The sequence below is a fragment of the Ursus arctos genome, unplaced genomic scaffold (assembly GCF_023065955.2).
Source record: "Ursus arctos isolate Adak ecotype North America unplaced genomic scaffold, UrsArc2.0 scaffold_9, whole genome shotgun sequence".
Classification (NCBI taxonomy): domain Eukaryota; kingdom Metazoa; phylum Chordata; class Mammalia; order Carnivora; family Ursidae; genus Ursus; species Ursus arctos.
Window position 1 is genome coordinate 68197122 of NW_026623111.1, and position 144179 is coordinate 68341300.

General features: G+C 39.3%; 3 protein-coding genes across 13 annotated transcripts; 1 reads left to right on the forward strand and 2 right to left on the reverse strand.

Moving 5' to 3' along the window:
* Positions 1 to 7154: 7154 nt before the first annotated feature.
* HSD17B11 (hydroxysteroid 17-beta dehydrogenase 11) lies at positions 7155 to 46506 on the reverse strand. 4 transcript variants are annotated; one of them, XM_048211914.2, is made up of 9 exons: positions 46430 to 46506; positions 46256 to 46334; positions 39328 to 39996; positions 32633 to 32740; positions 29545 to 29676; positions 27734 to 27840; positions 20492 to 20629; positions 11817 to 11933; positions 7155 to 8014 (listed from the first exon to the last, which is right to left on the reverse strand). In XM_048211914.2, the coding sequence occupies exons 3-9, from the start codon at positions 39535 to 39537 to the stop codon at positions 7924 to 7926; spliced, it is 903 nt and encodes a 300-aa protein (XP_048067871.1). In that variant the 5' UTR covers positions 39538 to 39996; positions 46256 to 46334; positions 46430 to 46506; the 3' UTR covers positions 7155 to 7923. The 4 variants fall into 4 exon arrangements, with proteins under 4 accessions (XP_048067871.1, XP_048067873.1, XP_048067872.1 ...); XM_048211916.2 differs by having other exon boundaries at positions 46256 to 46492; XM_048211915.2 differs by lacking the exons at positions 46256 to 46334; positions 46430 to 46506 and adding an exon at positions 41038 to 41114.
* NUDT9 (nudix hydrolase 9) lies at positions 46142 to 68363 on the forward strand. Of its 3 annotated transcripts, none has more exons than XM_026509762.4 (8): positions 46142 to 46366; positions 51595 to 51834; positions 54103 to 54198; positions 56599 to 56685; positions 60431 to 60542; positions 61868 to 62014; positions 63960 to 64044; positions 65343 to 68363. In XM_026509762.4, exons 2-8 carry the CDS (start codon positions 51638 to 51640, stop codon positions 65519 to 65521), a joined length of 903 nt encoding a protein of 300 aa, XP_026365547.1. In that variant the 5' UTR covers positions 46142 to 46366; positions 51595 to 51637; the 3' UTR covers positions 65522 to 68363. The 3 variants fall into 3 exon arrangements, with proteins under 3 accessions (XP_026365547.1, XP_026365545.3, XP_026365546.3); XM_026509760.4 differs by lacking the exon at positions 46142 to 46366 and adding an exon at positions 46549 to 46980; XM_026509761.4 differs by lacking the exons at positions 46142 to 46366; positions 61868 to 62014 and adding an exon at positions 46560 to 46980.
* Positions 68364 to 78974: 10611 nt separating this feature from the next.
* SPARCL1 (SPARC like 1) lies at positions 78975 to 125023 on the reverse strand. 6 transcript variants are annotated; one of them, XM_026509759.4, is made up of 12 exons: positions 121425 to 125023; positions 97374 to 97438; positions 94004 to 94177; positions 93461 to 93611; positions 92619 to 93364; positions 91022 to 91094; positions 90148 to 90266; positions 89532 to 89652; positions 87910 to 88046; positions 85646 to 85794; positions 84885 to 85033; positions 78975 to 79434 (listed from the first exon to the last, which is right to left on the reverse strand). In XM_026509759.4, exons 2-12 carry the CDS (start codon positions 97425 to 97427, stop codon positions 79406 to 79408), a joined length of 1902 nt encoding a protein of 633 aa, XP_026365544.1. In that variant the 5' UTR covers positions 97428 to 97438; positions 121425 to 125023; the 3' UTR covers positions 78975 to 79405. The 6 variants fall into 6 exon arrangements, with proteins under 6 accessions (XP_026365544.1, XP_026365543.2, XP_048067874.1 ...); XM_026509758.4 differs by having other exon boundaries at positions 92619 to 93611; XM_048211917.2 differs by lacking the exon at positions 84885 to 85033 and having other exon boundaries at positions 121425 to 121841.
* Positions 125024 to 144179: the final 19156 nt, after the last annotated feature.

Here is a 144179-nt window from a genome sequence, read left to right on the forward strand (position 1 = left end):
ACAACTCAGGTGTCCGTGAATGGATGAATGGATAAACAAAATGTAATATATACAAACAAGGCCATATTATTCCTTTTTTTTTTTTTTGTAAGATTTTACTCATTTGTCAGAGAGACTGAGATAGAGCCACAAGCAGGGGGAGCAGCAGGCAGAGGGAGAAGCAGGCTCCCTGATGAGCAAGGAGCCCGACATGGGACTCGATCCCAGGACCCTGGGATCATGACCTGAGCTGAAGGCAGCCACTTAATCGACTGCACCACCCAGGCATCCCATATTATTCCTTTTTAAAAAATGAATGCAATTCTGATACATGCTACAACATGCATGAACCTTACAAACATTATGCTAGGTGAAATGAGGGCCCGAAGGGACAAATATTGCATGACTCCACTTAAATGACCTAAATAAGTCAAATACACAGGGACAGAGACTGGAACCTTGGTTATCAGGAAATACCACCCTTTCTTTGGATTCCATGAAATGAGAAAGTTATAGGATTTATGTACATTACTGTAACCCACTGTTTGTTTAGTCTAACTATAGTAATTTGCCAAGTACAAGTTGAAGAATGTAATCTCTTCAAATAAATATTGTTCCCCTCCTTTCTGGAGAGTTCATTAGTACACTGTCAAAGGTTCTGTGTACTGCCAAACTGATAAAGCGGTATTAGGTAGTCTTAAATGTCTTGTAAATTTCTTGAGGCTCCTAAACCTAGTTTCTTTTTTTTTTTTTTTAAGATCTTATTTATTTATTTGAGAGAGAGAGAGTGAGAGCACAAGCAGGGGGAGAGGGGCAGAGTGAAGCAGGCTCCCCACTGAGCAGGGAGCCTGACGTGGGGATCTAGTCCAGGACCCTGGGATCATGACCTGAACCGAAGGCAGATGCTTAACCGAGTCTCCCAGGCACCCCAAAACCTGATTTCTATCCAGACAAACCCCAAGTTCACATCTTATAGAGGCCTCAGCTTATTTTTTGTTTATGAAACCTGTTGCTTCATCTCTGCATATCAATCCAACTTCTTTCCTTATAGTAGCAAAGAGAGGGTCTTGATCTCTATAGTGTACTTTTCAGTATTTCTTTCCTTGTTCCTCTAATTATTCTTTCCCTATTAATTCCAACTTCTTCCTGCCTACAGGACCTGTCTCTTTTGCTTTCAACTATTTTCTGTTTTCTACCATTGTAAAAATATTCTGTGAAATCTTCTTCCACCCCACCCGTTTGCCATTGCATCGTTCATCTCGTACTATCAAAGTATTACACAATGATTACCTCTGTTTTCTGATTTCTATCCTTGGGAGGATAGAAATCTCTTGCCCCTTTACTCTCTATCTGGTGCAAAGTGCTACAATGGTCCTAAATAGAAGGAGCCATCTGAGCATCACCAGACCTGAAGATGGGGGGAGGGTGTGAGGTGAGCCATAAATGGGACCTAAAGGGTGAGCAGGGCTGGCCATGTGGTGAAGAATGTTCCAGATATAGGAAACCATGTGTAGAGGCACTGGGAGGTGAGAGATCATGGCACATTCAAGGACTAGGAAGGTCCGTCTTGGATAACAGAGTGTGGTGCAGAGAGAAAATAGAGAACATATCAGAAGCTCAGTCACTCAGAGTCTCAGCATCAAGGAGGGCTAGTGAAAGGTTTTGAGCAGGGGACGGCTATCATCAGATTTACAAATACTGCAGGATGGAGAATGCATTAGAAGAAGGGCAAGAATAGATGGAGGGAGACCAGTTGGATGTCTGTTCAGTAACCCTGGCCAGAAATGGTGGTGGCCTGAATGCACATGGTGGCAAAGAGATATTTAGGAGAGGGAATAATAGAATAAATGGGCATTCACTCAATAAATACATATCAAACCCTTTGCAAGTCTTAGCTACTATTCCAGGCATTGGGGATATACCATTGAGCGAAATACATAAAAACAAATCACTTCCCTTAGGAAGCTTTGCTCTAGGGGCAATGTAGACAATAAAGAAGGTAAATAATCAAAATATATAGTATACTCCACAGTAATAAGTATCAAGGAGAAAAATAGAGGACAGAGGAATCTTACAGGGCATGGCCCTGTAGGCAGGGTTGCAATCTTAGATATGGAGTGAGAAGTTCTAAAAAGACTTAAAGGGAAGATAGAGGTAGCCACGTGGCTGTTCTGCAGAAGAGCATTCTGGAGAGGAAGCAGTAAAGTACAACGGTCTTCAGATAGAAACATGTCTGTGGGCTGAGGATCAGCAAGGGGACTGGTATGGCTCGAGAGAACTGAAAGAGTGTGAGGCTAGTGAGAGTTTTATAGGTCAACATAGTTAAGCTATAGTTTTCAACTCTTCAGTGCAACACTAATCTAGATATTGTTGTGAAGTTATTTTGTGGTTAACATTTATAATCAATAGCTTTTAAATAAGACAAAATTATTCTTAATGATGTGGATGGACCTTATCCAATGAGTTGGAAGGCCTTGAAAACAAAACTGAGCTTTCTCTGTGCTATGGACTGAATGTTTGTCTCCCCCCACAAAGTTCCTAGGTTGAAACCTAATCCTCAAAGTAATGGTGTGTGGAGGTGTGGCCTCTGGGATGTGATTAGTTCATGAGCCCTCATAAATGGGATTAGCATTCTTGTAAAAGATCCTGGAGAGCTCCCTTGCCCTTCTGCCATGTGAAGACACAGCAAGAAGACAGGCTGCTTGGCTGTGAACCAGGAGGCAGGCTTTCACCAAGACACTAAATCCTGGTGGCTTGATTTTGGAATTGCCAGCCTCTAGGACTCGGAAGAATAAATTTTGGTTGCTTACAATCCACTTGGTCTTTGGTATTGTGCTGTAACAGCCTGAACTAAGACACCCGGAGCCAGAAGAAATTCTGCCTCAAGACTGTAGCATCAACTTCTGCCCGGGAGTTTCCAGTCTGCCAGCCTCTCCTACAGGTTTCAGAGTTGCTGCCTCCCACAATAATGTGAGCCAATTCCTCAATGCCTTGAAAGATATCTCTCCTCGTATGTATGTATGTATGTATGTATGTATGTATGTATGTATGTAAAACCTCCTCCTGGTTCTATTTCTCTGGAGAACTCTAATATAGGTAAGAAGCTAGGGGGTAAGTAAGATTGGATTACATATGGCCTTCTAGCTCATGGTAAGGACTTTAGCTTTAAATTTTAGGTGAGAAGTAATGGGGGATTTTGAGCTGAAGCATGACATGATCTCATATTTTAAAGACTCATTCTGGGGGTGCCTAGGTGGCACATTCAGTTATGCGTCGGACTCCTGATATCAGCTCAGGTCTTCATCTCAAGGTCCTGAGTTCAAGCCCCACTTTGGACTCCATGCTGGACGTAGAGCCTACTTAAAAAAAAAAAAAAGATTCATTCTGGCTGCTATGCTGGGGGGAACAAGAGGTGATGGTGACTTGCATCAGGGTGGTGGCAGTGGAGGTGATAAGAGGTGACAGAATTCTGGATATATTCTCAAGGTAGAGCAAACAGAATTGCTTTTGTAATGAATGTGGAAGGAATCAAGGATTACACTAAGTTTTTTGGCCTGAACAACTGGAATAATGGGGTTTGGAACAGGTTTGGGGTAACATCAAAAGCTCAGTTTCATAAATCTTAGGGTGAAATGCCTGCTGGTCACACCAGCAGAGACATTAAGAAGGGGGTTGCATATGTGTGTGGTATTCAGAGGAGAGATTCAGGCTGGAAATGTGGGAATGGTGACCAATATTGAATGTGTGTGCCAGAGGTTAGAGGGTTTTGGAGAGGTGAGGGATGAGGTGCGCAGAAGGAAGGAGGCAGGAGTAATTCTAAGTTTTTACCTTGGACACTTGGTAGACATGCCATTCTCTGCTAGGGAACACAGACGGTGTACAGAAGATGCTAGGTTTTGCATGTGTTGGTTATAAGAGATTTATGTAACTGGAACTGGAAATAACAGAGGAGATTACACAATCTAATTCAGTCCTTTTACAGATGAGAAACAGAGAGGTTCCTCATCTGTAAAAGGACTGAATTAGATTGTGTAATCTGAAACAGAGGTTCCAGCGCAGCTAGCTTGAATTGGATGGCCCAGTGCTCTTTTTGCTGTACTAGGCCACGTGTAATTATAGGGAAGACTATGAAAGTAAAAGGCACATCTCTTTTGTCCCAAGATTGTCCAGCCATGCCTATACCAATTAAAAAAAAAAAAGTGGAAATGAAAGAGAAAAAGGAAAAAAAAAACCTTCAGTGGTCAGATCGACTCTATGGTCAAGTGGGAATTCCTATGTATTTTGGAAGGATGTGATGTCCAGCACAGGTCCAGACTATCCCAGTATTTTCGGGCTCAGCATTTTAACTTTAGGAAACTTGAGACTGTTGTGATATTGGGTCAGTCCAGGCTAGCCTTTTTTCAGGTAGAATACTCGGGCACCTGCATGCAGCATTTTGTTTCACCTTAAAATAATTCCTAGATGAAAGAGCTTCAATCAGAGATTATCATTGGCTGATTATGGAATATTGTTTGAATACCAAGGAAAGCTTGGGCAAAAGGAGATACAGGGTGTTTAGGGTGATGGTTTGACTCTCCAAGAATCCCACTGAGGCTGTCCGACAGTGAGGTTGCACTCAAATCCTCAGCCTGACCTCTGAGTAGCTGTGTGATTTTCGGTTAAGTTTGTTGAATCTCTTCAGGCTACCTCATCTATAAAATGGGAAGAATGATGTCTACCACCAGAATTCTTCAAGGGAATAAATCTATCACCAAGCCTGGAAGAGGAAGGTCTTAATAACTGCTCCCTGTCCCCACAGCAAAATCCTTCTTAGCTGTTTACGCACTAGCCAAGTTGGTGTTGATGACATACTAAGGGTCAGTTGTAACCCTTTTCCTTGACCTGATTCCTCACTCTTTCTAATCATCATTTCCATTAAAAAGAATAGATTTCTGGCAAGTGAGAATGGTGGCATGGGGACAGGGACAGGGAAGAGTGTTTCTGAAGGCAAGCATGGGAATATTCTCAAAGGGAATAAGAAAGGCCAGTGAATCCTAGTCATCCCAGGCAGAGCCCCAAGGGTGACAGCAAGGGCTCAGACTTTATGGTGTGTCCAGGGAGGGCTGGTGCCTTGCCAACGGTCAGAATTTCCCTACCCCACAAAAGAGCCATCTGTCATCAAGGTCTTAGTTTAGGACCACAGAATACCATAACAGTTGATAATTAGAGAAGTCTTTCCTGTTTACCCCAAGACAACATAAGCCTCTTTGATTTTGGTGTGATTCTCAGAAGCAGCCCTATCGATGGCTGAGATGAATTTTCCCACTAAATTGTGGAGAAGTGGGTTTAGAGTTAGAATTCATTCACTCAAATCAACAGTTAAAAGTTTTCAGGCCTAGGGATGCCTGGGTGGCTCAGTTGGTTAAGTGGCTGCCTTTGGTTCAGGTCATGATGCCAGGGTCCTGGGATCGAGTCCCACATCAGGCTCCTCACTTGGCAGGGAGCCTGCTTCTCCCTTTGTCTCTGTCTGCCGTTCCCCCTGCTTGTGTGTTCTCTCTCTCTCTCTCTCACTCTCTCTCTGTTAAATAAATAAGTAAAATCTTAAAAAAAAATTCAGATCTAGAGTCACAGCAGTAATTGCCTGATGTTAGCGAATCAGAGCAAACTTTTTTTTTTTTTTTAAAGGGCAGAGAATAAAAGCCCAGAACCTCTACAGTATTCATGAGCCTCTCAGCAGAGCTGGGGTCCCAGTCTCTAAGATTCTTCTGGGTTCCTGCTCCCTACGGGAATTTCAACAATGCCTTCAACACCGCCTGCTACACAGAATTGCAGGAGGATTAAATGGCAAACCGTGCTAGCGTGTGCTTAGCACCCCGAAAAGGGACCAAGCCCCATCTTGTCAGCATACCATCCAAGAAGTAGTACTTCTTTCTCGTAATGCTTAATGCCGGAGCCCACTCAGATGTTAATTTCAGACAAGAGTGTTAAGAGCTAAACATGTTTACTGTAAAAAGAGGAAAGTTATCAGTATATCTGGGGCCTCAGTTATCTTACCGAAGATTTCGCTGAAGGTTTTCTCCTTACCTACTTCATTGTTCCGCTTGGCAAGCTGAATGGGTATAACTTACAGCAATGAATTAACACTACATGTATTTCAAAATGACTTATAAGCCGACCATAAGAGACTCTCCATCTTCTAGTGTTAGTCTCTGCTAACAGGACAGGGTCTAGGTAAATCTATAAATTCTGTGGTTATTCCCAGGCACTCTAATAGAGTGCTACCACAGTATTGCTCCTGTGTGGAGAAGAATGTCAGTTCTGTTATTCAGATATAACAATGTTTTCGAAGACTGCATTCTTGACGCAGATATCCGTTGAATGTAGAATGTAACTGTATTTAGATTCTCTGTATCAGAAGAAGGAAGTTGATGGGCGGGGAGAAATGTATTGTAGGAACACCTGCTGTGAAGTTCTCTCATCTATCATAGAATCTACAGTGTACCCTTCCTTAAACAGATATCATTGATCCTTCTAATCTGCAGCGGCACTGATGAGACTGCTTAATTTGCTGAGTAGGTCAAGTGTTTAGACTTAAATAAATACGTTAGAAGTTTTCGGACCTAGAGCCACAGCATAATTGCCTGATGGCGGAGAATAAAAGCCGAGAGCCTGCACAGTATTCAGGAACCTCTCAGCAGAGCCGGGGCTGCAGCCTCTAAGGTTCTGGGTTCCTGCTCCCTACGGGAATTTCAACGATGCCTTCAACACCGCCTGCTACACAGAATTGCTGTAGGTAAATAAGCAAATATTAAATAAATACGTTTCTGTTTAGAAACGGAAATAAGATCTTTTACCATGAACTTTACCTAATGTGACTCATTTACTCCATTTCACAAGAGTCAGTATTCTGATTTATGTTTTCTGAGTGTGAACCTTCTGATACAAGGACCAAAGTTCTTTCCTTTGTATATGTGTCTAATACAGTCTTGGAAATATTTTTCTTCAATAGAAATCCAACAAGCCTGCTTATTTTTCCCATTTATAAGTTGGATCTTATATTCTCATCTCACTGAACATCACTCACATCTGAGAAAGTTCTGGATGTTAAAGAAAAGTTCTTTGATTGCATAATCCATTTTCCTTTAATTTGAAGGTTAAGCCAAGTTCCGCTCAAGATGAAAAGATGGAGACAAAAGTTTAAGTCTGATCTGTTTATTGTTGCCATTGTGGGTACATTCTCCTAATTCTCTGCCTCAAATCCCAATGATGTCTTTATACCTGCAACACGTGTCGATCTCTGGTTTCCTTGAGCTAAAATGTCTGGCTTTGGAATGTGAGGCATCTTTCAGGAAACAGAGTGGTAATGTGTAAGATGAAATGTTTGAGTAATATTTCTTACATCATATGAAACTGTGAAATGCCACTAGATACAGTCCTTCAGTGTATTTAGAGAGCCTGAAGGTTTTTCTTTTATAGAAAATAGAAAAGGAAACGTGCAATAAAATTTAAGTGCAATTCGAAATAAAAATATATCTTACACATTTATAGTACAAATTTTGGAAAGACTTCACAAGCCACAAAATCTTAGAAATTATTATAAAATTATTTCTATTCCTTTTCTCCATTTTCTATAAGGTCAATTCCTAAGATATTCCCCTCTTTGTATTGTATGAAATTAGCTTTCTGCTAAGGGACAAGTGATAATAAATGAGGACTGCCAGGGCCTCAAAAGATGACATTGAAGAAAGAAAGATAATGAGGAAAGCAGAAGTCTAAATATTAAAGTTCTGATTAGTATTAGATGAAATTGACTTAACCCTGGTATATCAGTTCTATTTATTTATAGCTAATGTATGAAGAAGAATTTAAGTTACACTACTTAAACATAATAATGTTTTGGAAAGCAGGTATTTTTGAAGATATGTATTTACGTCAACTAAACGTGGAATGTAATCCATGTAGGATTTATTGTCCTTTAGTTTTATATCCAATAACTGCATCAAACCTAATATCGATCTTTCGTTTTAAAAATGCCAGGAAACGCTCAGGAAGGATCCTAAAAAAAAGATACATGAAAATAATTAGGAAATTAATATTAAGTGCATTTATAAAATATCTTTTAAAACGCTTACATTTCTCATATATCATCCTTTTTTGCATAAGAAAAAGAGCTTTTTAATTTATATTCTATGTATGAGGCAGCTGTACTTAGTGTATAAATCATATGCTGGAATACAGTCACACAGCCCTGCGATACAATGAGAGGAAGGGAGAACAGGCACAAACAAGATGGAAACTATTTTGTTGGACTTTCTCTTTTCCTTTCTCTTTCTTTTTTCTTTCTTTCTCTCTTTCCTTTAAGAATAAGGAAGTTTTTTGGATATTTCTTTAAAAAACAGACTTTAGCCTTATTGTCCTAGTCCCCACTTAATAATGGGTATTTGTAAAGTCTCCCCATTATAATGCTGTTTTCTCATCCACAGCTGGCTATGGAAATGTCTGCAGGATGGATCTTTCCATCCTACCGTCTACAGAGAGCCTCGGATGAGTATGTGCTATAATCCTTGTCTAAAAACTAAAGACGTGATTTGTCTCTTACTTCCCTGCACTATTTTCTAATGCATGTAAGTGCTGCTGTGACAGCAAACAAAAAAAATTCATAGCAACTTCTTGTCATCAGTAGTTTCTCAATCAGTAGAGATACTACATATCTATAATCTGTGATTTGGGTGTATCCTTTATCATGTATTATTTTAAACAAGATCAGTCTTTTTTTTTAAGGGTCAGTTAGATAAACAAGATTAGTTTTAAGATTAGGAGATTTAACTCTGAGTCACTACTATGTGTTCTTTCCAATTAAATCCATTTCATTGTCAAAAGGAAAAGGAAGGAGGCTTCACCTCCTTTAGGGTAGGAGTGACTTGAAATATTTAGTTTTTGAACTAGATACACGCCTGTGTTTCTCAGAGGATCTAAGAGAGGAGGTATCTAGAACTGCAGAGTTGAGAGGCTAAAGGCTTTTAAAACAAGAAACATGACATGGGAAAGGAAGTGAGAACAGAAACTAATTTTATACTTTATAATCTAAAATATTATTTAAAATGTTCCACTGAGAGACTGAGGAGACAGAACTGCTAAATGAAAATGCAGATAAAGCACTTGGTTTTGAGCATAATGCTGAATAAGTTATTTAACTTTTGAGTTTAAACTCCTCACTTGAAAATGGAAAAATTAACATCTACTCCATCGCGTTCTTGTGAAGAATCAATGTGTTAATATAAAATGCTTTAAACACTTTATTTTGTACATGGTGGACACATAGTAGGTCTAATTTTTTTCCTCCCCACCCTATATGGGCAGACCTCAGAGATACTGCAGGTTTGGTGCCGAACTGCTGCAATAAAGCGAATATCACAATAAAGCGAGTCCAGTGAAATTTTTGGTGTCCCAGTGCATATAAAGATTATGTTTACACTATACCGTAGTCTCTTAAGTGTGCAATAGCATTATGTCTAAAAAAATTTTTATAGACCGTAATTAAAAGACACTTTATTGCTAAAACATGCTAACCAATATCTGAGCTTTCAGGGAGTTGTAATCAGCGATCACAGATCACCGTAACAAATTGTGAAAAAGTGTGAAACAGTGCAAGAGTTATCGGCACGTGACAGAGACATGAAGTCAGAAAACGGTGCTGGAAAAATGACACTGACAGGGTTGCTTGATACAGGGTTACCACAAACCTTCAGTTTGTAAAAACATAGTATCTGAGAGTACAGTGAGGTGAAGGGTAGTAGAATGAGGAATGCCGGTACTTAAGAATATGGAGGAATTCGCCACATTCCGATGAGACTGAGAATCTAAACAGAATATGTAAGTTGGTGTAACTACAGTTGAACCTTGCACAACACACATATATCTTTTGACTCTCCAAAAACTTAACTACTAAAAGCCTACTGTTGACTAGAAGCCTTACTGACCACCTAAACAATCAACATGTGTTTTACATGTTATATGTATTATACGCTATATTCTTCCCCCCCATACTATAGTCTTACAGTAAAGTAAACTAGAGAAAATAAAATGTTATTAAGAAAATCATAAGGAAGAGAATACATTTATAGTACTGTATTGTATCAAAAAAAAAAAATCCACCTCTAAATACATCTGACCAGATAGCATTAAAATAAGGCCTGGTAGGGGCACCTGGGTGGCTCAGTCGTTAAGCGTCTGCCTTTGGCTCAGGGCATGATCCCGGAGTTCTGGGATCGAGCCCCATGTCAGGCTCTTCCGCTGGAAGCCTGCTTCTTCCTCTCCCACTCCCCCTGCTTGTGTTCCCTCTCTCGCTGGCTGTCTCTATCTCTGTCAAATAAATAAATAAAATCTTTTAAAAAATAATAAAAAAATAAAATAAAATAAGGCCTGGCAACTGAGCACCAAACATTCACAGTCAGAGAAAAATCGGCAATGCTAATAATAGCGTTACTTATAATAATAATAGCTGTATATAACATTTATTGAGTATTTATAGTATACTAAATAATTTAAGTGTGCCATTTTATTTATACCTCACAGTCCTATAATGTCTATCTGTCTCCGTGTGACAGATATTTAAAATTATCTTCCCAAGCGATCCTGATACCCCACCATGTTGCAGAAACCTGACTGCAGGGACAGAGAACAAGAGGCAGGCTGGCTGGCTGGCTGGCTTCCTTCCTTCCTTCCCTCTTTTAACCTAAGCCACCTCTTCACATTCCCCTCATGACCTGGACCAGCCTCACTGCTACACGGTGTTCCCGTACGAGTAATGAGGCAATGTGTTATGGGGAAGGCGGTTAAGCCAGCGGTTCCCAATCTTGGCTGTACATCAGAATCACTTGGAAAGTTGTCTCTTTCAGAGACCGGCCCACATCCAGGCCAATTACATCAGTCGTGGGGAGTAGGTCCCAGGCGTTAGTATTTTGAAAACTCCCAAGTGAATGCCAATGTGACTAAAGCTGAGAGCTAGTGCCCTAAAGAAATGCTTCTCAAATTTGAATATGCATTCAAATCACCTGTGGATGCTACAAGAATGCAAATTCTGATTCAGGACATCAAGAGATTCTGTTTTTCTAACACACTCCCAGGTGATGCTGATGCCACTGGTCCATACAAGTAGTCAGGCTCAAGGATCTCTAAAATTCTACAGGGTTATTTAACAGTTCCTATGCTTCAGTATGATTTTACACAAAATAAGAGCCCGATGATTATCTTTGCATATTTAGATGAATATCTAAAACCTTACAATGGTCTCCTCCAATATCTAGTTCCATGATTCCATTATGTAATGATGCTTACAAGCTATCCTTCTTGGGATGCCAGAGTGGCTCAGTCAGTTAAGCGTCTGCCTCCGGCTCAGGTCATGATCCCAGGGTCCTGGGATGGAGTCCCGCATCGGGCTCCTTGCTCAGTGCAGAGCCTGCTTCTCCCTCTCTCTCTGCTGCTCCCCCTGCTTGTGCTCTCTCCCTCTCTCTCGCTCTCTGACAAATAAATAAATAAAATCTTTAAAAAAAAACAACTATCCTTCTTCATAGTCATTCATCTGTGAGATAAGACTTTCAGAAATATACATCTTTCTTTCTCTAAAAAGAAAACTTAAAAACTTGTGGAAATTATTCAGTTCATTAACCCCATTGCTATACAAACGCTGCATCAAGGATTAACAAATGTGGTTTTAAAAACTGATGGATTGTTGAAGCCTATCTTTTTTATACCTAATTCCATTTAATTGTACTTTACCAAATGTCTCATTTTAAATCTGAGTAAAAAGATGTAATACATAAATATTTATCATGCTGATAAACGTAAATATCACTTACTTTTCCACCACTGTTAAAAAGCTTATACAAGATGGAATAAAAATCATTTTCTGCTCAGTCAGGATCCCATTCACCAGCTTGTCTACCACTTCCTCCGGTTCCAGGGTGGGTCCCAAACTGAAATCAGAAGTAGTCTTCAGCAACCAAACACTTCACGGAAGCTTTGGCTTTAGTGAGGCGCTAAACAAAGAAGCTAAATTACCGTAGTCAGCACAACATCACGGACTTGCAGTACCTGGCCCATTGTAAGTGCTCAAAAATAGTAGCTGCTGTAGCATGAATAATAGCCACGACCACTTATTTAGTGCTTATCACGTACTGTGCACTGTGCTAAACACGCCCCACAGGCCATCACACGGAAGTTTTGCAACAGCCTGTGACGGAGAGACTACAGTCCTAATTGTGCAAATGAGAATTATAGAAGTAGCCAGAACTCAAAAATAATTGAGTTAGATTAGGACTGACAAACTCACTTTTAAATCTTTAGAAGTCTTGGGGAGCCTAGGTGGCCAGTCCATTGAGCTCAGTCAATTGAGCTCAGATCATGGTCCCAGAGTCCTGGGATCAAGCCCCACATCAGGACGTCCTGCTTAGTGGGGAGTCTGCTTCTCCGTCTCTCTCTGTCCCTCCCCCTGCTTGTGCTCTCCTTCTCTCTCGCTCTCTCTCAAATAAATAAATAAATAGAATCTTGAAAAAAATCTTTAGAGGTGTTGGGGAAAAAGACAAGTACCGTTATACAAGTTTTATTATATACTAAGACTCTTTAGCGAACAATTTCTAAAGAATCAGAGAAAATTAAAGTATAAAAATGTCTCCAGTGCCTAGTATCCAAAATCTATAAAGAACTTAACAACACCCAAGGAACAAATAATCCAATCAAGAAATGGGCAGAAGACACGAACAGACATTTCTGCAAAGAAGACAACCAAATGGACAACAGACACATGGAAAAGTGCTCAATATCACTTAATATCACTTGGCATCAGGGAAATACAAATCAAAACCACAATGCGATACCACCTCACACCAGTCAGAATGGCTAAAATGAACAAGTCAGGAAACGACAGATGTTGGTGAGGATGTGGAGAAAGGGGAACCCTCTTACACTGTTGGTAGGAATGCAAGCTGGTGCAGCCACTCTGGAAAACAGTCTGGAGGTTCCTCAAAAAGTTGAAAATAGAACTACCCTACGACCCAGCAATTGCACTACTGGGTATTTACCCCAAAGATACAAATGTAGTGATCTGAAGGGGCACCTGCACCCCCATCTTTATAGCAGCTATGTCCACGATAGCCAAACTATGGAAAGAGCCCAGATGTCCATCTATAGATGAATGGATAAAGAAGATGGTGTGTGTGTGTGTGTGTGTGTGTGTGTGATGGAATATTATGCAGCCATCAAAAATGACATCTTGCCATTTCCAAGGACATGGATGGAACTAGAGGGTATTATGCTAAGTGAAATAAGTCAATCAGAGAAAGACAACTACCATATGACTTCATTGATATGTGGAATTTGAGAAACAAGGCAGAGGATCATAGGGGAAGAGAGGAAAAAATGAAACGATGAAACCAGAGAGGGAGACAAACTATAAGAGACTCTTAATCTCAGAAAACAAACTGAGGGTTGCTGGAGGGGATGGGGGTGGGGGGATGGAGTCACTGGGTTATGGGCATTGGGGAGGGTATGTGGTTTTTTTTGTTTTGTTTTTAAGATTTTGTTTATTTATTTGACAGAGAGAGAGACAGCCAGTGAGAGAGGGAACACAAGCAGGGAGAGTGGGAGAGGAACGAGCAGGCCTCCAGCGGAGGAGCCCGATGTGGGGCTCAATCCCAGAACATCGGGATCACGCCCTGAGCTGAAGGCAGACGCTCAACGACTGAGCCACCCAGGCGCCCCTGGGGAGGGTATGTGTTGTAATCAGCACTGGGTATCATATAAGATTGATAAATCACAGACCTGTACCCCTGAAGCTAATAATACATTATATGTTAATTAATTGAATTTAAATTAAAAATAAAATAAAAATATAAACAAAACAAGAAATGTGCCCAATTCTAGGTCCTTCATCTCCATAGGGAACCTTTATATTTACTAGGTCTTGGTTTACTTTTCAGCCTTATTACTTAGTTCCATGTTGCACCCTCACTGGGCAATCACCCTGGCATACGCACTGTGGAGTAGCAGGAGGTCTCTAAAAGGTGGCCTTTGCTATCTGCGTGTTAGAGCGTGCGCACTTTGGATGGTATTACACAAGAACTGGTCCTAATTTTTTAACATTTTATTGATGACTTGGAAAAAAAGGTATATAATTACATACACTCATGAAATTTGCCAACATCACCACACTATTTGAGTGAGTAATATTCTGGGGAGGCAGATTTTAAATGTGTGTGACTAGTTAAGAGAAGTGAGACAAAAGGAATTGGATGAGAACAAATATAAAGGAACAAATATAGACTAGTTCATTTGGAAAGAAAAAATGTGCAGTAAAGTAAAATTAGGACAGTTGAGAAGTGTAGTTTTATACTCAAAAGTGAGCATGATTCATACGGGGATCATAGGGGAAGGGAGAAAACTGAATGGAAAGAAACCAGACAGGGAGCCAAACCATGAGAAACTCTTGACTCTGGGAAACAAACTGGGGGTTGTGGAAAGGGAGGTGTGTTGGGGGGATGGGATAACTGGGTGATGGGCATTAAGGAGGGCACGTGATGTGATAAGCACTGGATGTTATATGCAACTAATGAATCATTGAACACCACACCAAAAACTAATGATACACTATATGTTAGCTAATTGAATTTAAATTTTAAAAAGTGAGCATGATAATTGAATATATCAAGGAGAGCAGAGTTTAAAATATATATGACATGATCTTTCATTCTCAGTATAGGTCATTTATGAAAATACTATGCTCCCCCTGGACCCTGAAATATTATATAGGAAAAACGCAGTGATGCAATAGAAGAGGAAATGTAATTATAAAGATGATAGCTTTTGGCCCAGAGGAGGCAAATATGAAAGGCAATGGAAGCTTGAAGAAGACTAAGCCCTCCTTTAGCCTGTGGCATAAGCAGAGCACCAAGGAGGAGGAACCGAGAAACTGAAAGATGCTGGTGCCTTGAAGTGTTCAGAAGGAAATTCACTTTCTAGCATATCGCTACCAGACTTCACTATTCCCGAGCTCCATGAAAGCTCGCAAACACCTGTGTAAACAGTATAGTATACTTCCCCATTCACACTGTGGCCTTGTGAACCTACCAACCAAATGGTGTTGTACTGACTAAACTTTTCTTAGTGTATTTGATCTCTTTACCCAAAGTCTTAGCCTCTGCCAAAGAAATTTTCATTAAATTTAATGGCTGGCCAATACCATGATTTTTAAAAGACCAAAAAGAAAAGGCCTCCGGAAAATAATATCTTGGCAGAATAAAATCTTAATCATGAGAGTATCAGTACGTGGAAAATTATTTTTCCCAGACAGTCTAGTCTTAGTAAGAGTTGCAAATCCTATTAAATAAATGCTCATGATGGATTTTGTAGAAACTGTCCGAAAATACTTCAGGCCTATCTGTTGGTGTGGGGAAGGGGAATGCATGTGAGGGCATAGGAATACTTATATTATTATGAAAATGAGGACATTACTGCCAACCTTACAGACATAAAAGGGGTTATAAGAGAATACTATGAACGATTGTATGCCAACAATTAGATGACCTAGAAGAAATGTACAAACTCCTAGAAAAACACAAAGTACTACAACTGATTCAAGAGAAAATATAAAATCTGAGTAATGGGGCGCCTGGGTGGCTCAGTCGTTAAGCCTCTGCCTTTGGCCCAGGGAGTGATCCTAGGGACTTGGGATCGAGCCCCACATCAGGCTCCCTGCTCCACTGGGAGCCTGCTTCTTCCTCTCCCACTCCCCCTGCTTGTGTTCCCTCTCTCGCTGGCTGTCTCTCTGTCAAATAAATAAATAAAACCTTTAAAAAAAAATCTGAGTAACATTTCAGATAGCTTCATGAAAAACTCTACTTAATGTTTAAAGAATTAACATCAGTCCTTCTTAAAGTTCTTAAAGTTCTTCAAAAAAATACAACTCTTCCTAGCTCAGTCTAAAAGCCAGAGTTACCCTGTAACTAAAGCCAGACTAAGATATCACTAGAAAACTAAATAACAGTATCTCTTATGAATACAGATACAAATATCCTCAATAAAATCCAGCATCAAACCAAATGCAGCTTCATAGTAAAAGGATTATAAGGGTGCCTGGGTGGCTCAGTTAAGTGTCTGCCTTCAGTTCAGGTCGTAATCCTGGAGTCCCGGGATCGAGCCCCATGTCAGGCTCCCTGCTCAGCAAAGAGTCTGCCTCTCCCTCTTCCTCTGCCCCTTCCCACTTGTGTTCTCATTCTCTCTAGATCACTCTCTCTCTCTCAAATAAATAAATAAAATCTTTTAAAAAAAGGATTATATACCATGGCCAAGTGAGATTTATTGCAAGAATGCAAGGCAGGGGCATCAGGGTGGCTTGGTTGGTTAAGCATCCAGTTCTTGGTTTTAGCTCAGCTCACGATGTTGAGGTTGTGAGGTTGAGCCCTGCATCAGGCTTGGTGAAGAGTCTCTGCTTGAGATTCTCTCCCTCTCCCTCTGTCCCTCCCCTGGCTCTTCTCTCTCTCTCTCTTTAAAATAAAATAGGTAAAAAAAAAAAAAGAACACACAAAAAAACTCCAAGAATGCTAGGTGGTTCACCATATAAAAATCAATCATTATAATATATCATACGAAAAGCCCCACATGATCATCTCAATAGACACAGAGAAAGCATTTGACACAACACAACATGCTTTCATGCGGGGGGAAAAAAGCACTTAACAAACTAGGAACATGAGGGAACTTCCTTAAGCTGATATGGCAAGTGCTTGTATGAGGCAGCGTGATTTGTATAGGCAGAGTGGAGAAAAGAAAATAACAGGACTTATTAAATATGAAAAGATGATCATCAGCCTTTCTAATAATCAAAAAAACTAATATAACACAGAAGTTCTTTTTTCCCTTCATCACACTGACAAAGATTAAACGTATGCTAATATTCAAAGCTGGCACAGATAAGGGGAATAGGTACTTCATACCCTGCTGGTGGCAGGATAAATCAGGACGATCCTGGAGGGCAATCTAATAAATCTATCAAAAGTAAATAAGTTCCTACTCTTTTTTTTTTTTTAAGATTTTATTTATTTATTTGACAGAGATAGAGACAGCCAGCGAGAGAGGGAACACAAGCACGGGGAGTGGGAGAGGAAGAAGCAGGCTCCCAGAGGAAGAGCCCGACATGAGGCTCGATCCCAGAACCCCGGGATCACGCCCTGAGCCGAAGGCAGATGCTTAACGACTGAGCCACCCAGGCGCCCCATAAGTTCCTACTCTTTAATCCAGCAATTCCATTTCAAAAAAAAATCATAACCAAATGGTTAGAAAAGTGAACAAAGATACATATGCACATATACACGTATACTCAGCAAGCTTCCCAATTACTTTTTGTCACTAGTAGCACTTTGCCAGGAGAGGGCACTCTTGCCCATAAGGAAGGTTATTTTGGACAACCTTGTCCTGGGGGCAAGGTTAAAAAATTCAATTACCATTTTCAAAAATATGGTGTCTGTTTTTAACTGCTGAAAGACAGTCTGGGTGAAAAAAACCAACTCAAATATATTATATCAGGGTCCAATGAGGGTTTTCGTCCTGAAAGTGATGAGGAAATTGGCAAATCTTATCCTTGAGGATGGAACTCACCTCTTCCTTTGACACTTCCTCTTAATTTTAATGGACTCTTTTAAAAAAAAATTATTTATTTTTATTGAGATACAACCGACACATCACATATCACATGTAAGTTTAAGGTGTATGATGTGTTGATTTGACACATTTATATATTGCAATATGATTACCATGGAATTAGCTAACACCTCCATCACATGATTTTGTGTGTGTGTGTGATGGGAACAACTAAGATGTAGCCTCTTAGCAACTTTGATGTTTATAATATAGTATTGCTGTCTACAATCACTATGCACATTAGAACTCCAGAAGTTATTTATCTACTGGTTGCAAGTTTATGCCCTGAAACAATTATCTCCCCAGTGCTCCCACCCCCAGCTTCTGGTAACTACCATTCTACTCTGTGTTTTTACGAGTCCAGCTTTTTTAGATTGCACACATAGGTGAGATCATATAGTACTTGTCTGACAGGTTAGTGAAGTTTTATCCTCATTCTACTCCTCCTGGTCAGGGTCTACTCCTCAGGTGCCCAAATTAATCTGTCCTTTATGTTCTCTGTTCAGGGTCCAAGTAGGGTTTTCTTGATTAATAAAGGTGAATTAAAACACTGCCTTCTGAAGTAAATATGTTCACTTTTGCTTTCTAACAAAATTGTATTTTAAAAATAGGCTCTTGGGGCATCTGGGTAGCATAGTCGTTTGGGTGTTCAACTCTTGGTTTTGGCTCAGGTTGTGATCTCAGGGTCATGGGATCAAGTCCTGCACTGGGCTCCACACTCAGCCTGGAGTCTGCTTGGGTTTCTCTCTCCTTCTCCCACAGCCCCTCTCCCTGCGTGCTCTCTCTCTAAAATAAATAGATAAATTTTTTAAAAAATAGGCTCTTGGACAATTTGATAAGATTCTTCCGGGGGCTTGAGATCTTTGGACAGCTATCAAATTTCTACCTGATGTTGGCTTCCTACTCTGTCTACCTGTGGGTAGACATATTTAGGTTAAGGTGTATTTAAATAGAACCTGCTATTTTCCCAAAGGGCCACAATGAATATTCTTCATTAACTTAAAATATATTTTCACCAAAGGCAGATGGATGGGAGGAAAGAGGGAGAAAATTTGAGGAGGCAGAATAAAACTTAAAAATTAAATCTTATCAGCACAATAGATAATCTAAAAGTAGATCCAAGTAAATATGCAGATTATAAAGATGACATTTCAAAGCAGTGAAGGAATGACGTATAACTTAATAAATAATTCAAAATAACATTTACTATTTGGGAAAAACAATTAAGCAATACCGTGACCTTATCTCTTAAAGTAAATTTGGGTGGAGCAAAGGTCTAAATGTGAAAACGCAACCATAAATGTACTAGAAAAAAAATACAGGTAGATATTTTCATAAGCTTGGGGTGAAAAAAGACATTTATAAACACCTCGCGGAAACTAAAGGCCATGAAGGGGGGAAAAAAAAAAACCTGAGAAATTTTAATGTAAAACTAAATAAAAATAAGTGTAGGGGTGCCTGGGTGGCTCTGTCGGTTAAGCCTCTGCCTTTGACTCAGGTCATGATCCTGGGGTCCCGGGATCAAGTCCCAGTCATCCAGCTCCCTGAGCAGTGGGGAGTCCGCTTCTCCCTCTGCCCCTCCTCCTGCTCATACTCTCTCTCTCACAGTAAATAAAATCTTTAAAAAAATAAAATAAATCAAATCTACCTGAAGGAGATGGTACCAAAATGTGAAAATGTGTGTGCACTAGCATGTTCACCACAGCTGTGCCAGGGGGAGAAAATCACTAGTAGACGCAACTGTTCAGACTAAGTACTCGATACAATTTATGATAAAACTCTGTATTTACTGACAGGAAATGATGTCCACAACATAACGCTGATCAAAATAAGTACTTGACTTACAGCGTCCAGAACGCCATGTGTAACATATCCCAGTTACATAAAATTCAGACATTTAAGCAGTACATAGAGAGATGTCTAGAAGGATGTTCATCAAAATGTTAAGAGTAGTCTGCACTGGATAGAGGGTTTCCAGGAAGCTCAAAAGAACGTATTTGTATTTTTCTCTATATTGGAATTTTCCAAAAGTATGCTTCATGTTTACGAAGCCATTAAAACTATTTCCGAAAAGGAGAAACATTAAAAGTTAACCTCAGAACTGATCCTTTATCGTTGTATTTATTTATTTATTTATTTTAGAGAGGGAGAGGGGGTGGGGGAGGGGTGGAGGCAGAGGGAGAGGGAGAATCCTAAGCAGGTTCCATGCCCAGCTTGGAGCCCCACGTAGGGCTTGATCTCATGATCCTGACCTCAGGACCTGAGCTGAATTCAAGAGTCAGACGCTTAACTGACTGAGCCACCCAGGCGCTCCTGTAGTTTTATTTATTAACCAAGTAAAGACTGGTACTCATTTTGGAGGATAACTTCTAGATTAGCAAAGGAAGGTGTTTTTCACACTGCGGTCCTGGGTTATCTGTATCAGAATTACCGATGGTGCATGTTAAACAGAAGCCCCAAGCTCCTTCCCCACCACTACCCTATCCCAGCCAAACCCAAGGCATCAACATCTCTGGGGGTAGGACCCCTACATGGTTCCCAAGCACTCCTGGTGAAATGTGTATATACCTAAGTCAGAGAACCACTGCCCAGGGAAAGAGGGGGGGAGTAGGATTATTAGCAAATTCACCTGAGTTAACTCATATTTATGTTTATACACATTCTCTCCCTCTCTTTGTCTCTCCACCTGTTTTCCCACACTCTACAGGAGCTGAAATTGAGATGAGCTAAGGGCATTGCATATCAGGTGTTTAAAGGATTAAAATAATTAAGAAAACCCACAGAATGGCGGATATTCATAGTAATCACCAACCCTTCTGTCTTCATTTCCATCTCAACTTACGCAGTACTTGGGTTTTTGATGAAGCCAGTGTTTATGAAATTAGGGCAGAGACATGTTGTTTTGACTCCAGTTCTTTCTAAGGCAGCCAGTTCTTCAGTCAAAGCTTTATGAAATCCAACAGCAGCAAACTTGCTCGAACTGAAAATAAACACAGAGAGCTCACAAGATAATTCTAGAAAGATGCTGCATCTACTTAATTCGGATGTCTGTTTTCCCTAGTTAAGTGTGGACCTGTGCCCAGCCTCACTGCCATCAGCTGAGTTTCGGGGTCCAGCCCAGACCTACCAGATCAGAATGTGCATTCCAGATCCTCAGGTAAATTGATAGGCATTAAAGTCTAAGCAGCAGGGCGCCTGGGTGGCTCAGTTGGTTAAGCGTCCGTCTCCTGATTTTGGCTCAGATCATGATCTCAAGCTCACGAGATCGAGCCCAGGGCAGGCTCTGTGCTCAAGAGGGCGCTTGCTTGCGGTTCTCTCTTTCCCTCTCCCTCTGTTCCTCCCCCTGCTTGAGCTCAAGCGTGTAGGACCTCTCTCACTCTCAAAAATAAATCAATAAATCATTCCTTAAAGTCTAAGAAGCAATCACACAGAACACTTACGACGTCCCAATATCACTTAACGAAGTGAGAACTAAGTAGGCTCAAAGGTCTTGCTAGGAAAATTGGGCAAGTGTTTGTTTTTGCTGTTGTTGTTTCTGTAAGATTTAATGTCACTATAGCCTGTTAATTATCTAATATATCCAGGAATTCCTGGGAAAGTTCTCTGGACAAGTCCTATTTTTCTCTTTAAGTCTCAGTTTCACTTCCTCAAAGAGGTCCCCCCTGGCCCCTAGTCTCGATTATTTCCCCACTATATTGTAATCTACAGTTTTTTTATGATAGCCTATTTAGGATTTATGATTAAATATTCATTGGGGTGAATTTTTTTTAACATCCGCCCCTCATACTTTTACTATACATTTCATGACTATTTTGGTTTCCAGTAAATCCCCAGGGCCTAGCACAGTGCTTGCCTTATAATAGCTGCTCAACAAATATTTGTCAAATGGATAAATCAAAATGCAAAGAAATTCTTATTGTCACAGCTCCTTCATTTGGCAAGAGAAAGAAAATTAATCACATTCTAAGCTGATATTACTTTTCTAATTCGTTTTTTTAAAAAAATACCTTTATTGAGAAATAAATTCATGTATCATAATCTACCCATTTGAAATATAAAATTCAATGGTTTTTGGAATATTACATTATAAATTTTTAAAAATTGTGTGAAAATAAATATAACAAAATTTGCCATTTTAACCATTTTTAAATGTGCAATTCAGTGCTATTAATTACCAGATTATTTTTCTATAAGTCTGTATTTATTAGCAATTATACAAAGTAGTTGTAAATTCTTGCCAATTAACCTGTGCTTTGGAAAATACAAACCTGTGGAAAGTTCTCTCAACTTATTTTTTTTAAAGCTTACACATATACTGAAGCCTTAAAAGATTGCTAGATTCACTTATGTAAAATGTAAATCTCACCTTGAAAAACGACACAAAAATAATCATACGTAAAATTGATCACTGCATGTCAGACGCTGTCTTCAGTTATTCAGATGTATTATTGCATTTAATCCTCACAACTCTTTGCAATGGATATTACTATGATCCCATTTACCAAAAAGGAAACGGAGGCACTGGGGCGGGAGTAGTTGGTTTGCAATCTCCTTGGGAGCTTGTTGGATATAATGTGAAGCTGCCCCCTGCTGCACACACAGGGCAGGGAGGCCAAAGAAAGAGGCAGACCACTCCAGATTGGTGGGTGGCAGGTTTAATAAGCAAGGAAACTTGGGAGGCTTGTCTTGGGCAGCTGTAAGGTGGTAGATCTCCACACCCAGCTGCCCGAATCTTAAAAGTTTATATAGAGGCCTTAATTGGGTTGAGCCATACATACTATCCAGATAGTCTCGATACCACATTTCTTTCTTTTTTTTTTTTTTTTTAAGATTTTATTTATTTATTTGCCAGAGAGAGAGAGAGAGAGCAAGCGAGAGCACAAGCAGGGGGAGCAGCAAGCAGAGGGAAAAGCAGGCTCCCTGCTGAGCAAGGAGCCCGATGCAGGGCTTGATCCCAGGGCCTCGGAATCATGACCCGAGCCAAAGGCAGCCGCTTAACCGACCGAGCCACCCAGGTGCCCTTTGACACCACATTTCTATCTCATGGGTGTGTCCTGGGGGCAGCTTTTGGGAATGGTGAAGGCAGTTGGATACCACGTTCCAAGGACAGGGCAGTGGGGAGGAGCCTCCAATTGCCTAGGTCCAGCTCACAGGTCACATTTTCGGGATGACCTCTCCCAACAGAGTTAATGGGCTTGCCCAAAGACATAAAATGAAGTGGTAGAATCAGGCTTTAAATCAGGGCAATAACCCAGGCCTCTATATGATGTACTTTAAACTTTATTAGCTCCCAACCAAGTTAAGAGGCAAATGATAAACTGGTAAAGCAGTTGCAACATGTAAGTTGTGGGTAGGGCTTAACATAGGGCAACTTTTATAAATGAATAAGACAATACTCTAGTAGATAAATGGCTAAAGGACATTAGCAGAAAATTCACAATATAAAAATACCAATGGATATATGCATATAAAGACGTGTTGTTTCAGGAATAAAATAAATACAAACTAAAACAAGAGGGAATTTTTGCCTAGCAATAATGGTGAGGATATGAGGAAATTTTTATTTGTTTGAGTTGCTATTCAACATACAGAATGTTTTCATTTTAAATGATTGAACCAGGAATCTTTTCTCTTGAAGCCTTCCAGTATGTCTAAGCTTAAAAAAAATAAAAATAAAAAAGATGAGAGAGAACTTTCCACAGCTTTCTATTTTCCAAAGCACAGGTTAATTGGCAGCCTTTTCTGGAAGGCAATTTGGCAAAAGGTATCAAATTCATTAAAAATATGCCATGCTCTTAGATCTAGTCATTCTCCTTATAAGTATTTATCCCACAGAAAGAACCAATCATGTTTCTAAAGATTTATATTCAAGGTTAGTCTCTGGGATATGTACTTCATGAAGGCCACTGGTTGGAAACCATTTTAAATGTCTGGAGTGGACCGCTGTTGTTTTTGCCCTTTGGCATTCCTCGTTCCTTATTCTGGTGACGTCACTCTTACCCACCACAGGTGTCACCCTGTACAGTGGCTGGATCCTCGTAGCTAGAGCGACCTCTGGAACTAGAGCGTTTGAAGGCAGTACTGGGAAATCACGGCTTTGCCCTCACCTGCTGGCTACTGAGAGGCTATCACTCTGGCACTGCTGGTAGCCACCTCACCAACAGACAGAGGCAGAGACCCTGCCCGAGACTCTTAACTACGGAGCTAATACATTCCTCTTTTGGTCCGAGGCAGTTTAAGTGTTGTGTTCCTTGCAACTGAAAGAGTCCTGACAAATGAACTGTGCAACAACAATGGCTAAACTGCACACATAGTGGCAACTATGTGCAGAGGCACACCATGCAAAAAATGAAAATAATATTGCACATATATGTATTAACGTGCAAAATGTTCATTTAAAATTTTAAAAAGCCAAGATTATGTAGGCAGATTTTTTTCAATGCTTGACTATGTACCTGCATTTAAAATGTCCTAAAAGATTATAACAAATGCTAACCATGATTATTTCTGGTAAGACTAAGAGTAATTTTTTTTCTTTTACTAAACTGTATTTTAGACTATCAGTAAGACTATCAGTAATTTTTTTCTTTTACTACACTGTATTTTCTGATTTTTCTTAAGTGAACCAAAAAGTGCATAAATATATTAAAGCTCAGAGTTAATGATGTTGAGTGTATTAAAATAACTATTTTTGAACTTCAGGGTAAATTTATTTTTAGACATATGTATATATGAAAGCTATAGTGGATTTTTTCCTGCACTTTGTAACATTACATCAAATTCCTTATTATTAATAATTTGAATTAATATTTTTTATCCCAATCATTCTTTTAAATAACATTTCATTATAAGCTAATAAAGATCAGGACTCGATTTTGCCACGTCCTCCCATACTGGTGACTTTCATGCTTGTAAATTGGCTCTTTAAGTTGACAAGATATATTAGCCAGAGTTTCATGGTACCTTTAAATATTTTCTTTTAAAAATCAAAATGCTTCTGGACAAAATTCTTAGCAAGCAGCAAAAAAACATTTTAGAATAGAATTAAAAGGTGAACGCCTGTCACCGCGAATCCAGTTCTTTGATCTTGGATTTTTCACACTAATCATTTAAAACTATTGAACTGTAACTTCAAAAAAAATGGAAACTTTTTTTCCAACATATATAGGTGATTGGAGCTGTAATAAATTCTTTTGCTGTGGCTTAGCAACTCAGGCTGGTGACAGCTAAAGGCTCAATTACAGGGGGAAGAAAAAAACAGGTAATTCCAGATCCCCTCTCATTTGGGGAGCCGGAGCATATAGGATTAGTTCCACTGGGGCAAAGCATTCTGGAAGCTAAAACGAGAGGCAGGACTTTACTACTTTGTGTGATTACAGGAAAGTAGAATTGGAATGTAACACCAACAGGTACCCTCCTCTTACCGAACACTTACAGGACTCCAGATTCTACTCTAAGTGCATTACATTATGCGGTTTAAACTTGACAGCAGCCCGAGGATTTAGTTAGTCGCCATGATTAGCCTCTCTTCCGGGTGAAGAAAGTGACGCACAAAGGAGTAACTTGCCAAAGGTCACATAACATTAGTAAGTGACGGAGTCAAGATTCCTAACAATATGATCCACAACAGTCCCATCCTGAAAACAACCCAAATGCCTGTAAACAGTAGCATGGATAAATAAACAGCCGTCTAGTCACATCAGGCAGTACTCTGTAGGCAAGGAAATGATGGAGCAGTAGTGACGGGCAACAGCAAGGATACACCTCACAAACACAGCGTGATTGTGTGTATGTAAAGATCAGAAATAGGCAAAATTAATCTGTGGTGTTACAAATCAATACAGGGGTTACCTTCGAGAAGGAAAGAGGGATTGCTGGTTGGGAAGAGTTCTAGAAGGGCTTCTAAGGCCTTGTCCTATTTTTTGACCTGCACGGTGGTTAAATAGATGTGCCCACTTTACAGTAGCTCACTGAGCAGCACATTTATGATTTCTGCGCTTTTACCCATGTATGCTACACTTCAGTAAAATTCATGTGTTAAAAAGCAGTGTCTCAGTCACATTGCCCATTTGTTAGTAACAACCACCGATAGACACTGCTTTCCGCCGGGAGAGGCCTTCGGTGTGTCTCTGTGAAAGCTCTATCATTGATCAGATGCTGAGCAAAAAACCAGAGTCAACTGAAAAAAAAGACGGTGATGGTCACGAAGGATCACACACTGTAGCCGCTCCGGCCACGTGTGGCTGAGAGTCCTGCAGGGGCAAGCAAGCCGCCACACCATCCCAAATCCGGAAGTGCACAACCACTTGTGTGCTTGTGACCCTGCCTTTCAGCCCAAAGGGTGCCTTTGTGTGAAGAAAAAAAACCTAGTCTTCTCAAGCGACTTCACTGCCATCTCCTGGAAAACCTTCCGAGTTTAAAGGGACCTGAAAATGAATAGTGCAGCCTAGAATTGTGTAGTCTGCAATCCGCACAACTGTGTGTGTCGTTTCTGCTTTGACAAGACTCGGTGAGGTCTTGCTGAAAGCACTATCAACAGGGACCAAAATAAATTTGTTTCTCACACAAAACACATTCTCTCTTGATTTTCCCTGCTGCACGTTCAGTGGAGTAGAACCAAGCCTGAATCAAAAGAGCTACAGTATTTACTATGGCAAAGAGAAGGAGGAGGCATGACAGCCTTCCCGGCCCTGCTGGACGCAGATTCTCTTGGCTTATGTCGATGCCTGGGGCTAAGAACCTGGCAGGCGAGCAGGGTGTTGTGTACCAGCTGAGCAGCAACACTTGCAGCTATCTTTCATCAAGTGAAGGAATGCCAGACGGTATCCACCTCGGATGGCCAGGGGACAATCAGCTAACTTCTACTGGCTCTGGACCGTCGATCTGCTCTGTGACTGCCTCTGCGGTCATTTCGTCTTTTAGGAAAAAACCTCAATCCAAGTCTGTGTTGATTTTAAAAACTATTAAATATATGTTAAGAAAAAAAAGAAAATATAGATGAATAAAAGGACCAGAATAAAATTATTTGTCATTACCAAAGGATGACCACTCTCTAGGTGTGGTTAGAGCAAAATGGCTTGGTATATATCCTTGGGGACTTGTAAAATGCAAGATATAGATCTTTTAGATACATACGTGTGTATATATAACAAGATACCCACCCATGCCTCTGTTTATATATTTATACCCATACAACTCTGTTGTTTCTAGAATTTAGATACTTAATTCCAAAAGGGCATGATGGTAGAAAACAAATTTGAGCATATTTGTATGTATATTTATTTGACAATAGATATTATTGCACAGCAATTGAACATTTTAAGAGTTATTTGCTAAAATATAGAAGTGGCCAAGCACTGTTGCGGTGTGTGTAACCAGTAGGATCATCTGGGGTATGGTGGCCTCACTGATCAGTTCTTGACGGTATACAGTGGAGCACACCGTTACAGTGTCCTGCTTGCTGTAGTACGTTCTTCAGGTATTACAATGGCATGGGTTTTTAAATGGATAACTATTATAATTTTTTTACAACAATTCCACTCTTTGGATGCTTTTAATGTTTAGAATCCCAGATTATACTCTTTCTTTTAACACTGTTTTGTTTCCACGAAATTGCTTTATTAAAATTATTAACTTTTATTCATGGTACAAAAATATCACTCTTGTTTTTATGATTTCTTGCTGCCAAAAGGGATAAGAAATGCTTTAAGAGCTGGCTGCTAGGGGGTGGCTCAGTTAAGCGTCTGCCTTCAGCTCAGGTCATGATCTCAGGGTCCTGGGGTGGAGCCCTGCATCAGCTTATTCTCTCGCTCTAGTGTTCTCTTAAATAAATAAATAAAATCTTAAAAAAAAAAAAAAGAGCTGGCTTCTAATTGGATAATTTCCCTGCAGCCACCTGTAGAATGGTCGGCCTGGAAGGGATTAATGGTTGATAATGCTGTTGTACGAGAGACTTTGTGCAACTTCCTGACTATTTGGGCAATTTCAAGTTTATCATCATTAACGGCAGCTTTCATTAGACAGGGTAAGAAATCACACAGAAGTTAAACCTGGAAATAAATTAAGGAAACACCCACTCACTTACCAATAAGCAAGTAAGAAGGGGACGCCAGTATGCCCAGCTGCTGAAGCCACAGTGACAATATGGCCATGATTATTCTTCATCATCACTGGAAGAAATGCTTTTGTAGTCTAGAAATAGTGTTTATTAAGAGAAAAAGATATATGATTATTTCTGATTTGCAGACAAATATTGGAAATATTTCCAAACAAAGCTATATTTTGTTAACATTTTTCCTGTAATAAAGGAAAAAAACCCAATTAATTGCCGAATGTGGCAAATAAAGGCAACTGGATAGGATGCCTAGATTGGAAAAACAAAGCAAAGCAATGGATACTGAAAACTTTGAGAATCCATTTCATTTAAATTGTGAACTTCTAATATCCCCTGATCCCCTACCCCTTTTGTCACTGATGTTTTCTATCATTTCATATATTGAATAGATGTAATAATCTAGAGTTATCAAAAAGACTCTCTATGTAATGTGAAATTGTTAGAAAATAGTTTGGTTATGTCATCAAAATACTGAAATGAATAGCAATCTTCCAGTAGTCACTGAAGGATTCATGCAGTAAATATTTATGGAGCACCTACTATGTGATGGGGATTCAAAACATTAAGACGATGCCCTACATTCTAATAAAGGCAGAAAGACAGACAAATTCGTCAGTTATAAAGATACACAGTGTGCCTGGGTGGCTCAGTCAGTTAAGCATCTGCCTTTGGCCCAGGTCATAATCCCAGGGTCCTGCGATGAAATCCTGCATCAGTCTCCTTGCTGAGCGGGGAGCCTGCTTCTCCCTCTGCCTCTGCCTGCTACTCTGCCTACTTGTGCTCTTTCTCTGTCAAATAAATGAATAAAATCTTAAAAAAAAAAAAAGATACAAAGACAGATGCCAATAATCTGGGAATATTGACATAATATCACATTTTCACCAATTCCAATATTCTTTAGAGATTATGTATCCCAAAGTCATATCCAAGAAAACTTTGAGGGACCCTTTCAGGAACTGGCCATTTGGGCAATTTTTAGCCTCTTCAGAAACTCTCACTCACTCTCTCTCCCTCACTCTATCTCTCTCTATCTGTATCTATAGACCTTGCATGGTGAGGTTTATGAAGAGTTGGCAACTTTGGGGCCAGAAAATACTCAAGGCCTGAGTCTCATGAGAATCTGAAAGCAAACTGGGCTCACCTTTAATAGAACCACACAGATGACCCCTAATCCCTTCCTTCATAAACAAGATCACATAGATGTAAGAATCTAGCTTAAAATTAAAACATACAGAACACCTCAAGTTTATTATTAATTAATTATTATTAATATTTTTAAGGGGGGAGAAAAAATGGTTGATGAGATTTGGTCACAGCATGAAAAATGACCTTTGTTTTTTTAAAGTCTATTTATTTTTTTTAGTAATCTCTCCACCCAATGTGGGGCTCAAACTCATGACCCCAAGATCAAGAGTCTCATGCTCTTCCAAATGAGCCAGCCAGGTGCCCTGAAAAATTTCCTCTTTGTATGTTATCCTTAGTACCTGCAGAAAACTTCAGTATTAATTTGATACATCTTTATGTCTGCTGAAATCTCCATTTTAAAGATGTTATTGATTTATTTGTCAGACAGAGAGAGAACACAAGTAGGGGGAGCAGCAGGTTCCCCAATGGGCAAGGAGCCCGATGTGGGACTTGATCCCAGGACCCTGGGATCATGACCTGAGCTGAAGGCAGACGCTTAACCGACTGAGCCAGTCAGGTGCCCTGAAATCTCCACTTTAAACATAGTCTTTGGGTTTTACAAAAGGGAATGTTTTCATCAAAGAAGTCATACCTACCCAGAAATGTGCAAGTACATTAACTTCAAAAGTCTTTTCAATCTGAGGGTCTTGTGTTGAGAACAAATCCGATGTGTAGACTACACCAGCATTATTTACTAAAATACTAACATCTCCGATTTCTTCCTTCACCTTTAAAAATAAGACAAATATCCGCAACATTAAGAGTTATGAAGGAAGGTTTGCATGCAAGGATTATTAAAGAACTATGTGTTCCTCCATTAGATGCAGGGGGAAATGTAGTTTTATAATCTATGTGCCAATATGGAAAAAAGAACCTTTTAATCTTAACTACTTAATTTCAAAACAGCTCTGCCTGTAAGTCTGGCTAGGTAGAAGTTTTCTTTTGCAATTTAGTCTCTTGACTTTGCTCTATCGATTTTACCTTGAGAGGCAGTTGGCTAATAAAAACAAAACCAGTGGCAAAAACAACGACGACAACAACAAACACCCCCCCTCCACAAACAAAAATCCCACAGCATTTATTTCTTTAATACTATTTCAAAAGGTAAGCAAAAAATTGTTTTAATTAATTGGCAAATGTAGGGACTATCTGGGGATTTATGTAAAACTGATTATACCATTAAGCTGGTCACATCTTCTATTTCTTTATTTTTGTAGTCACTCCATTCTGTTGCTCACCAACCTTCCTCCCATGGGTGGCAGTTGGCCTAACGGCTGGCAACGCCAGAATATCTTATCTGATATTTTTACAGTTCTTTGAGTAGCTAAGCTTCTTGGTGGATAGACCCTAGAGTTACAATGCCCTCTGTTATACACTGTGTTCCAAATAAAAGCTAACTTCTGTAAAGAGTTATCATATTTAGATAGTGCTGCAGTGTGCTGGGGACCTGAGGGGGAGGTGACAAATAGCCTGTTAAAGGCTTTCATTGTGCTATGCATTTTGCACGATTTCATTATTTATCTCATTTAATTCTCACAATAATTCCATGAGCTGGCAACTCTTGGTATGCTCACTTTAGAGATGAGAAACGTGAAACACAGAATGGCTATTTGTTGCCCAAGGCCACATGGCTATTCAAGGTCACATGGAGCTGAGACTCTCCCAGATCCTCTGACTTCAGAGCTCAAGACAAACCTCAAGGCTCAAACAGAAAGGAAGCCAGGAGGTGGAATGCCCATCAGCGACCCAGTAGGACACCAGTGTGCCGACTGCTGAAAGCTTGTCATCAGGTTGTATTTAAGGTATGAAAGAGTCAAGCTAAGACACTGGGCCCTTGAGCAACACTATCTGTACTTATATCCACATCTCTAGTGTGATATGAAAACTGTTGTTCAGAATAATGCCCCTCAGATATTGAGAAGAACAGGACAGTGTATGTGGTTAGAAGTGATGGAGCTGGAGTAATGCCTCCAAACTACTATGACTTAAAATATAAATTACTCTTTTACACTGCCAAAGAATTTGCCCTTCCTTATCCCTTCCTCCACACTTGTCCCTTCCTTCATCCTTGAGCTCCCCATCATCACCTATTGTCTCCCCGCATCGTGAACGTCTGCTCTGCACATTTCTCAATAACGAAAGCAAGCCATGAGTTTAAATGGTTAGGGGACATAAAAATATCCTGATACTAAAGTAACCACATCAAAATAACTTCAAAATATCTGATAATCACATGTCATTGTGCATATTCTGTTTAAGCATATCGTGTATCCCTGAGCAAGTTCAGTAAAAACACGAGGGTTAAAACACATGGAATAGGTTCAAATAATGAAATTACCTTTTCCAGAACAGCCTATTCCCAGATGAGTCTAGAAGCAATCACTGTGTGCCACATACTGATCCAAAAACTTTACATCATTAATTCACTTAATCCTCCTAACAACCCTGAGGTAGGTACTGCTGTGATCCCCATTTTATAACTGGGGAAACTTAGACATGGAGAGGTTAAGTCACTTGCACTGATACAGCCAGTAGTAACTGGAAGACTGTACATCTCTCTAAAGGAAAATCATCGTTAATTCGAGTAAAATAGTAACTCGTAAATGCAGATGTTTCTTGTCTACAGGCCTTGCTCTTACTGTACCCTGTTCCAGGAAAGCTATTTCCCACCAAGCTATTTTCCACTAAGTAATTTCTACTTAGTCAGGGTTTTTTTGTTTTTTGTTTTTTTAAGAGAGGGAGGGAGAGAGGGGCAGGGGTGGAGTGTGGGGAGAGGGAGAGGGAGAGGGAGAGAGAGAATCCTAAGCAAGCGCCACACCCAGGGCAGAGCCTGATGCCGGGTCGATCTCACAACCCTGAGATCATGACCTGAGCCAGTATCAGGTCAGTTGCCTGAGCCACCCAGGTGCCCCGATTTCTACTTATTCTTTCGACTTAGCTCAGGCCTCACCAGTAATAGAGGCATTAGCTTGAGATAAAAGCTTACAATTCAAAAGTAGAAGTTAAAAATATCCTCAAATCTAAAATTCCCCAAACAAGGAGGTTCTCAAGGCTGATTGAAACAGAATCTTTATACTGTACTGGATCAGATTATCTAGGAGTAAGGTCCAGGAATGTGTATTTTGAGAACTTTGCCCAGATAATTCTATTGACTTTCTTACTATTGTAGCATTTAGTTAACAAGTAGATATATGAATGCATTCGGAGTGAAGCTACATTATATATACATAGCATGTCTCAGTTGTATATAGAAGAGGCAAATACTGCTTTATAGAGATAAATCTATCTATGATCAAAGCCTGATAATCAGTTAAATTTATCCTAACTCCCTAACCCAGTTCTTTGGGCGTCTGAAGACCCTATCAATGATTTGCAGTGTCATCGAAGAATTTACTTGTAGCAGAATCACATGGCTGAGGTGTGGGTATGTGGCATACTAAACAGGCAGATTCCTGGGCCCAGCCCTTGATCCGCTAAAAGCAAACCTCTGGGGTGTCATTTTTTAACAAGCTCTCTATGGAAAGATTCTAGAACACAATGAAGTCTGGGTCTGCCACTAGCTGGCTGCACAACTTTGGGCAAATCACAAAACTTCGGCTACTTTGTCTGCATCATGTTGGTGTCATCTCCAGAATCCCTCCAGGCTCTGACATGATCTGATCCTAACCAAATGCAAAATTTCACCTTCTTTGCAGAGCTGTAAATATCTTCTCGGTTACTGCAGTCTACCACAAAGGCATGAGCCTTCGCACCCAGCCTCCTGCATTCAGCAGCTGTGTCCTCAATTCCGTGCTAGGAAAGGCGACAAAAAGTTTGATAAAGAAAACAAATTAAATGACATGAACATATTATATATCAACAGCTGAAAATATTAAGGTCAGATTGTTTGAACTAGTGTTAGGCAAGAATTTAACTGGACACATTTCTGGCAGGGACACAGGTACACTCTGCTCTTAGTACTTTGACTAGCTTCTTTTATTTGGAACCAAACTTAAAGCAAGCTTTTGTAAAGAACATAAAAATCTTAAAATACTATTCATATTCACATATTCATTCAGTTTTATATTCATGAATTTTATATACTTCGTGAATGTGTGTGTGTTTCATATTAATATTTAAAAAATAATATTAAACTTTTCCTTTCTGTGTCATTAAAAACTATTCATACATCAATTTTCTAGCTAAATAAATAAGGGGTTAATTACATTCATTCATTCATTCACTCACTCTTTTAACATTTTAATGTTTAGCTCATAGTCACAGTGCTTAGAAGAACCTTATGTGCCTGGGTGGCTCAGTCGGTTAAGCGTCTGCCTTTGGCTCAGGTCATGATCCCAGGGTCCTGGGATCAAGTCCCACATCGGGCTCCCTGCTCAGCGGGGAGCCTGCTTCTCCCACTGCCTTCCACTCCCCCTGCTTGTGCTCACTCACCCTCTCTCTCTGACAAATAAATAAATAAAATATTTTTTAAAAAAGAAATATGAATGAGACAGAGTACTGACCTCAGCAAGCTCACAGTCTAGTAGAAAGAAACATAAAGTAAGTATAAGATTTAGGTAGGACATATGAAATTGTTATTGTGTCAGAATAAAGGATTGAATATTGGCAGTTTCACATGGTTCAAACTGATACACTGTGGTAAGTGTAATAACAGAACAATATACAGAGAGTTATGGGAACGCAGAGGAGGGGCATGAAATACAATTCTAAAAGAAAAGGTACCAGTTAGGTCTTAAGGGTGAGTAGAACAGACAGGTCAATAGGGGAAAGGGCAGGCAGGGGGAGTGTAAGCAAAGGGATGGATAGGAGAAAGGTCCAGTGGTAAAATATTACCAGATTGCCGTGCTGGGTCATAAAGCTCAAGGCCAGTAGGAGTCCGATTAAAGGGCATTGTGTGTCATACTATATTTTATCCAAAAACTTAGAGGAGGGCACTGATTAAATTATAGAATCAGATTTGTGTATTATACTGATTACACTTGCTAAAGTATGGAGAACAGATTTTAGGGGTCAAGACTGCAGGAAGAGAGAAACATAGTAGGCAGTTTGCAATGATTTGGCCAACAGATGATACAAACTTGAACTGTGACATGACTAGAAACAATGTAAAAAGAATGAGCCTTAAAACCTATGTTTAGGAGGCCAAATCAGCAGGATTTGGGATGAGATAAGGAAGGTGGGAAGAACCTAAGCTGAAGTTGTTCCTTTTTTAGTTTAAGGAACTGGCAACACGGTGTTGCAACAAGTCACACGGAAGTCACAAGGAGAGCGGATTTGAGAAAAGGAATGGCGAGCCCAGTCTGGAGTGTTGATTTTGTCACCTTATATTCATGACCAGACCGGAGGGTTCTGTTTTCGTTTTTCTTTTTTTGTTTCCATTTTTGCTTGTGTGTTGGTTTGCCTGTACCAGTGTTGTAGCTTTTTCATTGTAAAGAACGTCTCAAACCATACCTTGGATTGAGGGTTAGTTTGTGAACTCTGCAAGCCAAGAAATTATTGTCGGTAACGCACACGTGGATGGACTGACTACATTTACCCACAGAGAGAACAGTAGAGCAGAACACTAGTGTGCGAATTTGCTGGTAAACTGTAATTCCTCTTGCAGAAAACCCAAATCTGGACAGCTATGGAAAGAATTCGCAGTTTGCTCAGTGAGTTTACTGTGATAGTAAAAGGAAATCGGGTGTTTTCCCTTTTGCTGAAATCTCTCACACAAACTGTTGTTTGTCCTCTGATGAGGAGCCCTTATTCCCCAAGGGACATCGAAACATCAGGCAGCATTTGGCCCCTTCCTTTAAAAGTATATTTCATTAATGTAGTATATACATACGATGGAATATTATTCAGCCTTCAAAAGGGATAAAATTCTGACACATTCTACAGCATGGATGAACCGTGATGATATTAAGTTAGTGAAACAAACCAGATACAAAAGGACAAATATGGCACAATTCTAGTTATATGAGATACCTAGCATAGTCAGATACACGGAGACAGAAAGCAGAATGGTGGTTGCCAGAGGCTGGGGGAGAGGGGCTGGGGAGTATTGTTTAATGGGTGCAAAGTTCCATTTGGGGATGACAAAAAAGTTCTGGAGATGGATAGTAGAGGTCATTTCGTAACAACGTGAATGTGCTCGACACAACTAAACTGAACACTTAAAAATGGCTAAAATGGAAATTTTTATGTAATACATATTTTACCACAATAAAGAAAGTTTTAAAAATTATATGGTGCTGATTCTTTTGGTATTCATAAAGTCCTCTTTGGAACAGATTCTACAGTAAAACTCCATTTGCCCTTTATTGCAGTTGTGGAGATGCGCTTAGTACCGTTGGCTTTCTCCATCAATGAACAGAGTGTGCGGTGACAAACACGTCCTTCCTTTACATCTGCAGTCATGCTTTTGGCTATTTCCCTGGTCTTCCTCACTTAGGGCCAAGGTCTGCACTCCACACCTCCTGAACCATGCAACAGATTTAAGTTCAAAATTCTGCCAGGAAAAATTTTAGACAGTCTCCATATTCATTTGGTAAGAAATAAAAAAATAAGCAGACCCTTAAATGTTTTCTCGGCACAGTGGAACTGCTCATCATTCTTCAACATTTCCCTTGTTAATTTTTTCATAATGTGCTGGATTCAGTTCTCAATTTTTATTTTTTATTATTTTATTTTATTTATTTAAGATTTTATTTATTTGAGCGAGAGCGCGCACGGGCGGGGATGTGCGCAAGAGCATGAGCAGAAGAGGGGGGCAGAGGGAAAGGGAAAGGGAGAAGCAGACTCCCCGCTGAGCAGGGAGCCCAGTCCCAGGACCCTGGGGTCATGACCTGAGCCGAAGGCAGCTGCTTAACCGACCACCCAGGTGCCCCTCAGTTCTCAATTTTTAATCTTCGGTTCTCCTTTAAGTCTTTACTTATCATTCTTTGCCTCTATCCCCACAACCAAAGCTTTTTGCCCATTACCTAGACTACTAAACATCTACATGTTTTCCTCATTCTTTCCATTGCTTTTTTCCATTCATTAATACACTTTAACATCTGATAAACAGTCTTTGAGCATACAGTAGGTGCTCACCACTTGCTATAAATTTATCTTCACAAACTTATCTAATGAGGCATGGAGGTGACAGACTGGTCAAGAAATGTGATTATCTACATAAAACAATAAAAAATTCATGGCATCGGTCTCAGCAGAGTAACAAAGCTGAAGCCACCGCTCATCCCTCCCAAAATTCATGCTCCTTTTCTGTGGACTTCACGATGAGTAGGAAGATGTCACCCTGAGAAGGATATCTTTGCTACCCTTGCTGCTTGACTTAATCTGAGGAATCTGTCTCTGGGGACAATTTGTCTTTGAACGCTGGGGGAAAGAATTTGATCTGGCCCCTCCCTGCCCTTCCTGCTTGATCTGAAAACAATCCAAAACTCTCCTCTTTTTCACTCATTCTCCGTACAGTCACCAGCCCAAAAGTTTTACATCTCTAGGTTCTGCTGCCTGCACTGCTTGAAATTTCCCCCTACCCAGTCAGGTTTAGTGGTTCTCAGACTTTCATAATTTTAAAACCTGTAAAATTTCAAGAAAAGTAGACTGCGGTGTATATACTGTGTATATACTGAACTAGGACTGCCAATCTCTTATTTGGCCAATTAAGGACATTAAAACCAAACTATCAGTTACTATCATTGTAATTTCATTAAGTATATATGTATATTTCACCCACAAAAAAAGTGGGAAGGAAATAGCCTTAAAATAATAGATGGTTTATTTAAATGCAATGAATTTAACATAATAAATACTACATTGTCCTTAATTTTTTTTTTTAAGATTTTATTTATTTATGTGACAGACAGCCAGCGAGAGAGGGAACACAGCAGGGGAGTGGGAGAGGAAGCAGCAGACTCCCAGCGAAGGAGCCCGATGTAGGACTCGATGTGGGACTCGATGTGGGACTCGATCCCAGAACGCCGGGATCACGCCGGGATCACGCCGGGATCACGCCCTGAGCCGAAGGCAGACGCTTAAGGACTGAGCTACCCAGGCGCCCCTGTCCTTAATTTTCTGACCACTTCCACTACTACCTCCCTGGTCTGCAAAACCAGCATCATCTCCTGCCTGGATTACCAGTGGTCTCCTAACTGCTCTCCCTGCAACCCAACAGCCTAGAATCTGGCTCAGAACCCTTCACTGGCTCCTCCAGGAAAAGCCGAAGCACAAACAATAGCTTACGGGAAACTTGATCTGGAGCTGCTGCTACTTAAGTTTCTAGACCAGCGCTGTCTCATAAAATATAATGTGAGCCACGTACTTAATTTTAATTTTTCTAGTAGCCACACATTTATTGAAAAAATAAAATTTAGTAGTATATTTTATTCAACTTAATATAGCCAAAATATTATTTTGGAATATTTGTTGTTATTATTATGAAATATTATATTTCAACATGTAATCCATATAACGGTTGTTAGTAAGATAGTCAACATTCCTTTTCTCATACTGTCTTTGAAATCCTGGGTGTAATTACACCACCATCACATCTCAATTCAGATGAGCCACATTTCAAATGCTCAACAACCCTAAGTGGTTAGTAGCCACTACCTACTGTCGTGTTGGAAGGCACAGATCTAGACTTTTCTTTTACTTCTCTCTCTTCCCTCACTCTGTGCCATGCTCTGCATTTGCGGATCCCGCAGAGAATGGGGGGGCTGACTCTCCTGATCTTGACCCAACTATCTCCATCTCATGAGGCTTTCTGTGTAAGATCCACACGTTCATCCCTGCCCCCTCCACCACCATAGAGACCTTATACCCTTTCATATTTTACTTTTCTTTATACTTATCACCTTTTAGCAATTACATAATTTATTATACAGCATATCTTGTTTAGCATCCCTTGTTCATGAAGTTTGTGTTTTTCTTACCACTATGTCCTCAGTTCTGCATTAGAACAGTGCCTGACAGATAGTAGGCACTCAATAAATATTTGTTGAATAAATGCATTCCACTCCGAATCAGAGAAAATTTTGTACAAATGAGCACAGGGCATTGGCAGCCATTAACACAGATGTGTAACCTAATTCTTAGCCCTAAATCCTCCAATGTTAGCTTAAACTTCACTTTGTGAATGGAAGTAACTAATGTGTGTTTACCATACGCCAGACACTGCTAAATGCTTTGTGGGTACCATTTGGTATAATCCTCCCTAGTCCTTTAAGGCAAGTACTGTTATTTTACCCATTTTGCAGAAAAGGAATCTAAAGCTCTAGGAAGTTAGGAGGTGGCTCATGAAGAGGTGGAGAGCTCTGCTGAGTTTGACCCTACTGCCATGCCTGACATTCACCACCAGTGACCACATCAGATTAGACTGGGCCTAGTTTGTATCTTTTGTTGCAGGTCTAATTAGTTAAAGCCTATTTTCCCTACAAGATTATTTGCCTATTCACCACTGTGCTCTTACTGATTACCAGAGCAACAAATACTCAGTAAGTCCTTGTTGATCACTATCTCAACCACCTGCTCACTGGGAGAACTCTTATCGAACTTCACATTCCCTGAATTTTTGTTTGCAGCTAGGGCGCTGGACGTTGACTAATGTGCAGGGCTGGCTTTTCAGGCCTTAGGTGCCTTGCAGAAACCTCTCCGTCCATCTACCACTGGCCACATAAAAGGTTAGATTCTAAATCCTCCTCTCTTCCTTAAGCCTACACCTATTCTTGTAAAACATTATGTACGTCGAAGAGTTTTTCCTTTTATTTTTTTTTTCAAATTTTTTGTTTAATTTTACTTTTTTTAAGTAAACTTGAGGCCTGACATGGGGCTCGAACTCAACTACTCCGAGATCAGGAGTCGCATGCTTTACTGACTGAGCCAGCCGGGTACCCCAAAGAGTTTTTTCTTTTATGTTGTTTTTTAACTAAAAGATCATTTTAAAAAATTATTTTTGGCAATTGCTATGATACAGTAATATTGCTTTCTGTTGGGTATCTTTTAAACCCACTTATCTCAGTAATGGCTAGTACAATTTTTTCCATAATAGGTGCAAACCTCTTAATAGACTAGCTTAAAACCATTATTCTTTCCATTTGTTTAAGATAGAGGGATCAGTGAAATCGGGCTCTGGAGGAGATCACAAATTCTTTTCTGGGCGAAAGTTAGGACACATTTACAATGCAAAATTAATGATGGGTAGTAACTGGGAATCTTACATCCTCTAGGTCCATTTATCCTGTAATGATAAACATTAATGGATCTATAAAATGCCAATAGAAATTTTTTCCCTCCATACTTTACAGAGATGCTGTACGGGGTTGTTGCCTACAGAATGCATCCATGACTACAATTAAAGGTGCCAGAAAGTAAAGCATAGGAAGCACTATTACCTTATTTATATCCCACAGAACCAGTTTGCTTTTAAGTTTGGCAAATTCATAGGCAGTTAGTCTCCCAATTCCGTGTCCAGCTCCAGTAATCAGGACGATTTCTCCAGTAACTGATTTTCTCTTCTTAGGAATAAAAAGCTTCAGAAGAGACTCTAAGGTGAAGATGATCAGTAAGGGCAGAAGCTGGAGGCACCGCAGAAAGAATTTCATCCTTCTCGTCGCGGAGAGCTTTTGGTGTGCTTCCTTTCACCAATCCCTAAATCGCTTCTGGAGGGTGCTTCCGTCAAACACCGAAGAGAGGAGAAGCAAGAGCAAGGAAGGGCTCCTTTTATCAAAGAGAAACAACTCTGAAACCGTTCCTTCCGCTGGGCTGGGCCTGATTAGGTCTTTCACAATTGGCTCGGGCTGCAGTGCGGAGCGGCTGCTCGCCAGCTCAGAAATCTGGGAGGGACGAAGTCCAGAGGAGGGCAAGGCTTCCCGGTTCGCCCGCCTTTGACCCGCTACCTCCGGGTCTTGCGAGGCGACCTTCGAGGCTTAGCTCCGCTTGTTTTCCTAAATGTGGTAATTTCTCTCCAAGTTACAAAGATAGCTGACGGTGTCCGCAGTCCAGATGCTGCTTTGAAACTTGAAGCTCACCATCAGCCAAGGGATGCAAATGTATTTTCCTGTCTTAAAAGGGACGTGGGGAGAAGATCAACTGTTCCGCGAGCCGCCCCCTATCCGCCTGCCCCATCCCGAGAAATTATGCAATCTCACATTTTAGTTTAAACTAAGCGCGATTTCCGGTGGGCAGAGAAAATGTTGTCCTTTCAAGGGCAACGATAATCAAGGCTTGGGAAAAACCGTATCGTATCATAAGGGATTGTTTCCACAAGGAAGAGCAGTATAGTTGGATAACCTTTTTCACTCAACCTGTTGGAATTTGTGAAAAAACCATATTACACTTAAGTAATTGTATCTTAATCCAGGTTAATAAATCACTGCTTCCAGCATGAGTAATAAAATAGAAAGAAAATCACCTTGCATAAAGATTACCTATGTGATTTTTGGTTTAGTAGCCTATTTATATAAGTATTGGTTACTGGAAAAAAAAAAAAAAGACCCAGTTCCGGGTTTGTGTGCAGCAATGCTTAATCATTGTTTGTTACATGTATTTTTTCAATCCAGTTCTTGATAGTAATTGAACTGGGGCTTTTCGTGAGATACTACAGTACTTGGAAAGAGACTTCTGTCATGTGGGTGACTGATGGTCATTTTATATTTAAGAGGCAGGAAGATCACAAAAAATTGAAGTTCACAACGAATTTGTACATCTTTCATCTGCAACTTTTCTTTATGGCTCTCAAATCCAAGTTTACAGTAGTACAAATACTTGCATAGAAAGTTTCCAGTTTCCAGAGCTTTTTTCCACGTATATTATCTCATTAGATTTTTAAAAAGCCTCTTTGGAGGTAGAGAAGAAAACTGTTTATCTACCTATTTTATAAATGAATAGATTGGTTAGATTAACTTTTTAAAGCCCCCACAGCAAGTAAACGCATAACTGGGGCTAGAGGCAGGTTCAGTTTCTGTCAAACTTTTTTGCTCAATACCTATAGGAAGAAAGCACATTTTACACGTGTATGTGTGTTTGCTCTCATATATGTTGACTTTCATATATGTAGGCTCTGTCCCTAATATTTTCTATGAAGAAAACTGTAGTTGGGGCACCTGTATGGCTTGGTTGGCAGAGCATGAGACTCGTGAGTTCAAGCGCCACGCTGGGTATAGAGATCACTTAAAAAAATAAAATCTAAAAAAAAAGAAAAAGAAAGAAAGAAAATTGTATTTAAAGAGAACCAGGTAGTTTTGACCCACTAAGTTGCCGGAGTTCCCTGGTCTAGGAAAAGAAACCAGGGTTTGAAAACAGTCATATACCTGAATCCTATATGTGTATGTGACTTCACCTCCCTGAGGGTATTTCCTAATCTGTAAAATTGGGATGTTATTAATACTTACTCTACAGGATTCTTGTGAAGCTCAAATGAGTTAACATTAAGCACGGTGCTCTATCAACTATTCAACTCTTTGTAAGTTATAATTAACACTAATAAAATTATAATGTGGATGGTTTTGTGATCCAACATAGCAGCAAAGTATGTGACTTTACATATTTGTGGTTTTTAAAAATACTTCTCACTGGGAAAGTTTAAAATGTTTTCTGTGTGGAGCCCCTCCCAGCTGTTGAAGTGGCATTAAAAAGTGGGGGGGAAGATAAGGATAAGGAGCCCTTCAATGATGATTTGAGTACTTACTATGACTAGGCATTATGCTAAGTGCTTCACATATAGACACAGTTCATTTTACCCTTTCAGCACTTTTTTTTTTTTTAGAGAGAGAGAATGCACAAACACAAGCTGGGGGAGGGGCAGAGGGAGGGAGAGAAGCAGACTCCCCGCTGAGCAGGGAGCCCGACGCGATGCAATGCGATGCAATGCAGGGCTCCGTCCCAGGACCCTGAGATCATGACCTGAGCTGAAGGCAGACGCTTAACCGACTGAGCCACCCAGGCACCCCTCTCAGCAGTCTTAAGAAGTAGGTTCAATGAGATGTCTAGTACATAAAGAAATAAAGGCTTAAGAGAAATAAGCAAATGACCTGAGGTCATAGTATAAATGGTAGAGCTGAATTTCGATCTAAGCCATTATCACTACGCTATGGTGCCTTTTTTCTTAGGGCAAAGAGGAAAAGCTAAGCCAGCCCTAAATCACTTTGAAAATTCAAAAGGGTAAAAACTATTACTCACAATACCTCCTGTTATTCATAACTCCTACAGCATTCATAACACCTCCCCCTCATACCATTAGGTAACTTAATCTGTAATTAACAGGCAATAGAGCGCAGCTATTAAAACAAGGATGTTATTTGTTTTTTGAGAGAGAGAGCACAAGCACGTGTGTGTGTGTGTGTGTGTGTGTGTGTGTGTGTGTGTTGCGGTGGGGGAGGGAGAGAGACTCCCAAGTGCAGAGCCTGACATGGGGCTCAGTCTCAGGACCCTGAGTTCATGACCTGAGCTGAAATCAAGAGTCGGACGCTCAACTGACTGAGCCACTCAGGCACCCCTAAAACTAGAATTTTGAATTCGTGCTAACTTTTTATCAGCTATGTCATATCTGGTTAATTAATTACCCTTTCCTGAGGTCTCAGTTACTTCACTTGAGGATGGATATATGGATATAATATGGATATAAGATGGATATAATAGCAGCTTGGTTGAGTAAATGAGATATTTAAAAAGCACAAAGCTGACATCTTACACACAAATATACTTAATGAATGATAGCTACTACTGTATTTTAACCAGTCATTGGTAAGAGGTTTATGTTTGCAAGGCTAGCTCTGTAGAGTCCTAGTGGATTCAGAAGGAAAGGCCACCATACTTTGCAATTACATAGGCCAATGAAGAACAGTCACTTTCCTTTTCCCTGTAACTTTAAAGAACACTGAAGAAGAACATTCAAGAATGATTGCCAAGGGGCACCTGGGTAGCTCGGTCGTTAAGCATCTGCCTTCAGCCCAGGGCGTGATCCCAGCGTTCTGGGATTGAGCCCCGCATCAGGCTCCTCTGCGGGAAGCCTGCTTCTTCCTCTCCTAGTCCCCCTGCTTGTGTTCCCTCTCTCGCTGGCTGTCTCTCTCTCTGTCAAATAAATAAATAAATGAAATAAAAATTAAAAAAAAATGATTGTCAGACTGTGCTAAAGGAGGTGCTTCCAATAGTTTTTCTGTCATTGTGGAATAGAAGCCTTTACACCTGGCTCTGAAGTCTGAATTTTAGAGCTGGAGGGAGTTAAATGTCAGCTTGTCCAACCACATTTTTTTAAAAGTAATGAATCTATGAATTCGAAGTAATGAATATATCTGGTTTAAAGATGGTTCAATAAGAGGCATCTGGATGGCTCAGTTGGTTAAGCGTCTGTCTTCAGCTCACATCATGATCCCAGGGTCCTGAGATCGAGTCCCACATTGGGCTCCCTGCTCAGCTGGCTGTCTGCCTCTCCCTCTGCCCCTCCTCCCACTCGTTCTCTCAATTTCTCTCTCACTCTTGCTCTTTCAAATAAATAAAATCTTTTAAAAAAATGGTTCAGCAGGACAGATAGTAAAAACCAATAGTCCTCAGTCCCACCTTGTCTAACCCTTCAGATTAACCACTTTTAATTCTTTTAGTTGTCTCTTTTACAGTTGACTTCTATGCCTCTAATAAAGGCTTACACTGTCATTTCTTAGCTAATCAATAGTAGACATTACTAATTCATTTTCTTCTATGACAGTTGAGGATGTAGTTCACTTATTCCACTCCTAACACCCTTCTCTCTATATATTCCCAATACAACTATGTCACTATCCTTACTACTTTTGTTTGGTTATATTTAAAATTTTTTTTAATTTGAAAAAAATTATTTATTTATTTATTTATTTATTTATTTATTTATTTAACAGAGAGAAAGGAGACAGAAGTGCACAAGCAGGGGAGCAACAGAGGGAGAGGGAGAAGCAGGCTCCCCACTGAGCAGGGAGCCTGACCCCAGGACCTGAGCCAAAGGCAGATCCTTAACTAAGACACCCAGGCGTTCCTGTTTATTTATATTTAAAACTTTTACACTTTTTAATGTCTTATTCCTGCCACTGTATGATGAAACTTTTGGCTTCCCATTTTGTAAGAGGAGGGTAAGCCCTATTGTTTTCCTCAACTGTCCATTTCTACCTCCCAAATGGTAATATCTGGTTTACTTTCATATTCTCAGGACTGATCATATCTACTTTATGTTTTGTAACTGTAACATTTTCTGTACTTGGTCTATGTTGATTCTGAAAGCTAAAAGTCAGCAGATAGCATTGACATTCTTATGACTAATAGTGGCTATCCTCAGCAGGAGGCTGCTATTAGACTAACTGGGACAGACTGGACCAGAAGAAATCAGTCATCTCAAAACTATTCATCCTTCGCCTTTATGAAGACTGAGGCAGCATAATGTCAAAGCAAAAACTCTGAAGTTAGGTTGGAATTCCAGCTCTGTTACTCTCTAATTGTATGATTTTTAACAAGTCATTTAAATTCTTTGTTTAAATTTCCTTCAGCATGCATTAACTTAGTAAGAGACAGGACTGCTGACTGATTGAAAGAACACAAAAGATACAAAGAAAATCCTTGCCATCAGGGAAAAGAAAGGAAAGTAGGCTACTTCCGACCCAGGGGATTATGGAAAAGGAGAGGATAGCAGTAGATTCAAGTATTAAGAGTCTAGTAACCGGACTTCTCATTTCAACCATTACCGCTTATGTTGCTGTTTATCCAGTTCCAACTTTTTTTTTTTAAAGATTTTATTTATCTATTCAACAGAGATAGAGACAGCCAGCGAGAGAGGGAACACAAGCAGGGGGAGTGGGCGAGGAAGAAGCAGGCTCCTAGCGGAGGAGCCTGATGTGGGGCTCGATCCCGGATCGCCGGGATCACGCCCTGAGCTGAAGGCAGACGCTTAACCGCTGTGCCACCCAGGTGCCCCAATCCAGTTCCAACTTTTATAATACCTACTTCTCTATGTTTTGAGGAACAAAGTTTGTTAATGGCTTTCCATTGCACTTGGGATAACTGCTAATTCCTTACCATAACCTATAAGACCTTATAATATTTGGCTCTTGGGTCAAGATTCTTACGTAAAATAAACCCATAGTAGCTTAGTTAAGTAGGGGTTTATTTTCCTTATTAGTCCAGAAGCAATCTATGCAGGACTAGTGCAATTACTTGAGGAAGTCAACAACAACAACAACAACAAAACCCCTCAGGTTCTTTCTTGTACCCTATTCTGCCATCCGTGTGTGTGGCTTTTGTCATTAGGATCTCAAGATGGCTGCTCCTTCTCTAGGAAATGTGCCCTCCTTCCAAGCATGAATAAAGGAGGGAGGGGAAATTACAAAGGGTTAATAGCTCCTGCTAAATCAGCCAGTCTCTTTTGCCCAGCAAAATAATGGCCTTCCCAGGAAACCCACACAGTAGGCTATCACATTCATGTCACTGGCCAGGAAGGGTCATGTGGCCCCCCAAGCTGCAGGGAGCACAGGGGTTAAGTTTTTACCTGGACACATTTTTTTTTTTTTAATCTCTAAAAAAAGATTTTATTATTCACTAGAGAGAGAGAACATGGGGTGGGGTGCAGAGAAAGAGGGAGAAGCAGGCTTCCTGCTGAGCACAGGACTAGATGTGGGGCTTGATCCCAGGATCCTGGGATCATGACCTGAGCCAAAGGCAGACACTTAACCGACTGAGGGGCGTAGGTACTATCTGCCTATCTTGAGGTTTTGCCTGAACAGTCAATTCTCATGCACTGTTAGCTCTTCCACAAACACATTTTAAGGGAGTCTCGGGTTATCCTAGGGGACAAGGCCTTGAACTGCTAGAGGCCATACTAGTTTTGTCAAGTCTCTTAGTGTGGAGGTTGTGATAGAGCTGTTATATGCCAAAAGTTCTGCATTCTTCGGTATTCAGAACAATTCTTGTCAAAGTTTCATTAATCTGGCTTTTGCAATAGTCAAAGTTTTATGTCTACGTCTATACCACACCATTGAAACAGTGGATTATGTACTTAAAAGTTAATTTGCTACATTAATAAGATAATAAATATAAAAGATGAAAGCCAGATTACAAACTGTTTTGTACGGTCTGAATTACCGATCTTCAGTGTGGCGATTTGGCTAATTTTTGACCCTTGTTTGTTTTGGGTGTTGCTCTGTATTCCTGCTCCAAGCTGCGCATCCGGCTCAGAGCTGGTTTGCTTCTCCACGGGTTTGCCAAGGCCACATCCGGCAAAGCTTTGTCAAATTTAGCAGCTGCAGTAAACAACTTGGTAAAAGAGGAAGAGAAAAGCCTTAAGCTGACGGCAAATCTCTAAAGTACCTCCTTTTCCTGCAACTACTCATTCGGATAGGTTTAGGGACGCCCGCTGTTCACTTCATGAGCTGCCTGTAACTCCTTCCTGCCGATAAACAAAAACAAAAATAAAAACAGGTAAACAACGTTCTCTCAATCCCTTTTCTTTCTTTCCCCATTTCCCCCCTTCCAGCTTCCCACCCTCTTTCACTTTCTCCTTGCTCTGGCACTTTCTCGATACAGTTCCCTCCACTCCACCCCAAGTACGCGTGCGCGTACTGGGAGGTCGCAAAAGGTGGGTGCTGCGAAGCCGGCGCTGTTTTTGCTTTACGGCCTGGATGTAAAGCGCTGTTACGGACTTGTGAAGTCACAGGGTCCGGGTTGCTGTTCCGCGGCATCTGGCGCTGGTAGCGTTCGCGTGGTTCGCAGATCTGGTTCCCTTCGTCTCACTGGGGCAAGCGGGGGATTACTTGGGGAGAGGTCCCGGTCTTGTGTGTTTCTGTGAAAGACGTAGATACTCCTTCCCCAGAACGGGAGGGAGGCCCGGTCCTAGTGCCCGCTAGATACCTGGGGCTGCGGGGCGGACCGAGGCTGTGGCCCCAGTTAAGCGTGACCTCGCTCCGCGAAGCGGCCCGTGGGCAGCTGATGGCCGAACGCATCCTGGGAAAGACTTTAGCCACAGTATCCCTCTCTGTGGCTTTGGCCTCTGTGACTGTCCAGTCCTCCGGCTGTTGCAGCATTCCGGCTTGCAGGTATTTCCTCTCGTATTGCTGCCTTCTGAGTCCTTGGGTTGTGGGTGGAGCAAGCGTACGGTCCTGCGGGTTCTGTAGGCTTTGCTTGCATCCCGGGTTTTTATAGCCATTTTCGCGTTTTCAGAAAGGCTGGTGGTAGTAATCTTTCTTGGTCTCTGATACTGAAATTTGCTATCCTCCATCAGTCACCGATATTATTGTCTTCCGAGAGTTTAAATAGCACTTGTTTGGATGTGGTGGTGTCCCGTGCCATTTTTTCCCCCTGGTTGATACTAAAACATTATGATAAAAATTAATACATGCAATTAGTTTAAAGATGTGAACAGTATAAATGGTGTAAAATGAAAAGTATAGGTCGTTATTCCTCCCCACCACCTCTACTTTTAAGTGTAGACAATGTATTTATCATCTACCTCTTTACTCCTGGATAAATTTAGGGATTTATGGTATCTTATACTGCCTCCTACTTTTATCCTGTTTTTTTCCTCTTAATTCATTGTTCAGTAAACACGATGTCCTAGATACTGTGCTAGGCATAGAGTAATGAACGAGTTTTATGTCTCTAGGAGTGGTTTTTAAAAAATTCTTGTTTGGCATGTCATGTTTCTTGGGCAAAAGGAAATTTTGTTTGCCCCTCCCCATTTTTGTCCTGTCCTTTTTTTTTTTTTTTTTTTTTACCTCCCCCCCGCCCCAACTCTTGTGATAGCTCTTGGATCTTCTGGATTGAACCTCTTGCTTCTCTTTTTCTTTCATTTTCCATTCGTTTGTCTTTTTGTACAGTATTAGAGATTTTACTCCGATTTATATTCCAGATTACTAATTGAGACTTCAGCCCATTGCATCATCTCTTCTGTTAAATTGTCAATTTTGACAAGAACTTTTTTTCTCTAATTTCTCTTCTTAATAGCAGTCTTTTCTTATTTTATGGATATAAAAACTCTTGAATCTGTAAAAATGATAATTAAAATAAAAAATTATCTTCTGTTTCATGAATTATCTGTTATGGGTCAGTGGTTCTGTTACTTTTCAGTCCTCTTACCTTTTGTTTCTTCTCAAACATCTGGTGGACTGCGGTTATCCATTTATATTTTGATTAATGTAAGTGATAAACATTGTTTTCTCTGAATGGGAGGGCTGATAGAACATTTGCATCATATACCAGGGGACGTAGACTGGAAGGTTTCAGTTGAGTGTGTGTGAGCAGGTAGCCCCCTCCCCCCTTTCTTCCAGGCTTTACACTAGTGGAGCAAATTCTCTGCTGAGCATAGCTGCATTAACTTTATTTCCTAGTGTGAACTGTGGTGGTATTAAGCCTAAATTGTTGCTGTATTCTCTAATACCAATATTCACAATAGAGGTTCTAGTCTTTCTTTTTTTCTTTTCTTTTTTTTTTTTTTTAAGGATTTTATTTATTCGACAGAGATAGAGGCAGCCAGCGAGAGAGGGAACACAAGCAGGGGGAGTGGGAGAGGAAGAAGCAGGCTCATAGCGGAGGAGCCTGATGTGGGGCTTGATCCCATAACGCTGGGATCACGCCCTCAGCCGAAGGCAGACGCTTAACCGCTTTGCCACCCAGGCGCCCCAACAATAGAGGTTCTAGTGTCTTTCATTTTAACTTTTTGGCTTTAATCCCAGGGGAAAACATAAGTAATGCTAACTTTTTATTTGGGGAAGGAGGACAACTGATTTCCATGGTTATTGCCCACTGCCCACTTAGGACAACTGGGCCCACTATTTCAAGCTTGAAACCTCTCAGGTCACCTCTTGTAGGAATGGCATCTCTCACCCACCTTTTGGTGCATATTCGCAAATATAATTTGTTGTATTTCGGTTTGTAGGTCAGTATGTGTCCATCTACATTCTTCCTGAAATTGGTTACAGTCTCTTACTCAATGGTGGTGTTCTAGTCTCTCTCCTTCTGTGGCTTTTGTTGCCTTTTGTACATCTTTATCTCTTTTCAGTGGGATTTGGGGAGGTAAGGAATAAACATCTGTGCTTTTTATAACATAACATAACATTGTGTGTCAACCAAATTCCAGTTAAAGTAAAATTTTAAAAATTTTAAAAAATTCTGAGTTAAAGATAAAAAAAGCCAAACTATGTTCTTTGGAAGTTACGGATACTATTTTTGATAGATGCCACTAGAACAATGTAAAATTGCTTGCCAGTTACTCTTTTTTGTTTTTAAGATATATTTATTTTAGATTTATTTTAGAGAGTATGCGTGAATGGGGGGAGGGGCAGAAGACGAGGGAAAAAGAGAAATCTTCAAGCAGATTCCCTTCTGAGTACAGAGCCAGAGAAGGGGCGACATCCCAGGACCCTGAGATCATGACCTGAAATCAAGAGCCTGACGCTTAACTGACTGAGCTACCTAGGCTCCCTAGTTACTCTTAATTTCTATAGTGCTGGGAACCCTGGGTGAAGTGAGGGTATATCTAGAACCAGTGACTGCTTATTGATGCCCCGAAGTTTTTAATTTTGACGTAGTCCAATTTATCTATTTTTCTTTGTTGCCTGTGCTTTTGGTTATATCCAGGAAATCACTGTCAAGTTTAGTGACATGAAATTTTCTCTGTATGTTTTCTTCTAAGAGTTTTATAGTTTTAGGTCTATGTTTGGGTCTTTGATCCATTTTGCCTTAGTGTTTACATAAGCTATAAAGGGAGGGACCATCTTCATTTGGAGTGGATATCTAATTTTCCCAGCCCCCTTTGTTGAAAAGACTGTCCTTTCCTGTTGAATAGTCTTGGCACCCTTGTCAAAAATCATTTGACCATCTATGTAGGGTTTTATGTGTGGACTCTCCATGCTATCCCATTGGTCTGTATGTCTGTCTTTATGCCAGTATTACACTGTTATGATTACTATAGCTTTGTAGTAAGTTTTGAAATTAGGAAGCATGGCATCTCCAACTTTTTCTTTTCAAGGATTGTTTTCAAGGGACTGTTTGGGGTCCCTTGTTTGTGATCTTAGAGAGAAAGTTTTCAGCCTTTCACTGTCACACCAAAAAGTGGGGTTTTTGTATATGGCCTTTAATATGTTGGGGTAGTTTTCTTCTTTTTCTTCTATTCCTAGTTTGTTGAATGTTATTGTGAAAGGGTGTTGGATTATGATAGACTTTTTCTATATCAGTTGGGGTGATCATGTATTTTTTTCCTTCATTCTGTTAATGTGTATTACATTGACTGATTTTTGTATGTTTAAACATCCTTGCATTCCAATAAATCTCAGTTGGTCATGGTGTATAATCCTTTAAATGTGCTGTTGAATTCTGTTTGCTCCTATTTTGAGGATTTTTGCATCGATGTGCCTCAGGGATATTGGTCTGTAGTCCTCTAGTAGTGTCTTTGTCTAGCTTTGGTATCAGGGTAATAATGCTGGCCTTATAGAAAAAATTTGGATATATTCCTTCTTCAGTTTTTTTGAAGAGTTTGAGGAGGATTGGTGTTAATTCTTAATGTTTCATAGAATTCACCAATGAAGCTGTTTTGTCTCAAGTGTTTCTTTGTCCGGAATAAATAAATATGGTTTTGCATCACCTTTTAAAATTATTTATAGGGATGCCTGGGTGGCTCAGTCAGTTAAGCATCTGCCTTCATCTCAGGTCATGATCCTGAGGTCCTGAGATCAAGCCCACATCGGGCTCCTTGCTCAGCGGGGAGCCTGCTTCTCCCTCTTCCTGCGGCTCGCCCTGCTTGTGCTCTCTCTCTGACAAGTAAATAAATAAAATCTTTTTAAAAATAAAATTATTTGTATACCCCATTCAAATTTTACCACTTGTCCTGCAAAGAACATTTTTTTTTCTTTTTTGGTTCAGGAACCAATCCAAGATCATTGATTGCATTTAAGTTTTGTGTCTCTTTAGTCTGGATCTATCCGAAAGAGTTCCTGCGTCTTTCATGATGTTACCAGTTGAATGAGTACACACATTTATTTTGCAAGCTGTTCCCTTGACCTGCTTCTATTCTGTATTTCCTCATGTTTTCGATTCTGTTCATGCATTTGTAAGGAATACCTCAAATATGATCACTGTGTACTTCTCAGAGTATGATATCAGGAGGCACAGGATGTTGGCTTATTTCACCATCCTAATGAGTTGGTGGTTGTCTGATCATTGATATTGTGAGAGCAGGGCAGGGGTGCTGTCATCAGTTTAGAATTCGTATATTTATCATAACCTGACTTTCAGTAGTATTTCATTACTTCTTGTACAATATAAGAACTTAGAACAGATATTTCCATTTTTTTTGTTCTTCTTTCATGCCATTTTTTGCCATACATTTTACACGTGTGTTAGATGATAGACCACTTAAAAAAAAAGTCTTCTTTTACGTTTGTTTTTATGGTTGAATTTTCATAACTTCCCCAACTTTTGTGCTAACAAAAGTAAACTTCTGTCCCTTTTTCTCAACTAAAATTCAGTGAGTAGATTCCAATTATAAGATTTGGCAGTATTTTTAAAATGTTCATATTTGGAAAATAGTTTTCTCATAGATGTTAGACTTTTATATTTTGAAATTGAAAAGTATGTTTTTGGGTCTTTGAGTTAGGTTCTTTTATTTATTTATTTTTTTTGTATTTATGTGAAACATTTTTCTTTTTTCTCTCCAGAAACACATTTTCATCCTGTGGGTTTCATCTTGGCTCGAACATCATGTCTAGTTCTAATGGCGCCAAAGGGAATTCCCACAACAAGGCTCGGACATCTCCTTACCCGGGTTCAAAAGTCCAACGCAGCCAGGTTCCTAATGAGAAAGTAGGCTGGTTTGTTGAGTGGCAAGACTATAATCCTGTGGAATACACTGCAGTCTCTGTCTTGGCAGGACCTAGGTGGGCAGATCCTCAGATCAGGTGAGCAAATTATCTGGCATTAGCTGGTAGCTGGGTGTAAGATGGTGAAGAGAATGGCTGTATTTGTAAATTACCATTTTGACAGCTGAAAAATTATTTTTATCTGGTGTTTGACTTTGTCCGAATTCAGTTTCCACATTGGCTTGAATTCTTGCTAAAGCTAGACAATCCATGTTTGCTTGTTCTTTTGGGAGTTTTATGATGATCCTTCCAAAAAAGTTAATCTGTTTTACTGTGGAGTTGTTTTATAGAATGGCAGGTGGTGGTATCTATTTCCATTTGTTCTATTTAGGTTATCAGTAGAACATCTTTTGTGATTATTTTCCACCATAGCTAGACTTGTTTTGAAGTAGTGAAAATATTTTTCAGAATTTTTTCAGATTACTATAAATTAGAATAAAATTAGAACAGTGGGAAAAAAAATAGAAAACAAATGGATAAAGGAGAGAGAAGAAAACAAAATACTCAAGCAAAAATCCTTTGACTAAATTCATAGAAGTACATCAATTCACATTATATATATATATGTTCCTTTTAATGAATATAATGATAGAGTTTTTTAATGTACTAACTGTGAACTAGATATTGTACTAAGTGTTTTATAAGCATTATTTTATTCTTATAACTATTCTGGAAGACAGGGTTGTTATTTCTACTTTATAGAAAAACAAAACACACACACACAAAGTGGAAGCACAGAAAGGTTATTCTTTACATATGGTCACAGAGCCAGTAGATGGTGAAGCTTGGACTTGAACTCAATCTGACTCCAGAATTCATGCTCTTACCCACTCTGCTAAACTGCTACCCTGGTTTTAGATCAGTTTTATAAGTTTGATTTAATGGGCAAATTTATTATAAATGGGATTATTTAGTCAGGTAAGTAAAAAACATTGCTAGTTAGATCCAGTATTAGTTCATTAGGTTAAACTTTACCATGGTCTTACTGCTGTGACTTGATTTTGACGTATAGTTTTCTTATTTTATCTGAAGATATGTTGGTAACTTTGTAACAGTTCTTGGATTATTAATTAATCATGAAGCTAACCTGTGGAGAAATTAGTAGCTTCCGTGAATTCTACTTCCCCCATTTGAGGGTATTTTACATAAATATCATATACAATTAAAATTAATGATGTTGGCAAGGGTACTATATTATGTAAACAGAGGAAGATTGAGTACATTTTCTTATTTTTTCATTCAGCTTATTTTTTAAGAGTTGAATTTATGTTACCATCTAAGTCAAGCTTTAGTACTAACATTAATATTTCAATTATGATTAGGTTTGTGCTTTTTTTCCCCCTTAGGTGAATTTCTAGAGTTCAAAAGCATTGTCTCTGGTTTTATAATTTCATGATTTTTACCATTTAATTCTTTTTATTTGTGTGTTAGATGGAAGATTGGTTAGAAGTCTTGAAAAAAATGTCTGAATCATTCAAATTGGAACTATTTCCAAAATTGAGCACAAATACTTCTATGCTCACTTACTGAAATTAAAGCAAGAAAAAAGCCAAAATTTACATCAGAACTGCCTATGAACAATGTAGTGCTATGCACCTGTTCACTGTCAATGCATTTATGTCAGCGATGTCATAATGGTGAGGAAAGTAGTTTATTTATATCTCCTTTGAAAATATTTTTATTGAGGAATGACAGATGTAGTAGAGTGCTCATTTCTCACATGTGCTTCTATAGCTCAAAACAATTTTTTGTTTATATAGCTCTGACTACCATCAAGATCAAGATTTGGGACTTTTCTAACATACGACGTCTATTTTAGTCTATGTCATAGTTACTGTGGTGTTTTGGGGTAAATTCACTGTTTTGTGGGTTTACGTTGATGCAAATATTAGCTAGTGTACATTTGAGGAAATTAAAATTACTTTGATACAGTAAAAACATCAAGATAGCAGAAAGGATCTTATTTTGGGGACCACATAGGAACCACTAATTGCCATATTGTGCCCACAGACAATTCCTCCTTGCTGATAGTAATGTAGACTTTTTGTAGCATGGAGGAGGAGCTGCAGATTCTCTGCATAGTCCTTCCCAGAGGGGTTATAATACATATCCTTGTATTATAAGGTGTTTCAGTTAACACTTTTTAAGAAACTGTTTTGAATGAGTAAGATGGATTTGTAAATGAAAACTGACTCTTAAAAAATTAAGTTTCAGGAATACTTTATTATAAATGACAGATTGGCATTAGTGAGCTCTTGGTGGTATTGGGCCTTTATTTCTTATTTTACTTTGGTATTCTCATTACAGTGAAAGTAACTTCTCTCCCAAGTTTAATGAAAAGGATGGGCATATTGAGAGAAAGAGCCAGAATGGTTTGTATGAGATTGAAAATGGAAGACCCAGGTAGGTACTGGGGGTGGATATCTTACAATAATGGGTCTTCAAAGGGTAGAAAACCCAATTAACATTTATTGAGTGCTTGTATGTGCCAGACAATGTACAAAATTTATACATGTGATCTAATTAAAACATTACAAGAACCCCGTGGGTGGGTATTTTTAGTTCCATTTACAGATAAGGAGAGAGAATGTGAACAATTCGTGTACAGTAAATGGCAGAGGCAGGATTTGAATGCACTTGTTTGTAACTCCACGTTGAAGGTGGAAATAATTAATTGAGTAAATGAACAGAGAAGGGAGAGGCACCTGGCCGGCTCAGTCAGTAGAACATGTGACTCTAGATTTGGGGGTTGTGAGTTGGAGACCCACACTGGATGTAGGTATTACTAAAAAAAAAAAGAAAGAAAAAGAAAGAAAAAGGATTGTAAATTGTACGTTCAGTAGTTGTTCATTAAATTTATTAAATTGATGTCTGAAGGTAAGAATTTACCCAAATGTGAGAGTAAAAATAAAAATAACCCAAAAACTTAACATCAAAGTTCTTTCTGTACTTCTAAAAATGATTTTTATACACAACTCCAAAAATTTCCTTTTTCCTTAACAAGACAATATAAAAGTTAGGAAGAATTGTAAAAATTAGCGTGCCTCAAATAAAGATCAGAGATTTGTGGTCATAGTTCTTACCTTGAAACATGTTGTGATTTGTATTCTAAGTTCCTCAAGGACAAGGCAGTGATTGTACTCCTCTCACCATAACCTGGTTCTTCAGTTTTGCTGAATTCAGTCTTTGGTCATAACTTCACTTTTCTGTGTTATTGAATCTTTTTAAGTCGGACTTTCTTGCATTTGATTTATTCCTTGGGTTCTTTTCTGGGTAAAGTATATTAAAAGATATGTTCCCATGTAAAAGGATAGGCAGCAAAGGCAGGATAGCATGTTGTCTTAGCCAAGGGTCTGACTAATAGAAACAACTCCAGCTTGCCTGAGTCAAAAGTGAACTTCAGGGTTATAGGACCATCTCAAGGAGCCCAGAGCACAAATGCAGCTAACTTTAGGAAAGGATAGAATTGCAAACCCATCTTTGCTTTTTTTTACATGTTTCATTTACTTCTCTTTCACTACAAACAACTTTCTCTGCTTCTCAGGCTATAGGGTAGTCTATGTGTCTTTTCCATAGTTTCTCATGTACAAGGTAGAGGCTTGCTCATCTATAAAAACTAACATTGTCTCTCTTACTATTGGTTTTGATCATTTGTATTCAGAGGTGTATGGTTACATGGAATAAAACAAAGTTGTCGGCCGCCTTGCTTCTCCTATGAATTTGAAAAGTAGAATTATTGTCGCTGATGTCTTTATTTGTTAAGTCTTGCTGAAATATTTCTGAATCTAGTACAAAAACAATAGCAAAACTCATTCAGCTTGAATAATAGTCACAGGGAAGACCAGAATAAAAAGAGACGGCTGACGGAAAATTTTGGTTGTTTATTTACTTTCATGTATTGGGAGGACAGAAGATAAAATCTTAATAAGGTAAGGCTGTAGGTTACAGTATTTTACTGGTACATAATAAAAGTTGAACAATTAAGGAATATCGACTGGAAGAAAATTATGCATGAGTGTTGCTATGTTTACCTGACGGACTTTTTAACATTGGGTTGTGCTATTTGGTTAAACAGTAAGTCGGCATTTTTATAAAATTATTTTCTTTAAAATTTTGAAATCCAGACTGATACTACTACCTCATTATATGCTACAAAATATATATTATTGGTAATAAGCATGCAGAACCCATTGAGAATAAATGGACTTTTAAAAGTAACAAAAATAAGGGTGGCTGGCTGGCTCCGTTGGAAGAGCGTGCGACTCTTGATCTTGGGGTTACGGGTTTGAGCCTTGGGTATAGAGATTACTTAAAAAAAATAAACTTGAAAAAAGTAACAAAAATATTTTCATGAGAAGGGTTGTGTGAGATGGGAGTAAGAAAACGAAACGGTGAGAAAATGAACACAGTGTGGGTATCTAGAATGATAAGTCATCCTGTTGTAGAGATAGATATCTGATCAGGAGCAGACCATTCACCTGCCCTGTTGTGAGAGTCCAGTAAAGTTCTGGTTTGAATTTAAGAGTATAGATGAAAATGGAAAAAATTCTCATATTGAGAACAACTTTGAAAAATGAGATCTTCCTCCTGGTTCAAGCCCAAAGCTTACGACATGCACAAAAGAAAAGTTAAATAACAGTGTAGGGAAATACGCGATTTTAGTGCCACATATGTGATAATGCTAGTGGATTTGGGACGAGATATTATTTCCCTCTTATTGTACTTACTGCCTTCTTTTGGGCCATATCAAGTTGGGTTTAAAAAGATGAACACATTCAGTTGATTTTACGTTTTTTGTCCCAGAAATCCTGCAGGACGGACAGGACTGATTGGCCGGGGGCTTTTGGGGCGATGGGGCCCAAATCATGCTGCAGATCCCATCATAACCAGGTAAGAATGAAAAAGACATTTCAGCACCAGAAAGCCAAGTGATTGGAGAAATACGGACTGTAACTGTTTATATACACACGTGTATGTATGTTTGTGTATATGTAATGTATACATGTATGTGTGGTTGTATATATACGTGTGTGTATATATAGGTATACTTGTGAAATCTGTATTTTAAAGGGACTTTATGTGAAATCATACTGATATAAGAGTAAAGCTGTAGTTTTGTTATATGAGTAGGCTAGGCATTATCTGAACAAAGTTAACTCACTTAGTATTTACTGAACATCTGTTCACAGAATTGAGTAGGTGCTTTGGAGGATATAAAAAAATAAAAGAATCCTGAGTTTCAGCTCCCTGTCACAGAAGAGCTGTGGCTTCATTTGCGAGACGAAAGATGTGAAATAAGAAAACATGTCAAAGTTAAAAAAAAAAAAAGAAAGAAAACATGTCAGGTAACATGGGTGATACAGGATGCTTTAGAAAATTAGATGAGGGGCACCTGGGTGGCTCTTATTATTTTAAGCGTCTGACCCTTTATTTTGGCTCGGGTCATGATCTTGGGGTGGTGACATCGAGCCTGGCATTGGGCTCCGTGCTGGGCATGGGGCCTGCTTCAATTCTTCTCTCTCCCTCTCCTCCTTTTCCCCCTCCCCCCTGCAAATTAGATTAGATGTGGGTCATGATGATGGTAAACTAGAGCACCCAAGAAAGGCATTATTAAGGAGGTGGACTTGAGCTGAACTTGAAGCTTGGATAGGGGACAGCAGGAGGCCTAAGAAAAAGACTTGTAGTAATATCTGAGTGCTGAGGGCCAGTGAAATGACTGGCTTGGTTGAAGCAGATTTTTGTAGGAGAATAGTGGGTAATCAAACCTACCTAAATTTTGTGCAGTTTTATTGTGGAGAATATTAAATGCCAAGTTAAGGAGTGTGAACTGGAGTCACCGAAGGTTTCAGAACAGGGGACAGGCTTTCTCTTCCTGTGGCAGATCTTTCTGGTAGGCCAAACTGTATTCAGAAGGCCCCTTGCTGAGCATGAATCTGAATAAAGAAGGTAGATGAATCCAGTATTTAGATGTACTTGACCATCTCCATAGGGATCATCTTTCCAACATATCTGGAATATTCTGTCATCTCTGTCATCCTTTTAATTTTTTTATTTTTAGGATTTCTTCACTTATCAACTCCCTTCTCAGATGTAATTGTCACTCTCCTTTAAATAATGCAAATACCCTCAATATTTTTACTTCTTTAGTTTTGATATTTTGAGAGCCTTTCACTCTTTCAGGAGACTTTCTTTTTCTCTGATCTGAGATATAAATATGATTTCATAGTTTAACTCTAGGAAAGCAGCTAATTTTCCTTATTTTCAAGTTACTAGAAGAGGTACCGATATTTGTCCGATCTCATTCTCCTACTTGCCCTTTCAGTTCTACTGCCAAAAGAGATCTTTACTCACACCCCACCCCAGATTTATCTTTCGTGCATCTACCCACCCACCCACCTACCAGCCCTGTGTACCTACCATCGTATCTGCCTGCCAACCTACCTATCAGTTTCAAATTCCTTTAGAAGCTTTACGGTTTAAATGAAATGGGAAGAGTTAATATATTTTTATTAATGAATGTAAGTAAAAAATATTAATGACAGTATCAGTTTCTTTCCAGTTTTGGTGAGGCTGGCTAAGATCAGGAAGGTGTGAAACATTTGAAGTAGGAATGCTAGTAAGGGGTCAAGAAGAAAAAGGAAGCTAGAGACTTGAAAGTTAGCTTCTCATTAGCTTATTTTTATCTCTGGTGAACCAAATATACGGGAGTGTATGTGGTGATTGTGTTGCATTGTTTCAACATAATAGACATTTTGAGCTTAATTCTGTCATTATACAAATGAGACACCTGAAGGCTTTGAGATGGTCTAAGGCTATGGAAGAGCCCGCAGGTGGCAGAGTCTAGCTTTCAGATGTACTGTCAGGTTGATTCTCTTTGCTGCCTCAGTAATGGATCTATTAACCAGTGAATCCCTTTAAATAGATGAGTGGCAGTGGAAATGGAGGGAAGAGAAGAATGTAAGATGTTAGTTTGCCCATTTGTTTCTCACAAAACTCCTCAAAGTAGGTATTAACTTTTCTGTTTCATAGATCTGAAAATGAAGACTCACTGAGGTTAAGTGACTCGCCTAAATCTTGTAGGTCTGAAATTTGAATTGGGGGTATTTGGCTTTAGATACTGTGCTTTTTCTCTTTTATACCAGTTTTTCACTAATGAGCATCCTAGGAGTCACCTCGTCACTTTTAAAGAAAAGATTCCATTCCCTTTTCTTTCAAGTACTTCGTGATTCGGAACAGCATTATGTGGTATAGAATTTCACAGATGTCCTTGCCCGTACTCGCTAGGGCACGTGTTAAATTTTCTCTTCCCAGGTGCCTCTCCTACAGATTCTATGTGTACAACTATCTGACATTCCTTTAGATCCTTTAAAATGAAAATTTGATGCGAAGTGTTAATATATTGTGAATAAAATCAGATCAAAAGTTAATGGTGTTAACATTTTCTTTCTAGTTTTGGTGAGACAGGAAGGTGTGGGCCATCAGAAGTGGGGGGGGGATATCAATAGTATATAGAAATATCATTGATATTTAAGAAATGTTAATGAGGTTCATTAATTAAAATATATTATTTCCATTATATCAAGAAATTTTGTTTTAGGGGCGCCTGGGTGGCTTAGTTGGTTAAGTGTCTGCCTTTCGACTCAGGTCATGATCCCAGGGTCCTGGGATCAAGCCCCATGTCAGGCTCGTTCCTCAGGCTCCCTGCTCAGCGGGAGCCTGCTTCTTCCTCGCCTCCTTTTTTGTTCTCTGTCTCACTGTCTCTGTCACTGTCTGTCTCTCTCAAATAAGTAAATGAAATCTTTTTTTAAAAACTCATTTATTTCATTGAATCTAAGCAAAGCAATGATTAGATACTAGGCTTTGTTTTTTAGTTTAGTATCAGAAGTTCAAAGTCTTTATCTTTGCGTAAGATAGTATTAGAACAGTTCTTAAAATTGGGTGTGGGGGGTGGCTGTAGGGGGGGTATAGAAGGGAAAGGGGAGATGTATCAGCATCTTTGGGAAACAGGATATGGTTAGAAGAAGTGCATTCTGAAAGGAACCATCCCCTTGGTATTTATTTATTTAAAAATTTTTTTTAAAGATTTTATTCATTTGAGAGAGTGAGCGAGTGGGGGGGGGTGGGCAGAGGGAGAGGGACAGGCAAACTCTGCGCTGAGCGCGGGGCCCAGTGCGGAGCTTGATCCCATCACCCTAAGATCATGACCTGAGCTAAAATCAAGAGTTGGACACGTAACCAACTGAGCCACTCAGGTGCCCCTACACTACTTGTGATTCTTAAAAAAGGTCCTTGGACTATTTTTTTAGTTTACGCCTAACTCTAAATTCTGTTTGGCTTTTAAACGTCTTTTTTTGACAGTACTTTAAGTAGTAAAAACTATTTATATTCTGAATTTTTATTACAGAGAATACAGTACCTTTTATGGAAAGTAGATATCCGACTTGGTTCGTAACAGTGCTAAATACAGAATGTTTCTGTTACAGAATAATTTTTCTGGTAAAACTAGCTGATTTGAGGTAAACTTGTATATACTCTTGTTATAAAGAAAAATACATCTTTATAACTTTGTCTTAAGCTTGAGACAGGTCCTTTTCTTTGTTCTAAATCAGTTATGATCTTATATTACTATTTACAGGTGGAAAAGGGATGGAAGTGGAAATAAAGTCACCCACCCCATTTCTGGGAAAAACATCTTACAGTTTGTGGCGATAAAAAGGAAAGATTGTGGAGAATGGGCAATCCCAGGGGTAAGAATTAAATCAAATTAATGTTTTAAGTCCTTCTTAGTTGCTTCGTTTGCTGCAAGGTTATTTTGTGTGGATCTTATCCTTCATTTATCTTCCATTCCTGCCCGCTTAAATTAGTAGTTCTTTTGTCATTCATCACTGCAATGACGTCTCACTGTCAGTAGCAAGTATAAGATAATGCATCAAAGTTGTTAGAATTTGAGTCTAATTATAAAACCCTTAGAAAAGAACATGGACTTTGGAGTTAGACATAGGCTCGTATCTTGGCCTTTCCACTTTGAGCTGAGTATTTGGAGTTCAGACCCTTCTCTTTAAAGTAAAGATAATTGTATCTGCTTCATAGTATTACTAACGATAGCATAAAGCACCTGACATAAATTAGGTGTTCATAAATGTTGGATCCCGTTTCAGAATTCAACCTCTACTCCAAGTCCAGAGTAAAACTGTTAGCACTGTTTAGCTGAATTCTGATAACTTTAGACATAAGAAAAGATAACTTTTATTTCTTACTGTTCTTTGTAATTAAAAAAATTTCCATAATATCATCAGAAATAGTGTACTTTTTTTGCATTCATGTCAGTGTATATTGGAAGTGGCATTTTAAAATGGGTGTTTGTGCAACAGAGCTTTTTTGTTTTGTTTCATTTTTAGAGATTTTATTTATTAGAGAGAAAGAGCAAGAGACAGGGGCAGAGGGAGAAGCAGACTCCCCGCTGAGCAGGGAGCCTGACTCAGGGCTCGATCCCAGGACCCTGGGATCATGACCTGAGCTGAAGGCAGACGCTTAACTGACTGAGCCAGTCAGGTGCCCCCAACAAAGGATTGTGTGTTTTTTGTTTTTTTTTTTTAATTTAAAAAAATTTTTTTAGCAACAGAGGGTTTTATATTTTATGCCATATTATGAAATGGAGATAGTTTGATAAGAGGATGACTATACATACACTGCTGTCTGCAAGAATGGCTTTTTCCTTGTAGGATGGAAATGGACTGGAATGAACAATGGGGAGGTATTAGCTTGCTGTATTCTTTCTTACCTCCAGGCCTTCCTTAGCTGGAGTTTGGAAGGTACCAGGAAGGGAGTCTGATTGGCTCAGTTTACCATAGGCTAACCTTGGACCAGTTCTGTGGTCTGATACATGAGGAACCCCGATTGGCTGCTTCTGCTAGAATCAGATGGTTTACAGAAGAACATACCGCAGGAGAATGGGGATCATGATTATGGGCAGGTAGAACAATAAATGTCTGCTGTGTCACCCAGTAAATATTTGTTGCATGAGTTAAAGCTTACTACTTTTTATTTTCTTAAACAAAAATGTGACTCTTAGGGGATGGTGGATCCAGGAGAGAAGATTAGTGCTACACTTAAAAGAGAGTTTGGTGAAGAAGCTCTCAACTCCTTACAGAAATCCGGGGTGGAAAAGAGAGAATTAGAGGAACAGTTGCACAAACTCTTCAGCCAGGAACATCTAGTGGTAAGAAGTGGTTTTTCCTCTGAAGGATTTACCCCCATGGATTAGTGAAAATTATTTAAAAGTTCACCTGGAAACCTGGTAGATTATTCTCTGAATAAAGTGAATTAACCTGTGTATTTGAAATACATATTCATAAAGACAACTTAAATTGTAGTAGATCTTCACTGTAAACAGAGTTCTACTTAAAGTTTTATAGCCCAACTTTATGTCAGATATATTAGAATACATTTTTTTCCTCTGAATTTTTCTTTGGACTAGATGTGAGCTAATGTGACCCTCAGCTCACCCATCCATCAGAAAACCTTTAAAAAAATTTTTACGTGAATTTAGCCCTTTGAAAGGACATTTACATTTTAAATCGTGTTACTCAGAGTTTTTCTGGTTGATAACCATTTGAATCTTATGTCTGTTTTGTCTACATACCCTTTGTGATTTAAAAAAATGACCTTATAAGGAATATGTGTACTGGTGATAAGAAGAAGGGCAGTTTCTTGTCTTTTATGCTGGCTTTTGTTCCATTTGCTTTGTTTTCTTTCTAGAATTAGGATTTCTTATTTATTTATGTTTAGGTTTTTGGTCACATTTGTGTTAGATGGCTAGATCCAAATCTTTTCGTGTATTAATAGCTTAAATATTAGTCTTTACTAAATTTATTTGTAGATCTCTTTATAACTAAGAGAATCTTTGTATGTCTGAAACTATAATTACAGAAATTACTAAACAGAAAAATATTTAGAGAGCCTTTAAAAAAGTCACATGGCCCAAATGTGACTATTCCCAAATTATGAAATTAAAGTCTGTGGAGTGGAGGGTTTTGTGAATTTTTTATTTTCTCATGAGGGGGAATGGGGCGGGAGAAGGGGTAGAGGAGGAGAGAGAATCTTAAGCAGGCTCCACGCAGGGCTCAGTCCCACAACCCTGAGATCATGACCTGAGCTGAAACGAAGAGTCAGATGCTTAACCAACTGAACCACCTTGGCGCCCTGAGGGTTTTGTGAATTTTAAAGCTGACTCAAATGGTTCTGGACAATATTGTTTCCTGGGAAATTTAAAAGAAGCATATGGAATGCTACATGAAAGGTTGTGTGATATTTACATTTCTTTTACGAAAGGCGAAATAATGGAGTCAGTTATGTCAAGGGGTTTTAAAATGGAGCTAAGAGGCCTTTAGGGAGGTGGGCCTTATGCAGTTCCTCACCAGGTGGAGCCCTGAACTTTTAAACTGGGCCAAACCCCAAATACTCCAAAGACTCAACACAAACACCTGCAACTTGGTAAAGAACAGACGTGCTTAGTGACCGCCTTAGCAACCAATTATACTCAGCCACGGTCGGTTTTCTGTACCAACGCCAGCCAAAATCCCTCGTAAGCAACTTTTACAGGCACTCTCTTTTCTGTCTTTAAAAAACCCTGACTTGGGGCAACTGGGTGGCACAGTCATTAAGCATCTGCCTTTGGCTCAGGTCATGAGTCATTTTGGGATCAAGCCCCGGGTGAGGCTCTCTGCTCAGCGGGGAGTCTACTTCTCCTTCTCCCTCTGCCCCTCCCCCTGCTTGTGCTCTCTCTCTCTCTCTCTGTCAAAATAAATAAGTAAAATCTTTAAAAAATAATAAAAATAAAAAAATAAACACCCCTGACTTTGCACTGGGTTGCTACCCAAATCTGTGTACCCTGAATTGTAGTTCTTTGATCCTAAATAAATCCTTAATTATTGCCTCCTGACAATTTGAGCTTGGCACTTTTTTCTTACTGTGATAAAAAAATACATAACATATAATTTACCATTTTAACTATTTTTAATGTACAGTTAAGCAATGTTAATTCTATGCACACTACTTTGCAACAGGATATTTACATTTCTGATTCTAATGAAGGTAACATGCCTCGGCTCTACCCATTTGTGTTTCATTCTACACTTTTTTTTTCTGCCTGCTTTTAAAAACAGATATATAAGGGATATGTTGATGATCCTCGAAACACTGATAATGCGTGGATGGAGACGGAAGCCGTGAACTACCATGATGAAACAGGTAAACTGACTTACGTTTGTTAAACCGACTGGATAAGAGGCACTCTGATATTTGTGGAATGAATGCTCATCAAAAACAATTTGCTTTTTCAAAGCTCTTGATAGCATTGCCAAATTGTCTTACAGAGATATGCCATTTACATTCCCAACAGTGATTGAGAGCATTACTTTTAATTTTTTGATAATTATAATTATTTTAATACATATATTTATTTGTAAATATAAATATTTTCATTTATGGTTTCTCGTTTGGAGTCATGCTTAGAAAGGTCCACTTACCTTAAAAATGTAAAATGAGTTGCCAATAATTATTTTTTCTACATTTAAATCTCTAATCCCTCTAGAATTTATTTTTTTTATTTTTTATTTTTTAAAGATTTTATTTATTTACTTGACAGGGACAAGGAGAGAGAGCACAAGCAGGGGGAGCGGCAGGAAGTGGGAGAGGGAGAAGCAGGCTTCCCATTGAGCAGGGAGCCCGACGTGGGGCTCAATCCCAGGATCATAATCTGGAATCCTAATCTGAGCTGAAGGCAGACGCTTAACCAACTGAGCCACCTAGGTGCCCCTAGAATTTATTTTGACTTAAGTTTTCATACTTATTTAATATGAACTTTTTTTTTTAAGGCCAATATTCTTACTTTTTAAAGAGAAAAGCTTTCTTTTTGGTGCCTCTATTTAAAATTTAGGAACTTGGGGGGTGCCTGGGTGGCTCAGTTAAGTGTCTGACTTCAGCTGAGGTCATGATTTCAGGGTCCTGGGATTGAGCCCCATATTGGGCTCCGCACTTAGGGCGGAGTCTGCTTGTCCCTCTGCCCTTCCCCCCCCCACTAGTGCTCTCTCTCTCAAATAAATAATAAATAAAATCTTTTTAAAAAAAATTTAGGAACTTGGTTAAAATTTGGGCATTTGGAAAATTTGGAACATTCTAGTTTTTGTTGTTTTTTTTTTAAAGATTTTATTTATTTATTTGACAGGGAGAGAGACAGCCAGAGAGAGAGGGAACACAAGCAGAGGGAGTGGGAGAGGAAGAAGCAGGCTCCCAGCAGAGCAGGGAGCCTGATGCGGGGCTTGATCCCAGGACTCCGGGATCACGCCCTGAGCCGAAGGCAGACGCTTAACAACTGAGCCACCCAGGCGCACCAAGGAACATTCTGGTTTTTAATTGACTGGGCCACCTAACACAATGATGATTTAAGATTGTTTTTAGTAAGAATACTTGAAGCTACAGGATTATCTTGAAAAATAAATAGATAAATGAATTACTTTTTCTTGGTGATGTTTTTTCTTTGGTAACAGGTGAGATAATGGATAACCTTACCCTAGAAGCTGGAGATGATGCTGGAAAAGTGAAATGGGTGGACATCAGTGATCAACTCCAGCTTTATGCCAGTCACTCTCACTTCATCAAACTCGTGGCCGAGAAGCGAGATGCACACTGGAGTGAGGACTCTGAAACTGAGTGCCGCGGGTTGTAGCCCGAGTCGCTGTGGCAGCCACAGGCCAGCAGAGGGGCGCGTGCTGACAAGAAGGCGGTATCACAGAGCTCATCCTACAAGAGGGCAGGGTCGATCACTTGGAAATTATTTTACTCACTTTCAAAGCTATTTGCATTTAGAAGGTTCACATCAGAATAAAATTAGTAAATATGGTGAAATGTAACACAGAATTTTCTGCTTTCCAAGCAAAAGAAATATAAACAATCATATTTTGTATGTATTCTATTTAAGTATAGCTTAAACCAAATCTAAACAACTGATGCTCTTTGAAAAATCATAATACGAATAAAGATAAATTTATGGTCAGATAAATTTATGGAAAACTTCTGTTTTCCGTCTAGTTCTTATTTGTCAGTTCTTTTCTTTTTCTGTTGATCTTCTGGTGTCTGAAGGATGTTCCTGCCATCTAATTTATCTTTAAATTATTTGCTTCATATTTTGTTTTATGTGATCTTGCTGAAGCTAATTTCAAAATGGAAACCTTATGTATTCTTGACTTTAGAGTCATCAGTGTTTTGAGGAAATTTCAGTCACTCTTTTAGTCAATAAAGATCAAGAACAAGCTCATGTTCTCACTTTTCAAAAATTCTGAATTAAAAGATGTTTAGGAAATTAGTAAATTGATATGTTTATTTCACTGTACTGTAACTACATGTATCATAAGTGAATTTAAAAATAGATGTTCAGAAAGGAATTGAAATGAGAGAGACAGAGGGAGGTCTTTGAGAATTAGTGTTTTTTGTGGGTTTTTTTTTTTTTTTGGATGGGAACATGAATTGGATAGGTTTCTGAGAGGCCCACTGTTAACAATACAATTCCCAGAGGAAAGGAAAGAGCTGTTGTTGTAGGTGCTCCTGGAAGCAGGGAAGAGGAAGGAAAAGAATACTTGTCTGAGCGGGTAGTTGTGTCACATTATGGCTATGAGATATCCACCCATGGTATTTGCACCTGTCAACCTAAAGTGGGGACCATCCTAATTCTCTTCATTCCAGCCGGACTACGGGTGGAGCGTCTGAAGCAAAGGAGGTTTAGGGGCTAGAGACATAGTTGTTTCCTTTTCTTCACATATTTGAAAAAGGTATTCGGTTTACGCTGTAGCTTGAGGACAGAACTTGAGCTTAAAGTAAATCAAAAGGTTTTTTATACCCCCATTTAGTGTCAATACTTTGATGGTAAACCTGAACTGCTTTTTTTCCCTTTCGTGTGACTGTAAGTTTTGCTGAGAAACATTAGAATGTTTGATTTCAGGATGTTGTTTCAGACCCTTCTGGAAGAGTGATAAGGTTTAAATATGGTATTAATTTTCTAAAATCCATAAAATCCCGGTCTCTGGGTAATAAGGGACTTGTGCTGACCAGCATGACCTGCTCCTTACGTGAGAGGTAGGATGACCTTTTCTCAGAACGAAAGAGTTGGGTTCTACTTCTACTGTTTGTCAGGAAGAGATTGCTTTTTCCTGGCACTGAATAGAATTTGTTAAATTGAAGCTGTTTACTAAAGCCCTTGAGAAAGTTTGATCAGTTCCCCGAATGTCAACATTTACTTACGTCTAATAGTGTTGAAGCATTTACATTGACATTAGATACTAGGTAATACACCATTTTTATTTAAAGAATGACTAAAGCACATGGTCTTTGGAGTTTTTCTGAACATATTATACAAAGTATGTAGAATTACAAAACTATGTAGATAGAAGTAGATAATCTTCTGATAAGTGTTTTAAATATCCAACATCACCTATAATAAGAAAAACCAGATTGAAATTTTAGTTTAAGATACTTCTGGAAGAACATCTCCTATATTACTAGGTGATATTACCTCCATATTTGCTTTTCTTATATTTTAGGTATAAGGAATACTCCTGGAATACTTTCGTCTAGATGAGATATTTAGCAAAATAGTAATAACGTACCATTTATGAGTATCTACATTATATCGCTCAGTCCTCAACAACAATCCTACGAAGTTAGGTGGTATTATTTCCATTTCACAGATGAAAATGATATTTAGAAAGATTGTCCTAAGGTTAATTCAGAAAGGGACAGAGCTGGGATTTGAATCCTGGTCTGCCTTTTTTCCTAAATTTGTTCTGTATCGTATTCCTTACTAAGGTGATGGAACTTTTATGATTTGATACTTTAAGCATACAGTTTGGAAGATTACGTATTACTTGAGTACCCCCATTATCCATAGTGATACAGCTAGAGTTTATGACTTTAGGGCCACATGTGATTTAGCTAGCATTGTTGAAATTGAAATTTTGGCCCGGAGACAGTTTATTTGGTAATATCTTAAGGATAAGTGGCAGCAACCAATATTTGTCTTGCTGGCAGGTGTTCTTAAGCTTTTGAAAGAATTTCAGGCTCAAACGGAAGCATATGCTGAACTTACATAATAAGACCGTGATTATCTAAAACCTAAATATTTGGTAGCTAACAAGGGCACTTGAAAATTCCAACCACTTTGAGAGGCTAAATGCTGTATTTTCTTACAGTATAAAAAATGGTAGTTGGTATTATACTCTAACGTATTTGTGAAGTTTTAATAAACTGATCTAAAAACACATCCTTTGAAGAAAGCATTTGTAATGAATTTAAGTAGGTTAATTACCTACTTTCATCAGTACACCTTTCATCAAACTGTTAATTTATCAATATGGACATGACCTGAGATTATTAAACTCCTAAGGTAAAAAATATTTTTTAAAATGTGTAATAGTGCTTGAAAGATATTTGGAGATTTTACTCACCGTATATAACTTCTGACATAGTTGTGAGAGAATTATTTCTGCCAAAATAAACAGTACAGATTATAGTTATTACATGAAGGTATTTTTTGCCATAATTTCTTCTTTGCTTCCACTCATGTCTCCCATCCTATGGTTATTTTATTGCTGCTGGGTTAGCACTGGTATAGTCATGTGTACTGGGAGGTATAAAATAATGTGTTTCTGTTATGCCGGAAGTGCTGATAAATTGAATCCTCAACTGGGTTTTCTGCAACGAAGGGCTTAACTTCTCCCGAAATCCGGCTTTTGATGGCCTGGTAAGAGCATTCGAAGTGGTAAGAAATACTAAATAAGCGTTTTAGAGCAGTGAAACTTGTCAGAAGGAAAGCTTGGGTGAAATCCAATTTCTTTCTCAAAATGGGACTGGGAATATTTTGACTCAGCGTCTCGCAAGGTAGATTCAAATAAATACATACTGTATATACTTTTAATTGACATTAATTCAGATATTTAAAAAAGGAATATACTTATTTTTATATATATTTTAAATGAAAACAAGTTGGGATGAGAATCTAAGTGGGAAGTTTCAAGGTTTGTAGCCTTGCCATCCAGCAAGCTGATGCTTTTGTGTTACGGAGATGTATTGCCTTGTCTTGAAATCAGGCCATTTCTAGATGTGGTAGTTTCACAGCAGACTTTTCTCACCACTACTGTGAATTGTCCATAAAACAAAACAAGCCTGAGGTAATATTTACTGTTTGAAATTTCTTAACCTAATATTACATATATTTCTGTAAGCTGAAATTTTGTCACATGCCATGGACATTATGAAAATACCTTTTCAGACCTGCAGAAATTCTGATCTAAAGAGCCTAGGGTTTATTATTCAGGAGCTCTAATTGGGGTGAGTCAGTTGGGTTTGACTCTGCCATATGCTTTTATAGTCCAGGAGAATTATTCTTACCTTTCCTGAGATTAAATGTCACTTGCTTTTATCAATAAAATCATAGAAATAAAGTCTTACCCCAATGAAACCCTAAAAAAAAAAAAAAATCTCTTTAGTCCATTAAATGGGTTTGTAGTTTATAATAGCTGAAACATTAATATGAACTTACCCCAAGTTGGTTCAAAATAGAAGTGATTAACTATGAAAGAAGAAATATCAATGATTAGTGCTAGAGCTGTCAGTGTGTTTATTTTTTAACTTATTTTTTAACTTAGTCCACATATAAGCTATAATATTTTCAATATGAAAATCTTTGTTAAAAAATAAATTCCATTTTTAGTGCTTTATTTACATGATGTAAGATTTTAAAATGAATATACAATATCTAGATTTAAATTTCCTTAATTCAAAAAAACTGTTTTCTTGTAACTATGTTCTTGTAATTATATTCACTATATCTGAAAGGTAGGAACTTGATGTGAGTGGTTAAGAAACTTGCTGTGTACACATCCAGGCAAGGGCTGTGTTTCTTAAATTACACAAGTTCCCTATGTGACTGATTCTTGATCCAAAATTTTAGGGCAACTATGAGTACTTTGTTTCGAGGGTCTGCTTAGATGAGCAGTCCACTGGAAAAGTACTGCTTTGTAGCTTCCACAGTTCCTTCCGTTTTAATAGACCGACAACTTGCTCAGGGAATTGACCACTGAAAGAAGGTGGATCCCTCTATTTGCAGAGCCGTCCATCCCACCACATATATAAGAACATGTAAGCTGAACACTGTTCCAGTTTTCCCCTAGGCGAGAGCAATACCTGAGGTTCTGTTTGTTCTCTTAGGGGCCTCTTCCTGCTTTCTGACGTAACTAGGATCACTGGGAAAAAAAACTCATGACTATGAAGACCAGGCAGTTCTGTAGGATATTCTGTCAGACTTCTTCCCAGATGGGTTGTGGCCAACGGCACTATTTTTTTTTAAGACTTTATTTTTAAGTAATGTCTCCATTCAATGTGGTGTTCGAACTCACGACCCTGAGATCAAGAGTCACACGCTCTACTGACTGAGCCAGCCAGATGCCCCAGCCAATAATACTTTTAAAAAGTTCAGTAAAAGAAAGTATAAATAGGTAGTAAGTGTTCAGATCTGGTAATCTGAATGAGTCCTATGTCTGAGGAGTCAATATTTTCACTGGAAGAGATTTTGGAGGTAAACTATACTTTTACCCACAGTCACACAGCTAATTTAATTGTAAAGGTGAGATTAGAATCAAAGCCTTCCAACCACAGGGCAGTGGTGCTTCAGCCATGGTTGTTTTTGTTTGTTAAGATTTTTATTTATTTATTTGACAGTACACAAGTAGGGGGAGCAGCAGGCAAAAGGAGAGGAAGAAGGAGGCTCCCCACTGAGCAGGGAGCCCGATGCGGGGCTCCATCCCAGAACCTAGGATCAGGACCCGAGCTGAAGGCAGACACTTAACCGACTGAGCCACCCAGGTTTTGATGTAGAGGTGAACTTGCTATCTTTGTAATCATCAGCAATTAATCATGGAAGATAGTTTCCTAAAACATTTTTAGTTAGAAATATGCAAGAATTTTTATTTGTCATTTGGAAATGAAAGAAAGAAAAAGAAAGAAGAAAAAAAAGGAAAGAAAGAAAAAGAAAAAGAAATACTGCTTAAACAGAGTGGACTGTGGGGAGAGCAAGAGCACTTCAACTCAAGAGACTTATGTTCCTATTGATTAGACTCAGAACTATTTGACCTCAAGGTTCTGGGACACTTAAATATTTCTCAAGATGGTTGGTTTGAAATAGTCTCGAATCCTGAAAATTTTTCTCTCAGGCACACACATGATTTAGGTCTAAGTTTCTGACATCTGTACAAAATATGCATGTCCTTGATTCTAAGATACCACCAATTATAAAATGTACCATTTAGTTAATGATAACATTTTAAAGAAAAAGGAGATCTTAGAATAAATATATGTATCTAGTGTGAGGTTTGGCTTGATTTCAGAAACTGTTTAAATATGAAAAGTATGTTTTTAGAGGAAATGGACTTTTTTAGTGTTGTCTTTTTTAACTCCACTCAAGTATTTCTCCTGAGTTTTTTTTTTTTTTTTTTTAAGATTTTATTTATTTATTTGACAGAGATAGAGACAGCCAGCGAGAGAGGGAACACAAGCAGGGGGAGTGGGAGAGGAAGAAGCAGGCTCATAGCGGAGGAGCCTGATGTGGGGCTCGATCCCGTAACGCCAGGATCACACCCTGGGCCGAAGGCAGACGCTTTAACCGCTGTGCCACCCAGGCGCCCCTCTCCTGAGTTTTCTTAAACTAAGATTCTGAATAACTTATTGTATCAATAAAGGACCTCATTAAAAAGTTGAATTTGTGCATTTCAGTTAAAAAAGTATTACCTGTTGGAATTTAGATTTGATAATTTTTAATGTATTATGTGTTTATGCTAATGCCTTGTTAGTGAAGAAATAATCAAGTCTATTTCATTTCTCCTAAAGCAATTTATTCTGTTAAGTCTGTCTTTCGACTCTTCACTTTCAACCTCATCAGTGATGGAAGAGGTTGTTTTGTCGATTTATAGTTTGGATGAATTGAATAATGAATGTAGAACTGTCCACATGCATTGAGATTGTTTTTTGGCTTTGAATTTAACAGCTGTGCTTTATTTTGCTTCCAAATGGATTAGACTAATAAGGATAATAATTTTCATGGTGAACTGGCCTATCTTACATAGGGAGTTGCATGTAGTATTTTTATGAACTTTGTAGATTAACAGAGCAGATATATTTACCGTTATAAGATCAGTAAGTGTCAGGACCTAAAATAAAGGAAACATAATCAAATAATCAAGGAGTTGTAATTCAGCATTTTGTCTGTCTTGTCTGTGTTATACATTTTATATTAGCTTGATTAATGAAAACAGGCTTTTGAGAATTCTTATATTTCTAAAATCATGTCATTAAGAATCATATTCACTAATATTTTAAGTAACTCCCCCCTTCCTCCTCTCTAAACCTACTATCTCTGGAAGCATATAGTCCACATTTTCTTTTGTGGTCTCCAAACATAGCAGGGACTTCTTGAAAAGGTCATTAAACTTATGCTTACTAGGTTGGAAAAAAGACTATTCTAGGGTCTCTTCTTTATGAAAGAAAACCTTAATAATGTCATTTCCTATCACTCTACTAGGGGTATCATTAAAAAATTTAGTTTTAATACGCTATAATATACACAACTTATTTTTTGGTTTGTGACTGAATCAATCTCATCATATGTAAATTGTCTTTCCATTCAGCAAAATGCTGTCAAAAGTGAAATTTAAATAATCGTTTTATAACATGACCATAATCTTAAATCCAGTTCAAAGGATTCTAGGACAGATTCTATTTCAATAAGAATGCATTTTTCTCTCATTAATGGCAGATATAAGATTTTAGAGGTGAAATGGACTTTATAAATCATTCATTTTCATTATTTTGTACTCTAGAAGAAAGACTCAAAGGAATTCAAGATCACTCTAAAGTATGAAATGGCACAGTCTGCATCCCTAGATGATTTCACTTCACGTGCTTTTTCTACTAGTTTCCTGGGTTCCTTCCACACGATCAAGGCAAGTTTCAGGTCTTAGGTAGTTCAGTTTGCCAGGGTATGAGATTCGCACATTAAATGACTCAAACCAGGTAAAATACCAATAACTGAGGGTCCAAAAGAAAATGATAACTAGTAATCCTTGGTATCAGGTTTCTCACCAATTAAATCTAAAGAATTTTCAAGTTTTTGTTTTGTATTCATTTAAATATTTTCTTAAAGGAAACTTAAGTATACTTACCTGATTTGGAGCAAAAGGAAAAGGAAGAGGAATTGGAATCTACAAAAAAGGGGGGGGAGTGAATTGTGAATAAAAGTTTTATTTTAGTGTTTTTTCTCATTAACTCATTTTATCCATCCATTTATCCATCCATCCATCCATCCATCCATCCAGTACTTACTGAGCAATTATGTGCTCCCAAGGAGCCCAGTTTCTCCTTGGTGGAGCTTAGATTCTAATGGATTTTAAGTTATTTTTTTCTCTCAAGAGGTTTTTTTTTTTCCCCTTTAATTAGTCAAATCAAAAGCCAAGGAGTCTATCTTATGCGTTTGGTCGTTCTTGCAAATCTACCAGTTTCTCTACGGTAGTTTATTCTTTGCTTTTTAATACTACTCTGCCATCTGGTGGAAGGAAGAGTTTCCATTTCAAATACTAGTGATTCTTTGTTGCCACATAGCTTTACCTAAGATGTTAACAGAGATTCCTACACTGTAATTATAACGCAAAACTTCAGGATTTTGCATTAACTTAAATCTTACTGAATTTCAGCCAAAAAACAAAAAGGGAAACAATGCTCTAGCTTTGACTAGAACCAAAATTAGCAATTAATGATTGCAAGTACTTAGAAATGTAGGATATGTGAAAACATTAAAGGGAAAGACTGTCCCATTGAGGACTGTAACTTCAGTGACAAATTTCCGAAAGCCTACTAAAAGTTGTGAAATAAACAGTTTGAAATTAAATACAAGCAAAAGGAAGGTGTTTATTACATTTAGATATAAAACCAAAATTATGCAAAAGCATATCTGTTTTAAAAGGAGGTGGTAGACAAGAAGTTAAGCAAGATACTATTTTAAAATGTGTCTGAACTTTTCAAAATATCATTGTTGAAATAGTGTCCAAGTTTAACATGTCTCCAGTCTGTGTTGCAGCCTCATCGTACCAATCATTCTCCCAAATTGTCCTGTTGCTTTCAGGTCCGTCCCACACACTTGGCAGTTCCCTCTGCCTGCCATGCCCGACCAACTCCTCTGCCCTTGGGACCAGGCTCAGATCATGTGTCCTCTGTGAATGAAGTCTTTGATCACAGCCCAGGTCAACTTTGTATTTACATCTAGAAGCACTTATCAACTTACATTTTTACATTTATGAATCTCTCTCTCATCCGATTGTGAACTTATCTCATAGTTTTTGCATTTCCAGCCCTCACTAGAGACTCTATCATGCAGTAGACACTCAGTAAATATTAATCGAATGAATGCTATCTGTCTATACCAGTTTAAGTATTACATAGAGAGTGAAGGAAATTCTATTATGTATTTAGCACTTTTCTGGTCTTTATTTAACAATGTTACAAGAATCCAGATACTGTGAGAGATTGGAGAGGAACAGGAAGAGCAAAATAATTATGTTGTTTCACCTGCGAGAAAAAGTTACAGAGAGGTGGGGGAAAAAAAAGAACTTTGAGAAAAAAAGCAGTAAGATGATTTAGAAAAAAATATTGAAAGAGGTTAGTATTTTCTTCATGAAGAGCAGCTAGGCTCATCATAGTCAAAGGAATTCAGTATGAACACCTTTTTGATGACAAGTGTAGAGAGCCATTGGAAGAAGTCACTGAATATTCAGAGCGGGAAAGGGGTGTGAAGAGCTGAAGCCTGGCAACCTCTTAAAGCCTCATATTTGGGTATGAAAATTTGGGAAAGTTAATAACTATCATCTAAGTAATACATATTTTTATAATTTGAGATTCCTCAAACCCATGTTTACCCAGGGCAGTTGTGGAGGGGGAAGTGGGGGGAACAAGATCGGAGGAAAAAATGGTGGTCCTGGTGGTGGGTAGAAGCCAAATACCTGTAAAAAGACACATGATGTCGGTCATTTCAGACAACTGTAAACTTTAAAAATGATGAACACGGCATTTGAAAAAATACAAGAAGTTTACCTGTTCACTGGAACTTCCTCCAAATTGTTCAAGCTTGTAAAACAGCAACAGCAACCAGGTGAAGCAGCATATGGCAATACAGTGTTCATTGCAAAGAGATTTTACGAGAATAGGGAACAGGCCACTATTCGGCAGTAAGCCCACCAGGGGTGAACCTTCACTTCCAAAATGAAAAGCAGTTGCCTATCTAATGGGGAAAGGTTGAATTACTTCTGTCCACTGTTTTAGAAGGTGTACTTTGTGCCTTTAAAGTTACTTCCAAATAATGTTCTTATTTACATTTCTTAAGAGCAGTCACATGTTGCATGCCTCTTTACCTTCGAATCAACACAACAGTGTTCTCAATTTAGTTCTCAGTGTTTAGAAGTTCAAAGACAAGGAAATATAGTACTGTAAATTTAAATTTTGTATATCCAAACACAAATTTTGAAAGCTCCCTCACTTTGAAAGCTCCTTGGTTATAAAATGTGCAGGAAGAGGATTTCTTGTCTACTGGGTGTCCTACTTACTCAGTATAGCTGACACATGACACTCCTAGAAATCATTCGTACAGATATGGAAGGCATGGCTGTAGTCAACACGGGACGATTTGGGGTAAAGATACTGTAAATGAGACGCAATTCAAACTGCGTAATTAAGACTTAGGTCACGGGGGAATAGGAGTTCTTTCTTGCTCAGTTTAGTTGAGAGCTTCCTATTTTCCAGGTAGGAGTCTCATGTGCTTCAGATGCATTTTTGTTATCTTCGCGCTACTCTGAGGTCATTCTTGTGACTCAGTTTACAGACTGGGAAGCCATGGGTCAGCTCCTTGCTCAAGGTCACCCAGTTATCAGATGGCACGTGGGACTGAGATTTGTTCTGGGAAGACCACTGGGCTGAGGACGAGGGATAAATTCCTGATTCTACAGCTTTCTTGGACTCTTACCTTTCTCTTTTGTGAAATGAAAAGATACAGGACAGGCTTCTAGCCCAGAAATATTGTCTCTAGAATGGAAATGGAGTGGACAATGGAGGAGGTGTACTCACAGGGATGGGCAGAGCAGTGGCAGCGCCCAGAAGGCCAGCCAGGATGAGAAATTGCATTCTGAAGGAAAAGTCTGGAATTGAAGGGTTAGAAGATCATTTTTAGTTTTTTTCTAAGTCCTATTCCTGTTGTAAATAGGCTGTTTAGTTAGAGGTGTTGAAATAGTGGTCAAGCTAAATTCTGCCTCTAGATTCAGGTTTTGTAAGCCTAGAACAGTGCTCTAGAAAACTTTGCCTTTAGACAAGACATGCATTCTCTGGCTCATAACATTGCATACAATTCCTACTCTTCCTTATAATCTCACAGTTCAACCTATACCTGTTTGGTTCCTGAAATTATTTGAATTTGTGACCTCTACTTACCAAATTTTAACCCCACTGTTTCATCACGCTTAGTACTGGGGACATATCACCACTGGCTCAAATGAGATTTGTTTTTCTTTCTTTTTTTTTTTAGATTTCATTTATGTATTTGAGAGAGAGAGAGAGAGAATGAGCAGTGGGGAGGGAGGGAGAGAGAGAGAAGCAGATTCCCTGCTGAGCAGAAAGCCTGATGTGGGGCTTAATTCCAGGATCTGGGATCAGGACCTGAATCAAAGGCAGACACTTAACCCAGGTACCCCACAAATGGGATTTCTTATATAATATACAAATAAATCCACCTTAAGCTTCTACCCACAAGAGACTTACTAGACCTTCACATAGTCTGGATGCTGTTACAGTTATAATTTCTCTAGAAGAAAACAATAGGGGAAAAATCTTGTAAGGCATAGTGGGTTGGTAGAGAATAGCACATGAGTAAATATGAGTAAATTCAAAAAAGTGAATCAGTGGGTCTTTATTGGCCAGCAGATTCTGAAAGCAAACATTTTTATGGTCTTAAGTCACATTTAATTCAAATTAACTTATCATGCGGGTTTCAAACCAAACCACTGTACTCTGGAATTGAATTTTGAAAGAAAAATCAAATTCATCACATTCTTATTAAAACTTGTCCCCAACATCTGAAGCAAGGTATATCTCTTTAGGAAAGTCATCCTTCAACTATCTTATATGCATCTTAAACTCAACTATGACTTATCTCCATGCTATTTTATTTTGCCTGAATTAGGCAACTTATCTACCTTTCTCTTCTTTTTCAGGTTTTCCTTTTATATTTTTCTTCCTTCTGGATCTAAACCCTTGAATTTTCTTCTTTGATAGGTGGGCTTGTTAGAAATCATAAATTGCCCAACATGAGAAAATTTTACCTTCTTTTACCTAATGCAATAGAATCAGCCCAGAATATACCATACGACTTTTTAATTACCTTTGCTTCAAATGGCCCTCAGAGCAATGAAGTCAAGGAGCAGTGTGATCTTCTAGAGTCTGTATGCCCATCTAGTATTTAAGCCATATTACTAATGCCTTTCTGGTCATGGGCAATATGAGTCACAAGATTTAAAGCTAAACTGAATAACTGGTTTCAGACTAGAAGTCCAACTTCTAAAGTATCTCACCCAGAGATAGGGCTTAAAGACTGATGACTGAGTAAATAACTTCATCTCCTCGGTTAGGATTAGAGCAATGTCTTTATCACAAACAAACCACAATTAAAAATTGTGACCACCAAGAAGAGTAAAGTACGTCTACAATGTATCATCTAGGGCAGCAATATACAAGGGAGACTTAGTGGACAGAAAATGTAAGGCTCTAAAATTTTCTATTCTTAAATCATATTTGTCATGCCAAAATGAACTTATTTTCAAATAAAACATTTTAAATAAACAGGTAGTGTCTTATAATTAAAATCACTTTTCACTATTCTAAAACATTTAAAGTGGTAATTTAGTTCTAATTAATACCTTCAAATATAATTTCACTGTCCTTAACCAATTCATAAACTTATAACTGTAATTAGTTAAGACTTCTCATGATATTTCTTTGCAGTCACACATAAAACTTTCTGAATTTTGGAATAATTTTTAAGATTATTTCTCTAGTTGGAAAAAATTATATATAATACTTAGATTTTGATTAATCAAATTGAACTTAATTAATTAGAAATGACTGGTGTGCTATGATCTGGTTAAGAACAAGTGACTGACAGAGCTAAGAAAAGAGATGATACAATTTTGAAGTTAATCAGATAATATCATTCTGATAAAAAGCAAACTTTTCCATAAGTTCCTTCAGATGAAATTCCTTGGGGCACATTCTCTCAGTGACTACAACAGACAAAGCTCTTAACAACCACAACAACACATTTTTGATTATTTAAAAAAAATACAGACAATTGCATTGATATCTTTCATTTCAGATAGGAAAATATGTAACAAAAAACATTTCCTTTTCTTTTAAATATTGTTCAGTAGAATATAGAAGGTGACAGGTTCTTTTACTACCTTGGTTCAGACCTTAGAAAAAGCTCTATTATGCTGTCTTATTATTTTTGCAATCTAGCCTTTACTGTATTAATAGTTATCAAAGAAGAGTTCAAGTGAAAACACCAATTTTCTCTTACGACTGATTTCTTTACAGTAGTAATATTTATCTCTGACCACATTGGACATTAAGACACTTCAGAGTTTTTTACTGTCTGTGTTATCTTTACTTTTATTTTGAAGACATGAAATGGGTAGACATTTGGCAGGCCCCCCCTTTCCTCAACACACATGGACAGTGCACGCAAGTTAGAATTAGTTGTACTGAGCAGTGCGTAATCATCCGTATTTTAAATTGAACTTAATAGAAAGCATTTGAATTTTTTTTTCTGTTTAAATTTACATTACGACAAAGGACATTAATAAGCATCTACCATTTAGCAACTGAATATTTGTTTCCCATAGGAAACATCTCCCTAACCAAACTCACACTTTTTTTTCTTTTTAAAGTAGTAGGGTCTAGGAAGCACAATTATAATTTGATTTGAAGTGTGAGTCCTGAGTTGGTCTTTCACATATAGTTGTTTAAATAAATGACTGGAAATAAACTTGAGTCAGCATTTAGATTTTTATTAGAATATTAAGATACTGAAAATAACACACATTAAAAACAAAAGAGCATTATTCCATTTTCTGGAAGTATACATGATATTATGAACAAAATGAATGTAGTATTTTCTTCAAGTTTTATAGTTAGTAAGTATCTCACAAATGGATGCAGAGAGTGATGAGTTAAACTCCTGTTCACAAACAGTACACAGTATTTTGCATATGTTGACTTTATTTAAAGTTTTATTTCCAAAGTTAATGTTAAATGCTTGGTGCATACACTGTTAGCAAGCAATTACTCTCATTGTCTTCTCAGACATGCAAACATTTTGCTATATTTAAATCTACAAGTATTGTGGCTGCATATATTTTCAGGAGTGGCCAGAAACACAGGAGGATGCTGGAATGCATGAGTTCTTTCAAATCATAATTCAAAACAGGAGATTTTCATCTATGTCTTCTGTGAAAAACAAAAACAAATCAAAACACACTTTTAGAAAATAGCCAGAGCAGTAATATAAATAAATAATGTCAGAGCTGGGGGATTAGAGAAACCATCTAGTAAGACTATAGGCTGGTTCTCAACCCTGGTAGGGCATCAGCATCACCTGTGAAGCTTTTACAAAGATACCATATGGTTTCGCTTATATGCAGAATCTAAAAAACAAAACAAATGAACAAACAAAAAGCAGAAATAGAGACAAACTGATGGTTGCCAGAGGGGAGGGAGTGCGGAGATGGGCAAAATGGCTGAAGGGGAGTGGGAAGTACAGGCCTCCAGTTATGGAATGAATAAGTCACAGAGATAAAGGGCACAGTGTAAGGAGTGTAGTCAAGAGTATTTATTGTAATAGCTTTGTATGGCTACAGACGGTAGCTACACTTGTGGTGAGCATAATGGTAACATACAGACTTGTTGAATCCCTATATTGCACACCTGAAACTAATGTAACATTACGTGTCAATTATACCTCAATTAAAAAAAAAAAAAAAGATACACCCTCAGGCCTTACCCCTGGCCTCCTGAATCAGAACTTCCAGGGATGGGCTAATGAGCTCCATTGGTAGTTGTAATGTAGGGTTGAGAAGCACTGATGGGGGCCTAGCCAAGAAAGTGCCAAGTATACTAACCTCTAAGGATTGTTAAAATATAACAGAAATAAGTAGAAGTGTGGTGCCAATTAAATCAAATTTCTAACCACGTAATTATTATCTTTTGTGTGTGCATGAGAGAGAGTCAGTGAGAGAGAATGCGCACACCACAGTCGGGGGGGGGGGGGGCAGAGGAAGAGGGAAAGAGAACCGTGAGCGGCCTCCACAGCCAGTGCAGAGTCCAACCCGGGGCTCGATCTCACAGCCCTGAGGTCATGAACTGAGCTGAAACTGAGAGTCAAATGTTTAACGGACTGAGCCACCTCACTGCCCCACCAACCACATAATTATTGCCACGCCTACGGAAGAAAACAGCATCCTTTAGGGGATATAAGACCAGTCCTCCCAGTATGGCCAACCCTCACTCAATAACCGTTGAACAAACACCTAAGCAGATGAACGTGAAGCCTACTAAACCACCATCCCGTCTGGGACGCCAGGTAATTTTCCTGCCCAATAGAAGTCTCTGCCCAAGAATAGGAAAAATTATAAACTTTGGCATATTTTTTTTGAACAATGGCATCATTTGTTAAATGGACATTTTAGTCTCATTACTTTTAAATTGACTTATCGTTGTGCTCATATTTTTTGTCTTCTTTCTGTTGTTTGGATGAGAGATGTGCTTCCTGTTGACTTTAGGTTAATCCTCGGCCTGTGCCCAGGATCTCTTCTGACCTCAGAAATTCTCCCCTAATTTTCCTCTTTTGCTTTTCTTTCTTATATCCTCAACCTTTCCTTCCTCACTGGGCCCTTCCTATTAGCATTTAAATACACTGCATATCCAGCCTTGAGAACAGTGCCCGGCACTTCGTGGACCATCAGCAAACATCTGTTGAATGAATGAATGAGTCAGTGCTCAAGTTTACTTTATTCCCAGAAATGCTTCCCTCAACTTTATATCCCTCTTTAGCTCTTTGCTGCCTTCAAACAGCCATTCTTCACAATTTCTCATCTATTCTTTCTCACCCTATAGAATCTGGCTTCCATCTCTATCATTCCACCAAAATTGCTCTTACTAAGGCCACCCAGGACGTCCTTAGTTCTGTGTAAAAGGAGTATTCTCAGTCTTTTATCTTACTTGACATCTCAGCAGCATCTGGCACGGATCTCCTCCTCCTCTTCGAACACCTCCTTTGACAAGGCACTGTCCTGTTCTTTTCCTTCCTTTCAGAAGACTCTTCATTCTTTTTCGTGAGCTCCTTCTTCCTCCTCTATCATCCAGATGTTGTAGTTCCTTGGTGTTCAACCCTAGAGCCTCTTCCATGTAACTCAACACGTTTTTCTTGGAAAAGTAATTCCCTTCTATGGTCCAAGTTACTTTCTGTATACTCATAATCCTCAAATATGTACTTAAATTCCAAAATGCTGTCTTGAAAAGCTGACCCATGTATATTCACCTATCAACTGCACATTGTCTCCCACGTACTTAAAAGTTCAATATGTCATAAATGGAAGTTACCATCTTCCCAAAACCTGCTTCTGTTCTTGTGTTTACTACCTCCATGCCTCTGTTTACCTACCTGGCCTGAGCAGGGAAACTAATTGTCATACTTCTCATTCTCTCAGTCTTCTACTGTCTGCTCCCTGCCCCCACATATTTCCTAGCAAACATTGTCTTATCTTGAATATGTTTATATTCTCAAATATATCTTGAATAGGTTTCCTTTTCTTTTTCCCCATGGTTAACTGTCCTAGTTCAAGTTCTCATCAACTATGCCTGAACTTACCACACGTCCTCTCAACTCTTCTCGGGCTTCTCCGCAATGTAACCAAAAGAATCTTTCTTGAATACAAATCTAGTGAAATCACTCCCTTGTTTAAAACATGATCCTCCAGTACTCTAAGGATAATGTCTTTAATTGGCTTAGCAGGACGTGCATGATTTGACTTGTTTGCTGTTTTGGTCTCACTTGGAAGTTTCTTCTAAAGATTAATGTAGATACATGGTATGTCATGGGCACTAAATAGATAAGACTCCTCTACCTTTTACTTAAACCTCATTTTTAGACATAAGGAAAATGAGACTTGCTGAGGTTAAGTGGTATGCCCTAATTCACATAGCTAGTTAATGACAGAGCTGGAATAGCTGAGTACATCCAGCTCAGATAAAAGTCTGTTAAAATTCAGGAAAACATTGGCTAAAATTTATCTTGTCCTTCTGTGGATTTCTCAGCCATGAGAGAAGGAAGGACATACTTAGAAATATTTTGTTTTGTTTTGTTTTCCCTAGCTACATCCCAAAGCAGTAACTTGTTTACTTATTCTGACTGAATATTAAATATCTGTTTTATTGGTTTACTATGTGATAATTCTTTCCCTTCTTCAAAATAACGTAATCATGGCCAAACCACAGTGAACAAACAAGATCATTAGGAGCTTTTCGAGTCACTGAACTCTAAGTCCTTCCTGCTCCTCCCAGACAACTGCCCAGCACTGAGCCTGAGTGAGACTACAAGCTGAAGAGCTGCCAGAAGTTTCAGAACAGTAAAACACAACTGGTTTCCTTAAATAAATGGCCTCTCTTCCAATTTGATCACTGTTAAAATCAAGTGCCATATAAAAGGGCATACATAAATACGTCCTGTCCCAGCTAAGTTTCCCCCCTCTTGATAATGGTGCAGTGGAGGGAGTGGGGTGGCTGTACTTGGGTATATTTTGTCCTTTTTTTAAAAAAAATTAAAACTCAGCCAAAATATAGTACATCATTAGTTTCAGATGTAGAGTTTGGTAATTCATCAGTTGCATGTAACACTCAGTGGTCATCACATCACATGCACTCCTTAATGCCCATCACCCAAATACCCCACCCCCACCCACCTCCCCTCCAGCAGCCCTCAGTTTGTGTCCTATAGTTAAGAGTCATGGTTCGTCTCCCTCTGTGTTTTCTTCCCATTCAGTTTTCCCTCCCTTCCCCTATGATCCTCTGCACTATTTCTTATATTCCACATAGGAGTGAAACCGTATGATAACTGTCTTTCTCTGACTGACTTATTTCACTCAACATAATACCCTCCAGTTCCATCCACGTTGATGTAAGTGGTAATATCCTTTCTGATGGCTGAGTAATATTCCATTGTGTATGTATACCACCTCTTCTTTATCCATTCATCTGTCGATGGACACCTGGGCTCTTTCCATAGTTTGGCTATTGTGGACATTGCTGCTATGAACAGTGGGGTGCAGATGCCCCTTCAGATCACTACATCTATATCTTTGGGGTAAATACCTAGTACTGCAAATGCTAGGTCGTAGGGTAGCTCTATTTTTAGCTTCTTGTGGAACCTCCATACTGTTTTTCAGAGTGGCTGTATGAAAAGCCCACAGCGGATATCATTCTCAATGGGGAAAAACTGAGAGCTTTTCCCCTAAAGTCAGGAACATAACAGGGATGCCCACTCTCACTACTGCTGTTCAACATAGTACTAGAAGTCCTAGCCTCAGCAATCAGACAACGAAAAGAAATAAAAAGCATCCAAATTGGCAAAGTAGAAGTCCAACTCTCACTCTTTGCAAATGACATGATACCTTATGTGGAAAACCTAAAGACTCCACCCAAAAATTGCTAGATCTCAAATTTTGTCCCTTTTAACATGGGAATTAGAAAAGACACTTGAGCCATTTTTAGGAGTATATTTGAATTTATAAGTCCTGTGCTTATAGAATAGATATTAGAAAGGCAATTGGTATTATTTATGCAGGTCTCTGTCTTAATAGCTCATTAATTTCCTATCAATGCTCACAGGGATTAAACAGTCTGTCATAACCAGCCTCCACGAGCACCTTCCACATTACAGCAGGGGTGTCTGTCTGATCGACAAACATGGCAGAAGTAATGTATGTCACTTCTGCGATTAGGTTATAAAAGACATTATAGCTTCAGTCTTGGATTCTCTCACTCTCTATTTTCTCTTTGATCGCTCACTCTGGAGGAAACAAGATGCTGTGCTGTGAGCAATCCCATGCAGAAGACCACGATGTTTACTGTTGATTTACATTGTGCAAGCAGTTCTGATTGCTCATTTTCTGAATATCTTTCAAATCTTGATTATTAAAAACATGCTTGCTCATAAAAATCAGCTTTAACTTAGGAAAATAAAAGGAAGTACATTAAGACATAACCTAGAAAAACAAATGTCTAAAGTTAAGTTCCTCTATCCCAGGAGTAAAGAAAGAACCCTATAATAATAATTAAATTATTATTATTACTTTATCATTATCACTATTATTATTTTTGTCATTGAAGATACAGTCATGGATTAAAGGCACAGTATCTGGACACAACTTGTGATACGAAGCCCAATCTTTAGTGCATCCGTAATGAATTTTAAGATTTTTCTGACATCTCCCACTGGCAGAATCAGACTTGCTGTTTTACTCCTTACATACGATTTTTAGAAGTTTGGACCAATACCCAGGTTAAGAAAGCATATAACATCCTTCTTTTCTCTGAAGGGTAGCCTTCTGACATTTGGCACAACTCTCTGGATTGATACCATTTTCTTTGGTTTGGCCAACTGCTAAGAGCTCAGTGTAGTTATTCCCACTTGTTACCCTTTGAGAAAAGAGTATCGTGAGGGAAGTAGGAAATAACCTTGTGATGACAGCATGTGTACCGAGGGAGTCCTACCTGCGGGGCTGCCACCTTGCTGTCTTGAGGTTTCAATCTGAGGATGCAGCAGGATCTCTCTAGGAGGTTAGGGACATGGGGCTCTGCTGGAGAAAAGGACACCCCTCTCCCTGGGCTGATGATGAATTTACCTTCTTTAATTCCAAAGCAGTGGCCCCACTCCTTCAGGGTGATGTGCTTATCCTTGTTGGGGTCACACTCCTCAAAGAAGCGAGTTATGCAGTGTTCCATGGGCACCAGAGATGCTCGTAAAGGAGCGAGCTCAGAATGGGTCAGGACTCTGCCATAAAGTGAATGGTAGTATGTTAACGAGTAGCTTGCGTACCAAAGCTAACTTTAGGATAACCATGGCATTTTCCCACAAGATTGCTAAGTATGCCAAATAAATAGTACACTCATGAAAAACTGCAAATGAAATAAACTATCTATGGGTAAGAGACAGCACTTGGGATGTCACAAGGTTTCCTTCCTCACGGGGAAGTATCCTCCCCCCACCTTAAATTTATAGGGATGCCCCCACCAGCCATCATGTTTGTACAACCTGGCTCTTACCCACTGACCATACCTGATTGTTCCAGGTGTAGGCACTTGACCCAAGTTGGGCCAATCAGATTATCTTGGGAAATTTAGGATCAAGAATGAGAAAGAATTGAAGGAGTCTCTGTTGCAGGCTAGGTCCTAACACTTAAACTTGGGAACTGTGGTGTGGCCATATTCTGTTCTTTTCAAAGCAGTTTTGTGTTTAGACACCCAACCACATTTGTTTGGCATCTCAGTGTTCTAAATCAGAGCTGGGAAACTTCCTAAATTTGTTTAGAATTATCTTTGTATAGATAACTAAGACATTATATCGGAGAGATGATCTAGTAACGGGAAGATAAAGAATTTTTACCTGTCCATAGGATGTTGGTCAAGTTCACCAAACTGCCAGTGCACAGGATACACATACATGTGGTAGTTTTTCTTAAAGTCCCTTAAGAGAAGGTCAATGGAATGGTCCCCAGCCAAGAGCCTCTTTTCATCCAGGTAAATTTTCTTGACCTGGGATTAGGAAGGGAGAAAATCATCAGGGAATCAGACATGTGTAATGGAATTATCACTTGCTAAACTTTACTTAAAGAGTAATAGTGACATGACAGAGGAAAATAAGCCCAGACCATCATATGAGACCTAATGAAATACTTTCTTTTCTTTTTTTTTTTTTAAAGATTTTATTTATTTATTCGACAGAGATAGAGACAGCCAGCGAGAGAAGGAACACAAGCAGGGGGAGTGGGACAGGAAGAAGCAGGCTCATAGCGGAAGAGCCTGATGTGGGGCTCGATCCCAGAACGCCAGGATCACGCCCTGAGCCAAAGGCAGACGCTTAACCGCTGTGCCACCCAGGCGCCCCTAATGAAATACTTTCTAATCAACACTATAGACTTTCCTATTTCTACAGAGAATAACAGCTAACATTAAAACAAAACAAAACAAAACAACAACAACCTGTGTTTCAGAAGAGATTTAAGTCTCTTTTGATCTTTCTTTTAACCAGGTACTATTCATCACAATAGGAGACGGTTTTAGTGAAAGGGGCTGGCCTGACCCAAGCAAAATTATTGGTTAGTTAGTAAAAAGTCTTGCTTTTCCCCCATTGGCACACTCCATTCTTAGTTCTCTGTGTATTTCTGTCCAGTGTCTGCTCACAATCAGTCTAGCCGTGGTGTGACACCACTTGTCCACCCCCATTAAAATGTCCCTGTTCTGTATCTAATGCTCTCAGGGTTTTCATGATGATGTATTAAAGAGAGAGGACAGGAATTATTTCTGGGCAATTCAGACAAAACTCTCAGCTTGTGATGTTACCCATGAACTAACTGGATGCAGTTAGAACAGAACTTCTACTCATCCCCATGGCCACACCCACTCACCTCCCTCCTTGTTATCATGGATGAACTTCCTTATCGTGCTCGAAATACAAGCCCAGCCTTTCACTGGTGCTCAGGAGCCTACCCCTTTCCATCTCTTCAAGAATACCCTATGGCAGCCGGGAAACTTTTCTACCTCTCATTAGTTCTTCCTTCTTACTGGGTTATTACCAGAGGCAAACAAACCTCTTCCACCCTCTTCCACTGGTAGGTGGGACTCCTGAACTCACATTCCCCTCCAGCTGCACACATTTCACTCTTCATCTTTACAGCAAATGCCTTGAAAATACTGTCTATACTTGCTGCTTCCACATCCTTTCTCCTATTCTCTTTTGAACCCTGTCCACTCAGGCTTTTCTCCTCTCCATTCTGCAGAAACAGTTTCTGTCAAGATCAACCCTGTGACCACCACATGTCAAATCAGTGGCCAACTCAGCCTCATCTTACAACCTGTAGACAGCATTTGACACAGTTAATTCACAGCTTCCTTCTTGTTTAATTCTTCATAGCATGTTTCATTCCATCTGACTTTTCTTATATATATTTGCATATTTATTTATATGTTTATATATTGCATATGTGCTCATATTTGCAACATGTATATATGTATATAAATATATACATCTGAACACACACACACACACACATTTGCTCAGAGTCTCTCTGCCTAGAATGCAAGCTCACGAAGGCAGAGATTTTTGTTTGGCTCATTGCTGTATCCCCAGCTCCTGTATCAATTCCAGATACCAGAGGTGTACTCAATAGCTATTTGATGAATGAATTTTCCCTGAGAACTTCTGGAATAAATATCCTAAACTTTTAAATCTTAATATATTACTGACTTTGCAAGTAAGGGACTTCTCTTACATCATGAATCTGTCTGGCCTATGAGGGCAAAAAAGATGTTTAAATTTAAGTAATATGTCTGGGCCTAAACGGAGAAATGCTGAATTGAGGTTCACTTTGTCCGACCAGGGCTTGCTCTAGGGCACGAGTTAAAGAGTCCCTGCTCAGGCGGCTGCCCTTTGAGTAGGAATGGGGTGGCTTGGCCATGTCTCAAACCTTGTGGCATGAGTGGTGACCACTACTGATCTGTTAATACATATGAACTTACCAGGTGGGGGGAGGCAAAGTGGGCTCTTGCTGATATGCAGAGGGAGGTAGGCCTCTCTTCCCCCAACACACATGTCCTTTTCCCTCAGGCCTGTAGACAGACACTTAGGCAGCTGAGCTGCGGATAACTTACTCTGTTTCTCTGTTTCTCATTTAGATATCCAGCGTGCTCAGGGTTCGGCTCATAAAGCTGCATGAGGATATTCTTGAGCCAATCTCTCATCCTTAGGGGAAACTGAGTCACTTCAAAGTCTGTACAAATAGGAATAGCTGTTCCAAGAGGAAAGAAAAGAGATTTTAATCTTTGGGTCCCACTCCTATCCTATGGCAAGTCGTCATAATAGGAAGCCTAACAACATCCAGTGACCGAAAGCTCCCTCACCGTCCTGCCTACTGTCGCGACAGTGTCCTTAACCCTGGTGGCACAACAAGATTGCCCAGTGTGTTTTAAAAACATACCAGATAACGGCTTCCATTCCAAGAAATTCTGGTTTGATTGGTTTGGAGCGGAACTTGGGCATCAGGATGTTTTAAAAGTTCCAAAGATAATTTTGATACACAGGCAGGGCTGAGACCCACTGCCCTAGAATCAGACAGTTGGCATTTAGAGGTGGAGGACACAAGAACTCTTTATTAGGAGAAAAATGATAAAAGTGGAAGTTAGATTATGCTGTGGTAACAAATACTGTTCAATCTCAGTGGCTTAAAAGAACAAAAGTTTTGGGTTTTGTTTTGTTTTTTTTTTTAGTTTTATTGGGATGTAACTGACATGTGGTACCGTGTAAGTGTAAGGTGTACAGCATAATGGCTGACATCCATATTTTGTGCTAGGACTACTACAATAAGTTAGCTGTTATCACCTCATCCAGTCACAAACATTTTTATTTTTCCTTGCGATGAGAACTTTTAGGATCTACTCTTTGAGCAACTTTCACATGTACTATATAGCAGTGGTAACTACAGTCGCGGTGTTGGACATTCAAGTCCAATACAAGTTGGCAGGAGGGCTCTGCTCCTGGCGGTCTCTCTGGGGCTCGGGCTCATGAGACACCACCATCTCCACACAAGGTGGAGGGAGCGCAGACGACCATACACTAGCTCTTAAATACATCTGCCCAGAACTCACATGGGTGCTTTGGGCTGAACTTTCATCGAACAAAGAAACTCATATGGCCACAATTAACATCCAGAGGGCTGACAAGTTTAATATTCTTGTGTGTCAGGAAGGAGAGGAGAACTGGAAATATTAGTGAGCACGGCTGATGTGGAGAATTACTTAGTGATAAGGAGATCCAAACACAATTGAGAGTATCTTGTGGAAGGAAGAAAATTCAGAAAACTTCTGGAAGGATATATTGTTATAAAACTTCTTGGCAGAGGCTTAAGATACATTGGAAAGAGGACAAGTAATTTAGCAAAATTCCAATGATTTGTCTCAGTTATTAAGTGGTAGCATTATCATAGTGGTTCTGAACCCTGGCTGCGCATTAGAATTGTCTAGGTTACTTTACAAACAAATGAAAAAACAATACCAAAGTCCCAACCCAGTCCAATTAAATGAGTCTCTTATGGTTAAAGCCTGGGCATTTTTCTTTTATTTTTTAAGTCTCTCCAGTAGATTTTAGTGAGCATCCTAGGTTCAGAACTACATTAGCCCTTTTCTATCAGCATGTATGAGATGTCTCTATATTATTCAGAGATTCACCCCGAATCCTCTCAGCAATGGTGGTTGGCGGAATAGTGGTGGAATCTTACATTTGCAGGCTCCAAAATAATCCAGCTGTAGTTGGTGCCCTTTTTTGGTCCCTTCCAGTTTACACTTGGTAGCAAACAGATGACAGGAGCTAGCATAGGTCTGATTGTCAGTGCCACAAACCTAGGACAGACAAGCACGAGAAAAAGCTCATATTTCTGAATGTACATTGGGGAAAGACCCTGCTCCTTAAAGCTCGTAGGCTGACTGATCAACTGTGCCAATGATGTGGTCAGGTAAGTGAAGTTATTAAAATGAAAACTGTCCCATTTGGTTAAAAAAAAAAAAAGAAAGAAAAATCAACTAAATTATACCCATGGTGATGACAATTTAGCTCTAGATAAGCTTGGTAGAATGCAAACTGCAGATGTTCCAAGGATATGGTGAATTTTAAAATAAGTTCTGAAGATCAACGCCATTATTATGTATTTAGGGCACAACTGAAATTCCTTGTTTTTGCTGGCATTTGTTCCCATTCAATATTATTTCAAGTATTAGATGATAACCTGGACATTTGCCTTTTTTTTTTTTTTTAACCAACTATTTCAATTGCAAACCACTTTCTTTCAAATCACTAACTATTTGGGGCCCCTTAGAGACCCTTTTGTAGATACTTACTTGGTCAAGGAGTTTTGTAGGAGGACAAGTCACTGGATCTTGGCAAACACAGTGGGGTTTTCCCTGTTGGTCAGCCTTACAGATGTGTCCTCTTTTACACTGGAAGTTTATGCAAGAATCTAACAGAAAAGTTTGAACAGGAAGCATGAGCAAAGCTGAACTGAGTATGCAACCTCAAATTCATCCAGATAATTAGCTCTGTTTGCATTAATGAGAGAAAATTTGGGAAAATATTAGAAACCATTTTAATGGACATGTTAATGTTCAGATGGGACCCTCTGGCATCAGACTGTTTTACACAATAGTTTAGATCTTCCGTGCAGTTTGAATTGGGAATTAAAAAAGAACAAAGAACAAACAAAATTAAAAAGAACAAACAGCTCTTCTTGGCCTGCCTACAATGGCCATAGTCTGGAGTCTATAATTCAAGGTTGTCCAAGTTGGTCAGAAGTTAAATAAGCCATGAAATTTTTATTGTGTTGAAATTAAAAATGTTTGTGATTGGGGTATGCAATTGGGAATTAGGTCTGAATTAAATACAAGGTCTACATTCACTAGTAAGTTATGGATTTGAGATTAAATAAGGTAGAATTAATTCTTCTCAGAAGTAAAAGGATTTAGGAAAAAGGAAGAATCTAGCTTTCATACTAGTATTACAACAAGACTTCCAGTTTGTAAACACATTTGCTCACAGTTGTATATCAAATGTGTGCAAGAGAATGTCAACAACTTATGAGAACACTTCCTTGAGGAGGATTTGGGAGAGGAAATTTCTGTGAAGCAGTGACAAATGATGGAACAGAGAGAGCCTAATGTAACCATTCCATTTCTTCCTTGATACTGTCACAAGCCACATGCTTAAGCCTGTACTCACCAATACCGTGCACCATTCTGTTGTCTTCATATGAACGTTCATCTTCTTTCGGTGAGCTCTCTGCTTTCCTGGCCTTTATAATAACAAGAGCAGAAGCTGAAGTCTTTTTAGGGGAATGCCATTACTTAATTTGTATTTCCACTGTGCACACCTTCACAAAGCTTTTCATGCCCAAATCATTTCAGATCTCAAAAAGACACCAGCCGTAATTGTGGAAATAGACAGTAACCCTTTGAGAACAGGAGCCATTTGTATCTTCAACTGGATTCAGTGCTATATCTCTGGGGATTATTCAATTAAAGTTGGAACTAACATAAGGAGCAAAGTTGGAACCTTCCATTTGGATTTTGGAAAACAGTAGAAATGTAGTATTATCATGTGATTCCACAGTTAAAACAGAACTATATCAGTAATCTCTATGAAGCTGTTCAGAAAGGTTTCTTACCAGGTTTCTTTTTTTTTTTCAAGATGTATTTATTTATTTTAAAGAGAGAGAGAGAGAGACAGGGAGGGAGAAAGTGTGTGTGGGGGGAACAGAGGGAGAGGGAGAAAGAAACTCAAGCGTATCCACATTGAGTGCAGAGCCCTACATGGGGCTTGATCTCAAGATCCTGACAGCAGGACCTGAACTGAAACCAAGAGTCAGATGCTCAACCAATGGAGCCACCCAGGTGCCCCAGGTTTCTAAAGTATAATAGAACTCTTACCTTAAAATGGCAGCAGAATTCTCAGTAATCAAGGTTACTATTGACTTTGGCCACCAAAAGCTATGTCAAGTCCTCCTACTGGGTGGCTGCTGACGTTTTGCATAAAAGCTCCAAATGTTTAAACAATGAATAACAATATACTTCTCCCCAACTCCCACTCTGCTGCAGTTTTCTGATGGCCGTTTTGGTGTGGGTTTGCTTAATAAAGCTGTAGCTGAAGTCTTCATTCTTAATCTTTATAGTTACATCAACAGACATTCCTGGATCTCTTACTATGTTAGAGGCATTGTGCTAGACATTGGTGATTCAACTTGAACATTACATGGCATCTACTCTCAAGACATTAGAGCGGTAGTTGTCAGATCTTTCAGAGTTTATCATTCTAGTGAGCTCCAGCCACTTTCAGCAGCCTGCACCTGCATCTCTCTGCCTGAAAAACCATGGCAATCTCTTTGGCCTGCTCCAAGGACACACCGAAAGTGCTGGGGAATTAACACCTCTCCTAGCCATTCTCAGTGTGTATAAATGCCGCAGCTCCCTCGCTCTCCAAATGGGGGAATTCAGAGGAATATGCTTTACGTGACTTTACTGACGTACCTTTGATTAGCTTCCTTCCCTTCCCCGCGTCACGTCCCACACCTCTTTCTTCCCTGCATTTCTCAAATAAACTGTACTAAAATGCAGGGTCTGCTTCTAGGGGGAACCCAAATAAAACAGGCACTTTTAGCCTAGTGATGGAGATGCAGAGGAAACGAAGTAATTTTGATATATTTTAGTAATGTACTGATAGAGATAGGCACAGAAGACTGTGAGAGCACAGAGAAAGGTCATGGTTATATCTTGATAAAGCTAACTGCTCTATCGGAAAAGCATTATTATAAAGATCTCACCCCTTGGTGTTCTCCAGGCTCGCTGGCATCTACATTCCCATTCTCACGTGTTCTTTCTCTTTCCTCTTCATATTTGAGGTGGTAGGAAATGGACTGAGATCTGTCAGCCTCTACGAAGGCCTCACTTGGGATGAACTCGTAGTCATCACTAGCGCCATGTCTGGGGTCATCAGCACCATCAACATTAGCTCCCTGATTTCTGGGCATGATGCCGCCATCTTCAGTAGGCTCCACAAGCAGAGCTTCGGGAACAGACTTCTTGTCTATCTCCTCATGGTTGCTGCTAACTTCAGGTTTTTCTTCTTGGCGCTGCCATTCAGCATCCTGATTGTGCTTATTAATCTCTGACGCAGTTTCGTCTTCCATTTCTGCATTGGAACTATCCTCTTCTTGTTCTTGGTTACCCTGTTCAAATTCATCTTTCCGCATCTTGCTTATTTGAGTTGGCTGATTGGACTCTTCCAAAACATCATCAGGTTGGGTGCTGTCCTCCTCCTCCTTGCTGTTAGAATGCTCCTTGGGAAATTCTCTCTCCCTTTCTTGGTTATCGTCGTGGGTACCAACTTCACCTGGCTCTTCATCCCCTTCCTCTTCTCCATTGGGAATATTCGGATCCTGCTCTTGGTTTCCTTGTTCACTTACATCTTGGCTGTGTTTGTTGCTCCCGTTCAGCTGAGGGTGTAAACCATTTATGGGTTGTTCCTGTTCTTCTTCTGTTTTTGTGATGCTTTCTTGTTGGTTAGAATCTACAACGGAACTAGTGTTAGGAGCAAGGAAATCAATGTTTTCTGGGAGTTTTTTCTTTTGAGGCTCACCCATATCTTCTTTTAGGTCCAATGTACCTTGAGATGGTGTATATTCCAAGTTCTCACTTAAGTCACTCTCACTTTCCTCTTCATCCTGTAATCCGAGCTCTGGGCTGTAACTCTGGTCCTGATCTGCTGACTGATCATGGTTTTCCTCCTTTGACTTTAGTACTGAAGATTTTTCAGCCTTAAAACAAAAGAAGTTTACTCTTTTGAAACAAATGATAATGGAATATCTACATTATACTTATAATTCATAAGCCAACACTTAATATTCATTATTCTTTTTCGTTATATAATATCAGGTAAACTCATATACGATGTTCTTCTCATTCTAGAGCTACAAGTTGAACCTGAATTCCAATTTTGTGAAATGACATGCTCATATAGCACCTTGGCTAAAGGTGTAGAACTCATTCTCACAGTTCTTCTGGTGATTGGAGACAGTTGATGTGATCATTGTCTTTTAAAAAATTAAGCTGAGATAAGTGAGAATGAGGTGATATCCTTGACTATGCTTTGAAAGTGAGACCTTTGGAAAATTTAAAAATTGTAATAGTGTAACCATGTTACTCTTACCTTATGGTTGGGCTGGTCTATAGACGCTGCAATTTCCTTTTCATTTTCTGCATCTTCAACCCTTAACATTGGGATTGCAGTGTTGTTAGGTGTTACTAATATTTCAGCCTGTTGGATGGAGCTCAAGGAATCCGCGGTTGGTTTGGAATGATCAGACAGGAATCTTGCATTTGTCTGAAAAAATTAGAAATTGGCTCATGTTCTTCATGTCTAGATGTTAACGTTTTAAATTTCTAGTTACTTTTTTATTATCATCATTATTAGTAATAAAATGCTTCATACATAATATCACTTAAGAGATACTCTCTAGAATTTTTAAGAATACAAGCAAATGTCCAGATTATATAATGTTAAATGAAAACAGAATCCCAAACATATTTAAGGAAAAGTTAAATATGCAGAGACTGGGTGAAACTAGAGCAAAAATTATTTCAATAAAAGTCATCTTTGAGTTTTGGAATTATTTTCTGCACTTTTCAAACTTTAAAAAAAATACTCATACTTTATGATTTTGAGAACTGTTGTTTAGCAGAAAGTCAAAGTCAAATCAAATTAACCAAAGGATATAACACTACATTTTCTTAACTTTGAAGTACTTACTGATAATTATCAGAAGAGGTATAAACTTTTTATTCAATATTTGTTTGTTTTCTTAACACAATCAGCCTTATATCCATCAAGAATCTTATAATAAAAAATAATTCAGTGTAGAACTAACTCAAAAGTTGTGTGAAACAGTACACTTAATTCTAGTACAGAAGAACAGATATGGAGTATTATTTCAACTAGAGGGATGGCTCTATTTCTAGCAAGACTGAAGGCACAGATGAAGAGCTAGCAGTGATATACGATGGAGATGTTTAACAACTGGACTTAGAGAGAAGCGATCTCCCTTCAAGTCTTGATTCTGTTATTAACTATCTATCTGTCATTTGACAAACTGTGAATCTCTACCCTGTCATCTATCAAGGTGAAGTGTGCAGAAATATCAAGATAAGTTTATGCATATATAATAGTTTGTGAATTGTAGAAATGTACCCAAGTGAAAAATGACTATTGCTAGCAGTGGTATCATACAGTGGTAACTCTGTGAACTGTCTGATACCATAAGCAGGTATTCACCACAAATCTTTATTAGAGAGATGCTGTGGATGCTCAGATGTCAGGCAGATCTAGGTATACGTACAAAACTCAGATTCTATTTGCACTGACTAGTTTGTTTTTTTAAAGATTTTATTTATTTATTTGATAGAGACAGCCAGTGAGAGAGGGAACACAAGCAGGGGGAGCGGGAGAGGAAGAAGCAGGCTCCCAGCGGAGGAGCCCGATGTGGGGCTCAATCCCAGAACCCTGCAATCACGCCCTGAGCCGAAGGCAGACGCTTAACGACTGAGCCACCCAGGCGTGACTTGTTTTTTTTTTTTTTTTTTTAGCACATTCTGTTGTGCCGATTATGTAACATGAGGAAAGACATGGAGTACGGGATTCATTTTAGATGCTGTCTGCTCTCTTGCTTCTTATCACCTTCTCAACTAAAAGGCATAATGATATTTGAAAAAATTTCCAAAGAAGCCATTTAGAAAAGGGAAAGGAGAAAAAATGGTGGCCAGTTTGGCAGGTTGCCCGCAGGGGCATCATGGACGGCAATGGAAGGAGGAGATTTTAGGCTGATTGGTGGGGAACTGCTCCCCCTCTCTGCACCCTTCTTCCTCTGCTCTGTCTCCCTAAGCTGGAAGAAATGCACAGAAAGCATGGCAGCTTTTCTTCTTTCAGAAATTTTCTGAAATCAAATTGTTTTATTATTAGTATTATTATAATATATTATATTATTATAATATTATATATTATATATATTATATATAATATTATAATATATAATATAAAATATAATAATAATAATATTATTATTATCAACTTCCATATGAAAAACCCAGCTATAACAACATAGCTTCTGGAAATTAGAATCCTAACCACATAGAACCACTTACTTCTGTAGAATTCAGGCAGGTGGGGAAAAATGACACAAGATTTTTAATAGGTGAACCCTACGAGAAGATATTTAGCTTTTTCGCATCTGACTGGACCTGCATAACAAATTGTCCTAAAGAGAAAACATCTAAAATGTGTCTATTATGTAGAAGTGTTATTCAAATATTTGGTGGAAAGACACTTTTGATGCCTGTTTACATATCGGCAACAGCTGCAAAGGCAAAACACATTTTTAGGAGAAAACAATGGGTCTGTGGAAGCTTCTTTCTGCGCTGAACATAATTTATCCCACTTTCGTAATTTCAGAGGACAATGTATAATTTCAGCTGGAGTAGCTCCAGCTACTTAAGCATAATCTCTAGCAGTGTTGTCATACATTTTGTTTTCTAAGAACTGCTTGGTCTGGGTGGCATTATGTTTGTCTTTGCTAACACATCTGTCAACCAAATGTTAGCCACCATCTATTCAAAAAGCAAGGACAGAATCCTAGACATAGTAGAGAATGAGGAAGAGAAGGGATGAGAGAAATTACTTCGTCGATGTAAAGGAGATTGATTCCTCTATTTGGCGAAAAAGAAAAAAAGGCACGAATCCTTTGGTTTGATTACAGATGATATGAATCATCTGGGAGACGTCTAAATGATCACCCAAGCCATGGCTCCATTAACAACAACGACAAACACTTTCAGGTTACTTCAAGGCTGCTGACATGGTCTCAAATGATTCTGATTTGTGTGCAGACAGTTTATTTCCGTGTGAATGGTGGGGCCAGTATATCTGATCGTTAAGGAAAAAAATGTTCTAGTTCTATTTTCAACATGGTTGCTTGGACAGCACCCCCAACCCCCACCCCCATCACCCCCAAGGATGAGTTAGGAGCCGATTTATGATTATGATACCATTTCCTGCCCCTAACCCATTGGTTCCCGTTTTATTACAGACTCAGAATTGATCAGCCAGGATGTATTCGAACTTGAAGAAAATGCGGCTCGAGTATGGGTGTGTACTCGCAAGACCTCTCATACTGATTTCTTGGATTTCTCATGCTAAGTGATGAACTTCCATATGAAAATTTATTTCTCCCCATTATCTTTGGCATTTGTGCCCTGGCATATCCCCTTTCTAATAACTGATAATCAACATTTTCAGCTTTTGATTTATTCTATCTTGTAGAATCTGATAGTTCCGAAAGAAGTATTGTTTTAGAAAGTATTTTATCTCAGTTTTTCTAGTCATTCATTCCCTGCCTTGGAAAAAATAATATTAAAATAAAAAAGATAATTTCAAACCACTATATGCACACATTTTCTTTCTGAATGCAGGATGCCTAAATTAAATGTCAGGAAGGAGAGATGTAACAACAGAATAAAAGGATATTTACCGGGATTGCAGCTGCAGTTCCCAAAACATATAGGAAAAAAATCACAGTCTTCATGTTTTCCAGGCCTGTGAACCAAGAAGATAATTATTAGCAGCAGAAGATAATTAGTAAAAGTTTCCTTGTGAAAGATTAAAAGATAATCTTCTTAGCAAATATTGAGCTTGATACTGATCTTTGTATTTAAAGGTGATTATTGTCTTTGTAGACTCACATGTCTGGAGATGGATTAATGGCATTTTTTTTACCCAATCATGTCTCTGTGAGAATGACTCCTTGATTTTCTGGCCCAGCTGTGCTTGGCAGAATCTACTCTCTTTATGCCTGTGTTTCCTCGAATAAAGGCGCTATGCAGATTTGGGTCTTAAGATTTGTGAGTGTTCACAGTGAAGATAAAAGTGACAAAGTGAAATAGTATAGTATGTCGGGTTGGGATAAAACAACCTGCCGCTTTGGTGGTGGAGAAACCCATACATTCAATGCAGGGTTTCAGGAATGAGACATTGTACTGCCTAAAGCAGTCATCAGTGTTCATCTAATTTAGAGGTCTCACACTGGCAATCTGTGGGTGGGTGGTGGCCTGCAGATAGGTTTGGTTTGGTAGGCACTGTGTATTTTAAACTAGCATTTTAAAGTCCAAAGGTTTCATGTAAAAACCCAGATTTGCAGTTTCTCTTGAACCACTGGGCCCCTTAGCAACAGCGGGTCTTCCTGGCAACAGCTGGCTGGATCTGAGTAGAGACTTCCCTCTATAAGAAGTGCTGGCATTTGCCCCTGGTCTCTTTCCCTTCTGTTACTTGCTTTGAATTTGAGTTTGGTTTGTTACAAATGAACTTTTTCAGTTGAGAGATGATGGCAAACGAGGCTCAAAGAGGCGAAGTAAATTGGCCTCCTGGGGAATTCTCTTAAAAGGCGTGGGCTGTGTACATTTCCCTGCGGGAGTATCTCTCTTTAAAAGAGATTCTCTGAATCTCCTAGAAATGTAGATGACTCTTTTAAATTATTTTTGCCATCTTTTATACATAAATGTATCCATAGAGCTTTAAATAATATTTTGAGGTTTATAAAGTAAACAGTTTCTTCTGCTGGTTACCTCAATATTCCAAAACAAATGCTTAAATGGACATTTAAAATATACATATATTTTAAAAATATATTAATGTTAAAAATTATTCTATTGATTTAATATTATAACAACTATCCCTTCACACTCACACCACATGCATGCACACACATGCACAAACATTCCCTTTTCCTCCTTCCCACTCTCTTCTCTTCCTAAAATAATGACATCACAGTTCTTATTTAAATCACTATGTAACATTTATGAACAATGTGTATATTTTTCACAGCTGAGCCAAGTAGTAATTTCCTGTGTTGAATCATACTTACATTTATTTCTTGAACAATATTTTGTTTTGTCTGGCCCTAGAAACTGCCTCCTCTTTTAATGTACTTTTCCATGTATACTTATTCTTCCCAAATTTTCCAACAAAATTTAAAAATTCCTTTTAATATGGTAACAACGACAACAATAGAACAACAACAAACCCATAGGAGAATCCCCAAGTCCTATTTTTCCCTTGGAGATATCCCTCCCAGGTGTTGGTTTTCTTGCCCCACGTGACCCCAGGCAGCCGCCCTGTTTTCCTCCAGGATCGGGATTGCTAGTCACCACCACCCTGAGAATCCCCTTTGCTCTCTTCCTGTGTTTGAGTTCTTACTTCCGGGGTCCCATAAGTTTTTCTTTTTCTTTCTTTCTTTCTTTCCTTCTTTCTTTCTTTCTTTCTTTCTTTCTTTCTTTCTTTCTTTCTTTCTTTTTTTTTTTTTTTTGGGTTCTCCCTTATTTTCATGGAGCACATCCTCCAGAAGCTTCCTGAGAAACAATATATAGGGGATAGAAGTTTTGAGACTTTGTGTATCAAGAAAACATGAGTATTTTATCCTTCACTTGATACAGAATTTTAGATCAATTTTTTTTTCTCATAATTTTAAAACATGTTTCATTTTCTTTTAGTTTCCAGTGTTGCTAGTAAGAATACCTGTGTTGGTTATTCCCCAATTTTTTTTAATGAGAATTGTTTTTTTTTTCTTTATGTAAGCTTTTAAGTTTTCTCCCCCCCCTCCAGCTTTAATGTGTGTTCTTAGTATTGTAAGATATTATAATCTCTGCCTTAGGTTGGATCCTTTTTTTAAAAAAAATTATTTTTTATTTTTAAAATCTCTACACCCAATGCAGGGCTCGAACTCAAGACCTAAGATCAAAAGTCACATACTCGGGGCGCTTGAGTGGCTCAGTCAGATAAGCAGCTGACTCCTGACTTCAGCTCAGGTCATGATCTCAGGGTCCTGGGATCGAGCCCCACATCAGGCTCCATGTTCACTGGGGAGTCTGCTTCAGGATTCTCTCTCTCTCTCCCTCTCCCCCTGCTCATGCTCACTCTCTCTGTCTGTCTCTCTGTCTCTCTCTCAAATAAATAAATAAATCTTAAAAAAAAAAAAGTCACACACTCTTCTAAGTCAGCCAGACACCCTAGTTTGGATCCTTTTAAATTTACTTTAGGCTCTCATTAGGCCCACTGAATTTGAAAATTCATATATTTCAGTTCTGAGAAATTTTTACATGTTAATTCTTTGATAATTTTTGTCCCTCTATTTTTTTTTTGTATTTTCTTTCTGGAATTCCTAATAGTTAAATGTCAGAATTTTGGGGTTGGTTCTCTAATTTACTTACAGTTTTTGCTCCTTTCTTTCATCTTGTTTATATTATTCTGGGAAACTTCCTCAATTTTATCTTTTTTCTCTACTATTGATTTTTAAAACATTTTGCTCACATATTTATTTCCTGATGTTCCCCCTTTTAAATTTTATCATCTTTTTTCATTAGTGTGATATATACTCTTATGTTTTTGAGGATATTAATTAAATATTTAAAACATTTCCTCTGAGGGGCACCTGGGTGGCTCAGTCGTTAAGTGTCTACCCTTGGCTCAGGTCATGATCCTAAGGTTCTGGGATCGAGCCCTGCGTGGGGCTCCCTGCTCAGCGGGGAGCCTGTTACTCCTTCTCCCACTCCCCCTGCTTGTGCTCCTTCTCTCGCTGTCTCTCTGTCAAATAAGTAAATTAAATCTTAAAAAAAATGTTTTTCCCTCTCTGAACCCTGTATTTTCTGTTTCCATATTATCCCTGTTTTTCTGGTTTGTTTACTTTGGTCTTTGATTTTTATGTTGAAAGCTTTTCTCGAATGTGCAATGCCTTTGGTTGTGTGGTAATATTTTGTAGCAAGTCACTAGAAAGCCAGTTAGACATTTCCTGGGCAGGGCTTGTCACCTTGGAGCACTACCATGGAGGGGCTGAGGCAGTAACCTAACATTTTTGATGCGGTGCCCTCAAAGTCATTGTTGGATTTTTTTCCTTGGGGAGTTTTTTTTTTTCTTCCCAGGGAAGATTTTCATACTTCCTACCCCATGGGGTGGGATAAAAGCTTGGCTGTTACACTCTGTGAGACGAAGGAGTGAAGGGACTGGAAATCTCTCAAGGCATATACTGATGCTCACTTAGTCCCCAGGTTTCTGCATGGCATCCCATCCCACCCTCCACGGTGCCTATCTAAAGCCCAGGACCAGAGAATAACCTTCCCTTTCCTGTTTAGGGGGAAATGAGGAGTCCTCGGGCAATGCCAGCATGAGGAAAAATCTGGCATCAGTTTATCTGAGAGGCTTTCAACCAATCCTCCTGATGTCAACCTCTACCCTTGCCTCAACTTCCGAATGACCTGGTACCTCCAATCTTGAAACTTTTCTGAGTTCTGCAGTGTGGACTGGCTTGTTTATGGCATCCTTCTCTGAAATTCCTTAGATTCGAAGCTTTCCCTGTTTTTCCAATTGCTTGCTACATTCTAAAAATTTGCTGCTATCTTTTATTTTGTCACCTCTTTTCTTTGTCATTGTGAGTTTATATTATTATTTTTCCTTTCCTATCATGATACTGGAATTTTGCAGGGAGTGGCGATATATGCATACGTTTCATCTACTCCATTTACTGATCAGATGATTTCCATTTCTTCATCTGATTTATATCTCCATCACTACTACTACAACTACTCCTGCTGCGGCTGCTACTTCTTCTTCTAGGACAAAAGGAATTACTATGGGTCTTTGGTTCTAACTTCATTAGCAAATAAAGTTTTTATTAGGGGCACCTGGGTGGCACAGAGGTTAAGCGTCTGCCTTCGGCTCAGGGCGTGATCCCGGTGTTATGGGATCGAGCCCCATGTCAGGCTCCTCCGCTATGAGCCTGCTTCTTCCTCTCCCACTCCCCCTGCTTGTGTTCCCTCTCTCGCTGGCTGTCTCTATCTCTGTCGAATAAATAAATAAAATCTTTAAAAAAAAAGTTTTTATTAAAGAAAAGGAGCCTACAGGTGCTGGCACAGACTTCCTTATCATGTTAGAAAAAATAAGAACACACTTTCACCTATCCCATTATTCAACCCTTGCAGGGTGGGCCACCTGGACGAGGCAAAAGTGTGTGTGGGAAGAATGGAGATTAAAGATTGAGTGTGGGGGAAAACTGAAATCACTTGTAAATTTATATCACCTTAAATAAACTAATCTATTCCATTTTTAATGAAAATAACATGTACTCAGCTTGGAGACCTAAATTTAATTCCTCTAAAGGACCCCTCTGAAAATGACTATCCCTAACTTCAGAAATTCAGAGTACTAACAATGGAATGTGTGTTCTATTTATATCTTTAAATAAACATTATTTAGAACTAGTAATGGTGTATAACAAATACTGGAAGTTTATATTATCAAAGTGCCTTGGGTTTACCAAAAAGATTTACAAATGGGATGGTATCTTATTTGACCTTTGCAACAACTCCGTGATGTGGCAGATAGCAAACAGGGCTAGAAAGGCTCTGACCGGACATGCTGGAGGTCAGAGAGCTGTTAAGAGAGGGAGCTGGGCTTGAACCCAGCTTTCCTGGCTCCTGAGCTGGTGCTTTCCCAGCTCCTTTGCAAAGAAAGATCTCCATTTACCTCTTACACAAAGACGTAGGGCAGGAAGAAAAACTCTAAGCCAGTATTGGGAAAAATCCAGAATTCGCTTTGAATTTTTAAATAAAGAGTTCTGATATTTTAAGCTTTAAGATTTTGCATACATGGCAAATATATTTTTCTGTGTTGAGGAAAAAAAGTCTTATCATAGAATGTTGGTTGGGTTATTTGATATAAAAAAATCCCTTTCAATAATGCTTTTTATAGTCTAAGCAAGGCAAAAACATAGAAATTCAATTTCCTTTGAATGGAGTACGTGTTTAAATAAAAATATGTAGCACACCCCACACCCCAAATTCTAACACTTCAGGGATATTGAAAAATACCTTGGAATGAAAAAAACATGTAACTGTCAGGAGAGCTGAATTCGGGCTCCAACACTGTCCTTCACTGGCCAAGAGACCTTGGGTAGGTCACATACCCTTTCCTAGATACAATTTTCTTAACAGATGAACAATGAAGCAGATGACCTTGATGATCCTTTAGCTCTAATATTTTATAGCTCTAAAACTGGAGATAATTCTATGAATCTCATCAACCACAACCTGCTGCTATCTTTTTTCCTTAAACTACTAAACCCACTGAAAATATATTGTATGATTTTATTGCATCAAAATGAAACATTTTATATTATAGTATTTAATGCTTCAAGCACATAAGTGGTTATCTATTTCCTATTTCTATTATTGATGATAATTTAAAATATTTTATTCTCTTAGTGAATGCTAATGTAAAAAGCATTCCATCCTCTTGAAAAATGCAGTTTCCATCCTCTATATTCAGAATTTTACATTCATTCATTCATTTAACCAGTATTTATTACATTTATGGAACTACAGTCATTTATGTTTTAGATCAGCATATTATTATTATTCTACGAGCAGTAGGAAACTGAAAATACAGAAAAAAGGGTAATTTAGCGCAGGGTTTCTCTTTCTTGGCACTATGAACATTTTGGGGCAGGTAATTCTTCCTAGTATGTAGGATGTTTAGCAGTATCCCGGAGACTTCTGCCCATCAGATTTCATAGCAGGTCCCTCAGCTCCTGCCAGTTATGACAACCAAAAATGTCTCCAGATAGTGCCAAGTATCCCCTGGAGGATAAAAGTGCCCTGACTGAGAACCTCTAGTTTAGTAGAAGGAGAATGGTGCTTTGGGGTTAGAAAGACATGTATTTGAATTTGGTCCAGCAGTTGCCGTCTATGTAATCTTTGGCAAATTACTTAACCCTCTGAGCCTCAGATTCCCCATCTAGAATGGGGATAACATCTGTGATGGTAAATTTTCTGTGACAACTTAAATGGGCTGCAGGACGCCCAGACATCTGGTTAAACATCATTACCGAGTATGCCTGTGAGGAGGTTTCCAGGAGAGATCAGCATCTGAATTGGTAAACTGTGGTGTAAAGCAGAGTGCTCCTCCCAGAGTGGGTGGGCTTCATCTAATCTGTTGAAGGTGTGACTAGAACAAGAAGGTGCAGTAAGGGAGAATTTGTTCTCTCAGTCTCACTGTTTGAGCTGGGATGTTAGTCTTCTCCTGCCCTCAGATTGGGACGTATTCCGTCAGTTTTTGGGGTGCTCAGACCTTTGGACTAGGGCTGGAGAGTTAGTAAGACCAACATATTTCCTGGGTCTCTAGCTTGCAGAAGGCAGATCATGGAAGTTATCAACACCCATAACTGCACGAGTCAGTTCCTTATAATAAATCAATTCTTTCCATCTCTCCTCCCTGCCCCCACACTCTACCTGTCTTTCTCTGGAAAACCTTGACTAGTACAATATCTAATTCAGTTTTGTGGAGATTAGAAGAAATAATAGTTGTAAAAATGCCTGATACCTAGGAGGCACTCAATACATTTTTATCTTTTTTATTTCTTCTTTAATAAAAGTCAAATTGTAATTCTTGAATAAACAACTCAAAGCCTCAGAAAATATAAGTTTTGCTGTGAGGTCAAAATAATTTTCCAGTGGAACATTTACAGTCTCTTTGCCCACACATTTGCCAAAGTTCCCTTTAACTTCAGGAGACTACATTCATCACAAATAACAATGAAATTAGGCTAAGAGACTGTTACCACATTTTTTTTTTTTTTAATAAATGGTAGAAACACAAAGAGGAAGCAAGAATCACCAAAAGTTTTGTAGGTTTCATGACTAATTTCCTTTTAAGGTTTTTACAGCAATATGTATAGCTAATTAAATTTGAGAAAAAATTTCCCTTTAACCTGATCATAGGATCTCACATAATTCCCTTTGTTTTCTTCAATCAAATGCAGCTGAATGGATCAAGAAGAAACATGTGTTAAGTTGGCCCGGGTGTGTATCACTCTTTCACTCTTTTATGCATTTATTAAGTACTTACTAGACACTACCTAAGCACAAGGCTACATAGTTCCTGTCGGAGAGTTAAAAAGGAGGAAGTCAAGTAAATCAATGATTTAGTATAATGTGATTTAGTATAATGCAACAGAAATCGGAATAAAAGGCATTTGAAATTAGATAATGCTACCCAACAACCCCACTAGCCCCACCCCATCCTGCCCAAAGCTGATTGTTAAACATTTACCACTGGATAGTTCGAGAACTATTTAAAGTCAGAACAGATAAGACTTAATGACCAACTGGATACTGTGGGAAGAAGAAAAGGAAGAGTCTTGGGTTATCACTTTTCTAATTTGGGCAGCTGGGCAAATGGTGGCATTCATCACCAAGATAAGGGATTATAGCAGGAAGATTTAGTTTTAGAAGAAAGATGATGAATAAATTTTAAATTCATTGCATTTGAGTAGAGACATACTTGGATTAATAGGTCAGGGGGTAAGCACAGAGTTTGGGGCTAAAGATACAGTTTTGGATGCTATTAGCATGAGAAGCCATACAGTGAGTAGAGCAGAGAGCAGGGGCTACAACCCTGGGGAGTGAAGACCATTAGGTGCCATTAGAGGATGAGAAAAACTAAAGATACGAAGGATGAGAGTGAAGAGTCACCTAAGGAAAAGAAAGTGCTAAATGTTACAGAGAGGTCAAAGTAAACAAGGCCAGTGAATTATCCACTGCCTTTGGAAATACAGAGGTTATTGGAGAGTTGACGGAGAGTAGGTTTGGTGCAATAGTGTTGGTGGAGGGCAGGCTGAAGTGATTGGGGAGTAGAAGAATGAAGATAATGAATGCAAACCACTCACTTAAGATGGCTGACTAGGAAAGGAAGGTAAGATGGTAGCTAAAGGGGAATGTGTGGTCACAGGAAATTTTTATTTGTATTTAAATGTGGTCATTAACGTATTTTCTGTGCTGAAGGGAAAGCTAAGTAATGAGTGAGAAGATAAGGGGAGAGAGAGAGGAGACGTGGTAAACAACGATAACCCTAGTGAACTATAGCTTTTGGGCTTCATGCTCTGTGACTTTGGCCTTGGTCTTGTGAGTTGCTTTGGCTAATGGGACATCATCAAGCATGATGCCAGCAGAAGCTTAGTAAGCACTTGCATATTGGGATCTGTCTTCCTATGAAAGCCACTCACTGGGTTGTAAGAAAGTGTGGGCTAGAGACTAGTTTGGACCGTGGAATAAATGGCCACACAGAACTTTGGAAGATGAAAGACTATCTGGGATGGTTCAGCCCCAGCTGAGCTCCCAGCTTGCTGGAGCCACGTGAGGGGCTCCAGACAAAAATCACCAGAGGAACCACCCAGGTGAGTCCCATTCAGAAGGCAGAATCGTGTGCAAATAAGGGGATTGGTTTTAGGCCATTTAATTTTGGGGTGGGTTGTTATGCATTTAATAGATAACTGAAATAGGGGGAACACAGAGAAGTTGCCTGAGGCATTGTGAAGGCAATATTGCAAAGGCTCTGATTCAGGACTTCTGGGCTATACTACTTAATTTGCATAATCTGGGATACACTATTTAGCTTTTTTGACTCTTAGTTATCTGTACAATGATGATGAAGACGAAATGAGATGATAGAATCTTGATAAATATTTGCTAGTCTAAAATTAAAGCACAGGTGGAAGGGTTAAGTTTGAAGAGAAGAGGGGGATTCTTTGCTCTTGTAGGCAGTAGGGAGGAAAGCTTAACAATAAGGATACGTTGAGGCAAGGCCCCAGGAATTCATTAAGTTGCACTTAGCTATTCCCCTTTTTACATTTATATAACATTTCACAGTTATAAAATACTTTCTTGTAAACGGTCTCATTTGATCCAATGAGGAAAGGAGGTAGACAACATTTGACTGTAAAGAAATGGAAGCCTGAAGAATCTAAATTACTTGGCTAAATATGCAAGGCTTAAGAGGTGAGCGAGGATTAGAATACAGTGCTTTGGACTCAGAATCCAAAATTCTTCCATGACTTCAGAACAGGCTACAGATTAGAAATCAGAGATTCTGGCTTCAGGCCCTGGCTCTGCCAAGTACTAAATAATACTTTGAGCCAATTACTTCATCTTTCCAAACTTCATGTATAGAATGCAAATAACAATTCCTTGCAATGTCAAGGGGAGCCACTGAAGTAGAGAAGCTCTTCGCGAACTCTGAAGTAACGTACACACACAATTGATTATTTCTATCTGCCTGATGCGTCTCGTCAATATTATTATTGTAGTCATTTATGTCTTGTATTAGGTGTGTTATAAAGAAAATGAATCTTTAGTGTTCCTTTACTTTTTCCCCTCCATCCTTCCATGTCTTCCTCCCCTCAGTGATCTTAAGCTGCCCAGGGGCCCTAGTTCTGGAACATTTCTACATTTAGTTCACTCTTTAAAAACAAACTTAAACAGATGTGTCCTCTATTCCACACACTTAAATTCTAGTTTTCTACATGCATCTAATCCATACTTAGGAGATAAGGATATTCCTGAATTAATGTCTTTCTAGTCCCAGGTAAGAGGTATTTTCACACTGGCCTTAGCCCGAAGGAGCTACTATAATGCTGAGAATCTTGGCATAGCTGTGGGAAGACATACTAAGACATGAAATAAGTATAGGGTTTGTCATATGACCTCTGGTGATCAATTGTGCAGGCTTTTTGAGAGTCAACCCAGCATTTCCTGTATGGCCCCTGATTATTTACTGTGTCCAGAATGGAACAATTTTTTAGAGGTCTCGTGTTTATTTTCATCCTGAAATAAAAGACAAAATTTAAAGACAGAATATGACTGTGTCATTTAGAATGACCCAAGTGGGAAATCACCTTGAATTTTCACTTGTAAAGCAGATGACTGTGTTATACTTTTAAAGACTAGAACTTGTGGAACAATCTAGTGTTCAGAATGCAGAAGGGCTTGAGTTCTCGTGCTATGTTCCACTTTGTCCTTCAGACCAGTCACTGGGCATTTTTGCCTCACTGAGCTAATTGTATTTGCCACACGCCGATCAAAATAATTTCACAGCCTTTAGCTTATTTTAAGAACTGAACAAATGCGCCAATCTGTATAAATAAGACAGACTGGAGAACTTTCCTGGGAAATGAGAGATATTTTGAAAACATCTGTCCTACTGAAGATAACACGGAGGCTTCATTAGCTGATGCTTGCAAAGTACTTTGAAAATGAAACCCATGATGTCCTTGCTAAGCGTGATGAATATCATTTAATCTTGGTAAAAAGTCATATATTTTGAGACATTCAAATTTGGTGTGTGTACTCTACAAAATGCAGATCGTTCTTTTTGTAAAAAGAACAAATAAAACTCTTGGTGAAAAATGCAGAAATGAGACAAATTTTTGAATACTAAGTTATTAGTCTTGAGGACTTAAATATGGAAAGTTGATGTGAAATTAGATCATGTTATTTTGCCCAAATGTATGAGTCTATTCAGAGGCATCGGCATAGCTGAAAGAACACTTGGTACCAAGTTGGAAGATGTGAGTTCCAGAACTGAGCTGCCTTTGCCAGCCACGAGACTTTTTTGTCAAGTCACTGGTTTCTTCATCTACAAAACAGGAAAAATTATAATACCTCTCCTATTTATCTCCTAGGGTTGTTTTGAGACTCAAATGTGATTATATAGTCATTTGGTGATTTCACCTGTAAAAATGAAATGAAAGATATCATTTCTTTGAAACATTCAAAAAGCAAAAATGGCTTAATAAGTCCAACAATTATATACCACAGAGACTTTAATTCATCCTTTTTGAGTTCTTAAGTTCTTTTTTTCCTTCTTTTGTACCACCTTTCTTTTCGTGGTTCTAGAGAGGTTAGGGATGAGAGATGGTGGGGAACTTTGAGGAGAGCCTTTTCCTTCTGTTAGAAACAGAGTGTCTTGTTACCAAACTTTCAGGAGAACCTCATCTGAAATTTTAAAAGATGACAGCTAGACTGTAATTTTATAGGAATGGCCTTTCAGGGGAAACCTAGGATTTGAAATTTCAAATGCCTGAAGGTCTTCTCCTGGCCAGCCCATGTTGCATCAAAACAAACATCCAGATGAAACTTTTGGCGTGACAGAAACAGGTCTCCCCTTTAAGAACAAAACTTCCACGAATGTCAACTCTATTCTAACTTGCATGGGTAGCTGTCTTGAGACAATTTCTAACATTTCTTTTCTTATTTTTTTTTTAAGATTTTATTTATTTATTTGACAGCGAGAGACAGTGAGAGAGGAAACACAAGCAGGGGGAGTTGGAGAGGGAGAAGCAGGCTCCTCCTGAGCAGGGAGCCCGATGCGGGGCTTGATCCCAGGATGCTGGGATCATGACCTGAGCCGAAGGCAGACGCTTAACAATTGAGCCACCCAGGCGCCCCAATTTCTAACATTTCTTATTTAACACATGTAAACATTACAGGATGGTAAAGATGGTTGTAAATTCTTTGCTGCTCCTCCTATTGAGAGGTCTAATTCTCTGCCACTCAAATCTGGACTGGCTTTTGTTACTTGGTGAAATGAATGAGGTAGAAGTGATATTCTAGGACCCCGGAGTTTAGCTCATAAGAAACTTTGGAATTTTGACTTATCTTCACCCAACTATAGTTTTATTGAAAAAGTAGGTTTTTATCATTAACTGTTATATATAATAGGTAATATAATGACTTCTATTTTTAGAGATTTTACTATCTGCCAGGTACTGTGCTAAGCACTTCACCCATGAACCATCCATGTATGCCTACCTATCGCCTCACCTCCACTTCATAGAGTATCCATCCAGTAAGATCTTTCTGAGTCCTGTACCACTGTGCCCAGTCATGAATGAGGAACATGCAAGATTCAAAAGGAATTGTTTTTCTGGGACGTTCTCAAAGATTTCTCTCTCTCTCCAACTTGGAAGAAATTAGTACATTCTCCTTCTTCTATACTGTGTAATTAAAGGATTACTTTAATTATATTTAGAGGCTCCCACAGGCTTGTCTTAGGCAAGACTGTGCGATAGCCATGTTTCCACACCTCTTCATCATCCTCTCAGAGTTCCTCATCTGATTGTACCACTCGCCACTCACTAATCTCATTGGGTCTCATTTCACAACTCTATACAAGATTGACCCATGAAGGCAGTGCTTTCCCTCAGGCATTTGCCAGCCCTTCTGAAAGTTTCCATCACTGCCTGTGTTAAAAATGATTCTAATGGGCTAAGAGAGCATGAATACCTGAGCAAACATGGTGTCTTTTTTTTTTTTTTTTTTTTTAAGATTTCATTTTTAGGTGATCTCTACGCCCAACATGGGGCTCTAACTCACAACGCTGAGATCAAGAGTCACATGCTCCATCAAGTGAGCCAACTGGGCACCCTGCAAACACGGTGTCTTAAAACCAGTTACAGGTTTTCACTGACCTATAGACAAGGTCAATTCTTCTGACTTCTGTAAATCTCAGGCTATGACCCCACCGGTTCCTATCATATTATATAGATGATTAGGTAACTGAAGTTAAATCAAGTATAGTAAAAACACTCTGCTTTTGGAGCTATTTGAAAGTGGTGTAGTGTGAAAAATATCTTCATGTTAATGACTTGCTAGAAGGAAAAACAACCCTAACTTGACAATGGCAAGGCCTCTGGTATCTTGTAGGTCCTCTTTAGCATATGAAAGTTCTTTTGAAAGCCTCACTTTTCCTACCTCCCTCAACCCCAGAGTATATAGTCAGGCACCCCTCACAACCCGGTGCTACAGGTCTTTCTGCCCATGGGTCCTGTCCCTGTGCTTTAATAAACCACCATTTTGCACCAAGGACGTCTCCAGAATTCTTTCTTGGTTGTTGGCTCTGGACCTTACCCCACTGAACCTCACCTATATTCCAAAACCCCATCATTATGATATCTGTCCTTTTATTTCCTCTTTTTCTATGCATGCAGGGTTTTCTCATATTTATATTTATTTTTTCCTCCCCCCCCCCATCTTTTTGAATATTCTTTGGGGTAACATTTGAATATAGCCAGAGGTGGTACTACGAATCTAAGAAGCTTAAGCTTTAGGGCTCCTCACTTGAACAGGCTCCTTACAAAGCCCTGTACCTAATTTTGATTTTTCTGTGTAAAAAAAGAAGGTCCCATATGTAAACTTTTGGTTCACAAATTCTGAATCTTCTCCTGAGTATGGCTCCCCTGAAGGCCTGTGGCATTTGTCATGTTGCAGGACTTAATAATACCTGAATGATTTACTTCATGTTGTTAATGGCATGACAATTCACCTTTTGAAGCCTAGCCCAGATACAATCAGATCAGATACATTCCTCCTATTCTTGCTCTGCCTTTAGCTCTTTTCCGCTGCCCCCCCCCCATTCATTGCATTAGCTACTTCCCTGAAATTTCTTTCCCCTGAATGTCAGGTTCTTAGCTTTCTGCTCTGACTATTCTTATTTGAATTTCCCTTATTAGTTAAACTTGACCAGCACAATAGAAAACCTCTTTGGATTCAATGGAAATTGTTTCTCTTTTGTTAATAGAGTAAATCGGTTGTTAAGCTCTGCTAGTTGGGAGAGGAATTTCAAGTGCTTTCAGCTCTGTGAATGTACCAAGAACTATTCACTGGGGTAGTTCTCTTCCAGGATTAAGAAAAACAGCAAATCATACCTAAGAACCGTTCCAAGTAGCCTCATTCTCATGGTGTTGGGATCTGCTGGGGAACAATGGTGGGCTTTGATGAGTAGTTCTTGTGAGGACCACTAATGAAAGGACTCACTCCAAGCAGAAATCCCTCCAGGATTCAGCACATGGTTGAAGCCTCTCATGTGCCTTGGTGAGGGCCTACACTTTAAGCAGGGAGAACAATGGCTTTTCCCAATGGTGTGATGTTACACATTACCTCCCTTCTCTGAAAGAAGCACATAAAATAACCCTAATGAATTTTATGGCTGAGGTTTGAGAAGTTCTTTGAAAATAGGGTCAAAAACCTGGGCATATTTATGCCTTCCAAGGGGAAGCTCCAGAAGATTCATTCAAGCAAGGAGAGGACACAGCTGGTCTACAGCTGTTAAGTCTACCTCTCCCACCCTGGGAAAAGATTTCCCCCCAACTGAATATCTAGAAACCTTCCATCTGCCCTTCCAGACCCACACCACACCCACTCTCCAAGCCTCCTCCAACCGGAGCTTTCCCGGAGCCTGTGTGAGTGACACCTTCAGCTTCTCTCGCCTGATGGCTTCTGTTGGGTTCAGCCAGTGCGGTGCGCTGCAGCAGAAATTTGAGGGAAGGAGGAGTGCAAAATCAGTGTATACATTTTCTCAGCTCCCTCTCTGTGACTATGCCCCTCTCGTGAAGGTCATAGCTCCCCTTAGTGACCCTCTCTATGCAGCATTTTCTGAGTTTAGAAAATGCTCCCTCCCCTGGCATGTACAAACCTAGTTCTTATTAGCCTGTCCTCAGAACCCCCTGTGGCTTCTCTACACCCTGCCCGCACCTTGATAAATAATCCCTTAATACATTCTCTCAAATCCCCAAATTCAATTTTTCTGCCTGAATCTATCATTTCCTTGCTGAAACCTTGACCAAACAATACTTGACTCAAAATTTAGGATTGACGGGTTTGAGTATTTTCAGATCCTCTGCAAATGAAGCTGCCTCCTACTCCCCTGTGCTGCCCTGTTTCAAGTCTGTCTAATAGTTGCTGTGGGGACCCATTTGGAACCCTTGAGTTGGTACGAAGATTATTTTAAGCTGAGGGCATCTGAGATTCGACAGATGCAGAAGGAATCCTTCTTGAAGCTTCCCTTATCTGACTACAAGCAGAACCTTCCGAGAAATGAGACATGCCATTAATTCCCTCTTCAGGGTAACTTCTACCCCTGGGGGAGAGACGCCAAGAGTAAAACTACCATAAATTCCTCTCCAGGAGAGTTTTATGGCTCTGAAGAAGAAAGACCATTTATACTTGTATAATTAAACATTTTCACAAATTCGCTTATCTCCAGTTTGTTCTAAAAACCCATTTGTCTTTCCTAAAGAAATCTTTTGTCCTTTCCATCAAAGCTGTTTCTTCCCCCACTCATTCCTTTCCCATACTAAGTTTGTTACATAAGCCTTAAACTTTAACTGTTTAAGGAGACAGCTCCTGGGTGCATACGATAAACCTTTTCCTCCCATTAACTTGTCTTCTGTCAGTTTAATTTGCAGGTCCCAAATACTGAATACAAGAGGGTAGAGGAAAAAGTTCTTCCTCCTCTGTATTGCCTTAGCTGGGGCACATTTTTCTTTTTAAATGGAACATAGCAGTCCTTATCTTTGGAGAGAATCCAAAGCTGCAAGGTATTCAAATGTGATTAGCCCTCAATAAAGGTGATTTTGCTGATATAAGATCTGAAGGGTGAATTGAAGAGTTTTAGAAAGAAATATGGGCAAGTATCTCTGGGAGTATTTTGTGTTGGAATATGGCTTTTTTTTCACTTTAAAGTAGTCTCCCATCTTGCTTTTCATGCAATCTCTAGAATGTTATGACACCAGGATTAATCTGGAACCTTAGAAAGTAAATTAGTTTGTTCTTTCCCCCTCCATTTTGCAGTTCTTTCCTACGCCAAAGGAAATTCAACTCATTAGCTCAGTCTGACTAAAAATTGTAAACCTCTGTTCTAAAACCAATGTTTTTGGGTAGTTAGTCCCAGAACATGTGGAAATTTGCCTTATCAAGAGTAGTGTAGTCAGCCACGTTGAAACAAAGCTGTATTTTGGATGAATAATACTGCATAAGGGAACCTGCTGTTAATTCTTCTTGGACAATGACTATTTTTGATAGTTTCATGGCACTAAAATATACATACTTCAGCATCAGATACAAAAATATTTTTCCTTCTTATGAGGATGGGAGTCGTAATAGATTATGACCACCGTTCCTACTCAAGAGAAGGTCACTGCAACCTTTCTGTATAGTTGCCTAAGAGAAGGCAGAACACAGGCACACCCCCTGCTTGAAGCCTCTTTGTTTGGCTTCCTTTTGTATCAAAGGGATTGGCTTTCACCCTGGGAGAGGTTGTAATTGGATTTTAGCATGAAAGGAGGTTGTAATTAGATTTCTCAGCAGGTCTACAAGCTCTGTCTCTGGAAAAACAAGGATAAGGGCCTGGATATCCTTTCCTCTCGCTGGGAAGGTAGCCCAGCTGAGCCCAAAGGGTTTGAACTGAAAGGCACAGGCAAAATAGGCCATGCTTGGGTCAGCCACCCCTGACCGATGGAGCTCTGTCAGCTCTGGCCTCTAGACCAGTGCCTGGTCCTTTAGATGGAGGGTGGAAAGCAGTGATAGCTAAATATGGCTTGGACGCTGCTTTGGTAGGGGATATTTCTGAATGGAACCCTCTGCCTCTTGGTCCAACTCCTGATGTCCAGAAATTTCTATCTCTTAGAGAAGGGAAGGGAGCCTAAAGTCTGGCACTCCCTAGAACGTCATTCTCCATCTAGATTTAGGAGTGAACTTATGCAAACTACCAGAATGTATTTTGGGTACTCTGATTCATTTTGAGATCTTATTTGTAATTGGTTGTATTTCAGTTTCTAGGATATTTTCTAGAAGTTTAAATTAGAGTAAGATTGGGTCAAAGTAGACTTCTGTATTTGATTTCTTTTCAGTTTCTATAGTTTTGTAGGTCATTCGTTCAATTGATTCGTTTGAAGCACTAATTTAAATTTAAACTTAGAAAGATAAATTGTATTTCTGAAGTTCTGCATGTTCTCTTGCCGCGTAAATCTACCTGTTCTAACCATCTTTCTCCAGTGGGCACTCCTTGTGTCACTATATACCTCTTCTGTCTTTTTATCTCCCTTCTCTTTTCTTTTCTCTTAAGCATTAACAAGGGGTCTGAACACTGCACTAGGAATGGATACTTACGTATCCATTCCTCTAACGGGAGGAACAGGCTTGGAGTCTATTTTCTCTCTCTTCTATTGGCCATTTTAAGTAACTCCTTGGAAATTTTAGCGCTGGCAGTTATTGTGTGAAGTGAAATTTCCCTCCTGTTGCCTGGAGTTCCCCAGGCGCTGAGGGGCTCCCTCTCCCCTAGATGTTGGCTCCTTCACAGGCAGCCTCAGCCAAACTTACAAGTCCTTCCCCTTCCTTCTAGGCCAAGGAAACTAAACAAACCTTCCTTTAACATTTTTAGTTTTCAAGGCAGATTATGACTACCGATCTGCTCATTTTACCTTGTCTAAAGTCCAACAAACTGAGAAAGACATACCACATACCCTAGAACAAAAGGGAGGTTTGCTTTGACTGTTTTCTCTCTCTTATTTTTCTTCTTACTGTTGGACCATGTACACCCATGCCTCTAAATAAGGCCAGGTGGATCTTCCGCTGAATTCTTTTATGTCAGAGGGAGACCGCAGGCTGCGATTTTTAGTAATTATTATAACTATGGAAAAATTTCCTTTCAGGGACATGTAGTAAACAAAATGATTGTCATAGGTATTTCATAATCAAACTCAGACCACTTTTCTTCACTCTGTCCTTACAAGATAGCCAAAGTCTTTGTTATTAGAGAGGAAACCCTTCAGTCACGCGTCAGTCACCCTTCGGTCACTTCGGCTGACGCACGCATAGGGTTACCTGATTCAGAGTTAACACAGATGTTTCAGGGCTTTGAAGGTCTAAATGAGTCTCTCGGGAGAGCTCTGTAGCTTGACAGTACAGTTATCTGCAGGGTTAAAAAAAGATGCTCTTCTGTTTGAGCTCTCTGCTGAGTCACCATCTGTATCAAGGTGTCCCAGCCCTGTGGATGATACAGATTTTCTGGAGCTCTGACCTTCAGCTGGCTGTCATTCCTCCTAAACCAACCTACCGGCATGTGGGGCCGAGTGAGGGATAAAATGGTTAATACCATCTGGGGCACTGAGTCTAACCAGAATTTGACAGAGCCGGTAAAGGGGTAAAGGTACACATTAAACATGAATCAAGCAGAGGATAAAAACACTTGTGTTCAGGCAAGAGGGCACTGGGGGGACAGTTGCTTAGGATTTGCATCTCCCGTTGCCCTGCTCTTTGCTCTCACAGGAGCTGGCCTTCTCTCTATTCCTCAATGATCCCACTTGCTACAGGGTCTTTGCACAAGGTGTCACACTCAGAATTCTTTTGCCAGCTCCCACTCACCCCAACCATCACCACACACACACACACACACACACACACCCCAGAGAGTAACATCTGTTTAGCTTCAGATAGGGAAAGCCATCACTGACCTTCGGCAGGGGTCAGGCTCCTTATACACTTCCTTAGAACAAAGGTGCTTTGTCCTCTTAACACTTATTTTAGCCTATAATTATATACACTTATATATCAAATATACTGTGAATTCACCCCCCAGAATTATGCTATGAAGACTTGCCTTATATTCTAGTGCTTCCGAGATCTCTCACATTAAAGACCACTGTCTCAATGACTTCATTTTGAACAACAAAGTACCATTTCAGGAAAACAGCCTGAAATGATCTCAAGCAATCCTTATTTTTGTCATGCTTAAGGCGGTCATCTTGACAATAAAAAAGGAGATAAAGATATTTCAAGCAGATGTGGTAATTATTCTTGAGGTATGATTTCATTATTACAAGTGTTGGAACTGCAGTTTTAGAAAACCACACTTTATAGATTCAAGTGGTTTCGAGTAAGTCCTTCTGATGTGGGAAACAAAGGCAAAAGAGAAATTCAATTTCCTTACTACTTACAGCTCATTGACAAGTCCTTGAAACAGGCAGACTGACATTCCTCTAGGAATATTAACCTCAGCTGCCTCGAGGTTAATACTTTGCTAAAGGCAAAAGGTAATCTTAGCCCCACCCCCAGGATCCTGTAAGTCTGCTTTAAAATATAAAAATTCCTTTGGAAACTTCCTTTATCTCTACCTACCAAGATACATGTTGGCAATTGTCCCCCAAGCATATGAGCCACTAATACACATCTGAAGGGTCTCATGACTGAGACTTTGTTTTTACTAAATAGTAATAAATGACCTTTTCCTAACAATAGCTGGCCCCCTCAAGGTCCTGGAAACCATATTTTCAAACTACGTTGGAGGCTTTTGCTATCCCTACTCCCCTCCCAACCTGAAAGTATATAAAGAGCCACTTCTCATCACCCCACTGCAGCTCTTTCTGCCCAAGGGCCCTGTCCCTGTGCTTTAATAAAACTGCCTTTTTGCATTGAAGATGTCTCAAGAATTTTTTCTTGGCTGTTGGCTTCAAATCCTAACATCTTTCCTACATCACTTGAAAGAGGGCTGGGAAAAGCAATAAAGTAATTAATACATAGAGATCATTAGCACAGAAAGAGAATTTACGCTTGGGGATCCAATTTGCAGCATCGGCAGATTTTTACGAAGTGTATTATAAACGACGCAGAGGACTGATGATGCACTAGTCTGTATTAGAAAATTACCGAGTGGATTCAGTGAGTAGATCTTAGGCATCCTAGGTATACATTACCCTATACTATCCATTTGTGCATTTAGGTTGGCCAAAGATTTTGGCTGAGGATCTTTTCATTAGAAAAATAAAGATGGCTTTGTATTCGAGGTCACCTTGTGTTTGGGCATAAGCACTTTTTATTAATGTGATGATTTGTTCAATGAAAGTCTCCCTAACTACACAGTAAGAGCCACCAGAGCACAGCCCCCCCTCTATATTCAGTTCTGCAGCATCTCTGCATTTCTCATGGTACAGAACACTGAATACATGAGTTGTCTGAGATGTAAGATCACTTACTTACATAATTGCATGGCAGGGACAACACTGGAGAAACTACAACAGAAATTTTAATAGAAAGCATCTTAATGAAAGATAAGATGTTTTAAAACCTTTTACTCTATTGCTAATCAAGATGAGAATTTTCTTTGTCCTTTATAAATGTAAAAACCCTTATTTCTTTTATTTTTCCTCTTCAGAAATTCAGTGGTTCACATTTATACGATGATAAGTCTGAGGCCTGTATTCATTACAGTTTACTCATTGGGAAATTCCAAGTTTAAAAAAAGCTATTCCCATCAGAGTTAGACATAAAGATGAAAAGTATTAAAAGAACTACTACTTACGGAGCACTTTCACTCATTATTTCAGTTAATCCTACAACAATCTTATGAATTAGCCGTTATCCTCATTTAACATATAGGGGAAATTGAGGCCTGGCAAGCCTAATAGTTAGCCTTGACCACTGGTCAGACATTGGAATAAGAGCCTTACACACACTATCTCATTCAATTCCCACGACAGATTTACGACTATTATTATCTCTGTTTTACAGATGAGAAGACAGAGGCAAGGAGTGGATAAGATAAAAGACTACAGGGTGCCAGGACGTGAGCCCCAGGATCCCCCTGGATAACCACTCTACTGTGGTGCACCGTGAAGATGGGAGGAGCCAGTGGGAACTCAGAAAATGGATTTATTCCAGGCTGTGCAGTATGTGCTATAATAGGAGGTTATTTCCATCTTTTTTTCTTTGCCTTCCCAGTTGTTTTTCCCCTGCACTCCAGAGGAAACTGGTCACTGTTTCAGTAGCTTTCTTGTTCAGTTTCTTAGCACCTATTCATTGAATCTCTAAAGGAAACATTTAGCTACTGCAATTGGTGTACATAAGTTGGTTGCATAATAGGAAGGAAACAAGCCAGGGCTGGAGACTTCTTTTCTAAAGAAGGATTTTAGAGCAGACTAAGAGTTATTTCACAGAGTGGGTCATGAAACTCGAGTCTCTCTATACCCTTTCATTGCTATGGCGACAGGCTGCTCCTGCTACATGTAGCCAGAAAAAGCAGCTGACATTTCAATGCGAGGAGAGGAGCGTAGGGGAGAGGTTTACAAAAACAAAAACCAAAACCCAAACCCTTTCGTTTGAATTTCAGTTAGAAAGGAAAAAAAAAAAAAAAAAATACCCCCAGAGCAAGTCAAAACCCCTATTCTTGCCTTTAGAAAAGATAAGAAAGGAGAAATGTTGGGGGCCTTCTCCCCTGTCCAACTAGGCCAATAAAACAGAATTGACTGCAAAGCAGCACTTCGTCTCTCTCTTTTAATGGCAATCTAAAACAGAAAACTCCCTTTGGTTTCATTTGACTTGGCCATTAAGAAGCAGCTAATTGATGAAGGAGTAAAAGACTCATGGTAATAAATACTTCCTGTGGAGCCCCCCTCCCACAGGGGAGTACAGTAGAGTCAGATTTATTTTTCCATTTCTTTGGGTAAAAAAAAAAAAAAAAAAGACAATTCAAAGAATATTTCCTTCTTGATCCCCAATTCTGTTAGCTGAAAAATCATTTCGAGTGCATAACCAGACACTTTCTCATGGCTTGCCCTTCTGCCAGGGGCAGAGGGTATTCAAAAAAACATCTCATTTAATTCCTACAATAACCATATTTGTGGGTATTATTACCACTACTTGCTTAATTGAGGGGGTAAACCAAGAGACCTTGAGGGAAAATCTACAGTAAATTTCCTTCTTACAGAGTTCTAGTTGGGACATATAGGTAGTGTTTTCATATTAGCTATGATCAATTGATTACTTCATATGCACCAGGCATAGCTGTTTTCTTGACTTAGTATCACCACAGATCTTTGAGGTGGCAACTAATTTTATGATCCTCATTTCCACAAATGAGAGGACTGAGGCTCCAAGAGTCATTTGCCCAATGTCACAGAGCCTAGTAAAGCCCAGATATAAACCAGGTCTGTATGTTTCCAGAGCCCCTGATCTTACCACTTCATAACACCATCTCCCTACAATCAGTCAAGACCACACACTCTGTTCCCCAGAGTTCTGTCCATCTTTTGATGCCCAAGACAAAAGCCAGGCTAGCTCCAGCTGGTATTAGCACTGCAAGCTGAGCCTCTGGTGGAAGATGCCCTGGGGGCCTGTATGAACCAGACCCCAGCTGAGCTGGGCATCTCTTGGACTGCCAGGCCTACTAGGGAAGTGCTCCTGGATTTATGGGGCTCCTTTCTCCTTCACTGAAGGTTGTTCCAGAAGGTTATGTGAAGGAAAAGGGCACCTGAAGTCTTTCAACAGCAGTTGTTTTTGTTCTTCTTGGTGGAAAAAGATCCCTAACATGTTCTGGACATGGTGCTAAACTTAAATAGCAGTGCTTGTGTATGGTTACAAATTAATGGGATAAAAATGACAAGCTGTCAAGAGGAAATGAATGAATAATGTTCGGGCGTTGGCTAGAAACATCTCCGTTCATTTCATTTCTGTCATCGCTGTTTTTTTACATAGTTGGTAAGTAGAGCTACACATGAGAAAGATTGGGGATTGAATCCCAAAAGACCTGAAAAGGGAGCCTCAGTAATTGCTGAATGGTTGTACAGAAGTTCCATAGAAGAAAAAAAGGACAAGAGTCATTAATAACATGTACACATTCTTTTCAAAAATGGGGGAAGTAGCATTAGTTGACTGGATGATAAGTGGATGAACTAGACTGCTCTTTTTTGCTAGATCTTGTTGAATGAACAGAAATATAAACTTAAATCTTTCCTAAGAGGGGTGTCTTTTTTTTTTTTTTTAAATAGTCATAGTTAACAATATCCAAGTTTAGGTGAATAAGCTCTGAACTGAAAAAAAGCTGGTATCCAAGAGAAAGGGGAGAATTTAAGAAAAAGATTTCTGTTGAGTTGGATTGACTGAACATTTCTATTCAGTGCACTTAGGCCATGGGCCAGAGGAAAGCTGAGATACAATGCCAAGGTGACATACTTAACCTCTTTGCAGATTAAAGGCTGTGCAAGCGAGATACTCTTTCCGCACTACCTCTTAAGGTTAGAGTATCAACAGCACCAATCCGCAGCTGAAAGCATGGTTTTCTCCTGCAGGGGGACCTCTAATACCTAGGAGGAGTGGGAGCATGACTTGCAATACTGTTTTATTTTAGTAGAGCCAGAAATGATAGTACCTTACATTAGAGGGGCTATTATGACCTCCTTAGCTCTTTGACTCCCCTCCCTCCCTTCTCCCTCCCCAAATAAGACATTATTAGGAATTAGAGAAATTTTGCGTGTGCATTTTCAAAAACGGTAGAAGGAGACAAGAGACACTTAGTCATAAAAGTATAAAAGGGAGTTAGGAGAGGAATAACAGTCATAATAACTAAAAAATAATCAAAGATTATAGTAGTATAGGAATCTTCCTACCTTTTGGAAAAGCAAAATGTTCCATTTCTACATTGCTAGTAGGTACACACTAGGACAACGGTGGTGATGAAGTGATTTCAGGTATTTTAAACATGGAAAATGCTTTGATTTGAAAATTTTTTAAAAACTACATCCCTTATGATTTCATATATTTAGTAAAATATTTCTACAAAACCCATTTCTGGATACAGACTTCACCAAGATCTGAATGCTAACCTGTTCAACAACAGTTCTACGTTTGTGTTCTTGGTTTACATGAAAAACCATCATTTATTACTACTTACTATTTAATCCTGGAGAAGAAAAGGAAACATGAATACAAGAGTTAAACTTTCCTATTAAGTAGGTTTTTTGTAAATCACACAAAAGATTTTTTTTGGGTAAATAAATGGCTTTGTACTAGGAAAAAATATTAGACATCTTCATCAGATCGTGCGAATTAGTATAACACATGCAATTAGATGATACAGTAAACTTATTAAAATTTACCTTCAGGGATGTCACTGGACCCAGAGCCTTGATAAAAAATTGGAGTTGAATCCCTTCTTTGCACACAGCCAGGAAATAAAAGTTTGATAAACAGCCAATACTCTTTCAAAAATCTCTTCCCTCGTTAGCTCTGCTTCTCTGCCCAGAAACACATTCGGGTCTGTTGGAGTTGAAATTCTGCTGCTCTGTCAGCTAGTCAGGGTCTGAGGTGACAGACAAATGTGGAGGTTGGCACCGGGGTGTATTTCAGGCTGTCATCGTTTTTGTTGCAGATTCCTGCAGTTCTCCGGCAGGCTGGCCCCTCTGAGGGTGCGAGGAGCTTTCCAGGCAGTGCAAGCCAACAGGGAATGAGCTCATTCTGCCCGAGACGATGGGGTTAACAGTCCTCTCCTCTAGCTCTTGTTCTCAGAGGCTAATAACTTGGCCAGAACAGAAGCACGTGGCTCTTTATGCATTTTTTTTCCTTTTTCAAACAACTCTAGAAGCAAGCAAGATCCCTTTTTTGGGGATTTTTATTTTAAGACTTTGAAAAGAAACTATGCTGTTGTTCCTTCTTAAAGGAAATTGGGGGGTGGGGGCTAAGGAAGGGGAGAAGAATAATTGCAGCAGATGTATTTTTACATTGCTTAATTGGAAACTGTTCTCATAAATATAGTCTTGGTTTTAATAGAAGCGGGGTACCTCAGATACTTTCAACTTTCTTTAAATGACCTTCAGAAATGTCTGTACATACGAAGCATCACTCATTCATATTATAGATCACTTGGGTTCCGATTCAGAAATGTTGCAGTTCACGGACTGTTACTCTCCCATCACAACTCCTTACTAAAATCCCGTGTCATGACTGGTCTACGAGAAGACGTTTTCTCATGAAATCGACTGGTGTTACACATTTATTTTTGACTTGGCATTCGGGTTATTTATATATATGTCTAATCTGTTCTACTGCTACTTCTACCTTTTTTGTACATTTACTATGTGCCAGACACTGTGCTGTTTTTTATGCATGATTTCAGTTGATCCTCACAAGTCTGTATGAGGCGAGTAGAACTGTGCTCCCATTTGGGGGTAGTGTTATATAAGCGGTAAGGTCTGCATGCTCTGAGGCCACACAGCTTGGGTTTGTGTCCTGGCTTCACCACTTCCTAACTGTATGGCCTGGGACAAATTATGTAACCTCTCTAAGCTTCAGTATCCTTATCTATAAGATGGGGATACAAATATGGGGATGATAATAATCTCTATCTCAGGCAGTTGTTCCGAGTTTCAGGTAAATGTAAGTGCACAGAACACCTCCCACCACCCAGTGGACACTCAGTGGTAGCCACTGTGGTTGGCAGGAGGAAACCAAGGTTTAATAAAGCTGAGTGATTCTTCCAGGGTCTCCAGCTCGTGAGTTATAGAGTAGGATTCCAACCCAGCTACCTTAGCCAACTGCTATGATCGTGTTACCCGACATCTAGGCTATATATCATACCGCCTTTTGAGCTGTGAGTTCCTTGAGGGTAGGAATGTGCTCCTTCTGCCTGGCACAGCGCTTTGTTGACTATAAATGCCCTCCTGACATCAGAAGAATGGTTATAAATTTAATTTGGATCTTCTACACTTATGCCAAAGTCAGGCCAACAGCAAAATAACAACAACAAAAATAAACAAAAACCCCACCCATAGTTCTAGGCAAGTATGTCCTCAGGCAATTGTCTCCAACCACTTTAGAAACATTTGCCCTATTCGTCAGAACACCGCAAGAGAAAGGTAACAATAATTATCTTTATTTTGCAGTTGGGGAAATTTGGAAGCAGAGGAAACTGGGCAATTTGCCTAGGAACCGAAAACAAGTCACGATGCAGCTGGGAACTGTCTCATGTCTCTACAATCAGGATTACTTGTTCTGAATGGCCTTTCCAGGCACAGGATGAAATGACGTGATGTCCTTTTGCCTCAGACAATAGGATGTTTTTCCTTAGCCAAGGTCTAGGGTGTGAGCCGTCTCCTCAGAGGCAGGATCAAAGGAGTAGGCTGTGTTTGACTTCGCTTCTCCTCTGCCTTTGTGCACATCTGGGTCTGAGAAGTGCAGAAGACACAGGCGCCATTTTCCTGACAGCTCCTGAGGGCTGTGGGTATGGTGGTACTATTGTGGGGTACGGAAGACAAGCATTTCTGAAGATTTTCCCTGGTTTGGCTGTGGGAATTTTCTCTGGGACCTGAAATATTGGCTTCTTATTTTAACCACATTCCCCATTTATTTGAGATAGCTTGATGGGATTGATTTCACGTAATTACATTAATCCAATGAGAATGTAAAGAAAGTTGTAGCTGGAGGACTATGGAAAAAAAACTTGACCAATAAAAATATTCTTTCTAATACTAAAATTGATAATTTATGTTTTTATGAAATGATCAAAGTGAAATTTCTTATAGAAATCTACATTAACATAGAAATAATTTGGTTAAAGCAAACTGGATTTATATTTTAAGTGAAGATATGTGATTTATCTCTTAAATGTAATTATGTAGCTACAGAGTTCATTTGTAGGTGGCAAAGCTTGAGAATTTTGATTCTGTTATATTAGATGTTTTCTCTAGATCTTATTAATCTATAACATGATTAAAAAGATCCACTGTATTTCTTATAACTAGATAACTGATAATTATTTTTTTAAAATAAAAAACCCTCGAGTCTACGTCTTTTAAGTATGGCTTTATTTTGGGAATGTTCATGGGCAGATAGCCAAACTCTTATTGTTTCTAAGGCTGTCATTTCTAAAATAGTTTACAGCTCATGAAGCTGAGGACAATAAACCTATAATACCCACCTAACAGATGGAGCCAGAGATCAGATTTAGAAACTTACCCAGTGTTTAAATGTGACTGGAGAACTTTGACAAATCAAGTGCTTATTACATTACTGCAGATGAACTGACCCACATAACATCAGCATTGGTCAAAAGGGTCTAACAAAAGCCAATATCAAAGTTGAAGTATTTTTTTAACCCTTGAGGGCTAGGGTTCCTTTTGAGAATCTGACAAAAGTTACGGGCAAGCTCCTAAAGTCCATCTTTGAATCACCCCCTCACTCAGGGGTTCCATGAAGTTAAGAACGTCTGATTTAGGTAAACACGGAGAACACATCAATCAATCCTCAAGCACTGAATAAGCGTTCTGTTATACATAGCACAAATCTCCGGGTGATACGAGAGAAATATCATAGTTCCTGCCTGGCAGGAGTCTAAGACACAGGACATACGCTCATTTTCAGAAGGGGCATGATTCCCTCGGGGTAGTGGAGGGCTCCAGGTGGGAAGTGGGTATGGATGAAGGAAAGCTGTGGGGAAAGCAGAGTTTCGATAATTATCTTGTCCAGGACTTGGCCTGCGGGACCTTCCTCCTGCTATACCATGTATTTCTTTGCTAGGGCTACCATAACAAACGGCCACAGAACGGGTGGCTTACTTACCTAACAGAAATTGGTTTTCTCACAGTTCTGGAGGCCAAAAGGCCAAGACAAGGTTCTAGCGGGGTTGGTTTGTCCTGAGGCTTCTCTCTTTGGCTCGTAGATGATGATCTTCTCCCCATGTCCTCACACGGACATTTCTCTATGCTCACACATTCCTGGTGTCTCTTCCTTTTCTTAAAGGAACACCAGTCAAATTGGATGACAGCCCCACCCTTAGGACCTCGTTTAACTCGAATTACCTCTTCAAAGGCTCTATTTCCAAATTCAGTCACATTAGGTATTAGGGCTTCAAAATGTGGACTTTTGGGGGGATACAATTCAGTCCATAACACCCCATTATCTTTCATACCTTGATATTTAATTCCCTATGGGTCTTATTACTGGTACCCACACTCCTTTCTCAGTTCTGGCTTAGTTACTGACTTCTACTCGTGCAATCTCCCCCACTTCCCAGCACTACCATCATATTCTGGCCCTGAACCATTTCAGATCTCTCAGCTCTGTTTCGGTCATCACCCCACTGGGTCAATTTCTGACCATGCGTTCTCAGAGGACTTTACTCTAGCCATCGTTTCCCAGGCTGGCTCTTCGGTGGCTTAGTCATACTCTCTAGTTGGTCTTAAGCAGAGGCTTGACTGACAGAAACAATAAGTAAGAGAGTGGCAAAATATGCATAATATTTTGCTAAATATAATGTGGCTAATGTGATTAACTGCTATTTTTCTAGTAACAACCTTCAAAGCAAAAAAATAAATAAATAAAAGGAGAAAGACTAGTTAAGATGAGATGAATTTTATGTGTCAGTCTAAGTAGTTTGGCTTTTATTCATTAGGTAAAAGGGAACTCTGGAAGGTTTTCCCATTGAAGATAAGGAAGAAGGGGAAGAAATGAACATAAAATATGTCGGGGGTGCCTGGCTGGCTCAGTCAGTGAAGTAAGTGACTCTTCGTCTTGGGGTTGTGAGTTCGAGCCTTACGTTGGGTGGAGAGATTACTTAAAAATAAAATCTTCAAAAAAACTGTACCTATCAGGACAGGTTAAGCTGTAATAACAAGCATCCCCCAAACATCAGGGACTTACAACAAAGGTTTATTTTTCATTCATGCTACATGTTTCCTGTAGGTCTACTGTAATTATGCTATACATTGTCTTCACTCTGGGATCCAGGCTGGCCAACCAGTTCCGTTGGCTGAAGGAAAAGAAATATGGCCAACTATGCTTAGTTTTAAAGCTTCTGCCCGAGTGTGATACACATCACTTCCGACCACATTTCATGGACCAAAGCAGGTCATGTGGCCACACCTGAGTTCAACAGTGTGGGCAGGTATATTCCTTCTCTAAAGAAGAGGAACCATAGTCAAGAAAACCAGAAAATAGATTTAATGAGAATGGAAAAATAGGATAGGCCCATTGAGAAAAGTATTAGAAAAAAGGAAGAGAAGAAAACAAAAGGGCAGAAGCAAAGTTAGAGAAAAAGGGGGAGGATAAAAGGGGAATGGAGTAGAAGAGAGAGGGAAAAGTAAGAGGCAGCTCTATAGAAGATACAAATAAGTAACTGAGAAAACTGGGACAAGAGAAATATAAGGAGTTAAATTAGGTTAGAGCAATACTGACCAGATGGTTCTATGCAGTTGTCAGAGTTATGTAGTTTCCTAGGGCTGTCAAAGCAAATTACCACAAACTGGGTAGCTTTGAACAACAGAACTTTCTTTTCTCAAAATTCTGGAGGCTAAAAGTCTGAAATCGAGGTGCCAGCAGGCACATGCTCCTTAAGAAGGCTTTAGGGAAGACTTCTTCTTCTTCTTCCTAGCTTCTAATGGCTCCCTGAAATCCTTGGCATTCCTTGGTCTGGAGCAGCATTCTATCAATCTGTGCCTACATCTTCACATGACCTTCTTCCCTGTGTGTCTCCTCTGAATCTCCGTGCGTCCTATTTTCTTACGAGGATACCAGTCATTGGACCTAAGGCCCACCCAAATCCAGTACGACTTCATTTTAACTTAACTACATCTGTAAAGACCCTATTTCCAAATAACGCCCCGTCCACAGGCACCAGATGTTGAGACATGAACCTATGTTTCTGAGGGACACAATTCAGCCACTACCAAGTGGTTGCAGATTTGACTCTAAACTGGGCAACCAAAGGAAGAAGGAAAATATGATTAGTAATAAAATTCATAACGTAAAATAATTTCAGAAAAAACATAGGAGACGCTATATGAAGCAGCAAGTGGTACCCTTACAGCGTCCTTGCAATACCACATTTCTTTTTGCTGGTTCCTACAACACCCCTGGGTGGATAGGTAATGGGTAAAGGCTGAAGTCCAATTAAGTAAAATAAATTCTATGAGGCAGTAACAAATGATCTGTGATGGTTTGGTTTTTATTCTTCAATACTGACATTAACAAACCTACAGAAACAAATGTAACTGCTATTTGTGAGTAAATTCTCATCTCTGTTCTGTGGGTTCAGTTTAAACTTAGTTTTATGCACCACTGAAAAAAATTGGACATATACTGAGGGATGAGTGGGGTGGGTCCTTTAGGAGGAGCCAAGGATTTTGGGGAAAGACTCATTCTACGGGAACAGGAAGCTAAGCAGACATGATTAGCTCAATTACGTAGCCGGTGGAGCGGTGGGACACAGGCGTACTATGGGGTTTGGTTCCAGACCACTATAATAAAGCAGATATTCCAGACTAAAGGAAGTCAAATAATTTTTTTGGTTTCCCAGTGCATATAAAAGTTCTATTTACCCTATGCTGTAGTCTATTAAGTGTGCAATAGCATATGTCTTTTAAAACAATGTATATACCTTAATTAGTATATACTTTACGGCTGAAAAATGCTAACCATCGTCTGAGCTTTCGGTGTCTTTTTGCTGGTGGAGGGTCTGTCTCTGTGTTGATGGCTGCTGACCGATTAGGGTGGTGGTTGCTGAGAGCTGGGATGGCTGTGGCAATTTCTTAAAATAAGATGACAATAAAGTTTGCTGTGATTAACTCTTTTGATGAACGATTTCTCTGTAGCATGTGATGCTGTTTGATAACGTTTTACCCACAGCAGAGCTTCTTTCAAAATTGGAATCAATCCTCTAAACCCTGACACTGATTTATCAACTAGGTTTATGTAAAAATCTAAATCCTTTGTTGTCATTTCAATAATCTTCACCAGGAGTGTATTCCATCTCAAGAAACCACTTTCTTTGCTCATCTGTAAGAAGCAACTCCTCATTCATGAAAGCTTTATCATGAGATTGCAGCAATTCCAATATAATAATAATGAAAATGTTCAAAATCTTATGAAGATTACTAAATGGGACACAAAGACACAAAGCGAGCAGTGTTGGAAAAATGGTGCTGATGTGATAGATGGTAGCTTACGCTTGTGGTGAGCGTGGTAACGTACAGACTTGTGGGGTCACTATGATGTATGCCTGAAATTAGTGTAATAGTGTGTGTCAACTATACTTCAATTAAAAAAATGGTGCTGACAGACTTGCTCAACACAGGGTTGCCACACCCCTTCAATTTGTAAAAAATGCAGTATCCGCGAAGCACAGTAAAGTGAAGTGCAATAAAATAAGGTATGCCCGTATTTTATTTCCCTTAGTTTTGACCTGAGCCTAGCTCTCAATGAATGCAAATGCATCCTGGAAAGAGGGGGGCTCTGGGTTTAAATAGAATAAGCCATTCAATCAAATCTCTTGAAAAACCAGGGCATAAGCAGTTTTGCATTCATACCCATGTGACTCAGGGCAATGAAAGCACAGCGGGCTGTAGGGTACGCCTGACTCCAGAGCACCCAGTTACTTTGGCATCTCAGTGGCACGAGCCACAGGCAACAGCGCGCAGTGTAGACCCTAGGGGTGATGGTGGTAGTGATGCTAACCAGCAGGGACGGTGCTCAGCAGGGGCGGAGTGCCTGGTGAGGTCGATGGCGTTAGGCAATGATAGTGGTGCCCTCTAGAGGTAGTGGTGTCTGGCAAACATGTGGAACCCAAAGGGGGTAAGGGGCATGGCTGGAGAGAGGTGGCCCAAATCATGGGCCTCAGAGCAGGGCTGCTGATCTCATGTAGCTTCCCAGGCAGTAAATAACCCGAGGGGGCTGCGGCAAGAGATTATGAAATGGGAGACATCATGTGATAACTGGGAATCTAGGAACACATGAGATATCTTTGAGGACATCAGGAAGGTAATGATTGAGCATAATTTTGAGTTGGAGAGCTGAGCTTAAAGAGTAAAGTTGAAAATAAAAGAAGTAAAGCTGCAGTGGCCTGAGAACAGAAATTGGAGATTTCTTATGAAATTAAGGTTATTCCTAGTTCAAGAAAAAAAACTACAGCTGTTTTTATGTGGCCCAGTTGACAATATTTTTGCACCTGTATGTAGCAGATTTTCATTTAGCAGTTATAAGTTCTTTTTGTGAGTTTTTTTTTTTTAAGATTTTAAAATTTTATTTATTTGAGAGAGAGAGAGAATGAGCAGGGAGAAGGGGCAGATGGAGAGGAAGAAGCAGGCTCCCCGCTGAGCAGGGAATCCCACAGGGGACTCGACCTCAGGACCCTGGGATCATGACCTAAGCTGAAGGCAGATGCTTAACTGACAGAGCTACCCAGACACCCCTGTCTTTTTGTATTCTTGAAGTCCTTCATCACAATAGCAAGAAATATTTCCTTCCTTCCTCCCTCCCTTTTCTTTCCTCTGAGAAATTTTAACCAGCATTGAAAGATTCCAAAAGAACCTCGTCTGGTAGTACTTGGCTATGAATATGGACTGCCAAATCCATTACCAAGGTGCAAGACATATGTCTGAGTTCCAGCCCCAAAAGTTACATGTAGGTACATATATCCATTGCTTTGATGTAGGATTGGTGAATTCTAACCTGCCTGCTGTTTTCTTGTACCTCCAATCTTTTGTGCCTACCTCCCTATCAGGTACCAGATTATCAAAGGACATCGGAAAGGCTTGATAGGATCTTGCTAATCGCTGGTGCCATTGAATACTACCAGAAATAAATTCTACTGCCTCTCAATCTAAATTACACCAATCAAGCCCTCAGAGGATGGAACACATGTTCAAAATGTTCCTCTGGAGGAAGCAGCAGAGAGTTGATGAGTCAGACGGACCTGAATTCAAGCCCTAGCTCTGATGCTTCGTAGTTGTGTGACCTTGGGCAAGTTGCTTAGCTTCTCTGTGTTTCCATATCCTCATCTTTCAAATGAGGATGATAATGCCTACCTTCTAGGGTAATTTCAAGGAAAAGAGATGATGTTTACATAGTGCTTTGTCTAATGCGTGACTGGACTAGGGCTCAATAAATAGTAATAAAAAAAAAAGATGATGATGATGATGGTGATGAAGGCCACGCATAAGTTAGCCAGACATCGCTGGAGATTGTCACGGAGCCTTCTGTAATGAGAATTAGCACGCCTCCTCTTTTCACATAAACTGCTAATATCCTCTTGAGGGATGAAACACATCCTTTTAGTCAAGCTCTGCAAACACAGCAGCTGCTCACATCAATCCCTGGGGTCCTGTGTCGTTGTCTTTTCTCAGACAGAACCCTCATTGAGTTTGGGGGAATTCAGGTTGTTAGTACTAGCAATGTGAGCTAGGCTAGCTGCTCTCTCGTTCTGGCCTCACCTTGGGAGAGACACAGAGCCCAATCTATCAAACCTGGTATTCGGACCTCTTGTCCAAGTGAGGTGCAGCTGGACTCCTTCATACTTCTGTGCATTTGACTTGCAGGATGTGTCTTGTTCACCAACACCGGAGTTTGCACTCAGGCCATCTCACGGGTGAGGTCACTTTGCTGTTACTAGCCAAAAGCCGCCCTCTTCCAAATCTGTCTGATGTTTTTTTGGCTGTAGTGTTAAGTTCCCAGAGCAAGATGTTTTAGACTAAGAAGTACTGTTTGTGTAATGAAGCGATCCTATTCTGGAAATTTGTTCTGGTGGTTGTGTTTTCTTCTTGGTTTTGAGCAAGGGCATTTATATTTTTGTCAATATTTCAGCTGTGAACAGTACTGGGTTGTTACAGAGCTTTCGTGTGGTCTTTACACATGAGCATTGGTGATGCTATGACTGAGGCTGGATCTCTCACAAATGATAAGCAAGCAGATTTGAACTGGCTAGAGTCTACACCGGCATTAACCAGTGGGCAATTCAGATGGAGACAAAACAAATAATGTGCTCAATGTCTGTTCTGTCTAGTATTTCTCAAATATTCTTTTCAATATCACTCTCCCAAGGGGCCCTTTGAACTTTTTCCCCTAATTGTCCCCTCCCTATGCAATTGTAATGCCACGGATATTCTGTATATTCATATATGTACTATATCCATACCCGTGTTTTATATATTTAAAAAAACAGGGTTTTTTTTTTTGTCCCTCCCATGAGCCAGTTTTGCCCCCTTGACTAATGAACCTCACCAACTGATTGAAACACATCTCATGCTTAAGAATACAGTTTACTGTGGTGTAACCAATTGACTATCATACTTTATGGTGGGAGAAACTGAGTCATTCCTGTTTTTCTGTTTAACTCTATATAACAACAACATTCATTACTCTAAAAACTTTTATAAAGGAACAAGGCAAAATAACTCTTTTGGAGACATTATAGTTGACTTTCCAAGGAAATGTAGTCAAATTGTTCATAATTATAATTTTTTTCCATCCAAGTCAGCAATTCTCATGTTCTATGTTCATAGTTGGTTCAGATTTAGAAAAAACAGCAGGACAAAGATCTCTTGCAAATGCCTTTCTTCTTCATTCCCTGTGATCAGATTCCTGATGAAAGATCTGGTCACCTCATATCCAACTCTTGTGTCCCTCTGGACTCACATTCACAAATGCAATTGCCCCCATGGGTCAGGAAGATCACATAAATGAAGAAAGAGGGTCTGAAGTAGGAAAACAGCACACTCAGGACAATGAGGACTGGCAGCCACACCAAGCCTCCGTGTCAGGAAGACAAGAGGGAGTGCTTGGGACTTGGGAGCTGGAAAATATGTGGCCCATGGAAAGACGGTAGTTGCTACTCAACTCCTGCAGTTTTACTGTCATGAGGAAATGACAGCCGCTGTCACCACATCATTTTAGCATTTTAAAGAGAAGCCAGAAATCTGGAAATTTAGTGATCGTTAAATATTGCTCAACACTCTTTAAGTAAAATAAAATGGTCTATGGGCTGGATTGAGCCACAGAACATGAATTTTTGACTTCAGTTCCAGATACTTCCTCCCTCTCCAATCCAATCCACTTTGAATAGTAGATGTGTATGTATGTACGTATGCATGTATTTATCCATCCATCCATCTATCCATCTACCTCTCTCTCTTTCTTTCTTTTTCATTTCATTTTTATTTTTCATTATGTTCAGTTAGCCAACATATAGTACATTATTAGTTTTTGTTGTAGTGTTCAACATTCATTAGCTGTGTATAACACCCAGTGCTCATTGCAACACGTGTCCTGAACAGTACCTTAAAATTTTAATCCTCTCAAAGTGTAACTCACATCACATCCCTCTCTTGCTTAAAAGCTTTCAATAGTTTCTCACTGCCTACCAAGCTGATTCTAAACTCATATGCCAGGCGTTTAAAGCTATCTGCCATGTTATGTATTACCTTTCATGAACACCAACATTTTCTTTTCCTTGCTTTGTAATTTTCTGCCTCCATGCTTTTGCTTAGGTGACTTCCTCTGCCTGAAATCTTCATGCTTAAACCCTACCAGTTTTCCAAGGTCCAACTTACATGTTTCCTTTCTAAGAAGCTTTCTCTGCTACCTCTAATAGGAAGTGATTCTTTGAACTTCAACAGCATATTTTTAAAAAGAATTCTTAAAAGTGTGGTAAAACACACATAAGATGAAATGTACCTACTTAACCATTTTTAAATGTACACTTAACTGATATTAAATGCATTTATAATGTGCAACCATCACTACCATCTGTCTCTAGAACTCTTCATCTTGTAAAACTGAAACTCTGTACCCATTAAACAATAACTCTCATTTTCCCCTCCCTCTAGCCCTGGCAACCACCATTCTACTTTCTGTATCTATGATTTTGACTATTCTAAGAACCTCACATGAATGGATCATATAGTAATTGTCTTTTTGTGACTGGTGTATTTCACTTAGCATAATGTCCTCGAGGTTCACCTATGTTGCAGCATATGTCAGAATTTCCTTCCTTTTTAAGGCTGAATAATATTCTGTTGTATGTATATACCACATTTTGCTTATCCAGTCATCTGTCAGTGGTCTCTTGGGTTGCTTCTGTGTTTTAGCCATTATAAATAATGCTGCTATGAACACGGGTGTACAAATATCTCTTCGAGACCTTTCTTTCAATTCTTTTGGTATATACCCAGAAGTGGAGTTGCTGGGCCATATAGTAATTTTATTAAAGTTTTTGAGGAATCGCCATACTGTCTTCTATGGCAGCTGGACCATTTTACATTCCCAATAACAGTACACAAGGATTCCAATTTCCCCACATCCTTGCCAACATTTGTTATTTTCTTTTTGCGTGGTAGCCATCCTAATGGGTGTGAGATAAATACTATATTATCTTTGATAAGATGCTTAGAACACCTGATGCACAGCAAATGCTATATCCATATTTGTCCTGCACTAGAATGTGTTGACTCAGAAGGAGAAGCTCATCAACTGTCCTTCTTCACTTCCTGTCTCTGGCTTTGTCCTATGTCATAACAAAAGAGTATATTAATTTTTTTTTCTTTAGCATTTATCACTTTTCATCATGTAATGTAGATATGTATACAGGTCCCCTCAGCACTCCTGGTAGTATTTTAAGACAGGGAAAATTTTTTATATAACTATGATTCCCTACAGTGGCAAGTACTCAATAAATATTTGTACAATGAGCATTTGTGATGTTATTGATTGCCTCATCCATCAGATGCCTTCCCACAGTCCCCAAAAGTTCCAAATCTACTAATGTACTACTTGAAGAGGAACAAACTGAGATAAGGCATATATAATTAAGGAAAGGTAATTCGCAAGAAATGATCGAGCCTCTCATATATTTGCATTAAACCCCCCACCAGCTTGTTGAGCTTTTAAAACATTTTAAAACTTTAATCATTAAAGATTGAACACAAAGTCTACTGACTCCTTGTTTGGAGTTGCTGTTAAAAGTCCTACCAATATTAAAAATTGGTCTGACGTTGCGAAGGGCTAAAGAATGAGTGATTCTCAGGTTCCTGACTTGAATAAAGGAATTTGATTTCTCATTTGCCTTCTACACTCCGATGCACAAGCTGGTATCCTTGAAAGTGGCCACAAGAGGGGAGTATGAACCACAGTCATCTTTCACAAAGGCACGAACTGATGAATCATTTTCTCCAGCTGAATGCATGCTCAATTCTGAACAACAGTCAATTGAATAATCATATTCCTTCCAGCTGATGTCAAAGAATGAACGTGGGCTTGCTCTTTATGTATTCACGGAAAATATAACCTTCAACTCTCAGCTCTCCAATCATACCACAATGCTGATTAGAAGAAAGATTCTTGGAAACGGCCGGAAGGACATGCATTTCCTCTCCCTCAGTTCCACTAATGTCATTTTACCTTTGCATTAAACCAGAACCCTGAGAAAACTGTGTTCTTGGATTATCTTGTTTTGCCCCATTTAGAATTGTTTATAATGAACTGCGACAGGCCTAGGACAACATGCCAAATCACAATTTGATATAATCACTCAGATGAATGTATGAACTACAAACTGAAAAGTGCTATGAAGGAAAGGGAGCTTCACAGCATGCGCGTGCCCAACAGGAGGGCTGGGCTTAATTGGGAAGAAGTACTCTTTGAACACAAGGATGAATGTTCCCTGAGAGACAGGGGTGGGGCACAGACATTCCTGACCAGAAGGGGACAGCACTGTGCATTCTGGCAACTGGAAGATTCCCAGCGGGGCTAAAGTACAGGGAAAGATGAGGAATATGGGGCAAGGCTTGAGAGGCCAGTGAGGTTTTGGTGGCTTTGCCGAGGCTTCTGTTTTACCCTCTATCTCTTGTCTGGTATCCTTTCATAATAAATATATTTTTGTGGAACAGGACAGGGTATAAATGAGAAGTCATTATTCCAAGTTGCATTATAAGCTGGCTCCATCAAACATTACATGGAATCCATTGTACACATCTATCACCACCAAGGCTCGCTCGTGTCCACAGGTGCTCGCTCACAGACCCAGGCGTGCTGGCCCACTCTGGGCGAGCCCGTGGACTTGAGAACACAGACTGGCTTTGCTCTCATGGCATCCGGAGGCTCACGTTATTCTTCCTTCGCAGCACATCCAGATCGAGAGTTAGTTCTTTTTAGAAGTTAGGTTTATTGACAATTTAGAAATAACAGCCCTGCCTTCTGGTTCTGTAAATACTACCATCAGTTGCCTCTTAAAAACACTTCAGGAATAAACAGTCCAAGTGAATAAAAAGGCAGTATTTTATAGTTGCTTTTTGATTATAAACCTTCATTCTGCTAGCTTCGCTGAGGATTAGAATGTGTTGGTAAAAGATTCCTAAAGGAAACTTCTATGGTTAGGCATTCTTGCCTTTATCCTATCGCCTTTGTTCTTAGTATTAAGTTGAACCAAGGCCTGAATGAGGACAAAACAAAACGTATCAATGCTGCTTATCTTTCCTATGTCTCTGAGTGGCCTATTTCTTTCATTTTTTAAAAGATTTTATTTATTGATTTGAGAGAGATAGAGAGTGAGCGTGTGTACACAAGAAAGAGAGAGGGAGAGAGAGAGAGAGAGCACGGGCAGGGGGCAGGAGCAGAGAGAGAGGGAGAAGTAGACTCCCTGCTGAACAGAGAGCCTGATGCAAGACTCGATCCCAAGACCCCAGGATCACAACCTGAGCCAAAGGCAGACGCTTATCCAACTGAGCCACCCAGGTACCCTGAAAAGGCCTATTTCTGAGCCCTTACTCCCTGTAGTAAAACATGTTTCATTTAGTGAGATAGGTTACAAGTAGGGTCACTTATTCATTGTGCCTTAACCAGACAGAGCTCCTTCCTGAGGCTTCAAAACACACAGACACACTGCTGCCACAGGACTTGAGCACTCGCTGCTCCCTGTACCTGGAATGCTCTGCCGCCACATAACCACGAGTCTGACTTGTTCACCTCCCTCTAGTTTTTGACTAGATGTTCCCTTCTCAAGGAAGCTCACCTTGATCACCCTATTTAAAAGTGGTGACCCCCTTGAACTCCTGATTCCTTTTTCCCTATTTCAGGGGTTGACAAACTACGGCACCCTTTCTGTAAACAAACGTTTTGTTGGAACACAACCATATTCATTTTTTAGCATCTTGACTGTGACCAATTCTGCCCTGTCACAGCAGAGTTGAGAGACAATGTGACCTGCAAAGGGCATGGTAGATCTTTAATAACTGCATGTTGAATGAATGAATGAATGAATGAATGAATGAATATAATGTGTTCCAGAAAGAGTAGACAGTTATGGTCAGTATCATGGTTTCAATATATTCATAACTTTTCAAGAGGGGAGGATAAATACTACACCAGCATATATTCCCAACCTAACACGCAGAAAGTTGTGACTAGCACAAGACTCCCTCACCTACGGCAGGAAGCATGCTCTTGTGGGTTTGTCTCTAAGCCTTATATACCTGCTTACTTCTACAAGAACACCTACACGATCCCAAAATACACACTAGAGGAAAAGGGTTTTTTTTTTTATAAAAGTAAACATCTTTTGCAGCTCTAAGACATTTGGCTTTTGTTGGGGGAAGTACTATTTTCATGTTCAGACAGAAGAATATCTATTTTTAAACTATAGCCAGACAAGACTTAACTATTGAGCCAAATGGATAGGTGCATTTTCAAACTCTGTCTTTACTTCACTTAAAAAAGAGGGGAAGGGATAAGCTCACCTTTTGACCAAGGAAATAAAAGATTCGACCTTCCAGTTCCTTCAGCAGTTGATAAAATTTTTTTCGTATAGGTTACATTTCTTGATCACATCAACAAACACCAATGTATAGAAAATAGTCTCTTGTCTATGCAAAATATTCACATAGTCACTGCAAAGGCATTAAGGTTAGATCCTATGTAACCAGAATTCTGAAATTTATTTTTTACGTCTGTTGACTTTTTAATTGCTACTTCACTTGTCGTTTCCAAAGGCACAGACATATCAGCCTCCTTACTGTTTTTAGATAGTTTTTGAGGATGAACAAGAGCTAAGAGTTATGTATGCTACAACTGGGTCACCCCATGACAGTCAGCCTCAGCCAGGGATGATTCTGCATTTAGCAAAACCTGGAGACATTTTTGTTTGCCATGACTGGGAGGGAGCTACTGGCATCTTAGTGTTTCTTAGCATCAACCAGGGATGATTCTAAACATTCTGCAATGCCCAGAATAGGTGCCCCTGACTTCCCAACAAAGAATTATCTTGTCCAAAATGTCAGTAGTGCCCAGGTTGAGAAACCCAGTCCTATAATATAGTTTAGACTTTCCCTTTTGCTTTCTTGTTGCCTTAGTGATGTCATCACATGCAACCTAGAGTTAATAGTAGGTGCCTATTTCCTCCATCCCTGGGAGAAGATAATACAATACCATAAATCATTCAAGCATAAAAAACCCTAAGGAAGAGAATTATTACTTATTTATTACGATTAAATTATGTCTCTAGGTTTCATGGCTGTATTGATTCAGGGATGCTTTTTAAAAGTTTAAATAATTTAGAGAACCTAAATCCTCAAATTGTTATTGGAAGAAACTGTGTTCGTTTTTTAATTTTATACAAGTGTTGGGTTCATGGTGACAGAGGGCTGGCACAGTGGTAGGGCTGCTACATAAATGGAGGACCCAACAAGTAAGCTCGAAGGGTCGGAACCTCCTGCCTTCGACACAGATCAGCCTCTCACAAGAGTTCATGCAAACTAAAAGAATATGTTTTAAGAAGGAATTTTGTGGATTTCTACATAAATGACTAGTAGATTTTTAAGGGGAGGTTAGAGATTAGGATATAGGACAAGGCTCTTCCACTCAGTAAGCTGGGAACACTGTAGATGGAGAAGACTGAGTTGAATAGGCTATTGGTCCTCCCCATTATGTTATTTCTTAGGTTTCTATATGTTTTCTTAAAAGAGGAGAAATATTTTGTCTGTATCAATTAAATTGAAGAGAAAATGTAACCTACTTTCCATTTGCACCCAATTTAATGTCCAAAGTCCTTGCACTGGTCTATAAGGTCTCGATGCTATGGCTGCCTTGATCTTGCTAACCTCATCTCCTGCTACTTTCCCCTCACTCGCTTACTCTGCCTCTTTGCAGCTCCTCAAACTCTTCAGACACATTCTGGCCCAGCGCCTGTTAATTGTTTCTTCTTATGCCTAGAATGTTCTTCCCTAATTTATCCATTTGCTCATTCTCACCCAAACTGAAGTCTTTGCTGCAATTTCTTCTCAGTGAGACCTCTTCTGATCACTCTATTGAATATTTCAAACCACACCTTTGCCTTCTCCCCTGAGCTCTCTTGATCCTTCTTCCCCACTCAACTTTTCTGGTTTTACCAGTATTAATAACAAACTAATAGACTAAATGATATACTAATTTAAAATGTGACCTGTTTCTTTTCTGCTGGCCTTTGCTAGAATGTAAGCTTCTCAAAGGCAGGGATTTTTGTCTGTTTTGCTCACCCAAGAATCTCAAGAGCCTAGAACAGTGCCTGGCTCATAGTAGCCATTCCATACATATTTGTTGAATAAATGAATGGGTTAGTTAAACATAAGCAGGGACAGAGAGCTGTATTTAGGGAAGTAGTCTCTGTGAGGGATTTACAACTCTCAAGAGGGCAGCTTGGAGACACCACAAAACAAGGGCAGAAGGAAGACAAACAGAGATGGTGGAGAAGGGGGGATACGTATGGTATTTTACAATTCTTTCTAGGGTTGACCTTGCTGGTGGGTATCTGAGGAATAGGAAAATGCTAGGTATGGGTGCTGATAGGCAGCTGTTTCCACTGGATTTAAGTGAGAGAGAGAGAGCGAGCAAGAAAGTGTGTGTGTGTGTGTGCGTGTGTGTGTGTGTGCGCGCGCGTAGGGAAGGCATTACAATAGTATGGCTAAGAAACTTCCTGTCACTCGCTTGACCTCTCGTATCTTCCACCTCCATACACTCAACCATCATGTTCATACCTGCAGCATACCATCTGGGTTTTATTTTTATAGCCAGACAAAGATGACAAACTCAAGATGTCTCTGGATATAACCTTAAATACCTCTCAGGGCCACAGTGAGACAAAACAACTTCACTTTTACCAGACACAAGACAAAGATGACTCATCAGACAAAACAAATCCAGTTTTACAAACCCACCTGTTCACTCCTGGGAAGCTGTTTTAACTTGATATTCCAGTGTGCTCCAGCTGAGTTAGAATGCAAAAGGGAAAGTTTATTAGAAAACAATAAAGTCGTATTAGTTTATGCTTTCTTCCCCAGTATGAGAAGTCTGCTAGTGAGCACAGCTCTGAGCGTGAGCTCTGCATTAGTTAGGAGGGTAGGAATCAGACTGCCTGGGTTTAAATCTTGCTCCATTACTTAATGGTTATGATTAAAGGAAAACTATCTAATTTTTTTAATCCTCAGTTTTCCCATCTGTAAACAGTACCGTGAGATTATTGTGAGGATAAAATGAGCCAATAGACATATAAAGTGTCCAGCACGGTACCCCAGTTAATGGCATCTCAGGCATACTGTATAATACAGGCAGTCAGAGTGTCTGTATTAAAATTCTGGCTTGGCTGCTCACTGGCTGTGCAACTTGGGGCAAGATACTTATCACTTTGCTTCAGCTTCGTTTTTCGAGAGACAAATTACAAAGGATTGTTATGAGAACCCAACAAAATAGTTTAGAGAAATAACTTAGGAAAGACCTGACACATAGCAAGTGTGCCATTAAAGGCGCCGTCTATGCCTCTTACTTCCCGCCACGATTACTGCTACTACTATTACTGTTACTGCACCCACCGTGCTGCTGCTACTACGCTATCACTAGGCAACGTGAGAAGGCTGGAAAAACCCCACAACATTTTACTCTCCAAGAGACTCTTGTTTACAGTTTTCGAAAACATTTTCTCTCACCTTCCTATCGGTATTCCATTGTTGACCACTGAAGTGCAATCATTTATCAATAGAAATTGGTGAATGACACCAAGATATTAGAGTAAGGGGATGCACTTCAGATTCTTGACTCCAGAAGCAGTCATGGAGTTCCCGGGGTTGTAATCTGAACGGCGTCTTTGAGGGCAAACGTCCTTGTTTTCCAGTTCATTTCATTTGTACAGGGACTTTGACATACTGAAAATAATGGCAGGGATGAGGGGCTGGCTGTAACTGAGGGATAACTGGTCACTCTGGGAGAGGCAGCGAGTTCTCTATGAATATCTCTTTCATCTTTCTCTAATACTAAAATCCCTGGGTCATACTTGGGCACTCTGATTTTTAGTTGGAGACTCTTTTCCCCTGCAGATTCCCTTGCAGCTAGCTGTGCCCTATGACTAAGTTCTTGACAACAGAGTGGCAATAGAAGTGATATGTATCACTTCCAGGTTACACCCTTAAAAGAAATGGGCAATACACACTTCTTGTCCTTTCTTTCTTCTCACTACCTGGGAGGTACATATGATGGAGGGTGTTGGAGCAGCTGTTTTAGACAAAGAGATGGAAGGTTCTTAATGAGGATGGTAGAGATGTCCTACCAATGACCTTGGATTGTCTATCTCTGGACTTTCACGTGTGAGACAGTGATAAACTTCTATATTGCATTAGCTGCTAGATGCTAGGATCTCATAGCCTGTAACTAATACAGCCAAAATAACTCACAAAAGTGGCGCTCTACTCAACTATGAGCATAAAGGAAGACAATGTCAAACAGTTTGAATGTAGAGAAGACATTTTCAGAAAGGAAATACCTTAGCCTTTGAGGTAGATTGTTTTAAATCTAAGAGACTACATTAAGTTTTGAACTTCAAAGCATTTTCCAAGCCCTTTTCTCATACTTAGTGCAATGCTAAAGGTCCAGCTCTAGTGATCAGTGGTAACTCACAGTTCTGTCTGCAATGGTATCAATTACCAGCGCTCTTTGGGTTTGTGGTTAGATACTATTTTGTATGGCTAGAATTCAAACAAATACCGATGTTATTATCTACCTAGGCTTTATTTAGGGTTTTAACATACTTAGTCCATGGATTAGAGTGATGCAGACACCAAAGTAAAATAGACCCTAAAATTTAGGATAAAAGATTACTATATTAAAATGCCAGCAAGCGGTTGATACAATCACATCAGGGAATGACATGCTCAAGATTTGCAAGTCTGAATTATTTACTGTGAGTATGTACTGCTTTTATATTTAAAAAAATCTTTAAAAAAATTACATGCTAAGGTTGCGATCGATTGTTCGCAAGTTTAGAATTACCCTCCGATTTGGAGGTAGTTTACTGCTCTCATAGAGTATGAGAGTGAGTTTAAGCATCCTTAGGAAATCAGTATTTTATTTTAATTGATATATATACATATGTATTTACTGAAGTATATAGTTGATGCACAATGCTACATTAACTTCAGGGGTACAACGTAGTGATTTCACAACTCTGTACATTATGCTATGCTCACCACAAATGCAGCTACCACCTGTCACCACATAGCACTTCACAACAGCACTGACCAAAAGGACGTCAATATTGTAAAATGTAATAAGTGAAAGTTAGTACACTTGGGAATGAGCATGTTAAAGGAAATTTACACATGCTGCAGTGTAAAATCCACAAGAAGCTAAGTGACCCTGCCGCAGAAAGGGGATTAAAAGTGGACTTTTTTCTTCAGCATAGCCATGGCCAAAAGATGATTTCATCTTATATACTGCGATTGTGATTCATCCGGGAATATCTAAAGTGAAGGCGGCCTTTCTTCAGGCTAGCGTAGCTTTTAAAAATGCCTATAAGAACATCGACACCCGTGCTTTCCTTCTGTAAACATATGCTCTGAGGGCTGGGCAGAGGAGATGGGTAACTGATATTGTTACACCTAATATTCTAGCCTGCAGGGAAATCTCTTAGAAGTTTGTCTGACATGGCTCAATGCCCATATATCTTTTTATTTCTAGGTCAACGAATAAGTGAAAGTTTCTGAATCTTTAGAGCTGGGACCAGGTTGTTAATCTCATCCACTGAGATTCAGTCTGGAATAGTTATCCTTGAGTTCACACCATCATATGTATTTTTTTGCTAACTTTATGTTTGGGGAACATTATTCTCAATAATTAAACAGTTTTCAGTTTTAAATTGGACAAAAAAAAAAAGGTAATACTGATCTTAAAAATAAATGATTATCCCACTACACACCAAGAAGCCAGAGGGAAAATACTGATAATACTAAATGCTGACAAGAATACAGAGAAACTGGATCTTTCATATATTGCTGGCAGAAATACAAAAGCAGACAGTTAGTCTAGAAAACGTTTTGCAGTTTCTTACAGAGCTACACATATACTTATACAATCTAGCAGTTGCATTCTTGAACATTTATTCTAGAAAAAGGAAAACTTATTCTACAAAAATCTGTATACAAATTCTCTTAACAGCTATAATTGAAAAAGACCTAAATGGAAACAACCCAAATGTCCTTAAAAAGGTGAATGAATACAAAAATTAAGGTAAATCTGTACAATGGAACACTATTTTGAAATTATTTATTTCAAAAAGAATTAACTTATACACACATCAACTTGGATAAATCTCAAGGCATTATGCTAAGTGAAAAAAGCCAATCTGAAAATATTACCTACTGTATGATTCCATGTGTATTATACTCTTGAAATAGCAAAATGATAGGGATTAGATCAGTGGAGAACAGATCAGTGGGGCTAGGGATGGGGGTGGAGGGAAGACAGACTATAAAGGGGTATCATGAGGGAGTTCAGTGGTGATGAAATCTATATACTGATAACATTTCATAGAACTATACCAAGGGAGTGCATGTGAAAACAAGTGAAATTTGAGTAAAGTCTATAGTCTAGTTAATAGTATTCCCGGATTTGATAATGTGCTACAGTTAAGTGAGACAGCTTTAGGAGAAGCTGGGTAAAGTGTTCACAGGACCTCTCTATACTATTTTTGCAACTTCTTGTGAATCTATAATTATTTCAAAATAAAAAATTTTGAAATAATGATTATATTAACTCACCAACTATTACAGTCTATTTTTTTAAATCTATTTTATTTTATGGGAGGTAATGCAAGGAGGGGAGAGAATGCCAAACCGCTTTAATCAGAACGGTTATGCTTTTTATCTGTTTATCCCTCTGGGAAGATTTCTTATGAAGACAGAGTTCCTGGGATACAGTCTGAAAACCACTTCTAAAAGGGTATAGAAATTTTTTGAGACAATATAAATCAAATCACGCACAATAATTTAGTTTTTAATCAAGAAAAGTAGGTATGCTTTAGAAGGTAATTTGCTTATTATTTACGGTAAGAAAGGGTTATAGCTTCCAAGGGAAGTGATTACAAGTAAGCCACGTATTTTAGACATGGAACGAGAACTGATTTGTTATGAAATTACAGATGCTGATGTTGACCATAGCTAACATACCACTTGTTGCATTGCAGGGAAATGAAATTCTTGGTGGACTTTTCCTAGAAGTTTCATTTAAAACTAGCAGTTAGCTGGTAGAGCAGTGATTTTTCAATCCGAGACCAGTTAGGCAAGACAAGAACAGCTGCAAAACTACTCAGCTTAACCTAACACAGGATTTGTTGCCAATATAAACTGCATCTCTAAATATTAAAAAAAAATCTTTATTTGCTCCCATGAAATTTTGCCCTCATGCAGATATTTTGGACAGCAGAACAGCTTGAGGTGGTTGTCAGCTGACTCATGCAGAGCTGTTTCTGGCAGCATCTGTAGAGGCAAAGCTTTCCTGGTAGGATCTGACCAGCTGTGGTTTGGACCTTTCACTCTACATGCCCCACATACCTATCCAGAGCCCCAGTCTCTTCTCCCGGTAACCGATGCCTGATTACGGCTGTGGTGCTTAGACAAGGCCTCTGGGTAATTACAGAGTTGGCCTTGTGGTTGTCTTCCAGGAAATGGCAAATACCACTTGCCTTAGTTTGTCCCGGCAGACTTCACTCGGGGACAACAGGAAACAAATGCCATGTAAGGGCATCCTGCAGCAGCTGTTGCTTTTTGGCAGCTGGAAGGTAGACATGTTCTCTTTCACCA

Coding starts and splice junctions, on each gene's coding strand:
- HSD17B11 (XM_048211914.2), bottom strand. CDS start 39,537: ATGAAATTCTTTCTGCGGTGCCTCCAGCTTCTGCCCTTACTGATCATC. Junction 27,841..29,544: donor ATGTACTTGCACATTTCTGG/GTAGGTATGACT, acceptor CACTATTTCTAG/ACTACAAAAGCATTTCTTCC. Junction 20,630..27,733: donor CCCTTCTTACTTGCTTATTG/GTAAGTGAGTGG, acceptor GTTTATTTTCAG/TTCGAGCAAGTTTGCTGCTG.
- NUDT9 (XM_026509760.4), top strand. CDS start 46,874: ATGGCCGAACGCATCCTGGGAAAGACTTTAGCCACAGTATCCCTCTCT. Junction 46,981..51,594: donor TGCAGCATTCCGGCTTGCAG/GTATTTCCTCTC, acceptor TTTTCTCTCCAG/AAACACATTTTCATCCTGTG. Junction 64,045..65,342: donor GAACTACCATGATGAAACAG/GTAAACTGACTT, acceptor CTTTGGTAACAG/GTGAGATAATGGATAACCTT.
- SPARCL1 (XM_057309907.1), bottom strand. CDS start 97,427: ATGAAGACTGTGATTTTTTTCCTATATGTTTTGGGAACTGCAGCTGCA. Junction 94,178..97,373: donor GAACTGCAGCTGCAATCCCG/GTAAATATCCTT, acceptor TAATTTTTTCAG/ACAAATGCAAGATTCCTGTC. Junction 88,047..89,531: donor TTATTTTGGAGCCTGCAAAT/GTAAGATTCCAC, acceptor CTCTTGGAACAG/CTATTCCTATTTGTACAGAC.